We start from the raw sequence: 128,071 nt of genomic DNA on the forward strand, positions 1-128,071 counted from the left end.
CACCACTGATAAATCCACCATAATTGAGAATTTCAATAAGCATTTTTCTACGGCTGGCCATGCTTTCCACCTGGCTACTCCTACCCCGGACAACAGCACTGCACCCCCAACAGCAACTCGCCCAAGCCTTCCCCATTTCTCCTTCTCCCAAATCCATTCAGCTGATGTTCTGAAAGAGCTGCAAAATCTGGACCCCTACAAATCAGCCGGGCTAGACAATCTGGACCCTTTCTTTCTAAAATTATCTGCCGAAATTGTTGCCACCCCTATTACTAGCCTGTTCAACCTCTCTTTCGTGTCGTCTGAGATTCCCAAAGATTGGAAAGCAGCTGCGGTCATCCCCCTCTTCAAAGGGGGGGACACTCTTGACCCAAACTGCTACAGACCTATATCTATCCTACCGTGCCTTTCTAAGGTCTTCGAAAGCCAAGTCAACAAACAGATTACCGACCATTTCGAATCTCACCATACCTTCTCTGCTATGCAATCCGGTTTCAGAGCTGGTCATGGGTGCACCTCAGCCACGCTCAAGGTCCTAAACGATATCTTAACCGCCATCGATAAGAAACATTACTGTGCAGCCGTATTCATTGATCTGGCCAAGGCTTTCGACTCTGTCAATCACCATATCCTCATCGGCAGACTCGACAGCCTTGGTTTCTCAAATGATTGCCTCGCCTGGTTCACCAACTACTTCTCTGATAGAGTTCAGTGTGTCAAATCGGAGGGTCTGCTGTCCGGACCTCTGGCAGTCTCTATGGGGGTGCCACAGGGTTCAATTCTTGGACCGACTCTCTTCTCTGTATACATCAATGAGGTCGCTCTTGCTGCTGGTGAGTCCCTGATCCACCTCTACGCAGACGACACCATTCTGTATACTTCCGGCCCTTCTTTGGACACTGTGTTAACAACCCTCCAGGCAAGCTTCAATGCCATACAACTCTCCTTCCGTGGCCTCCAATTGCTCTTAAATACAAGTAAAACTAAATGCATGCTCTTCAACCGATCGCTACCTGCACCTACCCGCCTGTCCAACATCACTACTCTGGACGGCTCTGACTTAGAATACGTGGACAACTACAAATACTTAGGTGTCTGGTTAGACTGTAAACTCTCCTTCCAGACCCATATCAAACATCTCCAATCCAAAGTTAAATCTAGAATTGGCTTCCTATTTCGCAACAAAGCATCCTTCACTCATGCTGCCAAACATACCCTTGTAAAACTGACCATCCTACCAATCCTCGACTTTGGCGATGTCATTTACAAAATAGCCTCCAATACCCTACTCAACAAATTGGATGCAGTCTATCACAATGCAATCCGTTTTATCACCAAAGCCCCATATACTACCCACCATTGCGACCTGTACGCTCTCGTTGGCTGGCCCTCGCTTCATACTCGTCGTCAAACCCACTGGCTCCATGTCATCTACAAGACCCTGCTAGGTAAAGTCCCCCCTTATCTCAGCTCGCTGGTCACCATAGCATCTCCCACCTGTAGCACACGCTCCAGCAGGTATATCTCTCTAGTCACCCCCAAAACCAATTCTTTCTTTGGCCGCCTCTCCTTCCAGTTCTCTGCTGCCAATGACTGGAACGAACTACAAAAATCTCTGAAACTGGAAACACTTATCTCCCTCACTAGCTTTAAGCACCAACTGTCAGAGCAGCTCACAGATTACTGCACCTGTACATAGCCCACCTATAATTTAGCCCAAACAACTACCTCTTTCCCAACTGTATTTAATTTTAATTTATTTATTTATTTTGCTCCTTTGCACCCCATTATTTTTTATTTCTACTTTGCACATTCTTCCATTGCAAAACTACCATTCCAGTATTTTACTTGCTATATTGTATTTACTTTGCCATCATGGCCTTTTTTGCCTTTACCTCCCTTCTCACCTCATTTGCTCACATTGTATATAGACTTGTTTATACTGCATTATTGACTGTATGTTTGTTTTTACTCCATGTGTAACTCTGTGTCGTTTTATCTGTCGAACTGCTTTGCTTTATCTTGGCCAGGTCGCAATTGTAAATGAGAACTTGTTCTCAACTTGCCTACCTGGTTAAATAAAGGTCAAATAAATAAAAAATAAATAAAAAATTGACCAGGGGAATAAAACACATCCGCTCACAGAGGACGACTTCTCCTTTAGAGACTCTCAGAGCCATTACAGAATCACAATCTCTATCGTGTTCAGGTTGGAAATAACTGTTGCGGAAGCCTGAAATTCTTATTCTTGCTGTCAAAGATTAAAGCCATGCCTAAGAAAACATCCACAATAAATATCAGAAGCAATGCAATGACTATTATACACTGAGTGGACAAATCATTAGGAACACCTTCCTACTGTAGAGGTGCACCTCCTTTTGCCATCAGAACAGCCTCAACTCATCGGGCATGAACTCTACAAGGTGTTGAAAGCGTTCTACAGAGATGCTGGCCCATGTTGGCACCAATGCTTCCCACAGTTGTGTCAAGTTGGATCGATGTCCTTTGGGTGGTGGACCATGCTTGATAAACAACAAATTTCTGAGTGTGAAAAACCCAGCAGCATTACAGATCTTGACACACTCAAATCGGTGCACCTGGCAGCTACTACCATACCCTGTTCAAAGGCACTTAAATCTTTTGTCTTGCCCATTCACCCTTTGAATCGTCTCATGGCTTATAAATCCTTCTATAACCTGTCTCCTCCCCTTCAGGTAACTGATGCAAGCAGTAGAATCAGAATGTTTTTTAACTGGTAAAAAATACACCATATGGAACGGCGAATGGGGAATGTGGAGAATGTGAAGAGACACTGACAAAGGTACAGACACATGTATATGCATTCATTGTGATATTGTTATATGGTGGTATTATAAATGTTGTATTGTAGATATGTAGTAGTGTAATGTTATATGATGTACTGTTTTATATTTTGTTTTAAATGTAACACAACTGATTTAATATGTGGGGATCTCTAATAAATTAAAATACAGAATCTAAACTGATTGAAGCAGATGTAATAAGTGACATCAATAAGGGATCATAGCTTTCAGCTGGCTTCACCTGGTCAGTCTATGTCATGGAAAGAGTTTTGTACACTCAGTGTATGTGATGCTATTTACCTGTTAACTTCCACTGTTAGTGTAATAACAACTCATGCCCTTTTACCAGCCATGTAACAGGTCATAACTCCAGAGCAGTCTTGCTCTTCTGGCCTGGCATCACGTCAGTCTCTGTCTCCCTGCCCAGCAGCAGCCAGTTGACCTTGACAGTGTGCCATACCCCAGCCGGACGGATGGGCGGAAGGAAGGAAGATGGAAACAGTTGCTTAAGGGAAGCAGAGGAGCTAATAACCAGACGGAACTGCAGCCAGGAGTCACATAGAAGCCCCAGCGACTGTGTGTCTGCACAGGAATAACACCACTACATAGTATAGGACTAGCCCCACTATATGGTACAGGACTAACACCACTACATGGTACAGGACTAACACCACTACATGGTATAGGAATAACACCACTACATGGTATAGGAATAACACCACTACATGGTATAGGAATAACACCACTACATGGTATAGGAATAACACCACTACATAGTATAGTAATAACACCACTACATAGTATAGTAATAACACCACTACATAGTATAGGACTAACACCACTATATGGTACAGGACTAACACCACTACAAGGCACAGGACTAACACCACTACATAGTACAGGAATAACACCACTACACAGTATAGGAATAACACCACTACACAGTATAGGAATAACACCACTACACAGTACAGGAATAACACCACTACACAGTACAGGAATAACACCACTACACAGTACAGGAATAACACCACTACACAGTACAGGAATAACACCACTACACAGTACAGGAATAACACCACTACACAGTACAGGAATAACACCACTACACAGTACAGGAATAACACCACTACATAGTACAAGAATAACACCACTACATGGTATAGGAATAACACCACTACATGGTATAGGACTAACACCACTATATGGTACAGGACTAACACCACTACAAGGCACAGGACTAACACCACTACATAGTACAGGAATAACACCACTACATAGTATAGGAATAACACCACTACACAGTATAGGAATAACACCACTACACAGTATAGGAATAACACCACTACACAGTATAGGAATAACACCACTACACAGTATAGGAATAACACCACTACACAGTACAGGAATAACACCACTACACAGTACAGGAATAACACCACTACACAGTACAGGAATAACACCACTACACAGTACAGGAATAACACCACTACACAGTACAGGAATAACACCACTACACAGTACAGGAATAACACCACTACACAGTACAGGAATAACACCACTACACAGTACAGGAATAACACCACTACACAGTACAGGAATAACACCACTACACAGTACAGGAATAACACCACTACATAGTACAAGAATAACACCACTACATGGTATAGGAATAACACCACTACATGGTATAGGAATAACACCACTACATGGTATAGGAATAACACCACTACATAGTATAGTAATAACACCACTACATAATATAGGACTAACACCACTATATGGTACAGGACTAACACCAATACACAGTACAGGAATAACACCACTACACAGTACAGGAACAACACCACTACACAGTACAGGAATAACACCACTACACAGTACTTGAATAACACCACTACACAGTACAGGAATAACACCACTACATAGTACAAGAATAACACCACTACATAGTATAGGAATAACACCACTACATGGTATAGGAATAACACCACTACATGGTGCAGGACTAACACCACTACATGGTATAGGAATAACACCACTACATAGTATAGTAATAACACCACTACATAGTATAGGAATAACACCACTACAAAGTACAGGAATAACACCACTACATAGTACAAGAATAACACCACTACATGGTATAGGAATAACACCACTACATAGTACAGGAATAACACCACTATATAGTACAGGAATAACACCACTACATAGTACAGGAATGTGGTGTTTTTTGGGGAGACTACCTGTTGTTCCATGAAGTGAATCTGTTATTCAATGTGTTTCTATGGCTAATAGCAGTAATGCAAAATTCAATATTTAATTAAAAAGAAGATCCGCTTAGACTCGAGGGTTTTAAGGGCCACATTTTTTCCGATCGTGTTTTGTCCTCGAAACATGTTTTAAAAACAACCTCCATTCACGGAGACCACATTAAGACATTATTTTGCATATGTCGGCTCCATTGGAAATGACCATTCACATTTCAAAAGGTGCTATAATGCAGATCTTCCACAGTATGGATTTAATCTAGGCCTAAGAAATCTTACAGGATGCAGAGAAGTAATGATCTAATCTTTTTCAACTGAGACCTTTGCAAATAGGGTGCTCTGAAACAGGAACAAAGATTCTGGGCAAGTACTGCTGCTGACATGGACCTTCTGACTGGTTTCCTGAATGTGATGAGTTCTGACTTAGTCATCAGCAGCCCCCTGTCTAGGGACCAGCAGCTCACCCAGGCAGTAAAACCAGCCTGACAGCAGATGTAGATGTCATGATGAAATACAGAAGGAAGTCCTGCCTTGGAAGGGGTCGTAAATAAGATGCAGCTGTTGCCTGCTGCACACCTGAGATGTGTGTGTGTGTGTGTGTGTGTGTGTGTGTGTGTGTGTGTGTGTGTGTGTGTGTGTGTGTGTGTGTGTGTGTGTGTGTGTGTGTGTGTGTCAGCATGGCACGGGGGGGGGCAGTGAGTTGCCTGATAGTGACAGAATGATACATAACATGACATAGAGAGCAAGGAGACCCACATTTAAGACACTTAACACACTGTTTAACATCCTTATGACGAACACCACATCCTTATGATGAACACCACATCCTTAAGACGAACACCACATCCTTATGACGGACACCACATCCTTATGACGGACACCACATCCTTAAGACGAACACCACATCCTTATGACGGACACCACATCCTTAAGACGAACACCACATCCTAAAGCCTCTTAAAAAGAGGCTGCGAATTTTCAACGTCCTGCTACTCATGCCAGGAATATAGTATATGCATATGATTAGTATGTGTGGATAAAAAACACTCTGAAGTTTCTAAAACTGGTTAAATCATGTCTGTGACTATAACAGAACGTGTGTAGGAGGCAAAATCCCAAGGAAAACTGTTATCCCTCCGCCAGTCCCTCCGCCAGTCTCTGTATTGTCTATGGCAAGGGAAAATAGATAGCGTCCAGTTTACAATGCCTACAGCTTCCACACGATGTCGCCAGTACTGGCAATTGAGTTGAAGTTTATCCTTGGTGAAATGAGGAATAGGCACTTCCTGTCTTCGGGTACACCGGAGGAAGTTATGAAAGGGAGAATATGGACCATGATTTCAAGGCTATTGAATACAGATCGCGATCAATTTGATCGATTATTAACGTTTACTAATACCTAAAGTTGGATTACAAAAGTAGTTTGAAGTGTTTTGTCAAAGTTTATAGGGAACTTTTTTATTTAAAAAAATGACGTTGCGTTTTGGAAAGCAGTTTTTTCCTGATCAGACGGGCTTCATAAATGGACATTTTGGGTATACATGGACGGATTTAATCGGAAAAAAAGACCCAATTGTGATGTTTATGGGACATATAGGAGTGCCAACAAAGAAGCTCGTCAAAGGTAATGAATGTTTTATATTTTATTTCTGTGTTTTGTGTAGCGCCGGCTACGCTAATTATTCTGTTTACGTCCCCTTTGGGTATTTCGGGGGTTGCATGCTATCAGATAAATGCTTCTCATTCTTTTGCCGAAAAGCATTTTAAAAATCTGACATGTTGGCTAGATTCACAACGAGAGTAGCTTTAATTGAGTACCCTGCATGTGTGTTTTAATGAAAGTTTGAGTTGTATCGAGTACTATTAGTTGTCACTCTGAAATTTCCGCTGATTTCCGCTGATGTTGATCCCTGTACTGGGATGCATCCCTAACAGGTTTTAAGGCGAACACCACATCCTTATGACGAACACAACATCCTTATGACGAACACAACTGTCATGATGTTGGCCTGGGGTTAGGTTTATGTCAGTCATAAATAACATCCCCCCCATTTTCCTCTCTCTACCTTACTGAAAATCCCTTGGTTAACATAGAGATTCTGGGAACCTCAGTAGGTGGTGGGAAATGAACCATATTCTGGTAATCCGACCAGTTGAACATATGCGGTGGTACTTAATGAATATGATGTCAGTTCGGTTCTCATCCGAGACATTCTCATCAATGATAGGATGACAAACTCTACAGTGGAAAGTGTACACATTATAGTTATCGGATTCACATGGAATTGTTGTTCAATTTAAATGTTTGAATATAAAATTATTGGTGAAAAGATTAAATGTAATTTTAGCTTCCAAATGAGAGATTTGGGTTTTGATAAGGTTAGGGCACTGCTCAATCAGTGGCCCGCCCCTGTGAAGATACATGGGTTATAAACTATGAAACACACCCTTCTCTCCCTCCATTATATAAGCCCTTGACGAAAATGTAACCTCCTGTCCCGGGTACATTAGGATGACGATCCGATGTCAGAATGGTTCAGATAATAACTACAGAACGAAGCCAACCTCAGAGTGAGCTTTGGTTGTGAATGGTATGAACTTTGAACTCTTATTCACTACAGAAGTGATACCTCCTAGCCGTTGAGTTAGCAACAGCAGCTAAAAACGTGGGCTAGGAAAGGACAGACAGAGTATCCCGCCTACCACCCAACGACGACACTACAACGTTTCCCGTTCACCACCAGAGACATTCTTCAAAGGACTCAGTTTGGCAACACGGCCTTCCATCTACCACCAACCTACCGAAGCGCAGCTCAGAGTAAATATTTATTGCATTTTCCTTTTCCAAATGGGCGGTAATTTAGAATGCATAAGATTCTATATTTACGATAGAGTAGCTGCCTACAGCCCGATAGAGACATCGCTTCTCCCTTTGTTCCTCAGTCTTCCCGCTCTTTCACTCAAATCCAACCCCTTTTTCTTTGTGTAACCAGCGGTCAAATCTGTTCCGTCCGCTAGGGACGTTTTCCTTTATGATATAATTTGTCAAGGTATGATTCATTCTGTGTATATGTAATTCTGTGTGATTAGTTAGGTATTTAGTAAATAAATAATTAAACCCAATTTTGTATTGCTGATTCAACTTATTAGCCAGGGTTCGTGCAGATAACCAAGAATTTACAACTTTCAGATGAGACTGAATTAAGATGACGATTAATATTGACTGCTATTGATGTAAAATATGACTAGGTCTTTAAGAGTTTATTCGGAAGATAACAGCTCTATAAATATTATTTTGTGGTGCCCCGACTCTCTAGTTAATTACAAAGACACGACACAACATCCTTATGATCAACACAACATTCTTATGACGAACACAACCTCCTTATAATGAACACATAGGACGGGTGCTGTAGGCTGTAAACCACACAACAGTTCCTATACTATCTCTACAATGCCCATTCTACATGTTTATACCGTACATCATACCTGGATCTTATTGGTTTATTGGTTTATGTAAAGGATATGATTAAATGTCTCCAACGCTGAGTGACGTGAAGTTGTCTCTGTCATTCTTAAAAGGCACGGCTTAAATTTCTACTTCAAAGGCCGCTTGATTGGTAGCCCAAATTAGTTTATAATACTCTAGCAAATTAATCCCACCCCTGCAACTAAAACTTAGTCCATAGAGGTTGATCCTCAGTCGTGTGTTCAATGTACTGTGCTCCCAGCGTGGTAGGGCAGAAACAGACACCATGAATTTGACTAGGCTGAACTAATATGTTGAATGTACCTATAACACATCTGTACATTTCTAGTGCATGCTGGGCAAAATGCACAATTTGAGTGCATGGATAAGTAGTAACACATATGGAATCATGTAGTAACCTAAAAATTGTGAAACAAATCAACAAACATTATATTTGAGATTCTTGAAAGTAGCTACCCTTTGCCTTGATGACAGCTTTGCACACTCTTGGCATTCTCTCAACCAGCTTCACTTGGAATTATTTTCAAACCGTATTGAAGGAGTTCTCACATATGCTGAGCACTTGTTTGCTGCTTTTCCTTCATTCTGCGATCCAACTCATGCAAAATCATCTCAATTGGGTTGAGATCTGGTGATTGTGGAAGCTAGGTCATCTGATGCAGCACGCCATCACTCTCCTTGGTCAAATAGCCCTTACACAGCCTGGGGGTGTGTTTTGGGTCATTGTCCTGTTGAAAAACGAATGATAGTCCCACTAAGCACAAACCAGATGGGATGACATATTGTTGCAGAATGCTGTGGTAGCCATGCTCGTTAAGTGTGCCTTGAATTTTAAATAAATCACTGACAGTGTCACCAGCAGAGCACCCACACACCATCACACCTCCTCCTCCATGCTTCACGGTGAGAACCACAAATGCGCAGATTATGTGTTTACCTACTGTGCGTCTCACAAAGATATGGAGGTTGGAAGCAAAAATCTCAAATTTGGACTCATCAGACCAAAGGACATATTTCCACCGGTCTGATGCCCATTGCTCGTGTTTCTCTGCTCAAGCAAGTCTCTTCTTGTTATTGGTGTCCTTAAGTAGTTTTTTATTTGCAGCAATTCGACCATGAACACCTGATTCAAGCAGTCTCCTCTGAACAGTTGAGATGTGTCTGTTACTTGAACTCTGTGAAGCATTTATTTGGGCTGCAATTTCTGAGGTTGGTAACTCTAATGAATGTATCTTCTGCAGCAGAGGTAACTCTAGGTCTTCATATCCTGTGGCAGTCCTCATGAGCCACAGAAGACATTTTCTGGATTGACTGATCTTGTCTTATGATAATGGACTGTCATTTCTCTTTGCTTATTTGAGCTGTTCTTGCCATAATATGGACTTGGTATTTTACCAATTAGGGCTATCTTCTGTATACCACCCTTACCTTGTCACAACACAACTGATTGGCTCAAACACATTAAGGGAGGAAATTCCACAAATTAACAAGGCACACCTGTTAATTTTACATGCAGGTGACCATCTTATGAAGCTGGTTGAGAGAATTCCAAGCGTGTGCAAAGCTGTCATCAAGGCTTAGAAGAATCTCAAATATAAAATATGTTGTCATTTGTTTAACACTTTTTTGGTTACTATATGATTCCATGTGTTATATCATAGCTTTGATAGTTATTTCATAATAATAGTTTCACTATTATTCTACAATGTGGAAATAGTAAAAATAAAGAAAAACCCTTGAATGAGTTGGTGTCCAAACTTATGACTGGTACTATAAGTTGATGTCCAATATGGCCATTGAAGGTGTGGTAGTCCTAAATCCATTGCCAAGAAGCAGGGGGTTGAACAGAGTCACAGAAACCAAACCAGATGAGGTAAGGAAGATGGCTCTGCAGTAATGTGGTTAGTCCACAAGGCAGCTGCTCCAGCCACTGCAGATGGTGGGATCCATGACACAGTGGTCTCGTGGGCACAACCAGACTTTCTCAAACATTTGAAGTGTGTCACATTCAGACCTTAGTTCTTTTATGTCTTTGTTTTAGTATGGTCAGGGCGTGAGTTGGGTGGGTAGTCTATGTTCTTTTTTCTATTGATTTGGGATTGCTATGTTCGGCCTGATATGGTTCTCAGAGGCAGCTGTCAATCGTCGTCCCTGATTGAGAATCATACTTTGGGAGCCTGGTTTCACTTTTGAGTTGTTGGTGTTTATTTTCCATGTTAGTGTTGGTGCCACACGGGACTGTTTCGGTTTGATTACTTCACGTTTATTGTTTTGTTCAGTGTTCATGACTTTATTCAAAAACATGAACACTTACCACGCTGCACTTTGGTCCTCACCTTCTTCCACCACAGACGATCGCTACAACGTGGGATAGATCCTCAGGTTTATGCCCTACTGTGTCTACAGATATGACAAACCATACTATTTCTGATCATTCAGAGACATCCAAAAGGTCAGAGGTTGAATGAGGACATTTTGGCTCATGGAGCATCATATATTACAGGTCAGGATAATACAGGCCTTTCACATTCTGTGGCTTTGTCCCTCCCTCCTGCATGCCTTTTTCTATACAATTTACTGCTCTTGTAGAAGACAAACTATATAGGCACTTGTGGAAAATGTTATGTTCTCTGCCGCCCAGACTTGAGCCTTCACAGCAATCAATCATAGCTTGTTGACGCAACAAGAGCCAAAAGAAAGACAGCATTCACCTCCGACAAGGTTTTATGTTTGAAGGTTATAGTGGGATCTTAATCTCATCCAGTAGGGGAGAGTGGGGTAAGTTGAGTCAAAGGGTTAGTTGGGCCTCCCCTTGTTTCTAGGTAACCATACACAAAATGAATCATGTGACCAAAGATTTAGGAAGAGGTCCTCATTTAATGGAGTCTGAAGGAAGAAACCACATGGAAAAAGTGAGGTCAGGTCCAAAAAACAGATTTTCACAAAGTCAAATGAATGCATGGTATTATACAGTTCTTGATGCTTGTATATAAACCAAAGTAGATTGTTCTATACATCAGTTGGGGTCTCTATAAACTACAATATGAGGTACTAAACTTAGCATGAATGTGCATCCTTGTAGCTGTATGGGCTAATAGTCTAAATGTTTTCCTTTGGGTAAATTGAGCCAATGGCCACTATTCTTCATAGACATTATTATTACATTTAGTTAGTTGTATGTATATTATGCATAGTATTTTTGCAATGTGTGATACATATGAACTCAAGATTGTGCATTTGTAGCAGCATAGGAAGTGAGAGAAGGGAAGAAATCCATTCGATCACCAGCTAGGGATGAAAAAAAGAGACAATGACAATGAAGATGTACACTGACAACAAAGACAATGAACATGAGCCTGTGCTAAAGAGAGGCTGTGACAGAGTAGCAGAGGCACACAAGGTCTTATCTGATGACATGGAGTCTGAGTTCGCTAAACAAATCACGAATCTTACAGACATTTTTCGTGGGCTTAGTAGCCTCAAATGCAGAGAACTTGCCTACGAATTGACACATTGAAACAACATCTCTGTCCCAAGCAACTGGGTAAGTGATATTGAACAGAGAGAGCTACAGTATATCTGAATGTAAGCATACATTTAATACATACAATATACCACGCCCTCATTCCATGAATTCAACTTTGAGCTACCAGCACCATCACCCATTGTCACAGGATACCATCACCCATTGTCACAGGATCCCATCACCCATTGTCACAGGATACCATCACCCATTGTCACAGGATACCATCACCCATTGTCACAGGATACCATCACCCACTTACCTGAAGGCAGCTCAATTGACCCTGTCCCTTTGCTCAATTTACTGCATACCCGAGGTAGGTTGTGCCAATAGACCACGTTTCTGTACAAGCTGTTTTCAAAACTAATGTTTACGTAAGTTCTGATTATTTCTAGTCATAAACAACATCCTGAAATATACTGTATGTATATATATAATACATTTTCTTTGATGAAGTGACGCTGAATGTAAAAAAAAAAAAAGGCTCAACTTACCCCACTCTCCCTTAAAACTAGTCCTATACTGAAATGTTCCTTCAATGTACAGAAGCTTTCTACATCGGAAATGACTCAGAAATAAGAGTAGACTGCATTAGGCTTTTTGACATAATACCGGTGTTTCCTTTTAATATCCTTTTCAATGAGACTTAGGTTTCAATGAATGTAAAGGTCTGTGTTTCTCATCCTAGTTCCTCCCTGGTTTTTCCCATCCTCCTCTATGACTGGTATATTTTACACTGGAATGTGCCACAGTTGAGTCCCATTAATCAGGTCTCATTGTATGAGGGCTGAATGTTAAAATTCTCACTCTTCTCCACTCCTACACATTACCCTTGTAGCTGCTTCCATCTGCACACCCCCACCCCAAAACTTGGCAATTGTTTGGAGTGAGAGAGAGCGTGGTGTGTGTGTGTTGTGCCCTCACCAGTTAGTGTGGCAGTTCCCACCATGCTATAAATAAGATTCCCACCTCTCCCTGTGGCCAGCCAGTGGAGGGTTCTGACAGCAGAGGGCACAGTGACCTTGTCTCCCTGGGAGATGCACATTCAATATGGACCCAAAACCAGCCCAGCCCACATGGCACCCAGGTAATAAGCCAAGCACCTAATTGCTGTATGCAAAATGTCAGTATTACCCCTGGAAGAGGTCTATGTGATGAATGAAAAATGGTTCAAGGCTGAAAAGCACAAGCTGGTTTCCCAGATTAAACAAGATGTGCATAGGAAAGCAATACCACTGAAGTTGGCAGCATGGACCCCTGGGAATATACACTGTCCAACTGGATGGAACAAAATTAACATGGGATACATGGCCGGAAATTACCCTAGTCAAGCAATGCTGTTCCTAAAGGTGTTGTCCTGTTGAACATCCTAACCCCACAGAGCCATGTGGAAGTAACACTGACAGTAATCAAAGTTTTACCTTGTCCCTGGGCATCCAGCATCTGGCCACAGAGGAGGAGGAGGAGTGGGAGGAAGGGGAGTGGCACACCTGCTGGAGGACCTAGAAGTCCCACACTGCCCTGTCTTGGGGCCATCAAACCTTTGGATTCTGGGAACACAACAGACCAACTGAATTAAACCATATTAGGACATCATATTACATCAGAACATAACAGAACATAATTGCACTTTCTTTAGCTGTTTAAAATAAATATCATCCTTTTGTGGGAGGGGCATGCAGGACTAAGACAAACCACCTGGCTACAAGAAGCAATCAATCCCTCTCACTCCAAACAATAGACATTATGACTAAAGAGTTGAAGATTTTTCCTATTTTGTTGCCTTACAAACTGAAATTAAAAATGTATATTTTGGGGGGTTTATATCATTTGATTTACACAACATGCCTACCACTTTGAAGATGCAAAATATTTTGTATTGTGAAACAAACAAGATATAAGACAATGAACATTGTCCCCCCCCCAAAAAAAAATCAATACTTTGTGGAGCCACCTTCTACAGCAATTACAGCTGCAAGTCTCTTGGGGTATGTCTCTATAAGCTTGGCACATCTAGCCACTGGGATTTTTGCCCATTCTTCAAGGCAAAACTGCTCCAGCTCCTTCAAGTTCCGCTGGTGTACAGTAATCTTTAAGTCATGCCACAGATTCTCAATTGGATTGAGGTCTGGGCTTTGACTAGGCCATTCTGAGACATTTGAATGTGCTTCAGGGTTATCTTTGGTCTCTTTGTTGCCTTTCTGATTAATGCCCTCCTTGCCTGGTCTGTGAGTTTTGGTGGGCGGCCCTGTCCCTAACCCTAACCCTCTTTAACCCAACCCTGATCTGTACTTCTCCACAACTTTGTCCCTGACCTGTTTGGAGAGCTCCTTGGTCTTCATAGTGCCACTTAATTGGTGGTGTCCCTGGCTTAGTGGTGTTGCAGTCTCTGGGGCCTTTCAGAACAGGTTTATATATACTGAGATCATGTGAAGGATCATGTGACACTTAAATAAAGTTCACCTGTGTGCAATCTAAGTAATTATGTGAGTTCTGAAGGTAATTGGTTGCACCAGATCTTATTTAGGGGCTTCATAGTAAAGGGGGTGAATACATGTGCACTCACCACTTTTCCGTTATTATTTTTTTAATTTCACTTCACCAAATGACTATTTTGTGTATGTCCATTACATGAAATCCAAATAAAAATCTAATTAAATTACAGGTTGTAATGCAAAGGGGGTGAATAATTTCACAAGGCACTGTATAGAATATATATGCCCTCCTACAGCCTCCTCCATGTCTCCTGATGTACTGGCCTGTCTCCTGGTAGCGCCTCCATGCTCTGGACACTACGCTGACAGACACAGCAAACCTTCTTGCCACAGCTCGCATTGATGTGTCATCGTGGATGAGCTGCACTACCTGAGCCACTTGTGTGGGTTGTAGACTCCGTCTCATGCTACCACTAGAGTGAAAGCTCCGCCAGCATTCAAAAGTGACCAAAACATCAGGAAGGAAGCATAGGAACTGAGAAGTGGTCTGTGGTCCCCACCTGCAGAACCACTCCTTAAATTGGGGGTGTCTTGCTAATTGCCTATAATTTCCACCTGTTGTCTATTCCATTTGCACAACAGCATGTGAAATGTATTGTCAATCAGTGTTGCTTCCTAAGTGGACAGTTTGATTTCACAGAAGTGTGATCGACTTGGAGTTACATTGTGTTGTTTAAGTGTTCCCTTTATTTTTTTGAGCAGTGTATATTACAGATTTGAGTAACATCCTGCTAGCGGTCTGTTAATACTGCTAAGTAGTTCCTGAGCAGACACTGTCATGTGAGAGGATATGTTATAAGAAACATTAATGTGTTGAATATTCCAAATCGTTTGCATAGTTAACTTATACACAGCTCTGACACACACTTACCCCACCAGACATGCCCCCACCACATTCAAGAAAGTGTACAGTATTATACACATCTCATATTGCTCAAATGAACATCAAACCTGTTTTAAAAAACAGATAAAGCAACACCTCACTGCACCACGCCTCACTGCACCGCGCCTCACTGCACCACGCCTCACTGCACCACGCCTCACTGCACCGCGCCTCTCTGCACCGCGCCTCTCTGCACCGCGCCTCACTGCACCACGCCTCACTGCACCACGCCTCACTGCACCTCACTGCACCACGCCTCTCTGCACCACGCCTCTCTGCACCACGCCTCTCTGCACCACGCCTCTCTGCACCACGCCTCTCTGCACCACGCCTCACTGCACCACGCCTCACTGCACCACGCCTCACTGCACCACGCCTCACTGCACAACGCCTCTCCTCTATCTGACCTAGATAGTTTGTGTGTATGTATTGATATGTAGGCTACGTGTGCCATTTTTAAATGGATGTATTTCTGTCCTTGAGCGGTTCTTGTATATAAATGTTCTGTATTATGTCATGTTTCATGTTTTGTGTGGACCCCAGGAAGAGTAGCTGCTGCTTTTACAACAGCTAATGAGGACACTAATGAAACAAAAAAAGATACCCAGCCAAGCCTGTTTTAATTCACTGAGTGTAATACTGCTAAATATAAGTCTTTGGCCTGAATGAACCACTCATTAAACAAAGCTTTTATGAACCAACAATTCATCAAATCTTAAGGATACATTTGTAGCCATGCATTTCTGCGGCAAAATGTATGGTGTTACCATTATACTTAATTAAGTATTATTTCTTCATGATCTGAGTGAATAAAATATGCCAGCAGATAGACGGTGGAACAAGTAAAAAGCTTGGCAGAACGGTCTGGCCAGAATATTTACAGTATACCAGAGAGAAGTCAGAAAATAGATGAGGCTGAGCTCGTTAAGCAGATGAGCTTCCCCAGGCCTGTATAACACCTACAATGTACCAGGTCTGGATACAGTCCCCAGTTAATGAGAAATAAGATAGTCAGTCATCTACCATCTGAAGAGAAACTGTCAGAGGACCGTCCCGAAATACACAAAATCCATTCTAATGTCTAACCATGGCATTGTTGGAAGTTGAGGCAGAGAAATTGATCCACCTGACATTTATAAAAAAGCTTTTTAAAGTGACTGTGCGAATAAAATGAGTGGGTCTGTGACTGACATCATAATGTACAGGTACTGTGTGTTCTAAAAGTCTACATAGATCTATTGAAAGACTATAGGCTTCCAGCTGATATGGATACTATTCTTTATCTCCATTGAGGCTGGTAGGAGGAGCTATAGGAGGACAGGTTCATTGTAATGGCTGGAATGGAACCAAAGGAATGGTACCAAACACAAAGAAACAATGTGTTTGACTCCATTCCATTGATTTCATTCCAGCCATTACAATGAGCCCATCCTCCTATAGCTCCTACCACCAGCCTCCTCTGGTCCAGATGGATGACTTTGTGCAATGCAGTGTGAAAGAGACGTTACCGTAGCCCGACTACCTCATCTGTTTGTGCTGACAGGCAGAGCTGGGGCAGGTCTCCATCTGGGTGGAGAATAAAGATATCACCATTTAGCCTTAGCAGACAGTGAAGTAGGACGCATTCCCAAAGTAGAGAGTCCAGCCGTGTCCAGTCCTGCCCATAACCAACGTTGGACTACATCACATGACACAGTCCATGAAGTGCTATCAGTCACTAACATTTCACAATAAGCTTCCAGAGGGAGGAAAATCAATAGTCGTACACTTACATCTCAGCCATTTATCTTCCCATCCAGACACCCCTGAGAGAGATTCATTATTGATGAAGTGTAATAATTTACATACACCTCCATGATGCCAAACAACCACACAGCTGTTCCAAGGACAGGAAGTAGGTGATGGTAAAGCTGTTCCAAGGACAGGAAGTAGGTGATGGTAAAGCTGTTCCATGGACAGGAAGTAGGTGATGGTCAAGCTGTTCCAAGGACAGGAAGTAGGAGATGGTAAAGCTTTTCCAAGGACAGGAAGTAGGAGATGGTAAAGCTTTTCCAAGGACAGGAAGTAGGTGATGGTAAAGTCTGTCTAAGTAGAACAGATACGCTTCACCTCAAATTGAAGTTGTCAAAAGTGATAATTTACAAACTAGTCATTTCCTGTGAGTGACGGTGTAATCGCTGTGTGTTATTAAATACAATCATTTGTCTCTCATGATAGGACAGAATTGGTTCAATTTCACTTCTGAAAGTGGAAAGACAGTCTTCTCCAAGGTCATCAGCATGACACCAGCTCCAGTACTATGCAAGAGGCAAGTGAAATATTATCATATTAAATAGTGGACCACTAGGATAATAACAGTTTAGTAACTCACTTAGACCTACTCAATATCTAGTAATGGAATTGAACAAACAATAATCACTGAGATCCCTATTTAGCATTCCCACTTCATTGTACAGTGTATTTACCGCTATAAAACCTACTGTTATTAAATCTTCCATGAGCAGTTGGAGTCATGTCTAATTCAGAGAAGGGAGTGGGTGGTCAGAGGGCCAGGGCTGGAAAGAGAGGGGAGTGGGGGGTCAGAGGGTCAGGGCTGGAAAGAGAGGGGAGTGGGTGGTCAGAGGGCCAGGGATGGAAAGAGAGGGGAGTGGGTGGTCAGAGGGTCAGGAAGGACAGAGAAGGGAGTGGGTGGTAAGTGGGCCAGGGCTGGAAAGAGAGGGGAGTGTGTGGTCAGAGGGTCAGGGCTGGAAAGAGAGGGGAGTGGGTGGTCAGAGGGCCAGGAAGGACAGAGAGGGAAGTGGGTGGTATCTTCCTCAATAGCATAGCATTTTTTTTATCTTCCTCATTAGTGTGTAACGAATTCTACTAAAATGAAAACACAATTCTCTTCTACTGTAGCATGCAGAGAATTCTGCTAGATTAAAAAACGATTCTCTACCTCAATGGCATGCAGCAAATTCTACGAGATAAATAGAATACAATAGAATGCAGTGAATTCTACTACATGAAAAGACAATTCTCTTCCTCAATAGCATGCTGCGAAATCTATTAGATGGAAAAAAGATATCACCCTCAATAGCATGCATTGAATTCTACAACATGAAAAGACAATCATCTTCCTCCATTCTACTAGATGAAAAAACTATTATCTTCCTCAAAAGCATGCAGCAAATTCTACTCTATGAAAGAGCAATTCTCTCCCTCAATAGCATCCAGCAAATTCTACTCTATGAAAGAGCAATTCTCTCCCTCAGTAGCATCCAGCAAATTCTACTCTATGAAAGAGCAATTCTCTCCCTCAAAAGCATGCAGCAAATTCTACTCTATGAAAGAGCAATTCTCTCCCTCAAAAGCATGCAGCAAATTCTACTCTATGAAAGAGCAATTCTCTTCCTCAATAGCGTGCAGCAAATTCTACTCTATGAAAGAGCAATTCTCTCCCTCAATAGCGTGCAGCAAATTCTACTCTATGAAAGAGCAATTCTCTCCCTCAAAAGCATGCAGCAAATTCTACTCTATGAAAGAGCAATTCTCTCCCTCAAAAGCATGCAGCAAATTCTACTCTATGAAAGAGCAATTCTCTCCCTCAGTAGCATCCAGCAAATTCTACTAGATGAAAAAACAATTATCTTCCTCAACAGAGTGTAACGAATTCTACTACATGAAAATAATATTCTCTTCCTCAATTGCGTGCAACGAATTCTACTAGATTAGAAAACTATTCTCTTCTTCATTAGCATGCTTCGTATTCTACTAGATGAACAAACAATTCTCTTCCTCAATAGCGTGCAGCGAATTCTATTTCATTTAAAAAAAACACTCTTCCTCAACAGCACGCAGTATATTCTACTAGATGAAAATGTAATTCTCTTCCTCAATAACGTGCAGCAAATTCTCATAGATGAAAAGAACAATTATCTTCCTCAACAGAGTGCATCGAATTCTACAGGATGAACAAACAATTATCTTCCTCAACAGAGTGCATCGAATTCTACAGGATGAACAAACAATTATCTTCCTCAACAGAGTGCATCGAATTCTACAGGATGAACAAACAATTATCTTGCTCAACAGAGTGCATCGAATTCTACAGGATGAACAAACAATTATCTTCCTCAACAGAGTGCATCGAATTCTACAGGATGAACAAACAATTATCTTCCTCAACAGAGTGCATCGAATTCTACAGGATGAACAAACAATTATCTTCCTCAACAGAGTGCATCGAATTCTACAGAACGAACAAACAATTATCTTCCTCAACAGAGTGCATCGAATTCTACAGGATGAACAAACAATTATCTTCCTCAATACCTTGCAGTGAATTCTATAACATGAAAAGACAATTCTTTCACTCAGTAGCGTGCAGTGAAATCTACTACATGAAAAATATCTATCTTCCTCAGTTGCAGGCAGCAAATTCTACTAGATTAAGAAACTATTATCTTTCTCAGTAGCAGGCAGCTAATTATCCTAGATGAAAAAATTATTCTCTTCCTCAATAGCATGCAGCAAATTCTACTCAATGATAAGACTAATATCTTCCTCAATACAGTGCAGCGAAATCTACAAGATGAAAAAACAATTATCTTTCTCAACTGCATGCAGCAATTTCTACTTGATGAAAAGACAAGTATCTTCCCCAATGGCTTGCAGCAGAATCTATTTGATTAAAAAACAATTATCTTCCTCAATAGCACGCAATAAATTCTACCAGATGAAAATGTAATTAATGATCTTCCTCAATAGCTTGAAGCGAATTCTACAGCATGAAAAAACAATTCTTAATTATGTGCAGCGAATTCTCTTAGATGAAAAAACAATTATCTTCCTGAATAGCATGCAACGATTCCACAACATGAAATGACAATTCTCTTCCTCAATAGCGTGCAGTGAAATCTACTGGATTTAAAAACAATTATCTTCCTCAGTAGCATGCAGCAAATTCTACTAGATTAAAACAATTATTATCTTACTCAGTAGCATGCAGCTAATTCTCCTTGATGAAAAGACGAGTCAATGAAAAAATACATTATGTCCCTCAACAAAGAATTCTACTAGATTAAAAAACAATTATCTCCCTCAATAGAGTGCATCAAATCCTGCTAGATGAAAAATGAAAATATCTTCCTCAATAGCATGCAGAAAATTCTAGTGAAAAAAACGATTTTCTTCCTCAATAGCACGCAGTAAATTCTATGAGATGAAAATACAATTCTCTTTCTCAATACCTTGCAGCGAATTCTAATAGATGAAAAGACAATTACCCTCAATAGCGTGCAGCGATTTCTACTAAATGATTAGACAAATATCTTCCTCAATAGCATGCAGCGAATTCTGCTAGATGAAAATACAATTCTCTTCCTAAATAGCTTGCAGCAAATTCTATGAGATTAAAAAACTAAATGAGTATAGCATCCCAGCATTTATAACATACTCAACTTTCAAAGTGTCACGTACTAAAAAAAAGTTATATTTCGCAATCCCAAAAAGCTTATTATTTAGAACACAAGTATTGGTATTCAGACATTGCAGTGGGTTATTCCACTGCCTGCCTGCCTGCCTCCTGGAAGAGCAACATACCACAACGTGGTAATGAAGCAATCTGGTATGTATTACTCTCTCACAAATTACTCTCATGGAATAGCAGTGTTGAAAAAACACACGAAGGGGTTCACCATCATCTGTTCTACTAAAAATGGAGTACTGCTGAAGGGGCACTGTCCAAGGTCCTGAATCCACAGAGCCAATATGAGGGTCTTACTTTTGTCATGGGTAAGACACACCACTACTCTGTCCATGGGTAAGACACACCACTACTCTGTCCATGGGTAAGACACACCACTACTCTGTCCATGGGTAAGACACACCACTACTCTGTCCATGGGTAAGACACACCACTACTATGGCCATGGGTAAGACACACCACTACTCTGGCCATGGGTAAGACACACCACTACTCTGTCCATGGGTAAGACACACCACTACTCTGTCCATGGGTAAGACACACCACTACTCTGTCCATGGGTAAGACACACCACTACTCTGTCCATGGGTAAGACACACAACTACTATGGCCATGGGTAAGACACACCACTACTCTGGCCATGGGTAAGACACACCACTACTCTGTCCATGGGTAAGACACACCACTACTCTGTCCATGGGTAAGACACACCACTACTCTGTCCATGGGTAAGACACACCACTACTATGGCCATGGGTAAGACACACCACTACTCTGTCCATGGGTAAGACACACCACTACTCTGTCCATGGGTAAGACACACCACTACTCTGTCCATGGGTAAGACACCTCACTACTCTGTCCATGGGTGAGACACACCACTACTCTGTCCATGGGTAAGACACACCACTACTATGTCCATGGGTAAGACACACCACTACTATGGCCATGGGTAAGACACACCACTACTCTGGCCATGGGTAAGACACACCACTACTATGGCCATGGGTAAGACACACCACTACTCTGGCCATGGGTAAGACACACCACTACTCTGTCCATGGGTAAGACACACCACTACAATGGCCATTTGTAAGACACACCACTACTCTGTCCATGGGTAAGACACACCACTACTCTGTCCATGGGTAAGACACACCACTACTCTGTCCATGGGTAAGACACACCACTACTCTGTCCATGGGTAAGACACACCACTACTATGGCCATGGGTAAGACACACCACTACTATGGCCATGGGTAAGACACACCACTACTATGGCCATGGGTAAGACACACCACTACTCTGTCCATGGGTAAGACACACCACTACTCTGTCCATGGGTAAGACACACCACTACTCTGTCCATGGGTAAGACACACCACTACTCTGTCCATGGGTAAGACACCTCACTACTCTGTCCATGGGTAAGACACACCACTACTATGGCCATGGGTAAGACACACCACTACTATGGCCATGGGTAAGACACACCACTACTCTGGCCATGGGTAAGACACACCACTACTCTGGCCATGGGTAAGACACACCACTACTCTGGCCATGGGTAAGACACACCACTACTCTGGCCATGGGTAAGACACACCACTACTCTGGCCATGGGTAAGACACACCACTACTCTGTCCATGGGTAAGACACACCACTACTCTGGCCATGTGTAAGACACACCACTACTCTGGCCATGGGTAAGACACACCACTACTCTAGCCATGGGTATGACACCACTACTCTGGCCATGGGTAAGGTGTAGAATCTACTCTGGCCATGGGTATGACACACCACTACTCTGGCCATGGGTAAGGTGTAGAATCTACTCTGACCATGGGTAAGGTGTAGAATCTACTCTGGCCATGGGTATGACACACCACTACTCTGGCCATGGGTAAGGTGTAGAATCTACTCTGGCCATGTGCAAGGTACAGACAGCGGTGCTGTCAGACACACTGTCAAAATGCAATTATGCAGGAGCCCTCCTGTGCCACTGAGGACAAAATAAGTCTGTGAAAAAGCACACTGCTGTCACTCTATGCAAAATAGTCAGCAAGCTGTCTCACACATCCAACATCGCTATCTTGTGCTGAAGCACAGAATGCTATTATCAAACTAAACAGCAGGGGGCCGGAGATTTAAAAAAAGCGTTCACAGGGTAACATTGTCACAAACCAATTATGGCTTTCTCAGTGGAGGTGAGGTGATTAAAAAGTGTTCCATGCCGTGGCAAGAAATGTTCTACCTCCCATTCCCTCAATGGCCTCTCGGTATCGGTATGCCATTAAACATAGTGGGAGGCATTGCTTCAGCTTTCACAAAAACCATACATTGAAATTGATTATGTAATTGACCTAATAAAGGTAAGGTAAAGCCAACTAAATCACTGCTTACTGTAGAGATTAACATGGTGGTGGTGTGGGCATAGCTCTATTGGTAAAGTGCATTCAGAAAATGTTCAGACTCCTTGACTTGTTTGAATTTTGTTACATTACAGCCTTATTCGAAAATTCATTTAACGGTATTTTTTCCTCGTCAATCATTTTTTATTATACATAAAATGACACATTTACAAAAGTATTCAGACCCTTTACTCAGTACTTTGTTGAAGCACCTTTGGCAGCGATTACAGCCTCAATTCTTCTTGGGTATGACACTACAAGCTTGGCACACCTGTATTTGGGGAGTTTATTCCATTCTTCTCTGCAGATCCTCTCAAGCTCGATCAGGTTGGATTGGAAGCGTTGCTGCACAGCTATTTTCAGTTCTCTTCAGAAATTTTCAATCGGGTTCAAGTCCGAGCTCTGGCTGGGCCACTCATGGACATTCAGAGACCTGTCCCGAAGCAACTCCTGTGTTGTCTTGGCTGTGTGCTTAGGGTTGTTGTCCTGTTGGAAAGGAGACCTTTGCCCCAGTCTGAGGTCCTGAGCGATCTGGAGCAGGTTTTCATGAAGGATCTCTGAACTTTGCTCCGTTCATCTTTGCCTCGATCCTGACTAGTCTCCCAGTCCCTGCCGCTGAAAAACATCCCCACAGCTTGATGCTGCCATCACCATGCTTCACTGTAGGGATGGTGCCAGGTTTCCTCCAGACGTGACGCTTGGCATTCAGGCCAAAGAGTTCGATCTTAGTTTCATCAGACCAGAGAATCTTGTTTCTCATGGTCTGAGAGTCTTTAGGTGGCTTTTTGCAAACTCCAAGCAGGCTGTCATGTGCCTTTTACCGAGGAGTGGCTTCCAGCTGGCCACTCTACCATAACGGCCTGATTGGTGGAGTGCAGCAGCGATGGTTGTCCTTCTCCTATCTCCACAGAGGAACTATAGGTCTCTGTCAGAGTGACCATTGGGTTCTTGGTCACATCCCTAACCAAGGCCCTTCTCCCCAGACTGCTCAGTTTGGCTTGGCGGCCAGCTCTAGGAAGAGTCTTGGTGGTTCCAAACTTCTTCCATTTATGAATGACGTTGGCCACTGTGTTCTTGTGGACCTCCAATGCTGCAGTCTCGGCGCTCTATGGACAATTCCTTCAACCTGATGGCTTGGTTTTTGCTCTGACCTGCACTGTCAACTGTGGGACCTTATATAGACAGGTGTGTGCCTTTCCAAATCATGTCCAATCAATGGAATTTACCACAGGTGGACTCCAATCAAGTTGCAGAAACATCTCAAGGATGATCAATGGAAACAAGATGCACCTGAGCTCAATTTCGAGTCTCATAGCAAAGTAGATTGCTGAGGATTTGTATTTATTTAACCCATTTTAGAATATGACGCAAAAAAGTCACTGTATCAGGTTGGACAATAAAGGACAGTTAAACTTGACTGAAATAAAGCAGAGATTATGTTTAAATTGTAACAAACACAAACATATGGCAGTAACAACGACAGTCCTGACTCAAAAGGCTGTTGACTGATTTTGATGCCCTAAAGAGGTATTAATCAACCTAAATTTATACATCTAGCAAAATATCACAAACAAAGTACTTATCGCCAACTGAACAGTTCTTCAATAAATCAATATCTAATTTGAAAGAAAAGCAGTGGCATTTGAGGACTGAAAGTGATTCTCATTCTCTCCAATGCTTCCAACGTTCCTACTAATACAGACATACCCAGAGAGGGTAACCATGAGCCTATCCTACTGTGGTAAACAAGTTATATACAGTACATCCTTACAAACACACACACACACACACATTTGTCTTACCTGGATCTGTGGGCACTGTGGCACCACAGGGCTGTGTCACTGCTGTATATCCCACAAGCCTGAGAGAGAATCAGGACTCTCATTCTGCCTGACAGAGCTTGGAGTTCATTCTCTCTGCCTGAGAGAGAATCAAGACTCTTGTTCTACCTAACAGAGCTTGGAGTTCCTTCTCTCTGCCTCTCCTGCACACACACAACTGGAAAAGCGCTCTCCCGTTGCCCAAGTACAGCAAAGAGAGAGGGAGGGAGGTAGGCAGAGGGGGAGAGAGAGAAGAAAAAGAGCGAGTGGGAGAGAAATTGCCTTGATAATCCACATTGCCATAGGAGGGTTGCATTCCTGGTAATCCAATCCAAGTGGAGTAAAAGCCTCTGTCATCTCACCAGACTTAATTAAACTGATTTGATTCTGGTCTCCCTCCATTAAACTGCATGGCTTTTTTGCCATTCATTTATTCACATTTTGGCTCCCCAGCTTCTGACCACAAATTAACCTGCCCTGCTGTGAAGTTAATGGGAGTTAAAGTTCAATTGTTGCTCTCCAATATCTTCATGTACAATACTGTCAAAATATAGCATGTTGCATGGTGCATATACCGTGTACAGCACATATTGAACTTCAGTATGTCTAGTGTGACTGAAGTGTGTCTTGACCACCAATGCTACCTCTGTCTGGTGGTCATTTGTGTCAGTTCTGATAACAGAGACTGTGGGATGTTCCCAGGACAAAGGTTCACTGACTGCCAAATAGAACTGAACACTGTATGTAGTATTGCTGTACTATTGCTGAACCTGTTGCTGTTATCTGTGCAGTAAATCTACTTCCATGACATGGCAAATGTATCCTGCTTGAGCTGTAAAATATAAGCACAGGACAAAAGCATGTTTCGTGTATTATTATATATTATCAGCAGATTTATACAGTGAATGAAATGTATACCTGTCAAAGGCTGACACAGCGTCTCATTTGAATTGTGAAGGTAGTGCCTCTAAGCCCGGCCAGCGCTCCAGCTTCCTCCGGGCGCTCTGGAAAGTCCACTGGAGTCCATCAGAGTAATTAATACGCCACGCTCCGGAAGACACACGGTGTACTTCTCAAAATTAGGCTGAAAAAATGTGTCAGAAGGTTAATATGGCAGCTGAAGGGAAGACAGTTGCGCCTCCTGTTTTAACAGCCAGGCTGCCTACTTTTCATTGTGTCCTAAACGGTGGCTCACTGGGCCCAGCCTCCCATGGACACTTTATCTCCAAATCTATAGGGGTTTCATTTGAGTATGCACTTTAAATTCTAACTAATAAATGTGGAAATTGCTTTTGTGACAGAGCAGTAAAATACAAGGTGCTGTTTCCTCAAATATCAATGAGGCCCGCAACAGTCCTCCAATGGAATCATATTAGCAGATCTCACTGAAAAAAAATACTGTCTCATTTTGGGCACTGGGATGTATTTCTTTCAGCACAAACATGTCCTGCTTATTGGATTGTGTTATGGACAGTAAATTAAAGGCACAATAATAGGCTATATAATTTGTTCTCAGTCAAAAGGCAGTCACCCCACTTGTTGGTTTTGACGTGTCTTTGGCATCATTAAAGATGATCTGATTTGGCATCAAATCAATGCTCTGTAATTATTATTCAGTGATTAAACTAATCATGTAAATTGAATTAACTATGAAGTCGGGGCACCATGGAAAATGTTCAGATTGCAAAGTAAACATTTTCTGAATGTAAAGCTTACGATATTTTAATATCTGATCAATTCAACCAAGATCTCAGTAATCACTGCCTCATTGCCTGCATCCGTAATGGGTCAGCGGTCAAACGACCTCCACTCATCACTGTCAAACGCTCCCTGAAACACTTCAGCGAGCAGGCCTTTCTAGTCGATCTGGCCGGGGGAAACCTGGAAGGATATTGATCTCATCTCGTCTGTAGAGGATGCCTGTTTTTTTTTTAAATGCCTTCCTCACCATCTTAAATAAGCATGCCTCATTCAAGAAATGTAGAACCAGGAACATATATAGCCCTTGGTTCTCTACAGACCTGACTGCCCTTAACCAACACAAAAACATTCTATGGAGCTCTGCATTAGCGTCAAAACAGCCCCCATGATATGCAACTTTTCAGGGAAGCTAGAAACCAATATACACAGGCAGTTAGAAAAGCCAAGGCTAGTTTTTTCAAAAGTTTTGGGACACTGTAAAGTCCATGGAGAATAAGAACACCTCCTCCCAGCTGCTCACTGCACTGAAGATAGGAAACTCTGTCACCACTGATAAATCCACTATAATTGAGAATTTCAATAAGCATTTTTCTACGGCTGGCCATGCTTTCCACCTGGCTACCCCTACCCCGGTCAACAGCACTGCACCCCCCCACAGCAACTCACCCAAGCCTTCCCCCATTTCTCCTTCTCCCAAATCCAGTCAGCGGATGTTCTGAAAGAGCTGCAAAATCAGCCGGGCTAGACAATCTGAACCCATTCATTCTAAAATGATCTGCAGAAATTGTTGCCACCCATATTACTAGCCTGTTCAACCTCTTTCGTGTCATCTGAGATTCCCAAAGATTGGAAAGCAGCTGCAGTCATCCCCCTCTTCAAAGGGGAGGACACTCTAGACCCAAACTGGTACAGACCTATATCTATCCTACCCTGCCTTTCTAAGGTCTTCGACAGCCAAGTCAACAAACAGATTACCGACCATTTCTAATCCCACCATACCTTCTCCGCTATGCAATCTGGTTTCAGAGCTGGTCATGGGTGCACCTCAGCCAAGCTCAAGGTCCTAAACGATATCTTAACCGCCATCGATAAGAAACAATTGACCTGGCCAAGGCTTTCGACTCTGTCAATCACCACATCCTCATCGGCAGACTCGACAGCATTGGTTTCTCAAATGATTGCCTCGCCTGGTTCACCAGCTACTTATCTGATAGAGATCAATGTGTCAAATCGGTCTGTTGTCTGGGCCTCTGGCAGTCTCTATGGGGGTGCCACAGGGTTCAAGTCTTGGACCGACTCTCTTCTCTGTATACATCAATGATGTCGCTCTTGCTGCTGGTGAGTCTCTGATCCACCTCTACGCAGACGACACCATTCTGTACACTTCTGGCCCTTCTTTGGACACTGTGTTAACAAACCTCCAGGCGAGCTTCAATGCCATACAACTCTCCTTCCATGGCCTCCAATTGCTCTTAAATACAAGTCAAATTAAATGCATGCTCTTCCACCGATCGCTGCCTGTACCTGCCCGCCTGTCCAACATCACTACTCTGGATGGCTCCGACTTAGAATATGTGGACAACTACAAATACCTAGGTGTCTGGTTAGACTATAAACTCTCCTTCCAGGCTCACATCAAACATATCCAATCCAAAGTTAAATCTAAAATTGGCTTCCTATTTCACAACAAAGCATCCTTCACTCATGCTGCCAAACATACCCTTGTAAAACTGACCATCCTACCAATCCTCGACTTTGGCGATGTCATTTACAAAATAGCCTCCAATACCCTACTCAATAAATTGGATGCAGTCTGTCACAGTGCCATCCGTTTTGTCACCAAATCCCCATATACTACCCACCACTGCGACCTGTACGCTCTCGTTGGCTGGCCCTCGCTTCATACTCTTTGCCAAACCCACTGGCTCCATGTCATCTACAAGACCCTGCTAGGTAAAGTCCCCCCTTATCTCAGCTCGCTGGTCACCATAGCAGCACCCACCTGTAGCACGCGCTCCAGCAGGTATATCTCTCTGGTCACCCCCAAAACCAATTCTTCCTTTGGCCGCCTCTCCTTCCAGTTCTCTGCTGCCAATGACTGGAACGATCTAAATCTCTGAAACTGGAAACACTTCTCCCTCACTAGCTTTAAGCACCAGCTGTCAGAGCTGCTCACAGATTACTGCACCTGTACATAGCCCATCTATAATTTAGCCCAAACAACTACCTCTTTCCCTACTTTATTTTGCTCCTTTGCACCCCATTATTTTTCTCTACTTTGCACATTCTTCCACTGCAAATCAACCATTCCAGTGTTTTACTTGCTATATTGTATTTACTTTGCCACCATGGCCTTTTTTTTGCTTATCTCACCTCACTTGCTCACATTGTATATAGACTTATTTTTCGACTGTATTATTGACTGTATGTTTGTTTATTCCATGTGTAACTCTGTGTTGTTGTGTGTCAAACTGCTTTGCTTTATCTTGGCCAGGTTGCAATTGAGAGAATCACCTGACTCTGACTGAGAACCGCCTCAGGCAGCCATAGACTATGCTAGACACCCCACAAAACCCCAAGACAAAAACGCACCACAAAAACCCATGTCACACCCTGGCCTGACCAAATAAATGAAGACAAACATAATATACTATGACCAAGGCGTGACATATATTTTCTGCAAAAGTTATCTAAGCTTATCTCTTGTCTCTTTAACTGTTCAATTGTAATTTGAATGAATAATGCACACTGAACTTTTATCCTGCAGGACTTTACTACAACTGGTACTGGTATACAGGTATGTGTCATGTAAAGAGCAGACGTTCTTCATGTTGTTGTTTTTTACACTCAGTGTATACTACTCACACCCTTTATATTGCATATTTGAAATATTTACCTGAATTCCTTCCCACCCCACTAAATGTGTCACTACTGAAACATAGTGGAAAAAGTTGCAGCATTTTAATTAACCTATTACAATACATTTTTTAAATGTAATTTGCATTTAGAGAAATATCATATCTATTGTTCTCTGTAAAATGTTCAATGTTGGTGGTGTCAATCTAAAACTTGTTGATTGATTGAATTACTATGTTTATGATTATGTTAGATGTTTAAATGATCACTAACTGTCTTTATTTTGGCAAAATAACAGATGTTTTGGTGTTGTATAGCGATAAATAGGGGAATCTAGATGGAAATAATTTGTTTTGGTATAGACATTGTCATTGAGGGCTTCCACCATTTAAAAGTAGTCAACTGGGTGGGCATTCCTATGGGTTGGGAGTGATCAGTTAACCCCCACTGTTCCTAGGTCGTCATTGAAAATAAGAATTTGTTCTTAACTGACTTGCCTAGTTAAATAAAGGTAAAATTTAAAAAATCTGCCATTGACCAGAAAGCATTGTCTTCAAATTGGGTTGCCTATGTTGTAAAAACCAAACACGAAGCTAATTTCCAGGAGCCAAGACCAAGGTCTTTACCAGGACATTGGTCCCAAGATTAAAACCCAGACCCAGTGAGTTGAGACCATGACAAGGTAGCCATTTCCTGCAGTCAAATGACCTAGTGGCCTCAATTAATAAGCATTCTTTAAAAAAAGAATGCCATTATTTTTTTAAAGTTTCCGAAGACCCGGTGTCTCATGTTTTGTTACATGTTAGTCTACTGTGATGTATATAAAGTGAAATATTGGGATCCAAATTGAATACATTTCAACTCTATATCTGACATGGTACAGGTGTCTTCTTTTTATAAGCCCATAACCATACTGTATTTGTGAGGTGTACACTTTTGTAGATTTTCTTAAGACTAGCAAGAACCACTCTGTATGACCCTGATTTAGCTCACTGCAGCAAAAGGCTACTGGTCCACAGAGCAGGACCAAGACCACTAGATCAAGAGTTCATGGGTCCTTTCTTGAATTGTAAGAGTACAGTAGAGTACAGTACAGTACAGTAAAACACATTATAATAAAGCACAGTACAGTAGAGTACAGTAGAGTAGGGTACAGTAGAGACCTGTAAAGTATGGTACAGGACAGTACAGTAGAGCACAGTACAGTAGAGTACAGTAGAGTAGGGTACAGTAGAGACCTGTAAAGTATGGTACAGGACAGTACAGTAGAGCACAGTACAGTAGAGTACAGTAGAGTAGAGTACAGTAGAGAACTGTAGAGTAGGGTACAGTACAGTAGGGTACAGTACAACACAGCAAAGCACAGTACTGTACAGCACATTAGAGAGTACAGTACAGTAGAGGGTACAGTAGAGGGTACAGTACAACACAGTAGAAAGTATAGTAGATGATACAGTAGAGGGTACAGTACAGCACAGTAGAGAGTAGAGTACAGTAGAGGGTACAGTAGAGGGTACAGTACAACACAGTAGAGAGTAGAGTACAGTAACGGGTACAGTAGAGGGTACAGTACAGCACAGTAGAGAGTAGAGTACAGTAGAGGGTACAGTACAGCACAGTAAAGCGTAGAGTACAGTAGAGTACAGTAGAGGGTACAGTACAGCACAGCAAAGCACAGTACTGTACAGCACAGTAGAGAGTAGAGTACAGTAGAGGGTACAGTACAGCACAGTAGAGAGTAGAGTACAGTAGAGTACAGTAGAGGGTACAGTACAGCACAGCAAAGCACAGTACTGTACAGCACAGTAGAGAGTAGAGTACAGTAAAGGGTACAGTAGAGGGTACAGTACAGCACAGTAGAGAGTACAGTAGAGTACAGTAGAGTACAGTAGAGGGTACGGTACAGCACAGTAGAGAGTACAGTAGAGTACAGTAGAGTACAGTAGAGTACAGTACAGCACAGTAGAGAGTAGAGTACAGTAAAGGGTACAGTAGAGGGTACAGTACAGCACAGTAGAGAGTACAGTAGAGTACAGTAGAGTACAGTAGAGGGTACGGTACAGCACAGTAGAGAGTACAGTAGAGTACAGTAGAGTACAGTAGAGCACAGTAGAGAGTACAGTAGAGTACATTAGAGGGTACAGTACAGCACAGTAGAGAGTAGAGTACAGTAGAGGGTACAGTACAGCACAGTAGAGAGTAGAGTACAGTAGAGAGTACAGTAGAGTACAGTAGAGTACAGTACAGCACAGTAGAGAGTACAGTAGAGTACATTAGAGGGTACAGTACAGCACAGTAGAGAGTAGAGTACAGTAGAGGGTACAGTACAGCACAGTAGAGAGTAGAGTACAGTAGAGGGTACAGTACAGCACAGTAGAGAGTAGAGTACAGTAGAGGGTACAGTACAGCACAGTAGAGAGTAGAGTACAGTAGAGGGTACAGTACAGCACAGTAGAGCGTAGAGTACAGTAGAGTACAGTAGAGGGTACAGTACAGCACAGTAGAGAGTAGAGTACAGTAGAGGGTACAGTACAGCACAGTAGAGCGTAGAGTACAGTAGAGTACAGTAGAGGGTACAGTACAGCACAGCAAAGCACAGTACTGTACAGCACAGTAGAGAGTAGAGTACAGTACAGTAGGGTACAGTAGAGTACAGTAGAGCACAGCACAGCACATTACAGTACAGTACAGTACAGTATAGCACATTATAGACATCTATCTTTTGGCAAGACAGATGTCAGTGTTTGGGGATCTTGGAGGGTTAGAGCCCCCCTGCTGACTATGCACTAGTCCACTAGCCACCTGGCGGTCCTCTGTGACTCAGATGGTTGATGATGGCGCATGCAACTTTTATTTTGAGATTGCCTCAATGGCGTGACCCGTGCTGTCACAGACTCCATAATGGCACAGATACAAAGATGAAGCCTCTAGATATCTCTATGGCTTAAATTGTTTAGATTGTGACCGTTTTGGTTTGGACAATTTTGACTAATTTTGGACTTGGCTGGCTACAAATGGCTGGCAATCTTTCATTTGGACTGTATAAATACTCGTTAAATCTTATGTAACAGCAAGCTATAAAAAATGTTGCAATATTTTCAATTTGGCCTTTAGTAAACTCTCAATACGTAGTGGATTGAAAAGGGGCCTGGCCTACACATGAGTTTAATACTTTACACCTGTCTTACCCCATCATGATCTGAAACATTGGGTTGTTTTAACCATGTCTTGTAAAATCAATGTAGCCTATAGCTTGTTAATACTGTAGCGATTCTCGTAATATGAGCAAAGTTACAATTCCCACCAAGTGGGTTAACCCTATTGGCTTGATGCATAGGGTGTTTGCCTTTCATGCCAGCAACCCGGGTCCCTGCCCTGCCCCTCCGTTCGGTACAATACTTTACTTTACATCCTAATCTCCATCTTTGCGTTGCTATGTCTTCAGCCCCATCTCCAGCTTCAAACTGTCATGACATGGCCCTTTCTGGGTGTAGATCGTGGCTCCCCCCTCTCTCACTCTCTCCTACATCCAGATTCTGTTATCTCAGGCCATACATTCCTGAAGGAGACTCTCTCCCCCTGGTCATGCAGAGAGAGAGAACCCTGAGAACAAGGGATTTCACATGGCCAAACTCCCAAATCCCCAAAATGGGAGTTTTAAACAATATGTCCACCTATGAGAGTGTGGGAATGGTCCCTGGACACTTAAGGGACAGTTATGTTGAGTGTGTTTCCTTTAATGACCTCATGGAGGACAGGAAACACACATAACTATATCTCTGAATATATACATTTCTCAATTATGGGGTTTGCATCTAATTATTGTATAAAGTGAATGAGTAAAGATTAAACTATTTGTGAAATGATGTCATGTGATGTTAACTAGTATTCAGCTAGAAATGATGTAAACCTGGGATGTGAACAGCGACAACTGCCGAAACATCTATTCTAAGAACAATGGATGCCTGACGTATCCTTTAAAACAGACATTATCAGGAGCCGCCGATAGATCACTCTCTGATTGTCACGTTCTGACCTTTATTACCTTTGTTTTGACTTTATTAAGTATGGTCAGGGCATGAGTTGGGGTGGGCAGTCTATGTTTGTTTTTCTATGTTGGTTTTTGTGTTCAGCCTAGTATGGTTCTCAACCAGAGGAAGGTGTCGTTAGTTGTCTCTGATTGAGAATCATACTTAGGTAGCCTGGGTTGCACTGTTGGTTTGTTGGTGTTTGTTTCCGTGTGAGTGTTTGTCGCCACACGGTACTGTTTCGGTTTTCGTTTTCAGCACATCGTTTATTGTTTTGTATTTCAGTGTTTAGTTCGTTTTTTAATAAATCGCCATGAACACTTACGATGCTGCATCTTGGTCCGATCCTTACTCCTCTTCAGACGAAGAGGAAATCTGCCGTTACACTGATGAACTGACTCTCCAGCAGACGGACCGACGATTCCAACAGAGAAAACAACAACATATGGGTGTAAGTATATTGATTGCAATTATTCCCGAATGAACGAGTGTTCATGTGCAAAGAATTAGCATTTCAATGAATATAATGATCCACTTTGTAGTGAAGCCATTTTGTCTTTCCCACTCCTTTCTGAGTCCACACCACCTTCCCTTTGTCCACCAAGCCGTCCTATCGGTTTAGCCCACTAGGGAATCTTCCCTATCGTTGTTAGTAACCAATATCTACTGTTTGTTATGCATTTCTGTGATTATTTAGTTGGTTGGTAAATCAATTATTAAGCCAATTGGTGTATGGATGATTCATGCTTTAGGCTGGGTTCGTGCAGATAACCAATCATTTAGGATGTTTGGATTGAGACTAACGTAAGGTAAAGAATAATTCATTAATAGAAGACAAATTTTTGTTTTACATTTCAGGCTTCAAACATAAAGATATAAAACTGTATTTTTTTGTGAAGAATCAACAACAAGTGGGACACAATCATGAAGTGGAACGACATTTATTGGATATTTCAAACTTTTTTAACAAATCAAAAACGGAAAAATTGGGCGTTTGAAGCCTGAAATGTGGCAAAAGGTCGCAAAGTTCAAGGGGGCCGAATACTTTCGCAAGGCACTGTATTTACTGTATTTTACCAGATTATTTGACTGAGAACACATTCTCATTTATAGCAATGACCTGGTGAGTAGTTTTAACATCAAAGTAAAATACATACAAGTAGAATTTTAGCTCACAGGATGTCAATGACAGTAGAATGTTAGCTCATAGGAAGTTAATAACAAGTAGAATGTTAGCTCACATGAAGTCAATAACAGTAAAATGTTAGCTCAAATTAAGTCAATAAGAGTAGAATGTCAGCTCATATGAAGTCAATAAGTGTAGAATGTTAGCTCATATGAATTCAATAAAAGTAGAATATTAGCTCATATGAAGTCAATTAGAGTAGAACGTTAGCTCATATGAAGTCAATAAGAGTAGAATGTTGGCTCATATGAAGTCAATAACAGTAGAATGTTAGCTCATATGAAGTCAATTACAGTAGAATGTTAGCTCATATGAAGTCAATAAGAGTAGAATGTTGGCTCATATGAAGTCAATAACAGTAGAATGTTAGCTCATATGAAGTCAATTACAGTAGAATGTTAGCTCATATGAAGTCAATTAGAGTAGAATGTTAGCTCATATGAAGTCAATTTAGAGTAGAATGTTAGCTCATATGAAGTCAATTAGAGTAGAATATTAGCTCATATGAAGTCAATTAGAGTAGAATGTTAGCTCATATGAAGTCAATAAGAGTAGAATGTTGGCTCATATGAAGTCAATAACAGTAGAATGTTAGCTCATATGAAGTCAATAAGAGTAGAATGTTAGCTCATATGAAGTCAATAAGAGTAGAATGTTAGCTCATATGAAGTCAATAACAGTAGAATGTTAGCTCATATGAAGTCAATAAGAGTAGAATGTTAGCTCATATGAAGTCAATAAGAGTAGAATGTTAGCTCATATGAAGTCAATAAGAGTAGAATGTTAGCTCATATGAAGTCAATAAGAGTAGAATGTTAGCTCATATGAAGTCAATAAGAGTAGAATGTTAGCTCATATGAAGTCAATAAGAGTAGAATGTTAGCTCATATGAAGTCAATAAGAGTAGAATGTTAGCTCATATGAAGTCAATAAGAGTAGAATGTTAGCTCACATGAAGTTAATAGAAGGAAGAGCTAAGGCTCAAATATCTAAAGGTCGATTAATGTATGTAGTTGTTTCAATCTCTGTATGTCTCTGTGTTCCTCAGCCCCAGTACCCGAGTCTGGAAGAGCTGTTTCAGGAGTTTGCAGTGGAGATGCTGGCTATGTGTTGCAACCAGAGTCAGGATGAAGGATGAAGATGAGCTGTTACGAGCAGACCTTCGAGGAGGGGAATCCAAACCTGTCACACCTTGTGGTCCATTATAACCTTTACCTACCCCATACTACCTTTATTATACTCAAACTTTATTATCTTCAAACTAATAAAAAGTGTAACTTTTAGAACTTGTGAGCATGTGTTATTTTCACCTCTTTCTTCTCCTCTTCTAGTTTGTGAGTCATCCCATCTGCCAGCAAGTGCTGTCATCCATTTGGTGTGGAAACATCCCGAGGTGGAGGGGCAGCAAGATGGTCTGGAAACTCACGGTGTCTCTTGGGATCTTCTTCACCATGCTTCTCCTCTGTTTGAACCACTGGATTGCTCCAACATCCAAGGTGAGCTAAGAGTAGGGCCTCAATCCATATCACAGAAGGATTGCGGAAGATACACGTTTATAGCTTGATTTAAATTTAAAGGCAATGTTCCCGTGTTCGCGGAGGCTGCATTCACGGTAAACGCTACATATGCTGGCTCAATCGGAAATTGCCTTTACATTTTACATACTTCCCTTGATACAGATTGAATCAGCCCTAGGGGAAAAATGCATTGCCTGTTTATTTTCAGATGTGTTGTAAGGATTGTGTTTCTATTTTAGATTGGAAATACTTTGAAAATACCTGTGATGAAATTCCTGCTGCAATCTTCCCCCTTACCTGTGGTTCATCATTGCCCTTCTAGTTTAATCTATTTTCATGGAGCTGTATATTGATGAGTTTGCATCCCGCCAGCAAACATCCCCTACAACTCTCTCCATATGATCTGGGTGGTCGTTAGGTCTATGTTATGTTGTAATTGTTTACTATCAATTTATAAACCTTTCATACCACGAACCCTTTACAAATCGGTTGTATAGTATAGGCTACCTTTATACACTGTGTATACAAAACATTCCATAACACAGACGGCTCTTTCCATGACACAGACTGACCAGGTCATCCAGGTGAAAGATAATGATCCCTTATTGATGTCACTTGTTAAATCCACTTTAATCAGTGTAGATGAAGGGGAGACCAGATGAATCCAGGTGAATCCAGGTGAAAGCTAATGATCCCTTATTGATGTCACTTGTTAAATCCACTACAATCAGTGTAGATGAAGGGGAGACCAGGTGAATCCAGGTGAAAGCTAATGATCCCTTATTGATGTCACTTGTTAAATCCACTTCAATCAGTGTAGATGAAGGGGAGACCAGATGAATCCAGGTGAAAGCTAATGATCCCTTATTGATGTCACTTGTTAAATCCACTTCAATCAGTGTAGATGAAGGGGAGACCAGATGAATCCAGGTGAAAGCTAATGATCCCTTATTGATGTCACTTGTTAAATCCACTTCAATCAGTGTAGATGAAGGGGAGATCAGGTGAATCCAGGTGAAACTATGATCCCTTATTGATGTCACTTGTTAAATCCACTTCAATCAGTGTAGATGAAGGGGAGACCAGGTGAATCCAGGTGAAACTATGATCCCTTATTGATGTCACTTGTTAAATCCACTTCAATCAGTGTAGATGAAGGGGAGGAGACAGGATAAAGAAGGATTTTTAAGCCTTGAGACATGTATTGTGTATGTGTGCCATTCAGAGGATGAACAGGCAAGACAAAGGATTTAAGTAACTTTGAATGGGGTATGGTAGTAGGTGCCAGGCGCATGGGTTAGAATTTGTCAAGAGCTGCAACGCTGCTGGGTTTTTCACGTTCAACAGTTTCTCGTGTGTATCAAGAACGGCTCACCACCCAAAGGACATCCAACCAACGTGACACAGCTGTGGGAAGCATTGGCGGTACCATGGGCCAGCATCCCTGTGGAATCCTTTCAACACCTTGTAGAGTCTGACACATTTAGGCTGTTCTGATGGCAAAAGGGAGTGCAACACAATATTAGGAATGGGTTCCTAATGTTTTGTCCTCTCAGTGTATAGCCTGCTTTAAATATTTAAAACAGCTATGCTTGCTTATGTAAGTAGCCAAATTCTACCACAGCTGGGATAACTTTTCTTTGTTTTTTGGACTGATTATTTATGTCACAAAAATGTAGCAATTAGCAAAAGCATGTTTATGAGTAAAAAAACACAATCAAATAATAATGAACCTGATCATCAGTATCATGTAGTATTTACATTTACTGTACCTTAACATCTCTATACAGAGAACTCTGGTATGAGAAAACATGTGGTACACAGACCGAGTAATGTACAGCCTGCTTATGAATGTATTGCGAGATCTGACTGTGACGTTACCACAGACCACACTCTAATAACAGACAACTGACCCAGCTCATGATTCAGTAATTTCCTATTGTTTCAATTAGAAGGGTAACTAGCTGTGTGCTTTCCAATCTCCAGTTTGTCTGTGTACAGGTGACAACTTGCTGTTCACCTGCTGTTTGTGCCAGGCCTGGTGAACCCCTGGGGCATTACCAGCCATTCATTACCAGGAGCCCAGAGGCCCACAGCATGGTTCTCCATGGGCCTGAAAAATGACTCTGTTCAGGGACACCACGGTGCTAATCAATCCCCCTGGTTGATCTGTTCTACACTGGAGCCCCAGTCAGTAGAAAATAATGATTTTCAAATCAGTTTGCTTTATTAATACTGTTCAATCAATAGACAGTTTTGTAAATCATGATCATACAGAACATTGAAATAACTTTATACATTCAATTTAAGAAATTGTGCTATCTTCCTTCCAGATAAAACAAAGATAAAAACACAACAAATATTTACCTTTAGCTATAAAACATTATTTTATTTTTTTATCTGATAAAAAAGTTTTTGCTCTAGATACAATCAAGTCTTCTTCCTCATAGTGCTGATAGGCTGATGGGTTTCCTGGTCCTAGTAATAATAAGACATGATGCCACGCCCCCTCAGAACACGGAGGATGATGAAGAGGATTGGTGGAACTGCAACTGCCATGACCACAGTACCAGAGACCTGAGGGAGAGAAGACAGCCCAATATCAATGTTCATGGCATATTGTATCTATGTTGAATAGGACAAGTTCAATGTTCAAACATCATACATACCTTGATAGTAGCACTGTAGTCCTTTTGGAAAGACTGCAGATAGGCATTGAATAGGGCAAGGCTGCAGGGTAAGTAGGACTCTGCTGTACTGTTGGAGTCTCTGCACCTATGGAAAAGTATAGGAATTGTACAGTGAGAACAGCCTAACCAGTTGACAATATTATACCAGACTGGATTTTTTATTTTATTTTACCTTTATTTTACTAGGTAAGTCAGTTAAGAACAAATTCTTATTTTCAATGACAGCCTAGGAACAAATCAAATCAAATCAAATTTATTTATATAGCCCTTCGTACATCAGCTGATATCTCAAAGTGCTGTACAGAAACCCAGCCTAAAACCCCAAACAGCAAGCAATGCAGGTGGAGAAGCACGTGGGTTAACTGCCTGTTCAGGGGCAGAACGACAGATTTGTACCTTGTCAGCTCGGGGATTTGAACTTGCAACCTTCCGGTTACTAGTCCAACGCTCTAACCACTAGGCTACCCTGCCGCCCCATAAGGGGAGGACCATCCTCCTCAGTGAATTTCATAAAAATTAAATAGTGAAACATTATAAAAGTGATCCTTTTTAGATAAAACTATACTAAATATATTATTGTCACCAAATAATGGATTAAAACACACTGTTTTGCAATGAATGTCTACAGTAGCATCAACAGTAGGGTAGTACCATGGTGTAGCTGGAGGACAGCTGGTTTCCATCCTCCTCTGACTTCAATACAAAACCAAGGTGGCTCATGGTTCTCACCCCCTCCGGAGGACGTCCTCCAATTTATCAGAGCTCTTGCAGCATGAACTGACATGTTGTCCACTCAATCAAAGGATTAGAGAATGAATCTAGTACTGAAAGCATAAGCTACAGCTAACTAGCACTGCAGTGCATAAAAGGCGGTGAGTAGTTGACTCAAAGAGAGAGAAAGACAATAGTTCAACAGTTTTGAACAAATTTATTTATTTAAAAATTAAGAAGTGCGAGAGAGATATCTACATTTTTTTTACACTTACTTAGCTAGCAAATGCATTTAGCTAGTTAGTTTAGCCTATTCAAACACCCAGCTCAAACAGAGAGGGATGCTATGTTACCTAACTGGCTATGGCTAACAAGTAAGCTTTTCATTTTATTTATTGCCAGCAGTGTAACTGCTAAACTGCTTGCTTACTGTACACTGTACTGCATGATAGTAGTGGATTTACTAACATGTTCTAGTAGCTATGTTGTTGACTTTACGTTAGCTAATATGGTGACAACGATGAAGGCTGTGTGTAGCGGTTAGCAGTTTTGATATAAAGGTTAAAGATGATGTGTTGTGCACTGATGTCCACAAGCGACTTGTATGCACCTACACTGTAAACTTTCATTCATAGGCTAGGTTGTAGAAACCTCATGATGGGTATAGGGAAAATTAGAATATCATGTAGTAGTCTAAACCTATCCATGTTACATTGAGCTGGGTACATGGAATATGAATGACAGTCATCCAATATGCTGTAACAGAAATAAGGCCATGATCCTAAAAAAATTATCGTCCTCCCAAATCTTAACGGCACTGACCGCCACTGATATACCATCATATCCTCAGGTAGTGTACATGGCATTCTCCTGTTGTAAATGGTGTACAGTACATACCTGCGGTAAAGTGTAGTCGCCAGCTCAGTGTTATCTGCCATGTAATGCTGTGTCAGACCCAGTTCAGACAGGACGGACAACGGTAACCCCTGTTCCTCTTGAACAAGCACACCAAGACTGTACCAGCCCTGTGAGAAAAAGCATGCGGAGACACACATGCACACGCCCAAAGGGTTGCAGATGAGTGGGAAGGCATTTCTTTAATGAGATGGCAATGACATCACACGTATGTAACCTGGCTGGCATACCTGAGGGTCACTCCTTAGTGCTGCCTGTTTGTACATCTCTGCTGCTGCTGCCACGTCTCTCGGTCTCTGCCCATGTCCTTCATACAGCAGGTCACCCATCCTGATCAGGGCTGCAGAGGATGGATTGAGGTAATATTAAAACAATCTCTCTGAGAAAAGTGCAACAACGGAGTCAATGCTGACTGTTTGTGTCAAAGACAATTCACCATAGGGATCAGGATCTTGTGCCTGGCTGGTCAGGTTGTAGAATCTCCTCATACACTGCACTGCAAAAGTGGGATCCAGGAAACCTCCCTATTGGAAAGGTCAGTTATAACTACATGTGTGTCACATATTTATATATACTGAATAAAAATATAAATGCAAAATTAAAAGTGTTGGTCCCATGTTTCATGAGCTAAATAAAAGATCCCCGGAATGTTCTATATGCACAAAATGCTTATTTCTCTCAAATTTTGTGCACAAAATGTGTACATCCCTGTTAGTGAGCATTTTTCCTATCCCAAGATAATCCATCCACCTGACAGGTGTGGCATATCAAGAAGCTGATTAAACAGCATGCCCTTACCTAGGTGCACTTTGTGCTGGGGTCAACAAAAGGACACTCTAAAATGTGCAGTTGTCACATCACAATGCCAAGGATGTCTCAAGTTTTGTGAAGGAGCGTGAAATTAGCATGCTGACTGCAGCAATTCCCACCAGAGTTGTTGACATAATTTTATGTTAATTTCTCTGCCATAAGCCAAGTCCAACATGTTGCAGAGAATTTAGCAGTAAGTCCAACCAGCCTCACAACCGCAGCCCAGGAACTTCACATCCAGCTTCTTTGGGTTTGCACAACTGAAGAATTTCTGCACAAACTGTCAGAAACTGTCTCAGAGAAGCTCATCCGCCTGCTCATCGTCCTCACCAGGTTCTTGATCTGACTGCAGTTCAATGTCGTAAACCAAATTCAGTGGGCAAATGCTCACCTTCGAGGGCCACTGGCACGCTGGAGAAGATTAATGCTGGTTTCAACTGTGCCATGCAGATGGCAGACAAGGGTGTATGGCATCCTGTGGGTGAGTGGTTTGCTGATGACAACGTTCCGAACAGAGTGCCCCATGGAGGCGGTGGGGTTATGTTATGGGCAGGTATAAGCTACAGACAACAAATACAATTGTATTTTATTGATGGCAATTTGAAAGCACAGAGGTATTGTGACGAGATTCTGAGGCCCATTGTCGTGCCATTCATCCGCCGCCATCACCTCATGTTTCAGCATGATGCACGGCCCCATGTTGCAAGGATCTGTACACAATTCCTGGAACCTGAAAATGTCCCAGTTCTTCCATGGCTTGCATACTCACTAGACATGTCACCCATTGAGCATGTTAGGGATGCTCTGGTTTGACGTGTAAAACAGCGTGTTCCAGTTCCCGCCAATATCCAGCAACTTTGCACAGCCATTGAAAAGGAGTGGGACAACATTCCACAGACCACCATCAACAGCCTGATCAACTCGATGCGAAGGAGATGTGTCACGCTGCATGACATGTCTGTAAACCCAATGCATATCTGTATTCCCAGTCATGTGAAATCCATAGACTAGGGCCTAATAAATGTATTTCAATTGACTGATTTCCTCATATTAAATATTTTCGCATGGTGCGTTTTATATTTTTGTTCAGTATAGTTATGCATTGATATACTGTATCATCACTGTGGAAACAAGTTTCACCAATCAAACTCACAGGGTTTTGTTCACATAGGTACGCCACATTGAACTGGGCGGCTGCAAATCCTGACTCAGCTGCCATCATGTAATACAACAAGGCCATTAAGCTGTAAAACAGTAGAGACATTAGGTTCATACAATAACAAACATTACAAATTAGTGTTATCGCGTAATGTTCTAACAAGAGAGATGGTCACCTATCCCCTTTAAAATAGGAATCCAAGGCCTTCCTGAGGACCATTCCAAGGTGTCCATTGCGCTCAGCTGCCCACTTAACCCATCTGTGGTAAAAAGAGATTGATTGGCAAGCAATGAAAAGTAATGTTTTAATCAGATTCATTAAAAAAAACTAATGAATTTAGAGACTAACAATACAGCATCTGCTGGACGCCTCTTGACTCGGCCAGGGATCCCTGTGGTCCACACATCAGCCAGCTGAATGGAGCCATCTATGTTTCCTCTTTGGGCAGACTTCAGGTAATAGGTATAGGCCATGAACTGGGAGAGACAAAACACTGTTGGTTCATTATCTCAGTCCAATAGATGCCGGTCAGTGTGTATGCTACGTAGGAGACCACAGGGTATACTGACAGTCGACCTGACCTTGTCTGCAGCTTTCCCAGGATACAGGCCTTGGGAGTACATGACACCCAGATTCATAGCAGCATCTGAGCTGCCTTGTTTATCAGCCTGTTCCCACAGCTGCACTGCCCGCTGGTAGTCTTTCTCAAACTGCTCATAGTACCAGCCAAGGGCATTGATCGCTGGCGTGAAACCCTGTGGGATTGAATGTTATGATGAGCTATTTTGAAGGCGTCATTGTAGTCCTTACAGCCCATGCATAATGATAAAGTCCTGCACATAATTTTGACCAACCTGCTCTACTGCTTTCTTCAGGAAAGTGACTGCCCTTGGAATGTCTTTCTTGACTCCTTGGCCCTTAAACGTAATGATGGTATTGTCAAAATAGGCAAGACATTACTATCATTGAACTTAGAATGACTATAGAGACTGACTGTGTCATCAAACTGAGTAATTGACCTCTGACCTGCATGAGGACTATGGCATAGTCATACATGGACACTGGGTCCCCCAGATGGACAGCTCCTCTCTCATAGTGTCTCACAGCAGTCTGGATGTCTGGAGACACGCCCTGCTGGCCCCAGAACAGCATGCGGGCCACAGCCTGCTATAGAAGAGCAGTTCAACCATTATCACAAAAGATTTATTGAGATAGTTAAATACTGAAAACAATCAGACAGATGTATAGTACCTCTGCATCTGCGGCTCCATTGCGGGCCTGGAGTTTTAACCAGTGAAAGATATCATGGTTTTCATTGGTTTGGAACCGAAGCACTTCCTCGTTGTTCAGGTAAATAGATTCTACAAACATCTAGAAAACAGACATACTAGATGAGGAGCAGTTTCATTAAATGACATGTTTTAGGAGTGTATAATACTTGCACAGGCTGAGATGATCTTGCTTCAGGCACAAGGCCTACCTGCTGAGGTGAGGGGTTGTGATGGTCGGAGGATGTCTGCTTGGCGATGTTAGAGTAGTAGGCATAGGCCAGGTCAGAGTCTGGGGGGATGCCATGCTCACCTAGCTGGTGCAGGTGCCCCAGGCGCAGCAGGGCCAGTCTCCAGTCCTTCTGGGCTGACAGCAGGGACAATAACCATGCCTGGAGGATGCGGAGAATAAGAGATATGCAAAATACAAATAGGGGGTCTGGAGTTTCTCCTGACCATGAAAAACTCCTGACCGTAGTCATGACGACATACACCTGAATACACACACTCATCCACCCACCTTATTGGGCTGCCTCTCCACTCCTACACCACTGCTGTAGAGCACTGATGACAGGTGTAGAGCTCTGTTGTTCCCCAGACAGCCAGCTTGCAGCAGAAGGGCCATTATCTTGTTAACTACACCAGTGGATCCAGTGCTCTCTTGACGCAGCTTACGCAGAGACAAGGAGTACAGAGCCCTTCCCACTGATGCCAGATCCACCTTTCTGCCACCTGGGTATACAGTATAAACAATAACATTAGAAAGATTGCAACATCCTCATTAAATGGTGTTGATGGCGTTAACTGGTGGAACACCTTTGGAGGTTAAAATAATTGTAGAAGAGTATTATTATGACCAGCTCTTACCATGCTTGGTGGCCAGTATCTTTGCCAGATGAACTGCATAGCGTCTTTGAGGGGCATTGGGTGCCTCCCAGGGTTTACAGCGTGGTGTCACAGCTGAATGACATTTTAATGTCCACTCATGATAAGCATCCATACAGTTCTCTGGAAAACAGAGGTAGTTTCAGTTTGGATGGAGTGACACTAACTTTGTGAGCCACTGAATATTTTATATACCATCATGCCATCTAGTGGATATTACAAGTCATTACCAGACTCTTGTTTCTCTCTGGCTCTCAGTAAATACCCAGTCAATTTGACATGAAGCTCCAACTGAAATTCCTGACAGGACTGTAGCCATCCAGTCAAATTCAGAATCCTAATATGGTCTGGAACAATGACTTCAGACTGTGGGAGACAAATTAATACAGGTGTAACGTGTTTTGTTGAATTACAGATGGATTTGGACGTGTCTGACTGTGATTCATACCGGCCTGATGTCGGGTATTCTGTTTCGATAGTACACCAACGGTCCATAATAACCTTCAATTCCTCTCATAAATTGACCTCCACTGACCACAAAGTAGCCCTCCGTGTCATCCAGGTGTATAGGATCTTTGAACCTGTAAGAAACCAGCTCCATATTCAAAATGATGCTGACATGCTATAGCAGGGGTGGGCAACTCCAGTCCTCCAGGGCCTGATTGGTGTCACACTTTTTCTCCATCCCTAGCAAACACAGCTGATTAATCAAAATGCATTCTAAACTGAATATTATGATTAGGTGATTATTGGATTCAGGTGTGTTAGCTGGGGCAAAAACTGTGACACTAATCAGGCCCTCGAGGACTAGAATTGCACACCCCTGTGCTATAGGTTTCTTTCTTTTGTTCTGTGTTCATCCTTACATGTGTTCTGCAGTATGAACCAAACGTTGCTGCCCATCTATGCACACCATGGTAACATCCACCTAAACATAATTCAGAAGAAGAGTGAAGACATTACTGGTTAAACTCCTGAAACATTGATTTCCTGTCTACTGTGGGTATGGGGTTAATACTGACCACTCTGCCACGTAGCTCCATGTTGATGTGGCACCACTGGGCCAGGGGCACCTGGAATGGGCAAAGGAACGCTGAGGACCTCCCAGTCTCCCCATGCATCTGAACATGCAGCTGGCCTGCAGAACACGTTATAACTAAGGAATAGGCATTATACTGGTATAATAATGCATCTGGCCATTTGAGAAGTGAGGATAGAAGAGCAATGTTACCTGATCTTTTAAGGAACAAATTGGGAGTGGCATAGTTATTTTGATAGTCTATGTGGTGAAAAACGGCACACAAGTTTTCCTGGCAGGATTGGGTCAGGAACACCCAGATGGAGAACACACACCTGGCAACAGGAGAGAATAAAAGTATCAAATATTATCCTATGTTAATATCCCCAACATGAAGCCCACGTCTTTTAGCATGCACATACAGACTATGTAGCTAGTGGTCTTACCATGGAAAAGAAATATCTTGGAGTCGCAAGTACTCCAGGACCTCGTTGCTATAGGCATTTAAAGTCTTGGTGATGCCAAAGTTCTCTCCAGTTGAGGCATACATGGACGACAACAAATGGACTGTCTCTGAATGGGAGATTATTTTGTGATAAAATGAGAAATGCTAGGATATAAAGGTTTGTATGAAGTTTGTTATAGTTTATAGACTAAATATGTTGAAAATGAATAGCTGTCTTACACTACTATACCTTGTTTGACTATGACTGCTTTTAGTGTCTCAATGCTCTATTTGAGTGGTCCACAATGTGTTTTTTAAAATCTTTACTTTGTATTGTCAACTATTGTATCATTGTGGACTGACATTTTTCTAACTAACTCTACAGTAATTACCTTGTTCCACAGGGCATTGTGAGGTGGTGGTCCTGCGGGTTAACCACAGCATCTGTGTAGCCCAGCCAGGGCAGAGTTGGTGCTGCTTCATGGGGCGACTGAGAGGGGACGTGGGCTGCAAGCTGACTATTGCAGTGGCCTGGCCTGACCTGTAACTGTCCTCAGATCCCTGCTCACTGACTGAGGCACGCAGCATGCCACTGAGCACCCACTGAGTGTCAGGCACAACCCAGTCAGGCTGGTACACCAGCCAGTCAGGGAGGCTCAGTAGCAGAGTCCTAATCCGGTCTGGACCCGGCTCACAGCTCCAGTGTCTCTGGAATACCGTGGAGCTTACTCCAGTGTCATAAGACACCAGACACTCCACCAGCACCACAGCTGGTTTAGAACAGGAGTACAACACTTTCAGAGAGTAGCCAGGCACTGGCTCAGCTGGTGGGTTCAGGAACATCACATGATCTGAACCCCAAACCATCTGTGTGGAGGGAGAGGATGAAAGCCACCAAAATAGTATGTACATTGAAAGTTGATACATTTCTTTAAAATGAAGCACCTAAATTGAAACATTACTGTGTGTGTGTGTATGACAGGTATTTTGAAAATAGATATAGTACAACATAGCTTACCTGTAAACTGAGGAGAAACAGTAATAAACACTTATCCAAGTAATGCTGGTTCATGGTTCAAGTGTGGGGGTGTATAATTCCTTTAAGATGATGGCTGCTCAATAAAAAATTGGTTGAAATGTTTTCATGCTGAGAAGCACACAAAAGACAAACACTAAAATATGTCAAATTAAAAGGTTAGCAGTAAAAAAGGACCATATAGTCAAATCTAGTTTAAAAAAGGTGCGTTTGGTGTCCTTTTGACTGGAAGAAACCTGAGAAAGTTTCAATGACGAGAACCCGGACTAATATCCTGCTTTGTCCACAAGTGAAACAAGTGCTTATGTAAATATTGGAATAAATGCACACACAGCTCCACCTGATAGCTGCGCAATCAGACGCGTCACGTGACCAATAGATTGACGGGTTATTTGATATTCGGAGCAAACCATCTCGACTCAATTCCCTCAATGTGTTACGGCATTCGAAAATGTTTACACATTTAATACATATTGCGCTTGTGTTTTACTGTGAACTAGAGGGATAATAATGTTTAAAAAATGCACATTAAATAAATAATACCCAAGTCTGTTCATTATTCAGTGCCAATTACTCTAGAAAACCTGTGATAAGATAAGTTTACGCCTTGCTACTGTTTTTATGTGTTAGTATCCCCACTAAAAGCACACCAAGCAGCTCTTCGTATCTGATAAACAAAGGCCATGTCTTTCATTCAAAATAGTTTATTGCTACCATGCAGGAGTGCCATAAAAGTCTAGAGAACGTCACAGAAGATGCAACATTTTTTTTTCTCTGTACAAATATATGTATTCATAAATAGAAGCTCAAAATGAGAAGTCGGGAGTTAAAGTAGGGGTGGAGAGTCATGATGCTCGAGCTGACCTCTGCCTCAAGCCCATTATAGACGTTAATACAGTAGCTGACATGCATCAATACAATTTAGTGCAGTATCCTGGCAACAGACAGACACTCACAGATAGACGGCATAATCCACACTACAGCTTCATCGTGCAGAAGAGGTACAAATTACACTTTAAAAAGTACCAATAGGAAGTTCATGTTTTCAACTGACCAATGAAAGAAAAATTACATTTTTCATCCATACCATCAATCGCACTGTGTGAGGCCTCCATTGGGGGGCGATGGTGTCGTTTGGAGAACTGCTGTGGTTATTACGCAGATTCAGGAGCAGTCCAGCACGTCAATTATTTAGAAAGTTCTGAGTCCCTACAACCAGAATGTATCGTGACATCCTTTTCTAAACCATGTGTGCCCTCAAAACCATTAATGGCAAGTGAGTTTATAATTGGGACCAGTAGATACCATTACTGTTATTGTGTGCTTGACTTTGGATCTGTATAATGTGAAAATAGGTGATCGGGGTAGTCTACAGAACAAGCTAAAGTAGCAAACACCTCTCCAGAATGCTCTAAACAACTTGGGAGTGTCTGAAATACAAACGCAGCTTGAAACGTTCTTCTTAAAATTACGTGGGTGACAATGTCAAATTGATCACCTTATTTTGGTTTGGAGTCCCCAGATAAAAAAAATAAATGGAAGGCAGTGCTACTCATTCTAAAGCGGCGTCTAATGTACAGTACATATATAGCTGATGAGAAGAATAAAGGCCACTGGACCAGTCTTTGTTTTGGCACCTCCAACAGCACTCCTAATGATTCACATGATATCTCTTACAACAACTGCGATGTAGATTGATACGATTGGCAATTTGCAAATGTAGACATTTACTTCAATAAGCATTTGACATTACATTCATATAGTCCTTTTAATAACTTTCCCCTCTATTAGGGAACTTAGATCGTGGACAATTACTTCTTGCACTGTGACACAGGCTACCTAGCCTTGTATGTGCTGGGGGTCTTCAAGCGGTTTAAATCAAGCACTTCTACGTCACTTCTGAAAGGTGCACCATCCGAGGGAAATGTTTGCCTCGTGTGTTGCTGTGTCTGCAGTTGTACTGGAAGAGTTCTGCCAACATTGATTGCTAGATTTCTTGTTAGCACAATTGATTCGGGAGGTTTTTGCAAGTATTGTTCAGCCCTTTTCAGCCCCCCTCTCACAATTGACCAAAATGACTACCATCAAGTACTTAAAGGTCCATCTGACACCATTTTTTGTCAAAACACATAACAAGGTGGCTGGGGATGAACCAAATGAAACAACTGAGTTAAGTGTTGTCTCAGCAGAATAGGAACAAGAACCAAGCAAACACCTAGGAGCATTCAGAGAATATCAGTCAAACAAAGGTGAAGACATGCAAACTGATACAGGTTGAAGTAAACCAAAAGACATCCAGCCAGGAGACTTGTTTCCCTTTGAGAGACTGGCACCCTTTCCTACTAAATAAATAGTGCTTTACATTCCACTATACAATACCACCCATTCCCAATATAATCAGGACAAAAATAATATAATCAGATAGGTGGTTGCTCCCACAGTTCCTCAGGGAAAGTACCTACAAATCCATAAAGGCAAAGATTTGCGCCATCGAGTGTGACCAGTGAACAACCCAAAACAACTTCTCCAAAACAGAAACAATAAGAGAAACACATTGGACAGCTCTTTAATAGTCTTTAGTAGCCCTCATTTCTTCTGTTTTTTGAAGATCTTGAAGGTGTGTTTCTTACGGCTGGCGACGGAGTCTGTGTCTTCTCCCGTGGAGCCGCTGTCTTCCTCCAGAGGGCTCTTCTTGGAAGAGAGCTGTGGGATGCGGCTGCTTCCCTTGGTCCCTGTGGCCCCAGGCTGGCCCCCCGTGGGGGAGGGGGTGTCAGCGTCAGTGGAGTTGGGGCTGAGGGAGCGGGAGGACTCTGACATAGACATACCAACGAGACCAACATTCATCTCTCCCAGGCTGGCTGACTTCTCAATGCTGTACACCTTCTTCATCAGGATGGGGCTCTCTGGGACTGGCTCGGCCAGGGCTCCTCCTTCATGGACACGGTTCCCTCCGTTAGGGGTGTGGGCAGGCAGGGAGGGCTCGTCGGAGGCGGAGCGGACGGGTTGGCCATACAGGAAGGAGGTGGGTTTAACCAGGTGGCCCTTGGAGCTGTAGGCGGACAGACGATCACCGATTTGGGAGAGGGACAGGGAGGAGTCTGAGTCTGAGCGGTTCAACTCTCTGTGGAAGAACAGAAGAGAGTCGGTGGAGGAAGAGAGGTACAGTGAGGCCCGGTCCAGAAACATTCTACCGCCTCTACCACCTAGGCACTTCAAGTAGACCTGAAAGAAATGGACAGACATAAGCAATGGTAGTATCTCCATTTTCCCCTCTGATAGGCTAGGTGGATTTTTACCATCAGATGGAATGCCTACACATTTCTAATCCTTTCAGAACTATGGGGTAAAGGCCTATGGGGTAGAAGCTGTTCTGGACTGAGCTGAAAAGTGGATCCAAGCTAGACCACTGCATGCTTGAAGTAATCTATCCAATGCCTGTAAAGCCAAGGACACAGTGGGCACTACTCGCCAACAGCAACTCCACCTCCTGTTAGTAGTGCAGGCAGAGGGAAGGGTTGTTTGGGCTATCGAGAAAGAGTTGGGAGTGGATGGCAAAATCTAAAATAGAAAACAATGAATTAGGCAGAAAACCGTATTTAACGAAAAAGTAATAATGCATAAGAATGTACGCAAAATGTCACAGATTGCAAAATGGGTGAGTTATAGTTAGATGAAACAACAGTTTATGAAAATGAGAGCACTGCAAACTAGATAAGAAAAAAATACATATGAAACTATGGGGGGTGAAAACATAGGCAGAGAGAAAATCCCACGAGCATGCGGTGAGTGTGGAAGGAAGAGAGCAGAGGGGTACCCGAAGCTGCTGCTGCGCTGGAAGTCTGGGATGGTGTCCATGGGCTGGAAATAAGACGAGTGATAGACATGGGAGGAGTGAGGAGTGGTGGAGTGGAAGGAGGAGGAGGAGTGGAAGGAGTGGGGCTGACGGTAGGAAAGAGGTGGGGAGGAGCAGATGATCGCAGGGTGCGAGACAGCCGAGGACAGGGGAGGTAGGGGGAGAGCCTCAAACTGTTGGAAGGACTGGCTGTGTGATTGTTGGAGGGTGGCCCTAGATCTGGTTGGGTTGGAGGTACCGTCTCCCTGCTGCCCCGCCAACAGGCAGGTCTCTACCAACCTCTGAGAGCCCATGGCCAGCTGGGAGTCCATGTGGCGCTGACGCAGGGACATCATACTGGGAGCTATAGAGACAACACAGAACACCACCATTATCAACAACCACTCTCTGATTATACACACACACAACAACACAGGGTGAGGGACAAGAGTAGGCTGGAATTCGACTGGGAGGGCACTAGCAGAAGACATGGGTGTTTGAGACATTCCAGTAATGAATTAGTGTTCAAACCCCTGGCCTGAGCAATGCCAGTATCGACAAGAGAACGGGAGGGATGCCAGTATCGACAAGAGAACGGGAGGGATGCCAGTATCGACAAGAGAACGGGAGGGATGCCAGTATCGACAAGAGAACGGGAGGGATGCCAGTATCGACAAGAGAACGGGAGGGATGCCAGTATCGACAAGAGAACGGGAGGGATGCCAGTATCGACAAGAGAACGGGAGGGATGCCAGTATCGACAAGAGAACGGGAGGGATGCCAGTATTGACAAGAGAACGGGAGGGATGCCAGTATTGACAAGAGAACAGGAGGGATGACACTGTCTGGTGAGGACTTTGTCTGATGCCTGGTGAGGATTCTTGCAGGGGGGACGAATGTTAAATGTTTAATCATCACCCCTTCATTGTTGATCATTATTTGTAAAATTAGCCAGCGGCAGTATGTTGTGAGGGGTCTAAGAACATTAGTTACTGGTGAGTGGAAGAGCTCTGGGTGATGAGGAAGAATATTGAGGATCAGGCTAACGAAGAAGAGCAAGTCATTGGACAGTTGGAGACAGTACGGCCAGGGGTAGGTGGACGCAGCATGTAGAGTTTGCCTTATACATTTACAAGCCCTGTCCCAGGACAGTATTACAGCTATATCCATCTACAGGCCCTGTCCCAGGACAGTGTTACAGCTATATCCATCTACAGGCCCTGTCCCAGGACAGTATTACAGCTATATCCATCTACAGGCCCTGTCCCAGGACAGAGTGTTACAGCTATATCCATCTACAGGCCCTGTCCCAGGACAGTGTTACAGCTATATCCATCTACAGGCCCTGTCCCAGGCCAGAGTATTACAGCTATATCCATCTACAGGCCCTGTCCCAGGACAGAGTATTACAGCTATATCCATCTACAGGCCCTGTCTCAGGCCAGAGTATTACAGCTATATCCATCTACAGGCCCTGTCCCAGGACAGAGTATTACAGCTATATCCATCTACAGGCCCTGTCCCAGGACAGTGTTACAGCTATATCCATCTACAGGCCCTGTCCCAGGACAGTATTACAGCTATATCCATCTACAGGCCCTGTCTCAGGCCAGAGTATTACAGCTATATCCATCTACAGGCCCTGTCCCAGGACAGAGTGTTACAGCTATATCCATCTACAGGCCCTGTCCCAGGCCAGAGTATTACAGCTATATCCATCTACAGGCCCTGTCTCAGGACAGAGTATTACAGCTATATCCATCTACAGGCCCTGTCCCAGGACAGTGTTACAGCTATATCCATCTACAGGCCCTGTCCCAGGACAGTGTTACAGCTATATCCATCTACAGGCCCTGTCCCAGGACAGTATTACAGCTATATCCATCTACAGGCCCTGTCCCAGGCCAGAGTATTACAGCTATATCCATCTACAGGCCCTGTCCCAGGCCAGAGTATTACAGCTATATCCATCTACAGGCCCTGTCTCAGGACAGAGTATTACAGCTATATCCATCTACAGGCCCTGTCCCAGGACAGTGTTACAGCTATATCCATCTACAGGCCCTGTCTCAGGACAGAGTGTTACAGCTATATCCATCTACAGGCCCTGTCCCAGGCCAGAGTATTACAGCTATATCCATCTACAGGCCCTGTCCCAGGACAGTGTTACAGCTATATCCATCTACAGGCCCTGTCCCAGGACAGAGTGTTACAGCTATATCCATCTACAGACCTTGCCCATAGTGTTATAGTATGTGCTCTGCGGTTTTGACAGGGGTGGGTGACTTTAGGAGATAGAGGGAGGGAGGGTTGAGGTCAGGATGAGGGGTAGCCAACAGGCCAAACAGAGTATTTCCTGAGAGACTGGCTGTCCGAACCCACAGACCACTTGCTCGCTGGTCCTTGAGCCAAATTGGTGTCTGGGGGTCAACCAGAGACACAAACGGCCACCGCAGCCAAAGAGAAGTGTTGGTGGAGGGAGAGGGGTAGTGAGGGAGGAGGGGACGTTATTAATGTGGATTAGAAGACTTACTAGAGGACTGCAGTGACAGAGGTCTAGAAGGAGACTGCAGAACTAGAGCTCAGCTTACCGCTGCAGTTAGTATCAGCCCTCTCTAGGTCTGCTATAATCAAAACCAAGTTACTGACCAGTAGAGCTGGTTACCAGGATACCATAGAACACAATGTTGACCTATTAAGTCAATAAACATGTTCCATTAAATATAATACATTTGTTACCAAGACAAGGACTAGAAATAAGAACTAAAGTACGTTGTTGAGATCGTAACTGGTTAATAAAAGCTGTAATTCTGCATTTCAAAAGAAGAAACCCTGAGTATGTAATTCCTTAGTGGCTGAAACAAGGTGAGAAATGTGTACCCCCAGGGGAATGACTTGACAACAATAGAAAGCAAGGCTCTATGTAACGAGAGAAATTATCTTGCAGGCAGCACAACAAGAGAGACTTTTAATTGAGTGCATGCAGCACTCTCTTCCTCTTACCCAAATAGGTCTAGATCAAAGCTAAACCTTATGGAGCTTATAGGAGGACAATGGCCTTTCATATTGCTTACTATTACTTCATGTTCAGTCCTTCATGTCAGCTGTGTCCAAACAGCACATTCCATTGGTCAGACTAGGAGACAACTGCTAAAAATAGATCAGCACAAAGATTTGGTGTCAAGAAGTATGTATTTCTTTAGAGGTTCAATTTCCACAGCAATGGATATCAACATTGGCCACCTTGTTCTCGTCTTAAACGCCATCCCAGAAGTGAAATTCCCATAAATCGAGGCACTCATTTCCAAAATGAGAGAATATAAAAATACCCCAACCAACTGAAAATATGTCTAAAAGAATATATAAAAAATTGAAATGACAATTCATACATTACAGATTTGCAAACACAGAACACGTTTTGGGGTATTTTATTAGGATCCCCATTAGCTGTTGCGAAAGCAGCAGCTACGCTTCCTGGGGTCCACTGTGGGACTCTCACTGTGGGACACTCAATCAGACAAAACAACCCAGACAAACACTCCGAATCCCTTCACAAACCGGGCTGCTCATTTTAATAAATTGAGATAATGACAATATTATGTATAATGATAATAACATTTATAATGATAATATTTTGTGTCTGTATGCTAATTTTCATATGAGGGTTGACTTCTGGATTTCCCCAGAAGGCCCTTGGTGTATTTAGGAGGTCTTTTGCTACAGAGTCCCACAGTGGGGCCGAAGGACTCGGACCAGCCCTTACATTGCAGAGTACCGGGCGATATGATGTCCTCGTCCATGTCGTCCATGTCATCAGACATAATGAAGTGCTGGGGTGTGGCCCGGCCACCCATGATGCTGGGGTCAAGGTTCAGGGTGGAGGCCAGGGAGGAGAGCCCAGGGTTATTGACGATGGTGAACCCAGTCAGAATCTCAATCTGCTGCCAGCGGTGTAGCCTCTCCCTCAGAGCAGCAGTCACCTCACCCAGGGCTTGTCTGGATCCGGAGGAGAGGAGAGGGGGCAGAGGAATACAAGCACAGATCACAATGTGAACATAGATATAGGAGATATTGGCTTTAGACCAACCCCAAAATACTCTCTGTAATTAAACTCACTTGGCTGTCAGAATTTGGTGATCCACATTGTCCAGACAGGAGCTGTGTGCCACATGGAAGGTCCCAAAGATGGTGTTTCTCTTCTTCTTGATCTTCTCTGCCTGCAGTCACAAACACGATGAAACATTACTCCCAGGATCTGTCAACTCTGTCACACTAAGGGTCCAGAGTGTCTCCTGCTCACATTGTCAGAGAAATCTCCTGAACCTACTCATACGGTATATCTAGTCCCCATATTGTATACAGTGCAGTCGGAAAGTCTTCAAGCCCCTTCCCCTTTCCACATTGTTACAACCGTATTCTAAATGGATTAAATATTTTTTCCCCTCAAGCTACACACAATACCCCTTAATGAGAACAGGTTTTTAGAAAATGTTGGAAAATTATTAAATAAACAAAAATACCTTATTTTTTACATAAGTATTTAGAACCTTTGCTATGAGACTTGAAATTGAGCTCAGGTGCATCCTGTTTCCATTGATCATCCTTTAGAGGTTTCTGCAACTTGATTGGGGTCCACCTGTGGTAAATTCAAATGATTGGACATGATTTGGAAAAGCACACGCACCAGTCTATAAAAAGGTCCCGCAGGTCAGAGCAAAAACCAAGCCATGAGGTTGAACGAAATGTCCGCAGAGCTCAGAGACAAGATTGTGTCGAAGCACAGATCTGGGGGAAGGGTACCAAAACATTTCTGCAGCATTGAAGGTCCCCAAAATCACAGTGGCCTCGATCATTCTTAAAATGGAAGAAGTTTGGAACCACCAAGACTGTTCCTCGAGTTGGCCACCCGGACAAACTGAGCAATCTGGGGAGAAGGGCCTTGGTCAGGGAGGTGACCAAGAACCCGATGGTCACTGACAGAGCTCTAGAGTTCCTCTGTGGAGATGAGAGAAACTTCCAGAAGGACAACAATCTCTGCAGCGCTCCAACAATCAGGCCTTTATGGTAGAGTGGGCAGACAGAAGCCACTCCTCAGTAAAAAAAGGCACATGACAGCCCGTTTCACAAAAAGCACTCAATCTTGTTTCTCATGGTCTCTCTTTTTCTGATGAACCCCAGGATGGCCTGAATGCCAAGCGTCACATCTGGAGGAAACTTGGCACCATCCCTATGGTGAAGCATTGTGGCAGCATCATGCTGTGGAGATGTTTTTCAGCGGCAGGGACTGGGAGACTCGTTAGGATCAAGGGAAAGATGAACGGAGCAAAGTACAGAGAGAGCCTTGATGAAAACCCGCTCCAGAGCACTCAGGACCTCAGACTGGGGAGAAGGTTCACCTTTTAATAGGACAACGACACTAAGCACACAGCCAAGACAACACAGGAGTGGCTTCGGGACAAGATTCTGAATTGTCCTTGAGTGGCCCAGCTAGAGCCCAAACTTGAACATCTCTGGAGATACCTGAAAATAGCTGTGCAGCAACACTCCTCATCCAACCTGATAGAGCTAGAGAGGATCTGCGGAGAAGAATGGAAGAAACTCCTCAAATACAGGTGTGCCAAGCTTGTAGTGTCATACCCAAGAAGACTCAAGGCTGTAAATCCCTACCAAAGGTGCTTCAAAGTACTGAGTAAAGGGTCTGAATATTTATGTAAATGTGATATTTAATTTATTTTAATTTAATTTGCAAAAATGTATAAAAACCTGTTCCTGCTTTGTCATTATGAGGTATTGTGTTTAGATGATGAGGGGGGGAAAAACGTCAAGTGGTCTGAATACTTTTCGAATGCGGTACACACAGCCCTCATGCGGTACACACAGCCCTCATGCGGTACACACAGCCCTCATGCGGTACACACAGCCCTCATGCGGTACACACAGCCCTCATGCGGTACACACAGCCCTCATGCGGTACACACAGCCCTCATGCGGTACACACAGCCCTCATGCGGTACACACAGCCCTCATGCGGTACACACAGCCCTCATGCGGTACACACAGCCCTCATGCGGTACACACAGCCCTCATGCGGTACACACAGCCCTGTGGCATCTCACCCCTTCTTTCGCCACCAGTAGCTGCTTCTCAGCGTTCTGCTTCTTGATGTTGTAGTACTGCACCTCCACCTCATGGGTGAGCTGCAGCCACTTCTGGAGGGACTCTGGTGGGGACCAGCTGCAGCGAGACTCCAGCTCCTTCTCTGCCTTCTTGAGGGCCATGCGCACCTGCACACACACACACACACACACAGTCAACATACAGCACATAACTTCTTATTGACTCAATACAGCAGCGAAAGGAACACACCAAAGTCCACACTTTAAGGTCCAACACACAGGTTGAGTATTCAGGACAAATGTGTCATTCCAACACTGTGACAAGTCTCTCTGCTGTGGAGATGGGAGAGGGAAACGTGATCTCATTGGCTCCTGAAAGCTTTGTCTCCCGACAGCCTCATTAAGAGCTGTGCAAATGAGCCCAGAGCCACCCTTAGACTCAATCACTGCCAAGCCTTAATGGAGCAGCACTGGGCCAGCCAGGGGAGCAGAGGGCCTGCAAGGCCTGATCAGGGCCTGTCTGATCAGGCAGGCACAAGGGCTGACCTGGTTTGACCTCCACTGGGACAAGACAACAAGAGAACCAACCTCTAGAGAAACCCTCCAGATGAAATGAGCATTCCAAATCCTCTGAAGAACTAGGCCATGGTTTAGGGTATGGTGCAATGGAACCTGCAGTCAGGAGCTGTGAATCTAATTGTTATGTCATATGAAAGCATTCAGAGTTGGATTCAAAATATTCTCTGGCTGATTATGTGTGAAAACAGAATAAGAATATTAACACATTTTTTGATTTTCCTGAAATTTAGTACAGTGGGGGAAGTAGGCTAAATAAAATAAATCCTTTCCTAGGCATGCACGCTAAAAAAAGACTAAAAAGAGGGAGCCATCTCAGGCCCTTTCTCTAGTCATATATTGAGAAGTGAAATCAGATAAAGGAGTGACTATTGCTTCCTCCAGCAGACTACAGTGTTCTCAGGAGACCATAGTGATAGTAGCAGATTGATGAGAGTATACAACATGAGCCCTCTGCTCACCTGCCTTGTGTGGGCCGACCGCTGCTTCCTTTCCTGAGCTGAGTGGGAGTTATGCCTACTGATCGCATTCGGCATCTAAACATATAGCTGGTTCCCTAGAATATAGACTAGTTAACAGGGTTCAGTCAGTTGGAGTGTCACTCCTCTCCGGCTTTACTCTACAGGTTTCTGTTACTGGCCTCAACCACACCTCGTCTCTCAAAAAGTATCCCACTAGAATAATTCCCCCTCATCCACCTGCATTGGTTCTCCACCTGTCCCTCTCCAAAGTGGCACAGTCCAGTACCTGGTCCAGCTCCTCCTCGGCATATTTCTGCCGACTCAGCTCGTTCTCTGTGCCCTCGCGGAGCTCCTTGAGCCGCTGGGCCTCCTGCTTGGCACAGTTAATCTCATCCCTCAGCTTCTGTTCCAGGTTCACCTTCTCCACCTCCACCGTACGGTGCTCCTCCTGGGCTATCTGCAGCCTGGGGGAGGGGGAGGGAGAGAGTGTGAGTGTGAGTGTGTGAGTGAGTGAGCAAGAGAGAAATAATCAGACAAGGAAAAGCATGAGATGTAATCTGTTCTTTTCCTGATCACATTGCCGGACCAGGAAGAATTCTAGGGTCTTGTTACAGGTGCTAGTAATCAGTGACTCAGCAATGACAGGGGCAAACAATAGAAGTGCCTGTATCTTTTTACTACTAGATGCCATGGAGACTGGCATGTCCACATAGCATCCTCCAACCAGCTGTCCTCGGACCTCGATGCTCCTGGCTATAAAGACTGACCACTATAGAGCCCAAGCAAGCCAGGGATCCATCACTGGAGCGCTAGGAGTGTCTGTCGTCCTCTGATTTATATGCTAAATGTAGTTGAGATTCCCCGGGCAGACAAAGACATGGTTTGTTTTCCAGGCAGGGTCCAGTTTCAAGAGCTAGCTACAGTAGTGGAAGTACACTGTCGCCTCCAGTAGCCTGTTGCTTTGTAACTACATCAAACAGCACTAGTTTGTAGTTCACGGATTGTAATCCTATCACAGGAATTTCCACGCTTCCTTGACATTTCTCTCTCACACACACACACACACACAAACTGAACAGTCATTCATGAAAAACTACAAAATAACTTAAATGCATTATTCAGTGGAACTAAAGCAACGGAGATCACAGATCACGCAGTCAAGAGAGAGAGTCTACTCACTCTGTAGACAATGCCATGAGGCTTAACACCAGCCCAGCAGTGAAGTATGCGGCCGCACCAGCCCAGCAGTGAAGTATGCGGCCGCACCAGCCCAGCAGTGAAGTATGTGGCCGCACCAGCCCAGCAGTGAAGTATGTAAGTGACTGTGTGTAACGATAAAATGAGGGGCTTTCATCTTACAGTATGTGGCTGAAAACAATAGCTAACGTGTAGAGGGCAGAGGGCAGCTGTCAGTGTGCTGAATGACATCAAGGCTTGGACAGGCCAGGAATGAGAGACCCAGTTGTGACAGAGCCCAGTACTCCATAGCCTTTCTGTGTTGGGATTATGGTGCTCTTCTTCTGCCACAGTAGAATGTACTGTATAACCATCATACACATGTGGTCCCCAGCGCCTCAAACATTACTATATTAAGACCAACATGGAGTCCATTTGTGGGATGGCTGGCTTTGTCATGCTGGGCTAGTACAGTGTCATGTCACACTATCTTGTGAGGTCTGTCACAAGACCACAGTTCAAAACACACAGAGGGCCCACAGGGAGAGCTAGAACTGTAGATATTCACGCAATCCACAGGGAGACTACTTCAGCTTGTATACAACCTAGCCGCCTGCTGTGTTTTATAGAGATCACATCATATATTTGAGATGATCAATATCTGATTAGAATTGGTGTATTGAAATTAACAGAATTTCAATTTATATAAACTAACCTGAACCCATGGAGTATCCGCACACGTTACAAAAACAATCAGTAAGAGTGATAACAGGTTTTACTGGGTGTGGGTTGAGAGAAGGCTGTTTTACACCACCAGAGAGCAGCCTCCTCCCACCAGAGGTAGAGGTGGCAGAGCTGCAGTCAATAGTAGCCTGACGAATCACCCCGAATGTAAATATGCTGCTGTATTTCATACATTGTCTGAATCTGCCATCCTATATGTTGTTTGTGTGACTTCATTTCAAAATGAGGGGAGTGTTATGCAAAAAATCATCAGCGTAGCCTAACAAATCTAACAAGAGTATCGAAGTTGACAACATAATCATGTAGATTGGCTCTGGCCCAACCCATTCGTTTCTGGGACCAATCAGAATGGTAAGAATGTGTTGCACGTTCTTGAAATTGTCAGGGAGGGAGGCAAATCCAGACTGATCATGGAGAAGAAACATCTGTTGGCCGGAATGATGGGTAGCTAGGCAACAGTGAAAGGTGATCCTGGGGTCTGGGGATGGAAAATGTGGGCAGTGTGCCCTTCCACTAATGTTCTCAACCCTGACCTCTACCATTCACTAGCCACAGCTCCAGCAGCAACAACGGCAGAGCAGGCAGGCACTCCACTGAGAGAAGACCCATGCAGACACTCACTCACTGCACTGCAGGGTCCAACAAAGGACTTACGTACTGTACAAGAGATCATCAACAAAGCCTATATGCAGGACCGGCTCAGTACCTCCAGGCTGTAACTGGGCTGATATAGATTTGCATGAATAGCATTCCTACGAGTGAGACTAGTTTTAAATCAATGTCACTTATGAGCAACTGGAAAATGAGCAGCAGCAGCAGAATGTGGAGATATATATATATATATATATTTATACAACAGGTGGGTCTAATCCTGATTGGTTAAAACCACATTCCATCCAGTGTCTATTCCACAAGTTACCGCAAGCTAAATCTGATGTTAAAATGCCTATTTACTCTGTTCCATCTGACTGCGGAATCCACCGTCTCATCAGCCCAACAAGGCAATTTATACACTTGATGTCCACTTTAAAATGCATCTAGACATTATCTCACATTTCTTTTAGACTAACATTTCTTTTTCAACAGCGGAGATTTGTATAAACCTTTGTCTGTCTCTCCGGCATTTGCAACATTGTTGTAATATTCAAATTTGATCTCCAGCTGTCCCATAATAATGAACGTGTCGGGAGTGGGGACGAGACAGACTGGCTAAGAAACGCTGCCTGTCTAAATTATGGATCAGCTGGCATCATTATTATGGATACACTGCAGTCAGAGTATTCAGACCACATGACAGCCTGTATTTGAGGAGTTTCTTCCATTCTTCTCTGCAGATCCTCTCAAGCTCTGTCAGGTTGGATGGGGAGCGTCGCTGCACAGCTATTTTCAGGTCTCTCCAGAGATGTTTGATCCGGTTCAAGTCCAGACGCTGGCTGGGCCACTCAAGGACATTGAGACTTGTCCCGAAGCCATTCCTGCACTGTCCTGTTGGAAGATGAACCTTCAACCCAGTCTGAGGTCCTGAGCAGGTTTTCATCAAGCATCTCTGTACTTTGCTCCGTTAAACTTTCTTACGCTCCTGATTAGTCTCCCAGTCCCTGAAAAACATCCCCCACAGCATGATGCCGCCACCACGCTTCACCGTAGGGGTGGTATTGGCCAGGTGATGGTTGTGTCTGGTTTCCTCCAGACGTGACACTTGGCATTCAGGCCAAAAAGTTCAATCTTGGTTTCATCAGAACAGAGAATCTTGTTTATCAGTCTGAGAATCTTTTAGGTGCCTTTTAGAAAACTCCAAGCAGGCTGTCATGTGCCTTTTACAGAGGAGTGGCTTCTGTCTGGAAACTCTACCATAAAGGCCTGATTAGTGGAGTGCTGCAGGAATGGATGTCCTACTGGAAGGTTCTCCCATCTCCACAGAAAAAATGTATAAAAACCTGTTTCACTTTGGCATTATGGGGTATTGTGTGTAGATTCATGAGGGAATACATTTATTTAATCCATTTTAGAATAAGGCTGTAACATAAAATATAGAAAAGTTGAAGGGGGTCTGAATACTTTCTGAATGCGCACTAGATAAACCGTATGCACTGTATACAACGAAATGTCAATTGAAAAAAGGTAAAACGAAATGGGGTGCAGCTAGTTTGCAGTCTTTCCAGCTTCAGTGTGAAGTGATTGTGTTAGCTGTGTTGTTGGCAAGCTCCTCTGAACAACAATGTCCTGACACGTGAGCACACACTTCAGGGCAGACACACACACACACACACACTTCAGCGCAGACACACACACTTCAGCGCAGACATCTGTCCACATAGGAGTGAGTACGTGGATGTGACATGGAAAGCGTGTGAAGAGGTAACACCTGGCACCAGCTGGTGTTGTTAAAAGGCACCCAGAATAAAAACGGAGGTGAAATAGGCCTACCGCTCCACGGAGAGCCCCCTCCATCCCTACCTACATCCGTCCCACAGCAGTTAAAACGGAAGGCTGAGGCTCGTGGCCAGGCGACTTGATCCGGCCACGGGATCTCCCTTGAAGGTCTGGCCAGACAGCAGCTGGCAGCAGGAACGGCTAAAGACAGAGGAGATAACCCCTCTCCCCAGCTCCCCGGGAGAGCACAGGAGACATTGCCAGCCTGTCGACCCAGTCACACTGAGTCACCCCGTCTTGCATGTTCTCTTCCTTCCCCTGCTTCTATTACAGGGCTCAGATAGGAGACATGTTGGCCTGTCCACCCACTCAGTCAGTCTGTATGCTCCCATTCACTGTTACAGTAACAAGTGTTTAACAGGAGGGTACCAGGCATCTCAATGTCAATGCTTTGGTTTGCTGTGGTATAACTGTAGACGAAAGTCCATAACCCCAAGGTAACAAACTACAAAACAGCAACAATACAAAAACTGCATGCACTAGTACGCATGAGATATTGCAATGCCTCTGACAAATACAACACACACACTAGAGGTCGACTGATTAATCGGAATGGCTGATTAATTAGGGCCGATTTCAAGTTGTTTTCATAACAATCGGGGGGAAAAAATTAATAAATATATATACATACACTGTATTTTTTGGGCACCGATTTTTTTATATTTTTTAAATACCTTTATTTAACTAGTCCAACGCAATAACGACCTGCCTCAATCGTTGCACTCCACAAGGAGACGCTGTTACGCGAATGCAGTAAGCCAAGGTAAGTTGCTAGCTAGCATTAAACTTATCTTTTAAAAAACAATCAATCATAATCACTAGTGAACTACACATGGTTGATGATATTACTAGATATTATCTAGCGTGTCCTGCGTTGTATATAATCTGATTGAGCGTAAACATTCATTCAAACAGCACTTTCGTGCGTTTTGCCAGCAGCTCTTCATTGTGCGTCAAGCATTGCACGGTTTATGACTTCAAGCCTATCAACTCCGGATATGTGTAACCGAAGTGAAATGGCTGGCAAGTTGGCGCGCGCTAATTGTCTGTGTTGCTGGTTCGAGCCCAGGGAGGGGCGAGGAGAGGGACGGAAGCTATACTGTTACACTGGCAATACTAAAGTGTCTATTAGAACATCCAATAGTCAAAGGTTAATGAAATACAAAAGGTATATAGAGAAATAGTCCTATAATTCCTATAATAACTACAACCTAAAACTTCTTACCTGGGAATATTGAAGACTCATGTTAAAAGGAACCACCAGCTTTCATATGTTCTCATGTTCTGAGCAAGGAATTGAAACGTTAGCTTTCTTACATAGCACATATTGCACTTTTACGTTCTTCTCCAACACTTTGTTTTTGCATTATTTAGACCAAATTGAACATGTTTCATTATTTATTTGAGGCTAAATTGATTTTATTGATGTATTATATTAAGTTAAAATAAGTGTTCATTCAGTATTGTTGTAATTGTCATTATTACAAATACATTAATAAATCGGCATCCGCTTTTTTGGTCCTCCAATCGGTATTGAAAAATCATAAATCGGTCGACCTCTAACATACATACATCTAATTGGCACATCAAATTATTGTGCTTTATAAGACAGTTACTAGGTGTTTCAGAGAGTTGCAGCCTCATCTGAATGTCCCACAGCAGGGGATGAGATAGATTTAAACAGACAAAATGCCAGAGATGTTTTACTATCACAGTAAATGAACAGGGAGGGCATTACTAACCCCTGTTCCCAACTGACAGGATGTGATATACCACGTTTCTGTCTAGGGAGAGAGGGACGTCAAGAGGCATAACATGACTCTGTTCCAGGGCTGCTCTCAGCTCTCGCTAGCAAGGCTATGGAACACACACAGCACACCCATGCAGAATCAATGACCTGGTAGCAAGTACATCAGGTGGCTAAGTTGGTGGATCAGTAGACCTACATCACAGGAGGTTGGCTGGTGGACAGGCTTGTATCAAACATGGTTTCCAGGTGTTTGATGCCATTCACCCTCCCTTGGCAAAGGGGAAAGCGTTTCACCCTCCCTTGGCAAAGGGGAAAGCGTTTCACCCTCCCTTGGCAAAGGGGAAAGCGTTTCACCCTCCCTTGGCAAAGGGGAAAGCGTTTCACCCTCCCTTGGCAAAGGGGAAAGCGTTTCACCCTCCCTTGGCAAAGGGGAAAGCGTTTCACCCTCCCTTGGCAAAGGGGAAAGCGTTTCACCCTCCCTTGGCAAAGGGGAAAGCGTTTCACCCTCCCTTGGCAAAGGGGAAAGCGTTTCACCCTCCCTTGGCAAAGGGGAAAGCGTTTCACCCTCCCTTGGCAAAGGGGAAAGCGTTTCACCCTCCCTTGGCAAAGGGGAAAGCGTTTCACCCTCCCTTGGCAAAGGGGAAAGCGTTTCACCCTCCCTTGGCAAAGGGGAAAGCGTTTCACCCTCCCTTGGCAAAGGGGAAAGCGTTTCACCCTCCCTTGGCAAAGGGGAAAGCGTTTCACCCTCCCTTGGCAAAGGGGAAAGCGTTTCACCCTCCCTTGGCAAAGGGGAAAGCGTTTCACCCTCCCTTGGCAAAGGGGAAAGCGTTTCACCCTCCCTTGGCAAAGGGGAAAGCGTTTCACCCTCCCTTGGCAAAGGGGAAAGCGTTTCACCCTCCCTTGGCAAAGGGGAAAGCGTTTCACCCTCCCTTGGCAAAGGGGAAAGCGTTTCACCCTACCTTGGCAAAGGGGAAAGCGTTTCACCCTCCCTTGGCAAAGGGGAAAGCGTTTCACCCGCCCTTGGCAAAGGGGAAAGCGTTTCACCCTCCCTTGGCAAAGGGGAAAGCGTTTCACCCTCCCTTGGCAAAGGGGAAAGCGTTTCACCCTCCCTTGGCAAAGGGGAAAGCGTTTCACCCTCCCTTGGCAAAGGGGAAAGCGTTTCACCCTCCCTTGGCAAAGGGGAAAGCGTTTCACCCTCCCTTGGCAAAGGGGAAAGCGTTTCACCCTCCCTTGGCAAAGGGGAAAGCGTTTCACCCTCCCTTGGCAAAGGGGAAAGCGTTTCACCCTCCCGGCAAAGGGGAAAGCGTTTCACCCTCCCGGCAAAGGGGAAAGCGTTTCGCCCTCCCGGCAAAGGGGAAAGCGTTTCGCCCTCCCGGCAAAGGGGAAAGCGTTTCGCCCTCCTGGCAAAGGGGAAAGCGTTTCGCCCTCCTGGCAAAGGGGAAAGCGTTTCGCCCTCCTGGCAAAGGGGAAAGCGTTTCACCCTCCTGGCAAAGGGGAAAGCGTTTCGCCCTCCTGGCAAAGGGGAAAGCGTTTCACCCTCCTGGCAAAGGGGAAAGAGTTTCACCTTCCTGGCTTGTCCCCATGCCCTGGAATGGAGAATGAGCCTGTTGGTCTGTATTCAACAGCCACACTACACCATGCTGCAAGACATACTTTCCGCTCCCCTGTCACGATACAGAAACACCCCACCAAAGCAGCTGTGCGGGGTACTATAATACTAGTGACCAGGACAGAAGCCAGAGAGAGAGGGCCACGGAAGAGGAAGGGGAGTTTAGGTAAACTCTCCGAGTCAAACCACAAGCATATGCCAGCTCAGATTTCAAAAGCTGTTTGCGGAATAATCATAAAGAAAAATAATTTCCATGGACAGGTGACAACAAGTTCCCCTTGTTATCAGCTGTGAGGCTTAGTTCAGAGGATGTTCATTGCTGTTCCATAGAGATCTCTTCCACTCTGTGTGGACAGGATCTTTTTGTCCTCGCGTAATGACTGCACTAAAAGTTCTGACCCAAGGAAGAGTAGCCGCTAAATTGGGGATCCTAATAAATACTACATCTATAGAATGAGGAACTCAACTGATGGTCTCAGAACAGTTAAACCTACACCTTCTGTTTCCGTTGGATTATGGATTGGCCTTTCAACATGACAAACTTGAAAAAGCTGCTAATTCTTGACTAAAGGGACACTGACTGTCCCCAAATTCCCACCACAACGTCAAGCCACCACGACATCAAGTAGGAGACGTTTTATTATGAGAACAGCAAACCAATGGTTAATCTGCTACTGAAGCAGGCCTAATAGAGAGAGCCTAAATTAGTACCAAAAACAACATAGCATGGAACTGGCTGATACTATGAAACACCAGCAGATAAATGAGGCTCCATTAGAATTCTAGAATGACATAATTCAGTCACTACTTCTATGGGCTTACATTGGCCTACTTCCTTCTGCTACAGTGGCTGAAGTGAAAGACAAACTCACTTCTTCTGTAGATCATGCAGGCTCTGCTCAGCCCTCTGTAGTCCATCCAGGTCTGTCATCATCTTCTTCATGTGGTCCTTGGAGTAACGGTTCTGGATGTAGGCGAACCAGCAGCCTCCAATGCCGATCACTATGGACACCACCAGCATGAAGTCCTTCAGGTGGTTATGTCTATTCACTGGGGAGAGAGAAAAGTGTTCGGTTAAATGGATACTTCAGGATTTTGGCAAAGAAGCCCTTTATTTACTTCCCCTAGCATTAGCGCAATGACTGGAAGTCTATGGTAACTGTTAGCATTGGCTCGTGAAACTACCTCCATACCTTCCTTCATACTGGATGCAGACAAACAGACCATTTGATCTGACTCTGGTTAAGTAGATAAAGGGCTTCATTGCCTAAATGCATCCCTTTAAAGAATAGAACACATTGTATGGCGGCAACATTTTCAGATTGTCCCTTCATCCAGAGAACTCAATGGTGGTGAACTGATGATGTGAAAATGTGAAACTGAATGAATTCAAGTCATGATACTGTACTGTAGCGAGGTCTGTCCAACAGTAGTGTGTGTGTGTGTGGGGGGGGGGGGGGGGGGGGGCACCAGGCCAAAAGAACCAGATAAAAGGCAGATTAAACACACTATTTCAGGCTGCTAAAAGATGCTGAGGAACACGTTGAGAACACGTTGAGAACACGTTGAGAACACGTTGAGAACACGTTGAGAACACAAGGACATGGGAGTTTACATTTACATAAGGCAACGAATCAAACCCCCAGCTCTGACAGCCACCGTCTCACCCTTCCTGTCCTCTGAGGGATTGACTCGGTCCGGGGTAGAGAGGTGTGAATGTCCTCTGTCATAATGTTGCCATCCTAAGGGATCCAGAACAGTCCCATTCCTCAGTCACCGACAGCACGCCAGCCAGGCAGGCAGGCAGCAACTAACCCTCATGTAAAATTAGCCACAACGCCTTAGACACGATCCATCATCCTTAAAGCACAGAGAGACAAAGGATTACAATGCCCATTCTCTTAAAGCTGTGAGCCACCGTAGGGCCTGGAAGGGGATAAGATCTACGCAAACACATAGCATAACCTATTAGCAAACACAGCGCTTATTTCCTGGAGTGAAACAAAAGAGGACGTGGAGTGTCAGCTAAAGTCTGGGCCTGGCATCCCTCTCTATACAGGCTCAGAGGGCGTGCCAACTTACAAACAAGCCTTACACACTAAGCTCTCTCTGCTGGCTGTTACTGACATGGAACAAAGACCTCCCTCCATATCATAGAAAAACCACATCCCCCTGACACAAGGCTCCCTTTAATGTCACCGACATAGGGTAATGTGCTCATCATTAGGCAAACAATATTTACTTGCCCTCAGTCATGAATCAAGAGCTCTGTGTGGGCTCTTGTAGCCTTGCCTACACAATTCAGTACAAACACAGTTGGTCATTGACAGTGGAACTTGGCCGGATAGTGGTGAATGACTAGACTGGTGTCGGGCCAAAGATACAGCAACCAGGGGGGGGAACTAGCTGGGCTATACAGTTCTAGGGCAGGCGTCCCCAAATACAGTCAGCTGTGGACTTTTCTTTCAGCGGATTATCGGGGGGCGGAACATAGTTATAAATCATTTGTACACTGCAAATGGACCGCAACAAACCCAAACAGATATGGTATTTGACAAAAACAGAATCATTTTAACGTTGACTACATTGGGATATCGTCACATAAGCCTCTATTTAGGCGTGGGAATAATTGGGAACAGATTTTGTAAATTAAAAATCACTTTGAGCTGATTTCGTTTTGATTTTAAAGTTATGTCCAACAAACATTTGTTTATTTTTTGATTTACTGAGAGAAATTGGAGGCAAAATAAAAATCACTTGTGGGAAAAATTTGTCCCGCGGTCTGCCTATATGGGAACAATGTACTAGGGCTTCCTATAGTAGCAGTACAGCAGAGCTGTGTGTCTCTGGTCCGACAGAAGAGAGATAGCAGGGTTCATAATATTATTAATGATCTAATATACACTACATGACCAAAAGTATGTGGACACCTGCTAGTCAAACATCTCATTCCAAAATCATGGGCATTAATATGGAGTTGGTCGCCACTTTTCTGTGAAGGCTTTCCACTATATGTTGGAATATCCATTCAGCCACAAGAGCAGTAGTGAGGTCCGGCACCGATGTTGGGCGATTTAAGCCTGGCTCGCAGTCAGGGGTTCCAATTCATCCCAAAGGTGGGGTTGAGGTCAGGGCTCTGTGCAGGCCAGTAAAGTTCTTCCACACCAATCTCAACAAACCATTTCTGTATGATCCTCATTTTGTGCACAGGGGCACTTTCATTCTGAAACAGGACAGAGCCTTCCCCAAACTGTTGACACAAAGTTGGGAGCACAGAATTGTCTAGAATGTAATTGTATGCTGTAGCGTTAAGATTTCCCTTCACTGGAACTAAGGGTCCAATCCTGAACCATGAAAAACAGCACCAGACCATGACTCCTCATCCACCAAACTTGACTGTTAGCACTATGCATGCAGGCAGGTAGCGTTCTCCTGGCATCAGCCAAAATGTAATGTAAGATATGTAAACATTATTAAAGTGGGAGATTCTGGAGCGGTAACTGAGATAGCGTTTTCCATCAACACCAAATGATGGAATTTCTCGAATGTTGTCGCATCCCTCCAATAGACTTCCAGACAATCTATGCCAAGGCACATTGAAGCTGTTCTGGTGGCCCAACGCCCTATTAAGACACTGTTGGTGTTTCCTTTATTTTGGTAGTTACAGTGCCTTCGGAAAGTATTCAGACCCATTGACTTTTCCACATTTTGTTAGGTTACAGCCTTATTCTAAAAAAGATTACATTTAACTTTTTCCTTCAACAATCTACACACAATACCCCATAATGACAACACAAAAACAGGATTTTTGAAATATGACAATTACAATAATATTCAGACCCTTTACTCAGTACTTTGTTGAAGCACCTTTGCCAGAAATTAGCCTGGAGTCTTCTTGGGTGTGACACCTGTATTTTGAATTTCTTCTTTGCAGATCCTCTCAAGCTCTGTCAGGTTGGCTGGGGAGCGTTGCTGCACAGCTATTTTCAGGTCTCTCCAGAGATGTTCGATCGGGCTCAAGTCCGGGCACTGGCTGGGCCACTCAAGGACATTCAGAGACTTGTCTCGAAGCCACTCCTGTGTTGTCTTGGCTGTGTGCTTAGGGTTGTTGTCCTGTTGGAAGATTAACCTTTGCCCCTGTCTGAGGTCCTGAGCGCTCTGGAGCATCAAGGATCACTTTGTACTTTCCTCTGTTTATCTTTCCCTCAATCCTGACTAGTCTCCCAGTCCCTGCCACTGAAAAGAATCCCCACAGCAATATGCTACCATCACCATGCTTCACCGTAGGGGTGGTGCCAGGTTTCCTCCAGACGTGACGCTTGGAATTAAGGTCAAAGAGTTCAATCCTGGTTTCATCAGACCAGAGAATCTTGCTTCTCATGGTCTGAGAGACTTTAGGTGCTTTACGACAAACTCCAAGCGGGCTGTCATGAGACTTTTACTGAGGAGTGGCTTCCATCTGGCTCCTCTACCACAAAGGCCTGATTGGTGGAGTGCTGCAGAGATGGGAGAACCTTCCAGAAGGACTACCATCTCCACAGAGGAACTCCGGAGCTCTGTCAGAGTTACCATCAGGTTCTTGGTCAACTCCCTGACCAACACCCTTCTCCCCTGATTGCTCACTTTGACCAGGCAGCCAACTTTAGGAAGTAGTCTTAGAAGTTCCAAACTTCTTCCATTTTAGAATGGAGGCCACTGTGTTCTTAGGGACCTTCAATGCTGCAGACCTTTTTTGGTACCCTTCCCCAGATCTGTGCTTCAACACAATCCTGTCTCGGAGCTCTATGGACAATTCCTTCAACCTCATGGCTTGGTTTTTGCTCTGAAGTGCAGTCAACTTTGGGACCTTATATAGGACAGGTGTGCGCCTTTCCAAATCATGTCCAATTAATTGAATTTACCACATGTGGACTCCAATCAAGTTGTAGAAACATTTCAATGATGATCAATGGAAACAGGATGCACCTGAGCTCAATTTCAAATACCATAGCAAAGGGTTTGAATACTTAATAGAATTTGATTTGACATTTTAATACATTTGCTAAAATGTATAAAAACCCGTTTTCACTTTGTCATTATAGGGTACTATAGGGTATTGTATGTAGATGGGTGAGGATTGTATTTATTTAATACATTTTAGAATAAGGCTGTACCGTAACAATATGTGGAAAAAGTCAAGGGGACTGAATACTTTCCAAAAACAATGTGCATGTCGGTCTTTTCCTCTAACACATTCCATTAGCCTTTTCTTTCTCTGAAAACAGGTCGCTGATTAGCAGGAATGTTGCCTAGAAAGTCCAAAGTGACATGTTTAACTGACCATTAGACTGGGAATGACTTGGCTCAAACCGGTCTTTTTCTTTTATTCTTCAGGTCAACACTCCAGTTGCATGTAATAAGTCGTAAACAGGGCTGGGGAATGGGTCCCCTTTGGTAAATGTGTCAGCCATTAAGACAAGACAAGGAGTAATGTCCATTTCTGACGGGCCCATTGTGAAAGGTGTCTTAAAATGCTGCTGCTGTGCAGACAGTCTGTCATGTTCAGACGACCCCCTCTCTTCCTCCAGCTGAGACTCTTCCCTAAACAAACACAATGACACATTCCAGACAGACTTCTAACTCACCCTTATCCTGATGCTGCTGCAACCTTCTTATAAAACAAGCCCAATTCTCCTTTATTTCTCCCCCCCCCGTTCTCTAGTATGGAGAGCAGAGCAGACAGAACTTCAAAGCCAGAGGAAGCCCAGGGCGACATTAATATTCTGGTTTCCTTACATAACCTGATCACGGATTCTTGTTCTACAGTCAAAAATGAACATTTCTTAGATTTTTCACAGACCTGAAAAGTGCCTGATGTGTTCTTTTAAGTGCACAACAATGTTTAAACCACAATTTGATGTTCTATTTATAAAAAGTGTGATTTTGAGAGTGAGAACCACAAACGGAATTAGAATATTCTAAGATTTTATAGAGCCACCACCACCACACTCTACACAATCTGTCTGTGGTGCAGCCCCAGAATGTGAGCCATCAGGTTCTCCCTCTCTGGTACGATTCCCAGGAACCCCCTTGTCTGATGGTGACATTACATCAGCAGTTTCTCTCAAGCCCCAGCCCCACTGACAGGGTATGACCAACAGAATGCCATACATTTACAGAAGGAAAACAGGTGTATCTACAGGACCAACCACTGATACAGCAGGAGCCTCTGGGGACTAAAGATTCATGCTGCAACAGGCTGAAATATGTAACTGAGATCGCTGTCAGGAACCTAGTCCTGTGTTTTTCCTGTTTATCCAGGCCCAGGGTTGCTGTGTGAATGACTGATCATGCTCCACCTAAATACAACTGACATGTTCTGTTTCCTATCAGATCTTTTAACTCCATAACTAGTAGGACTTAGTGCCAGGTTGGGACATGCACCTTGTTAACGCAAGTGTGCACCAGCAAGAGACCGTTGTTTGGTTAGCCAGGTTCCTATAGCGCTCATGTGATTTCAGAATTTGCTAAACAAATGGCCACTGGATTGATGAAAATAATCATTCTGCCAGTTAGGCATTGGCTACTTTGTAGTTAACATTTTATTGAGAAGGCTTCTGGGAAAGCCTTTCCATCTCTGCTAGAAGGTTATCATTAGCATCATCACTAACTCCTACACTGTGTAGGCATACACGCGCATGTCACGGACAAACGGGCATACCAGTGCTGTTTCAAAATGTTGCAGGAAAATACTAATCACCGATTCATTTTGTTAATATCTGATGAGGAACTTGGGAAAATGTAGGACTTTTCTAACAAGTTCCATACATTTAGTTGATTCCTACTACGTTCAGTACATTTAATAATTGTTGAACTCCATTTACATCTCTGTATTCCATGATTCCATTCGCAACACAGATTTTAGAGAGTTTTGGTGTGTTTGTCTCAGTGGGCCAGAGAGGTGTGATTCTATAGGGCCCTAGAGGTGTAGTGTGTTTGTCTCAGTGCGCCAGAGAGGCGTGTCTAGAATACAGAGTAGCTCAGCCTGAGCATCAACTCACCTCTTTTATAGTACTGCTCTCTCTGCTGAGGCTGGCTTTTGGTATGGCACACAGAGCCCCACAAATTATAGCCTTCCTAAACAGGGCTTCACTTCCTTTACAGGAAAGCATGGTGGTTTCTGACCTTAAAGTAGCCCCGGTGATACTCAGTTTGTTATTTATCAAAGGACATTGTAGCAGAATTGAAATGAGTCATACTGATTCACTGTATTCTGTGCTGCAGCAACAAGGCTGCCTGCAGGAAGTCCTAGACGATTACTAGCTAAACGTATAGGGGGACAAGCTTTTAGAAAAAAACTAGTGTTTTTTTGCTCTACCTTGTTATTTTGAGTATTACATTGTTATTGATTACCACATTGTTGGGTTTAGGCCTTTCACTGTATTTGAATGTGCATGTGACATTAAAACTGGAAACTTAATAAGAACTAATATTTTCCAGCACTGCTGCTGCTTGAGACTAATGAACACAGTTTGGAGTTGTGTTTTTTTAACCAACTGTCTCCAGCTGGAGAGAAACAGAGCAGACACTATTCTTCCTCTTATAATTACATTCACAAACAGTTGCTTCAGAATTAAATAGAAATTCTCCTTTATCGGTCTGGTTGAAAGAAACACACTAACACTAATAGGTCACGTAATTGTAAAAAATAATAATCCACTTACTGAGTGGGGCGCCGAACAGCACAGTGTCCAAGGCCTTGAGCTGCAGCTTCTGAACATGGCTTCGATCCAGCATTTTCAGAATGGACACAGTCAGAGTGGCGTTCTTCACAGCCAGCCTGAGGGAACAGACAGATTGAGATTATCCAGTGCAGTCACAGGAACATTGAGGAAGAGAGCGAGAATAGGAGGGTTAGTATGAAGGACGCTATGGATTAATTTACCTGGGCATGACAGTCCCGTTGAAGTGCATCTTGCGGAAGGCGTCCACATACTGCGGCAGCTCCACGTAGATGAGCCAATTCTCCACATCGTCCACTGTCCAGTTGCACACTGCAATACAAAAACATGATATTACCTCTGTTTCAGATGAGCCTCAGTAATCTCCATCACTAGTTGTACGCCAACCTTGAGCCAACGCCGACCCACACACAGAGAACATCTGTGATTCTGCTTTATATCTTAGGAGTGTCGCCGTGAGACGAGTGTAGCCAAAATCCCTTAGAGGAATCCTCTATCATAACACACTGTTAAATGTAGCTACACACGTTAGCCATCTCTTAATAAAAGACAGGGTAGGGGAAACAGGACTGGCAGGGAGTCAGCAGCAGTGTGGTGTGGGCACAGGCTGCCTAGTCGACTGGGTGGATTAATGTGCTGCTGCCTAGCTAGCTAGCTGGGCTAATGTGTTGCTGCCTAGCTAGCTAGCTGGTTTAATGTGTTGCTGCCTAGCTAGCTAGCTGGGTTAACTTATGACTGGGGGCAGTATTGAGTAGCTTAATAAGGTGCCCAGAGTAAACTGTCTGCTACTCAGGAGAGTTAGCTTTAGTTCCATTGCATTTCTGAAGACAAAGGAATTCTCTGGTTGGAACATTGAAGATTTGTTAAAAACATCCTAAAGATTTATTCTATATCTCGTTTGACATGTTTCTACGGACTGTAACGTAACCTTTTGACTTCGTCTGGATCTAGTGATCGCACATCATGAATTTGGATTACTGGGCTAAACGTGCGTACAAAAAGGAGGTATTTGGACATAAATGGACTTAATCTAACAAAATAAACATTTATTGTGGAACTGGGATTCCTGGGAGTGCATTTTGATGATCAAAGGTAAGTGAATATTTATAATGCTATTTCTGACTTCTGTTGACTACACAACATGGCTTGTTTTGGTGTCCGAGCGCTGTTAATTGATGTGGCTCTCTGCAAAATCACTGGATGTTTGGGAACTACTGAACATAATGCGCCAATGTGTACTGAGATTTTTTTATATAAATATGAACAAAACATACATGTATTGTGTAACATGAAGTCCTATGAGTGTCATCGGATGATCTTCATCAAAGGTTAGTGATTAATTTTCTCTATTTCTGCTTTTTGTGACTCCTCTCTTTGGCTGGAAAAATGGCTGTATTTTTCTGTGACTAGGTGCAGACCTAACATAATTGCTGTGTGCTTTCGACGTAAAGTCTTTTTGAAAATCGGACACTGTGGTGGGGTTAACAAGAAGTAGATCATTAAAATAGTGTAAAATACTTGTATGTTTGGGAAATTTTAATTATGGGATTTCTGTTTTGAATTTGGCGCCCTGCACTTTCACTGGCTGTCATATCGATCACATTAGCAGGATCTCAGCCCAAAGAGGTTTTAATGCATTTCTGCCTAGCTAGCTGGCTGGGTTAAGGTGCTGCTGCCTAGCTAGCTAGCTGGCTGGGTTAAAGTGGTGCTGCCTAGCTAGCTATCTGGGTGGGTTAATGTGTTGCTGCCTAGCTAGCTGGGTGGATTAATGTGCTACTGCATGCTGCTGGCCTGAGCACAGAGTTTCCTGGATCCCAACCTCGGCTCTGAGCCCGACAGGAAGCTGCAATGCAGAGAGACTGAGACACAACCAAAAAGGGGATTGGGGGGGTGAAAGAGATTTGGAGAAACAGGGGAAAGAGCAGCGAGGTAGGGAGAGGGAAGGGTTGAAGGAGATTAAGAGAGCGGGAGGAAGGAGAGGGACAAAGAGAAGAGAAAAGAGGAGAATGTAGATGTGAAAAGCCATGAACGGTATATGATAAACGTGACAGAGTACTGCCAGCAGGACAAGGAGGCGTAGGTGGTACGTCAGTGTGGATGGTTGCTATCTGTGTGTGTATGTTATGATGACAGGGCCACTGATCACCCTCTGCCAGGATGCTTGAGCTGCTAAGTGGTCTGCACTTTACTTGACAATGCTGACATACCAGCTAATACATTTGACTGCTGTAGCTGGGATGGTTGGGCAGCAAGAACTCTCCCTTACCTAGTCACCACACAAAACATCAAGCATTCAATCTAATTACTGAAGATAAATGTAAATACAGTGCAGTACTCTAAAACAGACAAAGCACAGGGAGTCTAGCTAACATGGTGTCAGTCAGCAGTGAGACATCAAACAAGGTGGGCTGGACCGACAGAGCTGAGAAGAGAACACAGTGTACAGAATGAGATTCATCGTCTGAGACTCTCATATGCAAACGATAGCACTGAGTGGGGCAGCATGCCTGGAGGGGAGGCTTGTTAGTGCTGCTAGCCTGAAAAGAGCAGAGACAGAGTGGGGGGCTGAGGCAACACTACAGTGTTAGTTCCAGCACCTTCAGAACCCTTCCAAGTATTCCACAGGTCTTCCACACTGATGAACTGGTCATCTCCGTGGAAACTGTTGTGCTTGGCTTTGGGATCGTGGTAGTTCAGGTCCTCCCTTAGGAACTGGAGGTCACATAGGGGGGAGAGAAGGGAAGAGAGGTGTCAATCAAATCAGCCAGGATTATGTGGCCTGTCACTTATAGGATAATGTCAGAGCAGAGGGATCAAACCATTTCATCCAGGCTGAGGTAGACTTAGGAGACTGCAAAGTGTTAGCTTGCTCAGAGAATAACCAACAGAGAAGCTAGCCTTGTGCATCCCTGTGCCTGCAGTGTGCATCCGGTCTTGTAACATTATCATGACAAGCAGTAGAGGAGGCTGTGTGGAACAGCCAGGAACCCCATGCTTTACTCACACTGTGAGAAGGGGCTAGAAAACACATGGTCTTTTATGACATTGTCTTAATAGGTGAATGTCAATAAAGATCTATAGGTTTGAGCATGCACATGTCATTTTCCACTGAAGCTTTACTGGCCTGAAAACCTGTGATTAAAGTACAAACCTATAACTCCATTGCTAACAGATGTGGACACATCATTTGATGAGGAGGAACACAAAACAGGAAATCAGGTGTTCCTCTTTCTACTCTAAACACTCAACCAATATTCCAATGTAATGAGCCTACTGTAAGTAATACCGGACACATTGAATGTCTCCAGTTCTCTTCAGCAACAGCATAGCAGTGCAGCGACAGGGCTTAGCTGACATTATGTTTCATCCATCTCTAGCCAGCCCCCGTGCTGTTATCATACCGTTTCTTTGACAATGTAGCCAAATAGCTGATGTTTTAAAAATCCTAGTATGGTGTGTCCAACATGTGTTTTTTAGTTGTGTCATGTTGTTACAATTATCTTATCTTGTTTTGTTTTTAATGTAGTTCTGTCCTTGAGCTGTTCTTGTCTATTAATGTTCTGTATCATGTCATGTTTTGTGTGGTCCCTGCTTTCGCAACAGCTAATAGAGATCCTAATAAAATTCCAAAACATGATCATAAAAACCTATTATTTCTTTAAGAAGTGCCCAGGCATCAGAGCTGCTTTGGTCCGAACGCTCCACGTGTTTTGTTCAGCCTTCCACAGTACTGGTACCAGAGATATGTGCTTAATTCACAGGCTGGCTGCTTCAGGGATCATCAACCAGAGCCAGTGTCTCCTTCTCTAAAACTGCTCAGCCCCTGCAGAAGAAGCTGCAGAGGGAGACACCTCCGGCTGCCGTACCGGCTTCTCCCAGCCTGCCCTGCTACCTGTTGCAGTGCAAGAGAGAAGCCTGCTACGGGACGGTAGAGGAGGGCAGGCCACATCGGTGTCATTTTAGCAGCTCTGACCTCTGACTGCAGACATTTTCTTCAATGTTTTTTTGTTCAACCTTTATTTAACTAGGCAACTCAGTTAAGAACATATTCTTATTTACAATGACAGCCTACACCGGCCAAACCCGGACAGAGCTGGGCCAATTGTGCACCAGCCTATGGGACTCCCAATCACGGCCGGTTGTGACACAGCCTGGATTCGAACCAGGGTGTCTGTAGTGACACCTCTAGCACTGAGATGCAGTGCCTTAGACCGCTCCGCCTCTTGGGAGCCCAATGCCTGGCCAGGAAGAGCACAAATCCACCACTTACTTCAATAGCAAAATAAAGGCCATTACCAGGCAGCCATTAACTAATCTCATTATCTCTGGCCATCTTGGGAAGGAGTCCCTTACTCACCCCGTCAGTCTGACACATCACATTGAGTAGGGAACCTGGTAGTATTACTCACCCCGTCCGTCTCTGACACGTCCACATTGCCATTAGCATCATCATCCATCTGCTTGTGGATACTGCGGATCGCCTCGAAACTGAGGATGCTATTCTCATCATGGCACCGAGGCTCGTCGATGCGACAGAGTTCTGAGGGAGAAAAGACAAGTTCAACCTGAGTCAGAGCTCGGACTGACGTTTGACAGCAGTTGTACAGGGCTCCCAACAACACCTGACATTTTCTCAATCACAGTAGGCTTGGGCGGTAAACAGTTTGGGGTGCCCTAAAGCTACGCCACTGCTTATAAAAACTAAGTTTACTATCCAAGATGTGCCAAATAAATCATCTCCAACTCAGGGCTCCAGCTATGCATTTGGTTTGTTAACTTGCTAGCTAAGCCCTAGCGTTCAAATCAAGCTTCTTGGTTACAGCAGAGACAATCAACCCTCCTGGATCAAGATCCCTGCTGCCTAAATTAGTTTGCGTCAAAACAAAAATACATAGTTGTTTTTGGGGGGGAAATAAGCAGTGCCCCATGTGTACTGCCGGTAATACCGTTTCCCCAGGATGGTAGGGGAACGGTTTGAAGATATGAACATCTGGATAGAGCCCAACCCTACATCATACAGAAGGACTAGTGGCTATCGACCTGTAACACACCACAGCTTATGGGTAGGCCAACAGCCAAAACTCTGTCCACCTTGAAACCATCCCGAGCCATTTGTTCAAATCCCCATAGTAACCCGGGAGCGTTGCTGCTCACAGCAGAAAAGCATAGGGATGCTAAATTTAGCTGAGCGTTAACTAAACCTAGCAAGAGGCTATTTATAACCAGGCTGTGTCCAGCTGTATGGTTACATTGGAGAATGGTGGGGAGGGTAGGAGTTTGCTTTCTTTTCAACAGTGTAAGCAGAGTGTTGCCTACACTCAATGTGACAAGGGTGCTGATATGTCATCAATCCCAGTGCAACACGTGTGTAGGGAAGTAGAGTTCCAGTGAGGGAAAAGGCAATGACCAGGGGGAACTATGAGGGCAAAACATACAAATCATGATGATTTACTAGGCTGACGTCATTTTCCTTTCCATAGCCTACTAGAAGGCCTATGAAACTAAGTGTCCTTTAATATAGAGCACAGGGAAAATTCTATACAAATTTGATTCTATACATGACTTGTGAAAGTGCAAAAAATGTCCCTCGTCATGTTTTTCTGACTACTAGAAAGATTTTTACACACTTAACCCCAACATTTCTTCAAGTTTTAACCCTCATTGTAAAGGACAAGTTATGTTTTTGCTTTGAGAAATAATCTTCAGAAACAACTTTGTCATGTGAATAGTGATTTAGTCCGTCCCTCATTAAAGGTCAACCCTGTAACTTGAACTGAACTCTTGTTTTAATATGGTGAAACAAGGCCTATTACTTTTTAAATCATTTTTCAAAAGAAGCAATGAACATCTAACAGACAAATAACAGTGTTATTTGAGCTGGTTCTACTCTTTCTCCATTTTCTGGTGGAAAACAACTTGTAGAGCATAAGACGTAAACCCTGTTACCAAAAACAACTCTGTTGTTTGAAAGTTGTATAAAATGGTGTTACATGCTGGGAGTATCTCTGGGTGTAGTCATGGTTATGAAATTATTGTGTTGCATCTAAGCCTGCAGTTTTCCCCCCTCTCCTGGGTGATTAAAACCCCTCAGCAGATCACAGATAAGGCCTTGCTTCAAGTCACAGGAAAGCCTGGTTTGGCCTGAGCTGCTGTCTGCAGACATTCTGGGCTGTGTGCAGGAGCATGACTAAGGCTGCCTCTAAGCCACAGAGATTTTCAGTGTAGCCAAGTGTCATTTCAGAAAGCTTCAATGTTCTAAGTTTCAAGTTCACAATCTCAGGTCAAAAGAATGTACCTTCTATCTCTTCGAGCTGACATGGTACAAATCTGTCGTTCTGCCCCTGAACAGGCAGTTAACCCACTGTTCCTAGGCCATCATTGAAAATAAGAATTTGTTCTTAACTGACTTGCCTGGTTAAATAAAGGTAAAATAAAAATAAATAAAATGTAGTCTACATGATGAAACAGCAGGATAAAACATTTTTAAAAGCAGGCAAAATGGCTGAAAGAAGTCATAGCATAGTCCCTAAATGGGGAAAAGCTTACCAGACAGATCAAAGCTAAGAGTCTGCTAAATATTCCTGCTTTTATGACTGTGGGTTATCCTGCCCAGAAACCAGCCCAAAACAGAAATTAAATAGAGCATGGCCTAAATTAGTACAATGTCTTCAGTTCTCACTAAGAAACGTGATATCAGGTTGATTCCTGTGTGGTGCAATCTATCATGAGGAAGCACACAACAAGTGTGTATGTGTGTGTTTATTTCCAGCTTGCTCTCCCATTTGCTGCACAAGGCAACTCGTAGTATTACAATACTAGGCATTAGGCAAGACCTACCCCGATTGGCCCATGCAGAGTGCAAGTTATAGGCATGAATCAGCACAGCACAAGGCAGGCAGGCAGGGGCTTCTCTGGCATGGAATACTGCTGCAGATTTATTTATGACAAAGACTTCATTAAGGCAGCAAGGGCTGAACAGAAAATGGCAACAAAGCCAGAAAAGTGAAGTGGTGGAATTGCACTCTATCAAGCAGCAGGCAACTACAGAAAAGGTGTCAATTGTTAAACTTGTTTGGAACCACAAAAGTCACCACCACTGGTCAAGATCTAGAGCCAGTCAGCCACAGAGGCTATGACAGTTGGCCATTGTGGAATCAATTCTAAAATACTCAGGCATATCAACAACCACCACCACAGCTGACACATCCTCACCTAAAGACTCATACATTCCCCATTGTGTGTGTGCCTGTTCATGTTTATTTGTTAAAGCGCCCAGTTTTGCAGTCATTTTTCACATCCTCCCAGTCAATCGTATATTCTGCTACAGTTGTGTGTAATTATGTGAGGAATGTGTCGTGTCAGGATTGGCTAATAAGATAATTGTAGCCACTTCCACCTATTTAAGTTGATTGAATACAGGTATATGTGGTTATGAGAGGCAGTGAGAGTAGTTGAACGCAAGAATAGAGAACATGTTATGCTCTTACCTTTTCATCCTGATTTTAACCATAGATGTATACAACAATCTATTTTTCAAATAAATGCTCAATTTTGGAGTAAAACTGTTCCTGACTTCAAGAAGCCTTTCTGTGCAGGAGGGAACGGCCAACTTGGTTACACACCCCTCCCACTCTACTGGGAACTCCAACAACAAAATACATTTATGAATTAAAGTGTATGTAGGCTGCTAATCCATCAACTGACGTTCTGTCAGGTTGTCCATAGCTGCTTGTTAAGACATGTAATCATTCTGACTGTAAATCCTTCTCTTCAACACATACAGGCAGCAGCATATGCCACAAAAATGTGCCACTGCACTGCAGCAGAAAGTGGGGTGGAGCATTTCTGATCAAAAGCAGTATTTCCTCTGCCATAATGAGGTTCTACAGCTGCAATGGAAGTCAGCGAATCTCAAACATCTATAGTGGCAGCTTGACTCTAAAGTCACACCCCTATTGGTCCCCATTTCAGGTGCAATGAGTAGCCTATCTTGTGCCAGCGTACAGCCTTTAGCAAACCGAGTAACCGAAGCTAATAGACCTACTACTTAGACAATAACAATGCAGCTCTAAATGAAAGCCTCCTGGCTAATAATGCTCCACCAAATAACAAACCCTTTTCAGGTCAACCTGTTCTTTAATTCAACAATCGAACAGCATAAATCCTGCTGGGGCCAAATCAACCCACGTAAGTCAGTGTGCTGAACACAGCTAGCCTACTAGATAAAAGGTTAAAAGGTCTAAAACCAAAGGGTGTGGTGGTGCTGGTTGAAAAGTAACTTTTTGGGCTGTTTTCTGTGCATTTGAAAATACCAGAGTGTCTACATTCCAGAACTGCAGCCCAGGACTTCAGCAAACACTTCTATATTGTAAAATAATGATGTTTATCATCACCTGCAGCTCTCACACACACACTCTTCCTCATTTGGTTAGCAAACAAGATGGATATTACATATTTACATAGGAGACTACCTTTTCAAAGAGGTTTAAGTTATCTAACCCTGTGTATTCGCTTGTAGAAGACTAAACACACACTTGCCCTCTGCACCACTCCACTGGTGTAATGACTGCTTCCATCCTGACTCCAGGATGCCCAACCAGGCTTACTGTAGCTGGCAGTAGTCTGTAGTAGTCAACCCTCTCCAGGCCCCGAGTCTCTTCATCACACAAATGACACAAGCTAGTTAAACTGTTTCTGAGCACAGACAATAGCCTATACATTATATATGTGGGTCGCTAGGCCACATTCACTCAATGTCTCCCCACCAACAGGTAGAGCACACCACTACAACAGTCTTCAATGTTTTACCACAAATACAATCTTTATTGGAGATTGGTTACTGTGACAGCCAACATGTATCACTTCATGACTGGGCCTGTCCAATTCAGCTGAAGCCTTTACACAGTCTGGCCTCATTGCATGACATCAAATCAAAAAACCTCTCAAGTAGAGGCACAATTACTGTAAGTGGTATAGAATAGGCTAACTTTCATGGCAGAGAGTAGTCTTTTAAGCTATTGTTATTCATTTCTAAATGTCTCAATTTTTTTAAGAATAGGCCTACAATAGTTAGGGGCCCCTTGGACAGGAAGCATAGCACTACATGATAAATTACAAATGCCACAAGTTCAACATCAACACTGTTCATGTGCAATCATAGGAGCCCTGTATAAACAGTGCTGATAAAATTATGGGCAGGCACCCAGTTCACCCACAGCTGTATAAATATGATATGACTTATTATACATACCCACCCAAACTGGAACAAGAGGAGACTGGTTTGGTCTCAAACTAACAATGAATAGGCTAGGTCTAGCGTACTACTGTAGCCGACGTGAGGCTTAGACACCTATATGATGTTCCTTACATTTTGTTCCTTACAAGTCCCAAACATCTTCAGTGTCACATTGTTTAGTTTACATAACTTATGACAATAGTGTCACACATTCCGTTTTGGAATTCTATTGAATGCTGTGGCAAAACTAGTGACGATAACTAAAAATACATTTTGACTGACTGAAAAAAACCACTACCAAGATGCCAGACTCCCTGACTTGACTGTGTGCCATGATCACCCGAGGACAGAGCTTAATGGAGAATGCATACCCTAACTATTCTCAGCATGGCTGCATTTAGAGCTGGCACAATTTCTAAATACAAAAAAATGGCACTGGAGATTCTAGTGCACTGATAATGCAACAAAAGTTTACAAGTGACCAATTTTGATCACTTTGTGTATGGAGTATTGTATGAACACACACTTGCAGGCATGTCATAATGTTTGGACATTTCTCAATGATATTTACATACCTGACACACCATTATCAATATGATGGTGGTCTGAGATGGCTTGGACCCTCCAACTTTTGCTCAGGAGGCATAAGCATGTAATCCACAAGGTCAACGATTTGCTGAAATCCATAATGGAGGTTTGCTAGGAAGAGGGTGGAGAAGAAATGTTTTAGTGACATCTCACATGAATGTATAACGTTAGATACTGTACTAGCCTAGTGATTTAACTATGACTGAACTTCAGATTTCAAACCAATGACTTTAAATTATTATTACAATCTAAAATAACAAAAAATTGTCACATGAGATCACATCGGAAACTTTACAAGCAAACTATCATCGGACAAGGAGGATTGGTAGCCCATATCTGGGACATTAACTTGGCTAGTTACTCAGTATAGAAGTCACATAGGCAGGTAGAGCCTGTACTACAGCCCCTAACAAAAATCAGTGGTTGACTCATGCTAAACATTATCATGACCATAATACTACTAGCAAACAATTAACATGTTTAGCTATTTCAATAAAATCATTACAAGAAAATATTAGCTGGATATGGTTCACAAGCAATCATAGCTAACGCGTTAACAGCTAATTAACAATAACAAATGGCTGGCTAACCAACCTTATCAAAACATAAGTGAGTTTGACAGCCAGGCCTGAATAGCGTTCATAATCGGGTCAGTTGTTACATGATTTTCGAGGTAGGCATGAAATTGTAGTTTTTTACCTTTCAATACTTTTGCATTTGATGCTCTTATTACAACTCTCGTGGTTACAGTAGAATCAAAGGCACGTCATCAATCGTAGGTCCAAACTGCAAAGAGAAACTCCTCTGTACTCCATGGATAAAGAACTAAATTAGCTGCATATGATTTTCCGCTCTGTTTAGTCCGCTAATGGCAATCCAAGGCAAGGGCCGAGGTGGTCGAACAACACAGACACTAGGATAAAGAGAACTAAGTAACGTAATGGTTCCGGTCCCGTCTTCAGCTAGCTCACCAATCCACTAGCACAGCAGACTTCAGATCATTGTCAGCAGCTAATCATAGCACACGAGCTATACACAATGACAGAACGCGAGCCAATCCGTCCTCTTACGTCAATTTACTGGATAAAATACACTCGAGTAAAGAAAAAAGTACTTATGATTGATTCAAACACAGAGCGATTGTCATTGACGAACTACATGTCTGCTACAGCTGGTTTCCCCCCCCCCCACACACTCAAAAAAGCTTAAACCTCTGGCTTTGGAGCTGACTCGTTCAATTCTCTGGACTTGGTTGCTTCACCTGTGAATCAAGTAATTTTAGTGAATCACTTCCTGTCACGTGTTTCTAGTAATCCTTCAAAATAAGAGTTCCGCCCTGTAAATGGTGTAAACGAATTGTGAAGGTAAAAATATATTTAAATATATATATATATATATATATATATATATATATATATATATATATATAGCTGTTGAGGAGTCTTCTGGTCCTACACAAACGTTTAAGTAGTACTTTAAAGTAAATTTACTTAAGTACTGTGTGTGTGTATATATATATATATATATATATATATTTATAAATATATAAGAAATGTATTCCGACCATAGTATCCTACATTTGTACCAATATCAACACGTAACCTGTTTTTATTTTTAAGGAAATCGCCTAGGCCTTATGTTGCTAGCTGTTGCTCATGCTGGCTTCAAACATATATTAGTTCGGATGTGTTTGAGGCATAGATAGATAGAAAACTATAGTGCCCAAAACTTTGTTTTAGCATGTGCAGCACCAGGACTTTTAATATTTTGAAGTAGTCAACTGGGTGGGACTTTCGAATGATTTAAGGAAGGATCACATTATTCCATCTGTGTCACCAGGAGGGATCAATGAATTATACTTGTGAAGAAACCATAACTGCAGCTGGCAGTATATCGCCAACCTCGGTCTTATACTTGTTCAAATAAAACACTATAGACGGCAGTGTGCACCCTTTCAGTTTGTTTGCCAACTCATAGAAGTTGTAAAATAAGAAAATGTACTACCTCAAAATGGATATGGCCTCATTGGTGGTGCCTGTGCTCCCAAAGACGCCATATAAGAACAGATACAATGATGCAATGTCTATCTAAGTCTATGGGTAGAGCAGTCATGATGAGCAGCGCATTGGATCCAACGTCACGACTACCGGAAGATCGTTTTAATGATAGTTGGAAGACTGCTGCCTATGCTGCCCACTTCTTCAATTCAATTCAATTCAAGGGCTTTATTGGCATGGGAAACATGTGTTAACATTGCCAAAGCAAGTGAGGTAGATAATATATAAAGTTAATGTATAAAGTGAAATAAACAATAAAAATTAACAGTAAACATTACACATACAGAAGTTTCAAAACAATAAAGACATTACAAATGTCATATTATATATATACAGTGTTTTAACAATGTACAAATGTTTAAAGGACACAAGATAAAATAAATAAGCATAAATATGGGTTGTATTTACAATGGTGTTTGTTCTTCACTGGTTGCCCTTTTCTCGTGGCAACAGGTCACAAATCTTGCTGCTGTGATGGCACACTGTGGAATTTCACCCAGTAGATATGTGAGTTTATCAAAATTGGATTTGTTTTCGAATTCTTTGTGGATCTGTGTAATCTGAGGGAAATATGTCTCTCTAATATGGTCATACATTGGGCAGGAGGTTAGGAAGTGCAGCTCAGTTTCTTCAATCTGATTGTGACATTATACTTCCACCTAAAGGTGTGTGGATGTAGGCTATTACAACATACAAACGGTGGGGCTCATCGACTCACCAGTTCCACACAACTAAGCTCAAGCATGCCACCCTGAGGCTGTGGGCTACACAACGCTAACAGTAAAACAGTAGGGGAGACATGATTTTATGGGGAGGGGGGGGGGGGGGGGGGGGTACAACTTCTGATGATCTTAATACCCCCATCAGAACAAATCTGAGCCTAACTGGGGTAGCCAGTAGGCCTTATCATGCTAAATCACAACTGTTTATAATACAGCTGTATGATACACCTTGATCTGATAATATATCATAAGCTGATAAATGATACTTCCTCGAATTCTCAGTTTAAATGCCCAATGCAACCACATGTATATCAATATAAAATCATTTCTGGGTAACAATTAAGCACCTTACTGTAATAGTTCACCATAAAAATGTTTTAAAAAATAGCTTTTTAGCAACGAAAAAATTCTCTGGAACTCTTGTCTATTAATCAATTCACAGACTGGAGATATCACCAGGCAAGTAGAAATCCCCACCCATGCAAACCTGCTGATTAGAAGGTCCTGTGTAGATTGTATTTTCAACCAGGAACTAGTATCAGGAATAACACTGATAAGAAAAAATCACACGTTTGCAGTGTTAGTTTCATCAGCTGTTGTACAAGATGATACAACACACAGGAAAGACTCATTTAGACTGCAATGGGCCTCTAACGACTATGTGGTTATTCTTATTCTGTACATTTGAATGTCAAATAAGGTCATTCATTGTATGTAAAAATGCTGTTTAATATTCTACCAGCAACGTTTATTTAAAACAATAGCTCAAGCTGTCATGGTGAGAAGACAAACTTCCTCACAGTGCTATTATTGCTCGAGCAGCTTCCTGTTCAGCGAACACTCACACTTCCTCCACTACAGCAACACTTTGCTTGACTACTTTGACGCTCTCAGACAGATTGTAGGCTATATGTTTATACAAACCCTGCCACTGAAGATAGTATGTTTGGTGAGTCTGACTTGTTTTTAACCTTTGCATGTTTTTTATGTGTTACTACTGTATAATAGATATGTAGGCTGAGAACACAATCTTACGGAAGCACTTGAGTGACGCAACATAAAGTGAGGTAGCCTACTGCTGTTAGAATTTCCAAAGGCGCTATTCTATATCAAAACACTATAGGCCTACCATAGGCAAGCAACAAAAAAAAATCCACTATTGTAATACTTATTTGTGACAGTTATTTTGTGTTTCATTTAGCCTGCTCAATGTTATAACTGTCTCTAGTGATTATATTTGGCTCTTTTTCTATGAAATGATGATGATGGTGGTGAAGAACATTCACTGTAATTCATGTTGAAATATTTTCTAATTTCAGGGGTACTATTATACCCTATTTACACATAGCGCTTTTCTTAATTGTAGCCTAATAATCTAGGTGAATTATATTAGAAGAATATGTGATCAGAACGCTATGGCCTTGTTGATGGCCTACACTGTGAAATGCATCTATCATAGATATTCAGTGTATAGGCCAATGGTATGTGGTAGTGGTGATATGAATACAAAGGTTTATTGGATTTGAAATAGTATCCCCAGTCAGTGTGCAGAGCAGTACATTTCAGTGCTCCCAGTCTCAGGTCCCTGTAGGCTGGGTTGAGCTATATTCACATTTTCTCCAACATTCTCAGAGAGTAGTGGGAAGAGTCCAGCTCTGCTCTCTCACAATGAATTACAATTACTGCATGTATTTCATACTATCCAGTCTCCACCCATATTTTGTAGTTTCGGTTTTCTCACTTGAATTCTTGGGGAACATAGGCCTTCTGTACTGTAACTATAAATGAAGTAGGCCCACAGATAAACATTATTTTCAAGTCGAAATGAAAGAAAATAGATCAACAAAGACGGATATGAATAGAAAGTGTCAAACTGTACTGTGATATCTAGGGTGTGAAAGTGATGTTCATATCTGATAAAGTGTCAGAGCAATTTAAACCACAAACCTTACTTTTCAACCGTTTACATTTGTTGGGCCCTAGCCAGTGTCTCTTTTGGTGTAATGTGCATCTGAACATTGTAGCATAAAGTGCATTTCTCTCTGTGTTTCTCATGTCCAGGTGTCTGAGACAGTGAAGGGGCCAGAATGCAGAGCATCAAGTGTGTGGTGGTAGGAGACGGTGCAGTGGGGAAGACGTGCCTCCTCATCTCTTACACCACCAACGCCTTCCCCAAGGAGTACATCCCCACTGTGTTTGACAACTACAGCGCCCAGGTGACTGTGGACAGCAGGACTATTAGCCTCAACCTGTGGGACACAGCAGGCCAGGAGGAGTACGACCGCCTGCGCACCCTCTCCTACCCCCAGACCAACGTGTTTGTTATCTGCTTCTCCATTGCCAGCCCCCCCTCCTTTGAAAATATCAAGCACAAGTGGCACCCAGAGGTCACCCACCACTGTCCCAATACGCCCATTCTGCTGGTGGGCACCAAGAAGGACCTGCGTAATGACCCGGAGGTGTTGAAGAAGCTAAAGGATCAGAACCAGATGACCATCACCCAACAGCAGGGCACCGCCCTGGCCAGGCAGATCCAAGCCATTAAGTACCTCGAATGCTCTGCCCTCAACCAAGATGGAATCAAAGAAGTGTTCGCTGAGGGTGTGCGAGCCTTTCTCAACCCACAACCTGTCGCCACCAAGAAACACTGTGTGCTATTATAAAGGCAGTATGAAACCCTGTGTGCTATTGTAAAGGCAGTATGAAACCCTGTGTGCTATTATAAAGGCAGTAGGAAACCATGTGTGCTATTGTAAAGGCAGTAGGAAACTCTGTGTGTTATTGTAAAGGCAGTAGGAAACCATGTGTGCTATTGTAAAGGCAGTAGGAAACCCTGTGTGCTATTGTAAAGGCAGTAGGAAACCCTGTGTGCTATTATAAAGGCAGTAGAAACCCTGTGTGCTATTGTAAAGGCAGTAGGAAACCCTGTGTGCTATTGTAAAGGCAGTAGGAAACCATGTGTGCTATTATAAAGGCAGTAGAAACCCTGTGTGCTATTATAAAGGCAGTAGAAACCCTGTGTGCTATTGTAAAGGCAGTAGGAAACCCTGTGTCTGTCACGTTCGTCGTAATAATGGTTGGACCAAGCTGCAGCGCGATATGGTTTCCACATAATTTATTAAAGTGAAAACCCTATAACAAAACAAATAAAGACACAAACAACGAAACGTGACCAACGAGATGCTACGTGCACTAACTCAAAACACAGAAACATAAACAATATCCCATATTGTGGAAAGGTGGAAAAATGCCACAGGTGGAAAATGCCACTTAAGAATGATCCCCAATTAGAGACAACGATTACCAGCTGCCTCTAATTAGGAATCATACACAAACACCAACATAGAAAATTAAACCTAGAACCCCACATATAAATAATAAACTAGACTAAAACCCCTAGTCACGCCCTGACCTACTCTACCATAGAAAATGCAGGCTTTGTGTGCTATAAAGACAGTGTGCTATTATTAAGGCAGTATGAAACCCTGTGTGCTATTGTAAAGGCAGTAGAGATACTATCACAGATGCATATCCAATAGAACAATATGAATTCATTTAATGTGTGTAAACCATTGGAGTTGATTTTATTGTGAAATATGTTTTTGTTGTACTGCCATTAACAAACACTGCGATATCAAGACTTCATTAAGAAAAAAGGGGATCTTTGAGGCATTGGCTCAAGATGCATGCTTCAAAACTGACCCAATGTTAGGTAGGCGAGAAGGGCCTTGCTCAAACTTTGTCTGTCAGAATCCTTGCTTTTGTATATCCATTATTTTGCCCTCTTCCTTTAAAGCAATTGCCAAACAAAGCCTGAGACTTGATGGGAGATACATTCTCTCATGTATCTGTGTTTGAATAATTGCCAAATTTGGACATGTATGGCCTTTGCAAAAAATAATTAAATAATGCACGTGTAAAAAGATAATATCAGGAATTTAATTTACTGCAGTGGGCGAAAACAGGATCACACAATGTTTCTTAGTAATCTTAAACAAATCTACTTTGAAACAAAAGTATAGACCTACGGGCTTAAAAAAAGAAGACGCCTGTACCATGTCCGATATAGAGTTGAAATGTATTCAATTTTGAGTTTGCATCCTATTTTAAACGTTATAACGTTATATCACAGAAGACTGAAATATAACAAAACCGTTTGACATAGAAACACTGGATTTCCGGCTGCTTTTTAAAATAATGGCAACTTTAAAAAAAAGAATGTTTATTAATTATGAAAAATATTAATATCATTCCACCCATGAAGCCACTATGTCATTTGACTGCAGGAAAGGGCGACAGACCAATTCTCCCATTATATTTGTTTTACAATGTACTGTATAGTGGGTTTAAAACATAATTTTTTAAAGCTAACATAGAAGAAGGTTTTTCTACACCATCAGTTGTTTTGTGTGCTGTGTGTGACTATCAAGCCACCAAGTTAGTGCTGACTGATTGTGTTGAATACTGGACACAAAAGAGGAAATGCAGAGAGGTCTTTGATAAGAAATGCATAGGCTGATTTTCCTATTGCGGTCATTAGTCAGTGTGTGTTTGAGAGAGAGAGAGAGAGAGAGAGAGAGCAAAAAAGGGAACCTGGTTGTAACTTCCCTCTGAAAGTCCATAGCTTGCCATCGATTTTGTTATGTTGGGGTTCTGGTTGTTTTAAGGTTGTGTAACTATGTTGAGAAGGCCTGGCCGTGACCCCACTCTCCGAGGGTTTCTCAGGGAGAGTTCGGATATGCAAAAAACACATTTCCAATTCACACATGCTTATTAATACATACTCGTACATGTGTGGAATAGGACAAATATAAGCACCCACCAAATGATTATTATTACATCTACTGTTATAAATGAGAGATGGAAATTGTGTACAAACTGTAGTGTAGATTAATGTGACATATCTTTATTCTTATCATAAGCAACATCAAATAAATGTGTCTCAAATTGAAAGAAACAAACCCATTGATCAATGCATAAAATTAAATTGATACTTCAAGAATACCAATATCTTTCCAAGGGAGGCATGGGATGTGATAGAACCAGCTGCTGAACAATGAATGAAGAATGGAAGTGAAGTTATCCAGCTGGCTGTTACAGAGTTGTGAAAGATGTATTTTCATGTGATGCCCAAACATCACTGTCCTCTCCCATACTTCAGGCCACTGGACTCATTTGACAGTGAAATAAGGCCTCTGCTCTGGGTGCTGGATACACAGACAACTCTTTGTGTGAGAACAGTAGAGGGACATACAGATAGATCTCCTTACTGTTTTAGTACAGTATATATTGTTACTGTATACAACACCCCAATCTACTAGTCTCTCTCTCTCTCTCTCTCTCTCTCTCTCTCTCTCTCTCTCTCTCTCTCTCTCTCTCTCTCTCTCTCTCTCACTCTCTCTCTACAAATGAGGAAGAACATTTATTTGTAACTTCCTTAATTTAGGTTGTGGACCTCACTGACTGACTGACTCACTCACACACAAAGCATGTAATGGTGGAACTCAACATTTCCGAAATAATTGTTTAATAAAGCTAAATGTTTAGGCAAAAATTTCACTATTAGGCTATTATTACATTTAAAACCTGTTGGTACTAGGGGGCAGTATTTTCATTTTTGGAAAAATAACATTCCCAAATTAAACGTGATATTTTGTCAGGACAAGATGCTAGAATATGCATATAATTGACAGCTTAGGATAGAAAACACTCTAAAGTCTCCAAAACTGTAAAAATATTGTCTGTGAGTATAACAGAACTGATGTTACAGGCGAAAGCCTGAGAAAAATCCAATCCGGAAGTGACTCATCTTTTGAAAGCCCTGCGTTCCGATGCGTCCCTATTGAGCTGTGAATGCCATATCAACCAGATTACACTTTCTACGTATTCCCCAACGTGTCTACAGCATTGAGGTAGTTTTACCATTTATGTTGAAAAATACCTGTAGGCGGCTTCATTGCGAAAGTGGTCACCTGATGCTCCCAGAGAAATTATTGCGTAAAATACAGAGGTAGCCATTATTCCAATCGCTTCTACTGAGAAACCAATTGTCCCGGTTGATATATTATCGAATATAGATATTTGAAAAACACCTTGAGGATTGATTATAAACAACGTTTGCCATGTTTCTGTTGATATTATGGAGCTAATTTGGAATATTTTTCGGCATTTTCGGTCGATTTCTCAGCCAAACGTGAAGAACAAACAGAGCTATTTCGCCTACAAAAATAATATTTTGGGAAAGAATGAACTTTGGCTATCTACCTGGGAGTCTCGTGAGTGAAAACATCCGAAGTTCAAAGGTAAACGATTTAATTTGATTGCTTTTCTGATTTTCGTGAAAAGGTTGCCTGCTGCTAGCAAGCCATAATGCTATGCTAGGCTATCGATAAATTTACACAAACGCTTGTCTAGCTTTGGCTGTAAAGCATATTTAAAAAATCTGAGATGACAGGGTGATTAACAAAAGGCTAAGCTGTGTTCCAATATATTTCACTTGTGATTTTCATGAATAGGAAGATTTTCTAGGAAGATTTATGTCCGTTGCGTTATGAAAATTAGTGTCAGATGATGACAACGGTCCCGTTCACGGGACAGGGTGTCACTAGAGGTTAAGATGTCTCTCTCTGCCTGAGAATATATACTGAACAAAAATATAAATGCAACATGAGCTGAAATAAAAGATCCCAGAAAGGTTCCATATCCACAAAAAGCTTATTTCTCTCAAATGTTGTGAACAAATTTGTTTCTATCCCTGTTAGTGAGAATTTCTCCTTTGCCAAGATAATCTATCCACTTGACAGGTGTGGTATATCAAGGAGCTGATTAAACAGAATGATCATTACACAGGTGCATCTTGTGCTGGGGACAGTAAAAGGCCACTCCAAAATGTGCAGTTTTGTCACACGACACAATGCCACAGATATCTGAAGTTGAGGGAGTGTGCAATTGCCATGCTGACAGCAGAAATATCCACCAGAGCTGTTGCCATATAATTTAATATTAATTTCCCTACCATAAGCCGCCTCCAATGTCATTTTAGAGAATTTGGCAGTACTTCCAAATGGCCTCACAACAGTAGACCACGTGTAACCACGCCAACCCAGGACCTCCACGTCCGGCTTCTTCACCTGCGGGATCGTCTGAGACCAGCCACCTGGACAGCTGAAGAAACGGAGGATTATTTCTGTCAGTAATAAAGTCCTTCTGTGGGGAAAAATGTATTCTCATTGGCTGGGCCTGGCTCTCCAGTTGGTGGGCCTATGCCCTCCCAGACCAACCCACGGCTGCGCCCCTGCCCAGTCATGTGAAATCCATAGATTAGGGCCTAATGAATTTATTTCAATTGACTGATTTCCTTATATGAACTGTAACTCAGTAAACTCTTTGAAATTGTTGCATGTTGTGTTTATATTTTGTTCAGTATACAATATCATATTTGCATTTGTCCACAGTTGCAGGTAAAACTCTTTTCTACAAAGATCTGAAGACACTCTTCAGATCACATCATTGGCAACAGTCAGCATTTGTGACCCATTTCAAAAAGCTAGGTGTATATCCCATGTCACTACTTCACAGGAGAGGCATAAAAATAAAATCTCTGAAATTTCACAAGTGACAAGTAATAGACATGTGAGCATGACTACATATGGACATACTCATAAGTCAAGGTGATCAAGTCGAAGTGGCCCCACTGTCCCAGATCATAGAGCACTCTAAGTGTGTCATTTATCATATAGTATGTTAAATATCACCATTATCAACATGTTGGTACAGTGGGATTGAATTATAGGTTGCAGTCCAGATAAATAAAAGTATTATTTACAGTTATGACATCCACCATCATGTAAATACATGGGAGAAGGTGCTCTCTTCCTGCTCCTCCTCCTCAGTGACAGTGTCATCTCTGCTAGGTGTGTCCTGAGTGGTTGAACCCCTTTCACCTGACCCTCTGTTGCCCAGTCCCAAGTATTTGCACTCCTCTGGGAGATGACCACCATCTCTCTGCTCTTAAAGTCCCAGAAGGCTGTTAGGTGGAAGGCCATGTTGGAGAACACCACACAATCCTCGAAGAGGGTGAAAAAAGTGTAGCCTGTAGAGGTTAGGAAAGCCAGGAGACTAACACTTTAACAAAAAATGTAAAAGCAAAATAGGATTTTGTATCTAATGCTTATTAAATAATCTTTGTCAAGAAATTGGATGATGTTTGAAGGAAACCAGTTCAAAGTGTGATCACCAAAGTATGATCATAAAGTTACTGGCCCCCTCCCCCATGTCAAACACTTGGATTCCTTATTAAGGGAACAAGGTGACATCACCTTACCTCTCATTGTAATACACCAATGGTAACATGATATTCTGTTACCTAATTTAAAAAGTGACCCCCTTGTAACCAGCATCGGAGAAGGTGTGTTTGCAGAGGGGCGTGGTTTATATAGCTAGATAACTAGTCTACTGGTGCCAAAATGTGACTGTAGAATGTCAGCAAATATAATTAAAAGTTTGACCTATTCATCTATGGCAAAGATACTTATATGTTTCCCATTTAATCTGTGTTTGATGTTAGCTAGTTACTCGCTAGCCAGGTCTTAATCTGTGTCTGATGTTAGCTATAGTGGCTAGCCAGGTCTTCATCTGTGTCTGATGTTAGCTATAGTGGCTAGCCAGGTCGTCATCTGTGTCTGATGTTAGCTATAGTGGCTAGCCAGGTCGTCATCTTTGTCTGATGTTAGCTATAGTGGCTAGCCAGGTCGTCATCTGTGTCTGATGTTAGCTATAGTGGCTAGCCAGGTCTTCATCTGTGTCTGATGTTAGCTATAGTGGCTAGCCAGGTCGTCATCTGTGTCTGATGTTAGCTATAGTGGCTAGCCAGGTCGTCATCTGTGTCTGATGTTAGCTATAGTGGCTAGCCAGGTCGTCATCTGTGTCTGATGTTAGCGAGTTACTGGCTAGCTAGGTCGTCCGCCAGTCAAAAGGGGGGAAGGGTTGTTCAAAACCCTGACGCAGTTGTCAAGTCAACACATCCGTCAGTTCTGCTGTGAACCGCATCACAAGATACATGCCAAGCTGTAGGCTCAAATTTAAAAAAGGATGTTTGAGTTGCTTTGTGTATCACCAAATTTACTTGAGAGGATTTTATCGCAACACTGTTTTTATTTATTATTATTTTTTTCACCTTTATTTAACCAGGTAGGCTAGTTGAGAACACCTTTATTTAACCAGGTAGGCTAGTTGAGAACAAGTTCTCATTTGCAACTGCGACCTGGCCAAGATAAAGCATAGCAGTGTGAGCATACAACAAAGAGTTACACATGGAGTAAACAATTAACAAGTCAATAACACAGTAGAAAACAAAGGGGGGTCTATATACAATGTGTGCAAAAGGCATGAGGAGGTAGGCAAATAATTACAATTTTGCAGATTAACACTGGAGTGATAAAAGATCAGATGGTCATGTACAGGTAGAGATATTGGTGTGCAGAAGAGCAGAAAAGTAAATAAATAAAAACAGTATGGGGATGAGGTAGGTGAAAAGGGTGGGCTATTTACCAATAGACTATGTACAGCTGCAGCGATCAGTTAGCTGCTCAGATAGCTGATGTTTGAAGTTGGTGAGGGAGATAAAAGTCTCCAACTTCAGCGATTTTTGCAATTCGTTCCAGTCACAGGCAGCAGAGTACTGGAACGAAAGGCGGCCAAATGAGGTGTTGGCTTTAGGGATGATCAGTGAGATACACCTGCTGGAGCGCGTGCTACGGATGGGTGTTGCCATCGTGACCAGTGAGCTGAGATAAGGCGGAGCTTTACCTAGCATAGACTTGTAGATGACCTGGAGCCAGTGGGTCTGGCGACGAATATGTAGCGAGGGCCAGCCGACTAGAGCATACAAGTCGCAGTGGTGGGTGGTATAAGGTGCTTTAGTGACAAAACGGATGGCACTGTGATAGACTCCAGTTTGCTGAGTAGAGTGTTGGAAGCCATTTTGTAGATGACATCGCCGAAGTCGAGGATCCGCTGGATCCAAGTTGCTTGACATGGGCGTTTCATAGAGCTGTCAGTTAAGGTGAGCTAATAAATATATAGTGCTTTCGGAAAGTATTCAGACCCCTTGATTTTTCCCACTGTTCACCACGCTACCATCCAGAAGGCCAGGTTAGTACAGGTGCATCAAAGCTGGGACCGAGAGACTGAAAAACAGCTTCTACCTCAAGGCCATCAGACTGCTAAACAGCCATCACTAACTCAGAAGGCTGCTGCCTACATTGAGACCCAATCACTGGCCACTTTAATAAAGGGATCACTAGTCACTTTAAACAATGCCACTTTAAATAATGCCACTTGAATAATGTTTACATATCTTTCATTACTTATATACTGTATTTTATACCATCTATTGCACCTTGCCTATGCCACTCGGCCATCGCTAATCCATATATTTAAATGTACATAGTCTCATTCACCGCTTCAGATTTGTTTGTATTAGGTAGATGTTGGGGAATTGTTAGATTACTTGTTAGATATTACTGCACTGTCGGAAGTAGAAACACAAGCATTTCGCTACTCTCGCATTAACATCTGCTATGTAACCAATACAATTTGATTTGATTTGACATGTTTTGGTACCCTTCCCCAGATCTGTGCCGCGACAAAATCCTGTCTTGAAGCTCTACAGACAATTCCTTTGACCTCATTGCTTGGTTTTTGCTAGACTCAACTACAGTGTGATTGTACTATGCGATTGTAATTTCCTACTTTATAACTTGAAGAATTAAAACATTTAATTTAGCTAGTATTACTTGATGAGGAACACAATGAACCTGCTTAATTAAGCCCTCTGAGAAACTGTCGAGTTGAGACATCACGTAACACATTGCAGCTGCTGTAAAAACAGTTTCTGCCACATCCTTCCACAAATACTATTTATATTGCAGATCACTGTGTCTCAAGCAACATGATTTACTGGTCCTACCCTAAGATGGCCACAGTAGGTTATCATGAAAAACGATTACAAGCTCCATATCAAACTATTATCCAATGGCAATTGCCCATAAAACATGTATGACATACAGTAGTGGCAGCCTAATGCTTCTGTATGAGGCGTGTCATCTCCAAACGATATCCAGCAGCCCTTATGGGTACCAGTCTTTTTAGCTAACATTCCACTCCTTGCACGACATGTAATTGCCATAGTCCACTAGTTAGCACAGCCACAAAATAATATTGGCTACAGCGTAAAAATTAATTAAAAGATAAATGTGTTTTGAGTCTTAATTTAAGGTTAGGGTTAGACATACGGTTATCAGTGTGGTTAATGTCAGGGTTAGGTTTAAAATCATATTTTAAGCAGAGAATAGTATAATTACGACTTCGTGGCTGTGGTAACTAGTGACGACCAAGAGTGCGCAATGAAACTGGATTTCAGCAGAGTTGCTTATTGTTTGTTGGAATTAACATTCATATTTTCCATGACACATGTGGATCCTAGAAAAAATATAATTAGAATCAAAAACAAACATTTAGCTGTTAGCAGGCAAGTTTTTGTATTTTGATGCTTAAAATCGTGTTTGGAATTGCAGTATGTATTAAGTTTGAAAATTAAGTTAGTTATGAGGTGTAGTATTTGCATTGGGGGATAGCTGTGAGGGTTATCAAACAGGATCACCTCATCTGTTCACCTCGAGCTCATTAATGATAAAATGTTCATATTTGAAGATGGCAGAAAGGACAATCTCTTTGGAAATATCAAGGAGTGGAATGTTATTCTATATGCCATAAATATGTGTCAGTGTAAGAGTGCAAGCCAAGTGCGAGCAAGGTTAATGTCTTTGTGCTTGCTACAATGTGTGTGTGTGCACGTTTGGTGAACATGACACTCTACACTCCCATTGAATTGTGTGTGGTGTGGAGGGGTGTGTTGGTCACAGCCCCAGACTGAGTCAGGAAACAGCTGTTCCTCCAGGACAGAGGCCCAGGTCCTGACAGGGTGAACACAGCCAGGGGCTTCTTCCAAGTCTGACTCAACAGGCCCTCAGTAACGCCCTGTACCACTGATCTGGTTGGGATAAAAATGCTGCTCTTTCTCCTAGAGTCCTAACACAGAATAACAGTTGTCCAAGTCCATCAACAATATAGTAAGAAACTGAAAATGAGAGATTCTATAAATAAGATTGTTTTTTTTTTATAGCTAAAACGATTGACATTGCTAATTACAATAGATTGGCAGTAGTCTGCATCAGTGTGAGTGTAAGGAAAGGAAACAGGGAGCTTCTCAATTAGGTAAAAGTCTGTCGTCTCTCTTCGACTCCTCCGTCCTCCTCTCCTCCATGACCCGCAAATTGATAGGTAGTCACCATGTTTAAGAGTGTCGATTCGTTAATAGGTGAACGGGAAGAGTTTGCTCCTCTCCTCTCCTCAATTGCCTCCTACAGTCGAGGATACTCATGTGTAGTGCAAAGTGTTTTGAAATCCGCCACACCCCCCTTGAATCAGCTGTTGTTTTCTCAAAGAAGAAACAAACATGTTAAAATGATACACTTCTTACCGTTTTACCTGTAAAATGTTACACAACACTAGCTAAATAATTTTTGAATTCCACCCCTGTAAATGTCATTTGCAAATGATGTGCTAGTGGAGAAGGAGAGTTTCATTTCATACAAGTGCATTTGTTTCCATATTATCTCCTCTCCTCGTTTACCTTTGACTTTTTTCAAAAGGAGATGAGGCGTGGATGGAAGAGAAGACGCGAGGAGTCGAGAAAAAACATTTGAGAATCTACCACGTCTTTGAACTGCACTTGACAATGCAGTTTCATTAGGCTGCAGCAATTGGTTTTTACTCTAGAGGGCTCTAGTGTCAACTTTGTCGACATTGGAGACAATTAAGTTAACAAAAGCCCCTCTACTAACAGAGGACCTTTACTATACTGTCTGCTTCACCAGGAAACTGCATCATACCACCAAATGAGCACAACCTGCAATTTTAGAGCTAGTTCACTTCGTCATTCAGTTGAATGAACAACTATCTTCACTTTACATTTCTGTCTTTCATTCACTTTCTACATTTCCTGGTCAAGTACAGGGCTGAAGACTCAGCCGAGAAGTTAACACCAGGTGGATAACTGGCAATGAACAGGATGAACCCTCCTTATGGACAACTATGGGACAAAGAAGGGTATAAAAGCTGAAAGCATACTGTACAACTGTATTAGTCATAACAGTCACTGATACAGGTTTTATGGTTTATAACTAGGGTCCATAGTTTTTCCTGGTCGGGCCATGTATCCGGAAAAACTCAGGGCCCTATTTATAACAGCAAGAAACAGGAATTCTGTCATTTTTTCAAAATCCTAATTGTATATCATGCAGCAAATTAATCCATGTAAATGAGCAGCATAGTATGTTGCAGGGCAGTGGTTCCTAACCCTTTTGTTTACTGTTCCAACAACTAAATGTTGCTCTCTCCAGAGTACCCCTGATGTGTAGGCCTATGGTCTCGTTAGTTTTCTCAAGTACCTCCTGGAGAAGAGGCCCTTATATATAGAAGTTAAAATATGCCACTGCCACCAGGAACCTGAGAGCAGAGTGCAGGCCAATGCAGAAAAGCCAGAAATGGCACTCTGGGCTCAGGCTTACGGAGGCACTAGCGGAACGTAGATCATTGGGAAACTAAAACAAAAACAAGAAGAGAGTCAGACTATGTATTTGCATGCTACGTTTTTAATAACAGGGACATGATTGATTATCTTGCTAAAGAGTGTAAGTGGAGTCTTTGAAATGAAACACGGAGGAGATGAAGATGCAGGTAATTATGCGAAGCAGTGGCAGACTGACGGTGCCCACAACACAGGAGGTGAATGATAAATCATAACCCCCCCTAAATGTAAAAATACCATATCTTCAGTTGGCCCGGGATAGCCTTCCTCTTTTGGCAGGAGAGTAGGGCCGTTCGTGACTGGGTTGGGGTGTGGCTGGATGAGTTGCTGCCCCTCTCCTGATGCACACCGGATGTTTGTGGGGGACCTGGTGCTAAATCACTCGTAGACGACCTGATTCTGGGTCAGGGTTTCGTATGTCGCAGAGCAGCTCACTCGCTGCGATCTATTGAAAGTCAGCCCTCGATCCAAGCACAGAGCCTGCTTCGGGTTAAAAGATGCCCAACGCCTGTTTCGAATTACCACATGTACAGAGCCTGTTACGGGTTACCAGGTGCACGTGGATCCTGACAGCAGGACTATAGGCATATTAGTAATTTCAGGGAGTAAGCTATACTCTAAGGCCAAAGGAGAGGGGTGTTGACCAGGTAGGGAGAGTAGGTGTGGAGGCCTGGAGGTATGTAGCTCCAGGGAGTAAGCTATATACTCTCAGGCCCAGAGAAAGGGCAGGCAGGCGGGCAGGGATTTTAGGTCTAGAGGCCAGGACTCAGAGGTCGCCAGGTCAATGGGGGCCTGCCTGGAGGTCAGGAAGGCCCCAGGGAGAAGGCCCTAGTGAATAGGTGTGTGAGTGACAATTTCCTTCAGGGGGGAAGAGCAAGCAAATTCATGTAAAAACGTGTGAGATGAAAATGGGCAGACTAAGGGTGTGCAATGTGTAGGCCCACTGAGTGTACATTCTGAACTGTGTTTGAAGTCAGTAGGTCACATGACCAAGGAGCTACTGAAATTAGAAACATTGAAAAACATTGAAAATTCATGTGAAATTGCTTGAGATGAAAATGGACAAGCTAAAGGGTGTGCAATGTCTAGGCCCACTATGTGGACATTCTGAACCTTGTTTGAAGTCAGTAGGTCACATGACCAAGGAGCTATTGAAATTTGAATGTTTGAAAAATGTATGTAAAAATGTGTGAGATGAACAACCAGTTTTGAAAGTTTTAGGATTAATGGTTAAAGAGCTATTGACATTTTACAAATTTGATTTGTCACCATGTTGACGGTCCCAATCTGCTGTTGGTGGAAGTAAGGAAAACTACAGGCAAATATCCGTCGAATTTCCAACCTGAATCTGTCTTTACCTCGGTATTCATGGCATGCTTACTATCATCTTTGTCATAGCACAAGAGCAGTCTACCGCTATCCATGCTTGCAACTTTGTCATTCAAATGATAATTTGGCATATAACCTGTAACCTGCAATTCGATCTTCACTGGGTTGAATTCTCTGCTTGAATGTTATTCCAGGTAGGCTATAGTTTCTCTCTTTTGCTGAACAATGCACAGTTGAAAATGGTAAATTCACAAAGTACATATTTAGGAATGTATATGCCATGGTTCCCCAACTTGCGGCCCGTGGGCGGAATTTGGCACGGGGATAGTTTTATTTGGCCTCCCGAGTTTTCTGAGCAAAAAAAATAAAATAAAAGTGTTCTTATTTTCGTTGTTGGCCATGATTTTTATTTAAGAAATCTAGTCCCAACTATTCCCACGCATAATAAAGAGATACATGATCATATACAAATGTAAGCAAGGTTTAAAATGATTATGTTTTTAACAATATATCTGTCTGGGCTTCTTGCTGTCAGTTTGCAATTTATTTGTAAGTACAGTATGTTCCTGCCACCTGACCATCCGCTCAAGAAAAAGTTTAGTTAATGATCCTGTGTGGCGCAGCGGTCTAAGGCACTGCAGCTCAGTGCTACTACAGACACCCTGGTTCTAATCCAGGCTGTATCACAACCGGCTGTGATTGGGAGTCCCATAGGGCGGCGCACAATTGGCCCAGCGTTTGGCTGGTGTAGGCTGCCATTGTAACTAAGAATTTGTTCTTAACTGACTTGCCTCTTTAAATAAAGGTTAAATAAAAAAATAAAAAATGCCATGTTAAGTGTTTTGTTATATCAACACACACTTACAGTCCAATTGCAATGAGTGTTTTTTTTAATTCAACATGCAAATGGTGAGTTGAATGGTTTCATGACTGGTTTAGAGTAGCATCTTGACAGATAGCTCTTCGGATCATTATTACATATTAAAGAGAGTGACCTGGCTCTACGTATTTTACTGGTTTGTGCCTCACTGACAAAGCTCCCGGTTAGAGGGGAGCCTGAGTGTTAACACACACAGGAACTTTAATCACACACAGGAGAAGATGAACATAGGTATGTATCACAGGAGGTTGGTGGCACCTTCATTGGGGAGGACGGGATCGTGGTAATGACTGGAGCGGAATAGGTGGAATGGTATCAAATACATCAACATGGTTTCCAGGTGTTTGATGCCATTCCTATTGCTCCATTCCAGCCATTATTATGTATGGTTCTGTAAAGACACAGAAACTGAGAGATAATGAATATACACGTCATGCAATGGGTAGAGCAGGATTAATGTAGGCATATCAAAGGAGCTACAACAGAGAATAAAAATGGAACAGAACTGCAACAGCACAATAGGTAAGAACAGTATCTAATAACCAGGAATGACATAATAGTACAATAATACCAAGAGCAGAGTTAATGTAAACATCTTACCAAATACCATACAGGGAGTCTGTACAAATGGGGAACATAAATAGCAAGCATTACACTAAAGGTAATAGTAGCCTATACAAATAACAACACCAGCATATAACATTGTAATAGCTACGCAGTGACATACAAAGCCAAGCTAAACAACAATAACAACTCACTCTGTGTTCACGCATCCCATGCACATATGTCCAGTCACACTCACAGACTGGAATAACACCGTTCAGGTAAGACCTAGTGAACCTGAAGAAGCAGAGTAGAGGGAGAGAGGAGGTGTGTAAGACCCAGTGAACCTGAAGCAGCAGAGTAGAGGGAGAGAGGAGGTGTGTAAGACCCAGTGAACCTGAAGAAGCAGAGTAGAGGGAGAGAGGAGGTGTGTAAGACCCAGTGAACCTGAAGAAGCAGAGTAGAGGGAGAGAGGAGGTGTGTAAGACCCAGTGAACCTGAAGAAGCAGAGTAGAGGGAGAGAGGTGTGTAAGACCCAGTGAACCTGAAGAAGCAGAGTAGAGGGAGAGAGGAGGTGTGTAAGACCCAGTGAACCTGAAGAAGCAGAGTAGAGGGAGAGAGGTTTGTAAGACCCAGTGAACCTGAAGAAGCAGAGTAGAGGGAGAGAGGAGGTGTGTAAGACCCAGTGAACCTGAAGCAGCAGAGTAGAGGGAGAGAGGAGGTGTGTAAGACCCAGTGAACCTGAAGCAGCAGAGTAGAGGGAGAGAGGAGGTGTGTAAGACCCAGTGAACCTGAAGAAGCAGAGTAGAGGGAGAGAGGTGTGTAAGACCCAGTGAACCTGAAGAAGCAGAGTAGAGGGAGAGAGGAGGTGTGTAAGACCCAGTGAACCTGAAGCAGCAGAGTAGAGGGAGAGAGGAGGTGTGTAAGACCCAGTGAACCTGAAGCAGCAGAGTAGAGGGAGAGAGGAGGTGTGTAAGACCCAGTGAACCTGAAGAAGCAGAGTAGAGGGAGAGAGGTGTGTAAGACCCAGTGAACCTGAAGCAGCAGAGTAGAGGGAGAGAGGAGGTGTGTAAGACCCAGTGAACCTGAAGCAGCAGAGTAGAGGGAGAGAGGAGGTGTGTAAGACCCAGTGAACCTGAAGCAGCAGAGTAGAGGGAGAGAGGAGGTGTGTAAGACCCAGTGAACCTGAAGCAGCAGAGTAGAGGGAGAGAGGAGGTGTGTAAGACCCAGTAAACCTGAAGAATCAGAGTAGAGGGAGAGAGGAGGTGTGTAAGACCCAGTGAACCTGAATAATCAGAGTAGAGGGAGAGAGGAGGTGTGTAAGACCCAGTGAACCTGAAGCAGCAGAGTAGAGGGAGAGAGGTGTGTAAGACCCAGTGAACCTGAAGAATCAGAGTAGAGGGAGAGAGGAGGTGTGTAACCGATAGACCACATTATCTTAGTGATAATGCTGCTGTAGCCGATAGACCACATTCTCTTAGTGATAATGCTGCTGTAGCCGATAGACCACATTCTCTTAGTGATAATGCTGCTGTAGCCGATAGACCACATTCTCTTAGTGATAATGCTGCTGTAGCCGATAGATCACATTCTCTTAGTGATAATGCTGCTGTAGCCGATAGATCACATTCTCTTAGTGATAATGCTGCTGTAGCCGATAGATCACATTATCTTAGTGATAATGCTGCTGTAGCCAAAAGATCACATTCTCTTAGTGATAATGCTGCTGTAGCCGATAGATCACATTCTCTTAGTGATAATGCTGCTGTAGCCGATAGATCACATTCTCTTAGTGATAATGCTGCTGTAGCCGATAGACCACATTCTCTTAGTGATAATGCTGCTGTAGCCGATAGATCACATTCTCTTAGTGATAATGCTGCTGTAGCCGATAGACCACATTCTCTTAGTGATAATGCTGCTGTAGCCGATAGACCACATTCTCTTAGTAGTAATGCTGCTGTAACCGATAGACCACATTCTCTTAGTGATAATGCTGCTGTAGCCGATAGATCACATTCTCTTAGTGATAATGCTGCTGTAGCCGATAGATCACATTCTCTTAGTGATAATGCTGCTGTAGCCAATAGATCACATTCTCTTAGTGATAATGCTGCTGTAGCCGATAGATCACATTCTCTTAGTGATAATGCTGCTGTAGCCGATAGATCACATTCTCTTAGTGATAATGCTGCTGTAGCCAATAGATCACATTCTCTTAGTGATAATGCTGCTGTAGCCGATAGACCACATTCTCTTAGTGATAATGCAGCTGTAGCCGATAGATCACATTCTCTTAGTGATAATGCAGCTGTATCAGATAGACCACATTCTCTTAGTGATAATGCAGGTGTAGCCGTTAGACCCCATTCTCTTAGTGATGCTGTAGCCAATAGACCCCATTATCTTAGTGATAATGCTGCTGTAGCCAATAGACCCCATTCTCTTAGTGATAATGCTGCTCTAGCTGATAGACCACATTCTCTTAGTGATAATGCAGCTGTAGTCGATAGACCCATTCTCTTAATGATCATGCTGCTGTAGCCAACAGACCCCATTCTCTTAGTGATAATGCAGCTGTAGCCGATATACCACATTCCTTAGTCATAATGCTGCTGTAGCCGATAGACCCCATTCTCTTAGTGATAATGCAGCTGTAGCCGATAGACCCCATTCTCTTATTGATAATGCTGCTGTAGCCGATATACCCCATTCTCTTAGTGATAATGTAGTTGTAGCCTATAGACCCCATTCTCTTAGTGATAATGCTGCTGTAGCCGATAGACCCCATTCTCTTAGTGATAATGCTGCTGTAGCCGATAGACCCCATTCTCTTAGTGATAATGCAGCTGGCGACGTAGTGCTTATAGACTATGACAAACAGCAGCTCCCTCTCTATGGTTTCAAAAGACACATTCAACTGGATGAAACACACTGAGAGATGGCGATGTCATTCCACAAACACACTGCTATCATCTTAGCGAAAGCACTGGTTGATATCACAGTGTCTGTGAGGGCAAGGTTAATTACGAAAATGTACATGGCTGACTGCAACTTGGGGTCTGTCGCCACCAGGGTAAGTGTGAGGAGCTTTCCAATCAGGATCATCAGGTAGACCACCAATAGGAAGATGGCCAGCTCTGGGTAGAAGACATTCAGCCCTCTCTCACCCCCAACAAAGAGGAAGTCAGTCACATTGGCTTGAAGGCAAGAGTCACCAAGCGGTCAAGGAAGATCATTTTACAAAGGTGCACAATATCAGCATTTGCTTGAGAAAGACATAAATAGCAATCTTATTTGTTATGAGACACTTACTTTCTACATTGTGAAAGATGTGTTCAGGGCATCTATGCTGTCAACACTCCAGATTTGGATATTATTTGGACTGTTTCTGTGAAAAGACACACAACAAAGTCAAACAAACATGAATCATTCATCTCTATTGTAAACACTACATTTAATATCAACAAGTTTGAATTGCTATTGATGCAAATGATGAATTGATGAATCTGGTATTGAATTAGCCCAATAACACCAATGATTGGACATGCCTGTCCACCATACAGTAACACTTACCGTCTGTGTAGTGTGCACAAAACAATGATGCTTAATACAGTTTACAAAAAGAATTACATTAACAAGACTGCATTCACAGAATAAAATAGCAATCTCCTGAGAGTGACTTGACAATATGACTAGTTTATCTCAATGTACAGGTCCTCATGTGGACTTGATCTAGAGACCAAGTGTTGTGTTTCTGTTGTCCTGTCTATGTTGTGGCGCTCCTGCAGTTCCCAGGGGCTTCACACACCTCCTCTCACTGCAGACTCTCTCTTAGTTCAAAACATAGTTGGTTTCCTGGGATTATTCCAGCCAATCAGCGTTTCACACAACAGTAGGCCTATTAACTCCCAAGCATGCATTGATTGGTAATACATGCATGGAATTCATGGCAAACGAGAGCAGAGCTAAAATGGATAATAAAAGCTACTACTCTCTTCTGTGCTCCCCTTCCCATGTTGCATCATTATGTAGGCTTATGACTGGGGCAAATAGTTTCTGATTAATTATGTCCAACACATCATTTTGATCCTCTAAAATGTTTATATGCATGGATAGATGCTCAACAAACTCTTCACAAACTCCATCGGCTAGCTAAGTGTTCACTGCAAATGCTGATATGCAGCAAACAGTCTTGTGTTTCCAGCAAGGAGTTGTACACCTCAATGGAACTTAAATGTGTGTGATAGTATTCAAATCTGGAAGCTCCAGTCAATATCAACCCGGAGTGTAAAGACAGTGTAACCTTTTACCATTTCAAAGTAACATAATCAAATTTGAGTATAATTTTTAAGGGCAGCAGGTAGCATAGTGGTTAGAGTGTTGGGCCAGTAACCAAAACGTTGCTGGATCGAATCCCTAAGCTGACATGGTAAAAATGTGTTGTTCTGCCCCTGAACAAGGCAGGTAACAGACTGTTCCCCAGTAGGTTGTCATTGTAATTAAGAATTTGTTTTTAACTGAATTGCCTAGTTAAACAAAGGTGAAAAAAATAAGTATAAAAGTAAAAACTTGTTCATCTATTGTTAAAGGCCCAGTGCAGACAACAACCTGATTTACCTGTGTTGTATACATATTTCCACACTATGAGGTTGGAATAATACTGTGAAATTGATAATGCCCTTTTAGTAAAAAAAGAGAGTTCCAAACCTTTCTGCCAATAACAGCTAGTTTTCAGTTTTCCCTTCCAACTCAGACCACTCCCAGACAGTCCAAGCAAGTTTTTTTAAATTGCAAACAATCACAGTAAGGTACTTAATTGTTACTCAGAAATTATTTGATTTTGAGATAATTAAAAAAAAAAAAGGGCTGTATTGGACCTTTAAATAATAAAATCCAAACATGGTGCATTATGGAATAACTTTATTGGAGAACAAGAGTTTCAGGACAGAATCCTTGATCTGTTTGTTCCTGAAACTGTAAACAAGTGGGTTCACAAGAGGAGTTAAAATACAGTTGACAATAGATATAAGGATGAGAACATTTGGATGAATATGATATGATTTAGCACTGATGTAGACACATGAATGAGCAATGTAGAAGGTAAGGACAACAATGAGATGAGAGGAGCAGGTAGAGAAAGCTTTTTTCCGCCCTTCAGATGTGGCAATTTTGCAAACAGATTTGATGATATTACAATATGACCAAATTATGACAGTGAATGGAACATACATCACAAATAAAGCACATGCGAGGGCTAGATCTATCAACAGTGTTGTGTCCAAACAAGACAATGTAACAATCGGAGGATAATCACAAAACCAATATATTATCTGATTACTACAGAAAGGTAGTTGTGATGCAAGAATGACATTCAATGCTGGAAGAATTAACCCCAAAGCCCATGCTGTTGAGGCCAGGATCACACATACTTTGATTGTCATGATGCTGTTGTAGCGTAAAGGATTGCAGATAGCAACATAGCGGTCGTAGGCCATAGCACATAGGAGAAATCCCTCTGCAGTTTGGAATGTCAAATAGATATACATCTGCAAGAAGCAACCTGCAAATGAAATGGACACATCATTCCACAAACACACTGATATCATTTTAGGTAAAACGCTGGTGGTTATCACTATATCTGTGAGAGACAGATTACAGAGGAAAATATACATTGGTGTGTGAAGTTTGGAGTCGAGCAACACCAGAGTGATGATCATGGCGTTGCCGATGAGGACCATAATGTATACCACAAGAAGAAAGATGGCCAAGTCTGTGTAGATCTCCTTGAGACCCAGCTCCCCTCCATGTATCAGGAAATCTGAAAACAGGCTCACGTTGAACTCCAGTGGTAGAGAAACATCTGAAAAACATTATGAGAAGAATGAGATTTCATGTAAAAACATGCACCCACGAAGTACTGTCTAAAACACATACTGGTTTATATTTACATTTAAAGCATATAGTCGGGCACAGTGTAACTACAAGGAATACATTGTTAAGCAATATAGTTGTTATGACCTTATTATGAATAGGTATATCATCTGCATGCAGTATTTTCACACACACACACATACACACACACACCATACGCACACACACACCATACACGCGCACGCATGCACGCACTCACACAAACAGACACACACATATAGTAGGACCTTTTTGAAATCCAAGTGATACAGAAGTTACATCATAATAGAAGGAAACAAAAGCCTTTTAAGGTTAAGTATGAAGTAAGAGTTAGTTTGATAGTTGTTCACTGTTCAGGTAAAGACGTTTCACCAATAGACAACACTGCAAACTCGAAAGCAAAGATTTGTATGGAAGCAGCTGACAATGAAGGGGGATATCTAGTCAGTTTCACAGTTGCACAACTTGCACAACTTAGTGCGTTCAACCAAAATGTGTCTTCCGCATTTAACCCAACCACGCTGGTTCAAAGATGTGCGGGGGGGGGGTCTGCCTTAATCAACATAATTGGCACACAGGGAGCAGTTGTTGATGAACTGTTTTGCTGGTCCAGGTATTTGAACCACTAGGCTACACTGTTGATGTTCATTTAAATCAATATTCACTATTAGAAGCCAAACCAAACCAAACATCAAACAACAGTGTGATGAGCATTGAGCACATTAGGTCTAAAGTAAGGTTGATCCAGACAAGGGCATGGTTGTCCAAAGTTGCCACAGGTAATCATAGAGCCTTGCTAGATGCTAAGCGGGATCCTTGGGACGACCCTATCCTAAATCCTGACACCTAACCCTGACCATTACACAAACCCTTACCTAAACCCAACCCTAACCCTTACCTTAACCATTTTACATTTCAATTGGCTGAGGCCAGATTTGGGCCATCCAAAGCATCCCACTTAGAAAAAAATATTGATTCACACAACTGAGAATAAAATAACAATATCTAACAAACAGAGACAAAACAAATGGACAAGGGAGAAAGAACATCTGCAAAGGTTGAATGGATTATGTTAGGGTTAATACATTGACTCAAATAAGGTAATAATTGGAGCTATACATTTTGTTATTGCATTTTTAAAACATTTAACAGGACGTTCTAAAGAAATCAGAAAAGTGTTAGCATCCTCCAATTCACCAGCCAACGTTGACAATATATTTGACATTAATCAGATGGTAAGAAATTCCTATTTAAATATTGGGAACATAATGTTGTTCACCTGGAAGAGAAATATAAGATGTTAATTATGGCTGCCGTTCTTCTTGTTCCTTTAACAGCTCCTGTATCATTTGATTTTTCCAATTGGAAAATTAGAAAACACAAAAAAAATTCATGTCATAGAAAGCACTGGAGTTCTCACTTACTTGCCATTGTATTGGTCATCTCACCAGACCCGCATCTCTGAGATTGAGGAAGAGCTGCGTAATGTGGGAATTTATATAACAACTCCTCACCCACTCTTCCTCTGTAATCCTTTTCAGGAAGCTTTTTAATTAGACAGAAAACACAGGAGTCATTTTGGGACCTTTTTATTGTGTTGTCTGGTACAAGCTCATAATTGGGACCTACAACACAAGCTCATAATTGGTTTAATCAGAACACAGAGACCCTTCAATACACTGTGGTCCAATACACTGTGATTTAATATGAAATTATATAGTATTCATGCAGTGATTAAATATACTAAGTAGGAGAACATAATCTATGCCAGTGGTGGAAAAAGTACCCTATTCTCATACTTGAGTAAAAGTAAACATACTTTAATAGAAAATGACTCAAGTAAAAATAAAGTCACCCAGTAAAATACTACTTGAGAAAAAGTCTTAAAGAACTTGGTTTTAAATATTCTTAAATATCAAAATGAAATGTAATTGCAAAAATATAAATATAAAGTATCAAAAGTAAAAGTGTAAATCATTTCAAATTCCCTATATTAAGCAAACCAGACGGCACCATTTCCTTGTGTTTTTTATTTGTGGATATCAAGGGGCAAAATACACAAACATACTTTACAAATGAAGCATGTGTGTTTAGTGAGTCTGACAGATCTGAGGCAGTAGGGATGACCAGGGATGTTCTCTTGATAAGTGGCCTCCAATTGCTCTTAAATACAAGTAAAACTAAATGCATGCTCTTCAACCGATCGCTACCTGCACCTACCCGCCTGTCCAACATCACTACTCTGGACGGCTCTGACTTAGAATACGTGGACAACTACAAATACTTAGGTGTCTGGTTAGACTGTAAACTCTCCTTCCAGACCCATATCAAACATCTCCAATCCAAAGTTAAATCTAGAATTGGCTTCCTATTTCGCAACAAAGCATCCTTCACTCATGCTGCCAAACATACCCTTGTAAAACTGACCATCCTACCAATCCTCGACTTTGGCGATGTCATTTACAAAATAGCCTCCAATACCCTACTCAACAAATTGGATGCAGTCTATCACAGTGCAATCCGTTTTATCACCAAAGCCCCATATACTACCCACCATTGCGACCTGTACGCTCTCGTTGGCTGGCCCTCGCTTCATACTCGTCGCCAAACCCACTGGCTCCATGTCATCTACAAGACCCTGCTAGGTAAAGTCCCCCCTTATCTCAGCTCGCTGGTCACCATAGCATCTCCCACCTGTAGCACACGCTCCAGCAGGTATATCTCTCTAGTCACCCCCAAAACCAATTCTTTCTTTGGCCGCCTCTCCTTCCAGTTCTCTGCTGCCAATGACTGGAACGAACTACAAAAATCTCTGAAACTGGAAACACTTATCTCCCTCACTAGCTTTAAGCACCAACTGTCAGAGCAGCTCACAGATTACTGCACCTGTACATAGCCCACCTATAATTTAGCCCAAACAACTACCTCTTTCCCAACTGTATTTAATTTTAATTTATTTATTTATTTTGCTCCTTTGCACCCCATTATTTTTTATTTCTACTTTGCACATTCTTCCATTGCAAAACTACCATTCCAGTATTTTACTTGCTATATTGTATTTACTTTGCCATCATGGCCTTTTTTTGCCTTTACCTCCCTTCTCACCTCATTTGCTCACATTGTATATAGACTTGTTTATACTGCATTATTGACTGTATGTTTGTTTTTACTCCATGTGTAACTCTGTGTCGTTTTATCTGTCGAACTGCTTTGCTTTATCTTGGCCAGGTCGCAATTGTAAATGAGAACTTGTTCTCAACTTGCCTACCTGGTTAAATAAAGGTAAAATAAAAATAAATAAATAAAAATAAGTGTGTGAATTGGACCATTTTCCTGTCCTGCTAAGCATTCAAAATGTAATGAGTACTTTTGGGTGTCGGGGAAAATGTACACTACCAGTCAAAAGCTTTAGAACAACTACTCATTCAAGCTTTGTCTTTATTTTTACTATTTTCTACATTGTAAAATAATAGTGAAAGAGAGAATAGAGTAGATGTCACGGGTCAAAATTTTGATTGATGACCCTATGTGAACTCTATGTGAACCCTATGTAGTGATGACGTGTGCATGTCTTCTGGTCAGGCAAGCCTGGTTAGGTGGGGGCTATGGGGTGAGTAAGGGTCCATTTGACAGGCCGTTAATGATTGATGACCCAAGCCTGATAGACAAGCCTGGTTAGGTGGGGGCTATGGGGTGAGTAAGGGTCCCTTTGACAGGCCATTAATGATTGATGACCCAAGCCTGATTTATGACCCTATGTAATGATTTATGACCCTATGTCATGTAGAAGGGTGCATGCCCTGGGTTGAGTAAGTGACCATGTGTCAGGTCAACCTGTTACTGTTTCTCACGGTTTGGGTTGGTTAAGGCCCCTTATAAAGCCGCTGAACAATACCTGTTTAAGACTGTACATGATAACCCCCCTGAATATTAAACAAAAATGACACCTATGCCAATTTTAGGGATGTTATGCTCGGCTTGTCATGAACCCAGTGACCAAAGCCTTGAAGAAGTTCTGTGTGAAGCTCCAGAATGTTTTAAAGGATTTTTGGGTACGAGTGAGGGCCACATGTCTTACATATTCCACCCGGAGGATTCTACGGTAAAGATATTCACAGACCGTGGACCCAAACCCCTTTATCCTGCAAAACCTGGGAGTTTTCCCCCGGCTCTGGGGATGAGAGAATGGCTAAACATCAGGCTGGCTCTTTGTAAAATTGAACAGGTCCTAAGTGTTACAAATGTGCCAGGATATGCGTTGGAAGAACAGGTCTGCGGCCGCAGTGATCTCAAGGCTCTAAGAATTGCTTCAATGGACTATAGCCCTGACAACAAAGTGACAATTTTAGCCTGTGACCTTTATGATAAGGCTAATGCTACAAAGTCTGTCAATTCTCCGGTAGCTTCCAGAGCCCGCAAACATGTAAACTTTTTTATTCCTGTGTTTAGTTTTAAATGGGTGGATTATCCAATTTTCATAACACTTATGAATAAGCTGGACATTCTCTTCCAAAATGGGGAACAGTTAAAGCGCTGGGCGAGGCTTTCCTTGAGACAGAGTCAAGACCAAAAGGCCCGACGGCGGATCTACCCCTGGAGTGAAAACTTACCATGTGTTGATGGACATAGCAAGAGAGCCTTGCCTTTTGAGGGTGAACTCGACACGGACAATGGCGGTTGGTTGCATAAGCTCCCAGGATCTGTAAGAAAGGCATCGTAAAATACCTTAAGAATGTAACGATATAAAATGTATGTACTAAATATTTTGAATGAAATAAATGGTTTTAAAATCAGAATCTCACCACGTTATGAACTCTCGCGTTTGTTCACTCTTAGCGCAGTCTGTCCCTGAGAAAAATCTTGCGGAAAAAGCCATGTGCGCGCGCATGTGCGTGAGGGAGTTTTCTGTAGTGGCTGTGTGTGTGTGTGTGTGTGTGTGTGTGTGTTTCAAAAACAGAAAAAGGGGGGCGGGTTGTTTGTTAAAAAAATACCCATGCATGCCTGGTGGGTCGTTTGAAACCAAGGTTTACACTAGCCTGCAAAACAGATGCCTACCCCCCAACAATAATATTGTGTCTTACGACTCCTAATCTTAAAGGCCTTTCATAAAACTATTTTTTTTAGGTGGGCTAAAAAGTCATTCATCCCAGCGATGTCGAGAACAACACACCCCCATGCATCTAGGTGCTAGCACCCCGGAGATTTTAGAAGCTCCAAAAGGATCCTAATGTTTAGACACACCCAATACCATGTGTTTGAAATGTGTCAAATATACCATGGGCGGGGGTATAGCCCGAAAAAAACGACAAACCCCAAATGCTATGTAAAAAAATCATTCAGGGGTTTTTCTCTAGGTCGTAGGGTACAAAAGCGCTAGAAACCATGGGCAATGTTAGCAGCGTTTTAGTTCCGATGCAAACAGCACCTCCAGAAACTCCAAGAATCGTTATCGGACTGAAGCGTTAAAAAAGATAATCGGGGAAAACAGTCTAATGGATCTATCGCAAGGTGAGTTCTTGAAATAAATCTTTATTAGATTTGATTGTTGTGGGGAATTGTTTGAAAAGCGTGGGATGTTATAGAAATATTAAACAATCATTAGGATCAGTATGCTTACCGTATAACAAGGCAATATTAGCTAAAGTGATTATAGCTTTAATATTGTCGAATGTTTTATAGATTCTGAAGCATTCACGCAGATACTCCGAGGTATAACTGAGCTCGAATCATCCCATGGGGCTCCGAAACAAAGTGCCTACAAACAAACGCCTGCCCTGAATTGTCAACGTAAGTAAGCTCCAAGAATTCCATACATAAAAATATTTATACCTTAAAAACAAAAAGTGTGGGCATCTTATATTAAAAGTTATTTTATATGTTTACAGAGGACCTAAAGCCTAGAAGGTTAAACGATGCCATATGGAGCCTGAACGGTTTCTGCGAAGCATATGACTACGAGACAATTCTGCCCTACTCCCAGGATGTATTTACACAAAAGCAGCGAACAGAGACTTTAAACGGCAGGTCAACTCCCCTTGGCCAGGACAACGTTGTCCCCCATATTTCTAAACACCAAAGGATAATTAGTGCTCAGATCCACAGTTCCGCTTCACCCGAACAATTCTACTTGGCCGATATTCACGAGACGTCGTTCCAAGGACTAGGTATGAATCAATTATATATTATTATTTATATATATTATTATTTTAATATTTATATATTTTTTTTATGCCGGAATATGTTAAAACAAGGCCTAATGCTGTTTTTTTTGTTTGTTTGTTTTTTCAGGCTCCCCATCTACCGGACCTGCAGATGTTGTAATACAGGTTGAACAAACACAACAGCCCCTGGTTTCAGAGCTTCTTCAGAACAGCCCTCGTCAAAAAAGCCGAGGTATTTAATTAATGTATTGTTAATATATAGGCTTATATCTGAAATGTATTTGGCATTTTTAACATATTTTAGGGTTAATAACCTATTTGTGTATGTATTATTTTTATTTCAGACTCCTCACCGGCTTATGAACACAACGCACAAACATCGGAGGATGCCCAGACAAGCATCCCCGAGGAGGCTCCAAAGACACCAGCGAAACCTGATGATGTCAAAGATTTAAATGACATTTCTGAGGTAGACGATTTGATGTTCTGTGAAGCTGCCAACCTTCTTGAATCGGCCAATTCTGTGGGGGAAACAGCAGATTCTGAAATAGACCAAGAACGTTTTTTCAAAGCGTTTACCCTGGGTTTAAAATCACGAAAGGCTCTACTCCAGAGGCGCATGTGTATTCTACTCGAGCATCAATACAATCAGGATGTGTCATTCTGGCGTAGCGAGCTACCCCGTATGTTAAAAAACATTAGGGCTAAAACAAGCAAATACCGCCGTTAAAAAACACACATGTAAACACACACACACACACACACACATCCTTAATTAGACAGATGGCGCCCCCTATAGACCAAAGTGAGACAATTGAAACACTCTTAGCCAGGATCCCTACAGAGCTCCAAGATATAGTTAACCATATGAATGATTCGGGGGTAATTGACATAATGACAATAGATGAAAATCTATTATCCCAGATTCCCTCCGAACTCATAGACATTATTACACGTATGAATGAGTCAGGGCCTTCCGAGGAAAACATGTTAACACAGATTCCCGAAACCATCATATCTCTAATTACCCAGCTTAACGCGAGCCCTAGGTTTAATTCGGCCCCACAGACACCTCTAAGACAGCCTTTAACAACATTGTCCGAAGAGTCTGAAAGTCAATATGATGTTTTTGAACAGTTGGACAAATGTCTAGCAAATCTGGAGGGGGGCGGTCTTGAGATCAGTGTACAGAACGAGAGCGCTAGGTTTAATTCGGCACCCCAGACACCTATAAATCAGCCTTTAACACCAATGTCCGAAGAGTCTGAAACCCAATACGATGTTTTTGAACAGTTGGACAATTGCCTAGTAAATCTGGAGGGGGGAGGTCTTGATCGAAGTGTACATGTTTTGCGTCGAAATAAATTCAACAATATTGAGGTTCGCCAGTTTTTCAATTTCGCATGGGGGGGTCAGATTCGGGAATATGCTGTGTTTTACGTAATGCTTATGGACACTTTGAATGAACTGTTAGCGAGGATTAGAGATTATAGCGAACCTAGGGATCTCTTACAGTTGGAAATTTGTGGAGACAGTCTACAGAGCAAGGTATCGCTTATTTTACAGAATGGTGAAGCAGAGCTTGAACAATTTGTTAAACTGCTAGAACGCCTTGTACAGTCAAATTTAAACGTGCTAGCAGATAGGACCCTCGAACTTGTAGTACAATTAGTACGCCAACCACAAGGGGGCGGGGGTCAGAGACGAAAGCTCGAGAGTTTAATGCAGTCCGAAATCATAAGCAATAAAAGGGCCTATCTCATAAACGTTCACAATCCAGGTAATAAGCTATGTTTTGCCATAGGTTTGGCCCACTTACTCAGCCCCGGATGTACGGATCAAGCCGCGTTACATAAAGCTCGAGAGCTACAAACTGCGGTGGGTCTCGGTATACAGGATGCTGTGGCTTTCTCAGACATAGTCAAATTTGAAAACTTTCTGAACATCAAGATTGTGGTTTTGTACCACAGTAGGGCTAATGACGCTCTCCTCAAGTTCCAAAATATACCCGAACCACATCCTAAGACTATGTACTTTTATGTGCAAAATGAGCATTACTATGCCGTAACTAACATCACAGCCTTTTTAGGCGCGCCATATGTCTGTCCAGCCTGTCATACCGGCTACACACGCATGGGGGGGCACTCGTGCCGTTACAACTGTTCAGTATGTCTGGATAAACATTGCCCTATGCAGCCGCTAAACTTGACCCCCTGTGCGGATTGTCACCGCACATGTCGTTCGGCCTACTGTTACGAAAAACACAAAACTGAAACATGGCATCCCAAGGCATGTAAATCTGTAAGCAGTTGTGACATTAACAAGAAATGTCCAAAATGTCATTGCAATTACAACCTTAAAATAGATAGCCCTAAACCTCATGTTTGTGGAATTATACACTGCCCAATCTGTAAAGGTCCTTTGAAAAGCAGAGACGCGGAAGCGGTTCAAGAAGTAACACATGAGTGTTACATTCAGCCCTTGGCTGAAGATGAACATACAGAGAAATATGTGTTTTATGATTTTGAGACAACTCAGCAATCAGGGGTTCATTTGCCTATTTTTGTGTCAACCATGACTTTCAAGGGTGAAAAATGGTCGGCCGAGGGACCCGATTGTGCCCGACTCTTTCTAAAACATTTTAGAAAAGCCCAGTACAGAAACTTCACGTTTATAGCTCACAATGCTAGGGCCTATGACTCCTATCTGCTTCTGAACCCTTTGATACAGCAAGGCGTGGCACCCAGTGTCATAGCTCAAGGGAGTAAAATATTATGCTTTGTTGACCCCGCCTTCAAACAGAGATACATTGACAGCTTAAGCTTCTTACCCATGAGATTGGCTCAAATGCCAGAGGCCTTGGGTTTTGAAAACTCTGTCAAAGGCTATTTCCCTCATTTCTTCACATCTGAGGAGAATCTACATTATATAGGATCTTATCCAGCCCCCGAAATGTACGGGTGTGATCAAATGTCTCCCAAAGAGCGTGAGAGATTCATGACATGGTACGAGACCGTAAGACATGGCACTTTTGATTTCCATAAAGAGATGGAATCATACTGTGACAATGACGTTGTTATACTTCGTGAAGGATGCCTCAGATTCAGAGAAGAGGTAATCAAAGATGCGGGCATTGACCCCTGGAGCTGTACAACTATTGCATCAGCGTGCATGAAAACCTATCGTACACACTATCTAACTCCTGAATCTATAGCTATCCCATCGCCAGACAACTACCGACGCCAATTCAAGGCCTACTCTAGTGGTTCCATTCAATGGTTGGAGTACTTGGCCCAGGATAAAGATATTTTTATCCAACATGCTTTGAATCGGGGGGAGAAGGCTTTTGGGCCTTACCATGTAGATGGATACACACAGATTGACGGGGTTGAGACAGTGTATGAGTACAACGGTTGTTTCTTCCACGGTTGTAAATTATGCTTTGTCCCCCACACCTTGTGTGTCCTAACCCAAAAGACTTTTGGGGAAATGTACCAAGAGTTTCAAGACAAACTGAATTCTTTAAAGGCTACTTACGGGTTAAAAGTTGTGGTTTTGTGGGAGCACGAATGGACAGCCCTCAAAAAGGCAGATCCTAGTGTTAAGGCCTTCCTTACCCATTATGACCCTCCAGAGCCCCTGGAACCGCGACAGGCCTTGTTTGGAGGCCGGACCAATGCTTTGACATTGCGTTATGTAGCTCAACCCGACGAGACAATAGGCTATGTAGATTTTACATCCCTATATCCTCATGTAATGAGTTCCTCATTCTATCCTATAGGGCATCCTGAAATTATTCACAGCGACTTTGACGAACCCCAAAATTATTTTGGTTTAATCAAAGCGACTGTCTACCCTCCTAGGGGGCTGTTTATACCTGTGTTGCCTTACAAGGGTCCTAAAGGAAAACTTTTCTTTCCCCTTTGTCGCACATGCTGTGAAAACCACAACCAGGAAAACCCCTGTGATCACACAGATCAAGAAAGAGCCCTGACCGGTGTATGGGTCACTGTAGAATTCTCTAAGGCTTTAGAGAAGGGGTATCGTGTGGCCAAAATCTTTGAAGTGTGGAACTTTTCCAGGAAATCAGACACACTTTTTAAAGAGTACATCAAAACCTTCTTGAGATGCAAGCAGATGGCTTCAGGCTATCCTGCATCGGTCACAGATCAAGAAAGTAAAGACCAGTACATTCAAGACTACCATGACAGAGAAGGCATACTTCTTGACCCTGACAGAATAGAGGTCAACAAAACCAAAAGAAATGTGTCGAAATTGTACTTGAACTCCCTTTGGGGGAAATTAGCGCAGAGATGCAATATGCTAACAACTTCGATCATTAAAGACCCCGAAGAATTTTTGGAATTTGTTTTTTCGGACCAATACGAAATTTCACATTTTTCCTTCTTGAGTCAAGACATTGCCTTGGTGCAATGGAGGCGCCACCAAAAGTGGGTTCTACCCCCGGGTAATGTAAATGTGTTTCTTGCAGCATTTACCACAGCCTATGGCCGCCTTGAACTGTACACCCTCATGGAACAGCTTCAGAGGCGGGTTCTTTACCACGACACAGACTCTGTGGTCTATGTAAGCAAACCGGGGGATTGGACCCCCCCACTTAGCAACTATCTTGGGGGTTTAACGAGTGAACTCGAAGAGGGTGACCATATTACGGAATGGTCCTCATGTGGTCCAAAAAGCTATGCTTTTAGGACTAAAGCCAATCACGTGGTGTTGAAAGCCAAAGGCGTGACTCAAAACTATGAAAATGCACCGCGTGTAAACTTGGAATCAATCACGCGCTTGGTCGAGGGGTTCGTAAAGGACAAGAATAGTGACTTGGAGATTTTGAGCTCCTACAACAAAATAGTGAGGGATAAAAAGGGGTTCCATCTAAGAAACGCACCACTCACTAAAAGATTCAGGGTAGTCTATGACAAGAGACAGCTATTGCCTGACGGTACCACATTGCCCTTTGGCTACTGACTTATGCTACAAGCCCCAGTGTGTCTTAAAGCTTAAGATATTATGACTGCTGTCGAGGGTTTTGACCCCCGGCTACAATTGCCTTTTTCAGCATTAATTGCCGGCCCTTCAAACAGTGGCAAAACTTTTTTTGTAAAAAGTATTTTAGAGAATTCTGAACATGTGTTATCTCAAAAGCCTGACAATATTGTATGGTGTTATTCATGTTACCAACCTCTGTATGATGAATTATTGAAGACAATAAAAATCAAGTTTGTTGAAGGAATACCCGATTCTCTGTCTGATGATGAACTTCTCCCCCCACATGTAAATAATCTGCTGGTTTTGGACGATATGCTATTTGCTGGTAGCGAACACCCTGAAATTGCACGAGCTTTTACCCAATATACTCATCATAGAAACCTGTCCGTGCTTTACTTGGTCCAGAATGTGTTTCACCAAGGTAAAAATAGTCGGACCATTAGCTTGAATGCCAACTACATGGTATTGTTTAAAAATCCTAGAGACAAACTGCAAATTAGCACTCTAGCTCAGCAGATGTACCCTGGACGGAAATCATACTTTATGGAGAGCTATGAGGACGCTACCAAAGAGCCATTTTCTTATTTAATCGTGGATTTAAAAGCAAATACTCCAGAACACCTTAGGCTACGTACAGGGCTGTTTCCGGGGGAGAGGCCTGCTGCATACCTTCCTAAAAAGTAAACGCTATGTCTCTGCGTTTAAAAAGAAACCTCCCCCTCTTGAGAAGGCTAGTAGGTTCTACAGCTAAAGAACGGAAGGCCATCTTGGGTCGCTGTTCTTCAGATCTCATATTAGCCCTATGTGAGATTGCTTTGAATCTTCTCAAAGGACGCATTCCACTCACCCTGAACCAATTGAAAAAATTAAGGAGACAAAAGACAGCGATCAAACTCTTTGCCAATAAAAGGGCCAGTCTTCAAAAGAAAAGACATAGTATACAACAGTCTGGGGGTTTTCTTCTACCTTTACTCAGTATAGCCGTGCCCTTCATCACCAGCCTTATTGCGGCCAGACGTGGTGGTTGAACACGGGTTGTGATGGCCACTAAAATGTACTTGGTGCCTCAACAAGAGTTGGATAGACTTAAAAAACAAATGCAGGGTCCTGAAGATATCAGACAAACAGCGGAAAATGATTTGGATACGGCCATGAAGGATGTTTTGAACCGAAAAGGATTGAACCCCTATGATAAGATTCAAAAATACACAAACCTAATGCAAAGGTATTTGACTCGGGTAAAGCAAGGGGAGAGAGAGACTAACCATTTAACCCTTTCCCTACCGGACCCTTTAACAGATGTCGAACCTAACGATAGCCATGCCCCTGTAAGGCCTGTACCGTCGATCTTACCTAGTGGCGATAATATGTCGGGTGAAGCTCAAATGCCATTTGAAGATAAAGTTATGCATGACCTACTGACACATGTGCCTTTACGTAACAGGAAGAATGTTAAATACATTATGAACAAGATAAAAGACTCAAAGGGGATAGCTGCTTGGAACGACTCTGGAGAGTTTATCCTTCAGGGCTCTGTGGTTAGGGGGTCCCATATGCAGGACTTGCTTAAAAGTACCACGGCTGCCCACAAGGTTGCTGATGACCGAAGGCCTCCCGGCTGGCGTCAGTTTCTTAAGGCCCTGGCAATCCTCAACATCCCCCTCTCCGGTGTACCCAACCATAAGCTTCGTCAACAGATTCAAGCTTTAAAACAAAGCCTTCAACGAGATACAGCACCCCTAAAGATGCCCCAACGACACCGGCCCCATATGAAAGCGATGATGCTAACTCATTTACTCCCATGAACGTCTCAGGACCTTTTCCTAAACCCGATCTCTCGGCGTGGTTAGACTTTTGAAAATGACTTTTGAATGACTATGATTAAATTCAATAAAATTTTTATTTGAAAAATAAGCAAGTTAACATTTGTGGCATTCTTGAAACATATGACGTGAGCATACGCCTTGATTACGCGTTCTTAAAGGACACACATTTGAACACTTTTGATATTTTCTAACAAAACAAGATACAAGGTTATCATTACTTCTTAAATCATCCTTATAAAGAGACATAACATCTTCAAAAGAAACTCCCCGGGCTCTTTGGCACAGGTAAAATACACAGTGGTGACCGCATGTAGTGGAAAGGTTATCTTGCACTTGTTTGATGTTGTAGTAGATCTTTGTACCGTTTAGGGTCAAAAAATCTTTAATAGATTTAGGGAAATGTGAAAAACCGGGGGGAAAGCCATAGGAATAAAAAAAGTTGAGATTTTTCGTCCACCTTCCTGTTCTAATGTCATAGCTAGCCAATGTTCACCAGGCATGTGTTTAGGATGGGTATTGACAATAAACATTGCAGGCCTCTCAGACCATATCTCCATAGGTAATTCATCACAAGCCAACACTCCACAAAATTGTTTTCCAATCAAGCGGCTCATGAGCCCGTCCAACTCTTGGGTATTCATGTCTTTGTTCAAAGGTCCTTAATAATAATCCACTAAGACCTGTCTTCGGGCATTCACTTCCAAGATTGAATCAGAGCATGCGTAAACAATCATGCTAACTGTACAGGCTAAAGGTGTACGGAAACGCATTTCCAGCCTGAGGTTACCTTGGGACACCACAGACAGATTTCCTGAGGTGTCATCATCAGGTGATAAATTGAAAGCATACAATGTGTAACCCTCTGCAAAATCATTTCTGTCAATAGGTAAAGAGAGATCTTTTAGATGTCGCCCTGTAGCCAGGAATAGATTGTAAAATTCTCGCACAGATATGTTGTTATTAAATTGTGGTTGGAAAGCCTTCGCCGGAACCTGACGTCCGTCCTGACAGAGCGCTACATACTCTGCATTGAAGTGCTGAAAATTAAAGGGTTTTTATCTAAACTGCCCGTATTAGAGGCGTGATCAACCAGACCTATAACCACATATCTAGGTAAAGGGCCTAGAAATAGGTTTTCTTGACTGCAGATTCTACTGCCCACAGGTATGCTAAAGGTTTTCATGGTAATTCTTTGGAGAGGGTAAGGGCATTTCCTTTCATCAAAGCATGTGAGTGACCCAGGCGCACGGCCGGAGATACAGATACTTTTTTAATAAAAAGGGTTGCCCCCAACACTTTCAAACTAAATCCCCGTCTTGGGGAGACATCAGGCAAAAATCATCCTTGGCCCTGGTTAATTTTAATCTTAAATCAACCGAATTTAAGAGTAACCGTTCTTGAAAGAAAATGTCAGAGTGTATAGGGCCTAGCAAATGAAACTCTCGAGATTCGGCGCAGTAGCGAGCTCGTGCCGCTAGTCCTTTGTTTGCACCGGTGGAAGGGTCTGTCGATTCCATAGAGGCTCCTGCAGTATCCTTGCTAAACAGCCCGGCGCTAAATTGGGTTTTGAGAGTGTCTTCGGAGTAGTTTAGTAAACACTCCATGATGGCTCTATAAGGGTATGTAGCGCTGCTTTGACTGATTAGGCGTTCACCAAAGTCACATCAACTTGGGAGAAAATGGTGGCCAAGGGGTAATTAATGAGACTCACTTTGGCATCGTCTGCAATATTAGACCCATCTCTTTTGGTCACTTTTAGACGTAAATGCACCAAGGTGTTGTTGAGGTCCAGATAGTTGTCACCATGGCCTGGTATGAAAAATTCGATAGGCCCGTTATCGGTAATAGCAGAGAGAGGGGCTATCTCCACATAACTGGATCTATCTATTGAATGCTGCGTTAACGGTGCCGTGAAAAGATCAAGTTCTGTCTTTATAGCTTCAGAGGACATTCGATGTAAAAGAGCCATGTCACTTATTCTTTAGAAAATACTTCCTAGTATTCTTTTAGCCTGTTTTGGTACAGACCTCCTCACTTTACCCCGTCTTTGACTTACTGAGGTTCTTTAACAGTTAACCGCCGCTTTTTAGGTGCAGGTCTACGCCTTAAACCAGGAGGTCTCTTTTTTGGCCTTCGAGACAATATCATAAGCCCCGAGCCTTCTTGATGCTCCACCTCTGGTGACGCCCTTCGGGTCATAGCATTGGCTACAACCTCACTTACTATATTTTTAGCCGCTGATTTTAAATGTGGTTTGGCTATGCTGAAGCCTCTCTTCATAAACGGTTAAAACCATCCTGAAGAGGTTACGGAATATACCTCCTATCCCCGAACCATACATTGTCGGCGCTCCATGATATCCTGGTAGTCCATTACCCACTTGATCCACATAGTATGAAACATAACGGTTAGGGTCGAGCTGATGGTGCTCCATAACCCTTTTATTTGTATTATGTTTATAAATATAATACAGCTATTATATATGTAGAGAGGTTTTGGTGGGTCTAAAGTGGAGTTTTACAATCGTTTTACCATAAGTAAATTCAATGTTTTCGTTCTGATCCGTTTTAAGCTCAACCAGAATGTTTTCAATATAGTTCTTGCTGACATGTACGTAGTGCGGCTTGTCATAATTGACAGTGACGATGTCCCCATCCTTGCCGTCTATATGAACTGTTCGCAGGAGGGGCACACAGCTGTCTCCGACCCTTTGATAGGTTATGATGTCGGTATAGACAAATATGTTGTAAAAGCCTGCATGTATATCCGCAGGGAATGGGAATAATTTATCGTTCACATACGTCCATTTATTGGGACCCATCCCCAACATGTAGGATAAATTACCGCTGGTCTTTATACCTCCGTTAGCAGGCCCTGAGATTTGTATCCTTTATGGATTGGATTGTAGAATAGGAATATTTCCATCTTGTTCAGGGTTAGGTGTTCATTCAACTCTGAGACGATCCTGTCGACGGTTCTATAGAAACCTTTTTAAGCTTAATAAGTTTCGCAGGTTCCGAGAACCTTTTGCAATAAAAATCACGGTCCTTAGCTTTGATATTATACCAACTATGGGGGTATGTAATCTCGCTGAGACCTACTTCCCAAGCCTCTGATAACTCTATAGGCTTTGGAAAATTGGTTGTATACTTCGAACTCTGATTATTACGATATATCTGTGCCGACGCATTACTGGGGAGAGTCAGGTAGAAGCCGCTGTGTTCCATGATGCCCAACTGTGTACACGCGAATGATGCGCTAGTTATCATGACTAGGGGTTTAAATTAACCCCCGTTGCCTCCACCACATCCTGCTCCAATACCCAACTGTTGAACTTTGAGGCCAGTTTTTCCAGCGGACCAGCAACCATTTTTTACCCTTTTCTCTCTTCTGATCTAGAATCTCCTCCACGTGAAAGACTTTGTCTTTACCCAACTGGACCTTCTGTAATTCCTTCTCATAAAAGATCCCTCTATAAGATCCCCGTCATAATCTTTTAATTTGTAGACCGGCGGAATGCGTGGCAGACATTCGGTAACGGTAAACAACTCCGAGCTAAAGCCTGTTCGTATTTTTTGTCGAAAACACCCCTCAACTTTGATATACGCACCAGTCACCCACTAGGAATTTAAAAGTCATTTTTTTCTTACGGCGAAGTGGGAACAAACCATACATATTTTTAAGACTTGAAAAGAGTTTCCGAAGAGACTCCGAGGGCTTCATACGTATAGTCTTATGGTAGCTGTGGGTTGTAACCGTTACTAAATCCTGAACTATGTCTGTATATCGGCTTGGTGTTGTGAGCTGTAAAATAGCGCCACATCCGCTCTTTCAAAGTCCTATTAAAGCGTTCCACAACCGAAGCTTTCAAATCAGAGCCTGTAGCAAATGTACTATATTATACTTATTCATTAGCTTCTGAAATTGTTTGATTAAAAAATTCTTTCCGCCATCCTTCTGCACTTTCTTGGGGCGCCTCCTGCTTCCAGATCGATTCAAAGGCCCTGGTCACCTCTGCCCCGCTCTTATTTTTTAACACCCTTACATAGGCTAATTTAGAGAAATATCTATAACCGTTAGCATGTAGCGATTTCCATCATTTTTATCGGCAAGGGACTGCATGTCACATAGATTCCGCCTGAATGGGGATAATGGATGCGTAGAAAAAAACTCTATTTCTTGGAAAATGTTTTCTTACAGGTTTATGTAGAGTGTAGGCATCTTGCTCTGATAACCATTCATTCACTTTAGCATCGCTTAACAGACTACCTGTTTCTTCGACTATAGCTCTCTGTAAACGCTCTTTACCCCCATAAGACCCGGGGTTAGAGGGATTATAATATATGTTTTTCAACAGCTGCTCAGCCATCCTTCTTGCCTCTCTGAGGTACAATAACTGTAATGAGCCACTTTCATATAACGACAACATTTCAGTTTGTGAATTTTTATTTTAAGAATGCAACAATTATTACGTATACAGACAATTCAGGATTTGTTGCAAGATACAAGTCCCCGTTTTCTCAACAATCACAGCATGCAACACCCTGTATATATTGTTTAGATTTACAGGTTTGTTTCGCTGAATTTTAAAACACACACGTCTGATATATAAGTATATAAACAACAAATATGATACACATTCACATTAAAGGGTGGTTCAAACAAATAATGTAAAATCTTAGCCAAAGTTATTTCTAGTTCTTCAGAATCCTCAACAAGCCTTGATACCATATGTGACCATTGTAAACTCTCGCCCGTATGTCGGACATGTTTCATGATTTGCTCCATTTTTAACACACGCTCTACAATAACCCCTGTATTGTGGGTTGTGTAGAACTTTACATTGTTCACTTTATTTTCAATAATCTGATGCATAACATTTGTAAGGTCTCTCAAAAGAAAAAATGTATTTATTCGCTCAAACATCGTAGACACATAGTTACCCATAGCTCTAAATAAACCAAATGTCACTCGGTCTCTTGGGATTTATTGAGCCAGAAAAGCATCACATCAGCCACCACAGCTTCCCTGTATTTGTTGTCGTCCACCAGGGTGTGTCGGATTTCTTTGAGTTTCTCATGGATGAAGATGGCCTCCTTCAGTTCATGTAGGAAGGCTTCGGTTACCCCGTAAACTCTAGGGATAGACGGCGCAATACCCATAGACTCCAGGGCGATGACCAGCGCTGGTATAAAACGGCAGACCACAGTCTTTTCACCAGCTCCTCAAAATGATTGAAAAAGTAGTATCTAGGAGGGTCGTAGAGGCAAGGATGACGACGCTGGCTGGGATGATTGATCTCACAGCCGATGCATTTTTCTCGTATATATTCGCCAATCACCACGTTTAAAAGTGTAGCTACAGAGGCCTTGATTGTATCCACAAAAACAGTACTGGCCACCCCATCAAACACATCCTCAGGCTGGGTAAATGTCGGGGGTGTCACGGGTCTTGCCAGGGGTGCGTAGAGTGTAGGGCTCGTGGCATAGAGTCTTTAGTGTCGGGCCCCCATGACGTAGTGGCTTCCTCGTAGATGGTTGGAGATCCATGGTGTATGCTGAAATGAAGAACTGTCTGCTTTTTTTTTTTATTGTAGAACAAGGCCCTTGGGTATCTGGGGGGGGCGGGGGTTAAAGCATCGCTTACTTAGTTTTTCTTCTGACGCTGTATCTTCTTGAGGCTCTTTTGCATCGTAATCTTTACGATTCGTATATATATGCACTTCTTTAAATGAACAAGGCTCTGACGCTGTTGCTCTGTACAAAGAGAGCATCCAACGGTTGCAACATTTTCAATTCCAGTACATCCCAACTGTTAAAAGGAATAAGCAGACGCAGTCGGGTATCCCCAGTCAGGCCCACCACCCCTAAGTTGTGGTTCGGATTGCCTCGGTGCCGATATAGAACTCCACGCTGCCGCCGCACGGTCGGCCATTCTGTCTTTGTATTTTCACCTGTGAAATATTTGTCCTGAGGAGTCCCGGGGTACCTTCCCAACGGGTCTCGTGGCCCTGGAACACACTATACCCCTTGGTGATAAGGCTCAGTTAAGGACACAACTTGCGAAAAACCGACCAGTCTTCAACACCATATTCCAAGCCTACAGTCTGGTCTGTATATTCTTCTCCTTATCTACCGTATAGAGGGTCACTCTACAGGCAGGTAATCAAACGATACCCCCACTGCTGGCCATTAGACATCAACACTTGATCTGTCAGCGATTTGCTGGCGGTATTTGGGTTCTATACACATTTAAAAAACGTTTTTTGGCGCATCATAATATGTGCTGGTTGATACTTTGCCCTTGCTCTTATGGGCAACCCGAAGGCCC

At 42.7% G+C, this 128,071-nt stretch overlaps 4 protein-coding genes and 1 long non-coding RNA gene across 6 annotated transcripts; 1 reads left to right on the plus strand and 4 right to left on the minus strand.

Annotated features, from left to right (window-relative positions):
- Window positions 1–11,442: 11,442 nt before the first annotated feature.
- LOC116353543 (uncharacterized) lies at window positions 11,443–14,506 on the minus strand. The gene is made up of 3 exons (XR_004202960.1): window positions 14,424–14,506; window positions 13,530–13,658; window positions 11,443–11,873 (listed from the first exon to the last, which is right to left on the minus strand). It is a non-coding gene; the product is annotated as an uncharacterized LOC116353543 (long non-coding RNA).
- A 24,173-nt stretch (window positions 14,507–38,679) lies between these two features.
- On the minus strand, window positions 38,680–47,690 carry si:dkey-24p1.6 (protein sel-1 homolog 3). Its single transcript, XM_020502005.2, has 23 exons — window positions 47,394–47,690; window positions 46,768–47,242; window positions 46,377–46,503; window positions 46,144–46,265; window positions 45,935–46,050; window positions 45,779–45,840; window positions 45,361–45,493; window positions 45,143–45,278; window positions 44,895–45,035; window positions 44,548–44,759; window positions 44,240–44,419; window positions 44,011–44,130; window positions 43,786–43,926; window positions 43,614–43,676; window positions 43,341–43,514; window positions 43,108–43,235; window positions 42,935–43,018; window positions 42,754–42,844; window positions 41,227–41,314; window positions 41,021–41,130; window positions 40,773–40,900; window positions 39,144–39,249; window positions 38,680–39,051 (listed from the first exon to the last, which is right to left on the minus strand). Exons 1-23 carry the CDS (start codon window positions 47,445–47,447, stop codon window positions 38,953–38,955), a joined length of 3,090 nt encoding a protein of 1,029 aa, XP_020357594.2. The 5' UTR covers window positions 47,448–47,690; the 3' UTR covers window positions 38,680–38,952.
- Window positions 47,691–48,099: 409 nt separating this feature from the next.
- stim1a (stromal interaction molecule 1a) lies at window positions 48,100–84,950 on the minus strand. 2 transcript variants are annotated; one of them, XM_020503513.2, is made up of 13 exons: window positions 84,352–84,904; window positions 83,640–83,763; window positions 78,239–78,369; window positions 76,427–76,541; window positions 74,033–74,141; window positions 73,812–73,927; window positions 66,981–67,158; window positions 58,683–58,860; window positions 57,360–57,527; window positions 55,360–55,460; window positions 55,007–55,239; window positions 51,226–51,607; window positions 48,100–50,532 (listed from the first exon to the last, which is right to left on the minus strand). In XM_020503513.2, exons 2-13 carry the CDS (start codon window positions 83,749–83,751, stop codon window positions 49,998–50,000), a joined length of 2,358 nt encoding a protein of 785 aa, XP_020359102.1. In that variant the 5' UTR covers window positions 83,752–83,763; window positions 84,352–84,904; the 3' UTR covers window positions 48,100–49,997. The 2 variants fall into 2 exon arrangements, with proteins under 2 accessions (XP_020359102.1, XP_020359103.1); XM_020503514.2 differs by having other exon boundaries at window positions 49,009–50,532; window positions 51,544–51,607; window positions 84,352–84,950.
- Window positions 84,951–87,013: 2,063 nt separating this feature from the next.
- On the plus strand, window positions 87,014–90,359 carry LOC109905868 (rho-related GTP-binding protein RhoG-like). The gene is made up of 2 exons (XM_020503515.2): window positions 87,014–87,380; window positions 88,493–90,359. Exon 2 carries the CDS (start codon window positions 88,519–88,521, stop codon window positions 89,092–89,094), a length of 576 nt encoding a protein of 191 aa, XP_020359104.1. The 5' UTR covers window positions 87,014–87,380; window positions 88,493–88,518; the 3' UTR covers window positions 89,095–90,359.
- A 17,384-nt stretch (window positions 90,360–107,743) lies between these two features.
- Window positions 107,744–110,275, minus strand: LOC109904896 (olfactory receptor 10J1-like). The gene is made up of 2 exons (XM_020502007.2): window positions 110,172–110,275; window positions 107,744–108,697 (listed from the first exon to the last, which is right to left on the minus strand). The coding sequence occupies exons 1-2, from the start codon at window positions 110,188–110,190 to the stop codon at window positions 107,745–107,747; spliced, it is 972 nt and encodes a 323-aa protein (XP_020357596.2). The 5' UTR covers window positions 110,191–110,275; the 3' UTR covers window position 107,744.
- Between the last annotated feature and the right edge of the window lie 17,796 nt (window positions 110,276–128,071).

Source organism: Oncorhynchus kisutch, linkage group LG15, assembly GCF_002021735.2.
Source record: "Oncorhynchus kisutch isolate 150728-3 linkage group LG15, Okis_V2, whole genome shotgun sequence".
Taxonomy (NCBI): Eukaryota; Metazoa; Chordata; class Actinopteri; order Salmoniformes; family Salmonidae; genus Oncorhynchus; species Oncorhynchus kisutch.

Excerpts from the sequence above, each read along its gene's own strand:
- LOC109905868 (XM_020503515.2), top strand. The coding sequence starts at position 88,519 with ATGCAGAGCATCAAGTGTGTGGTGGTAGGAGACGGTGCAGTGGGGAAG.
- stim1a (XM_020503513.2), bottom strand. The coding sequence starts at position 83,751 with ATGGATTTCAGCAAATCGTTGACCTTGTGGATTACATGCTTATGCCTC. Across the intron at positions 55,240-55,359 it reads CACCAAATTCTGACAGCCAA|ACAAGCCCTGGGTGAGGTGA; the intron begins GTGAGTTTAATT and ends CTCCGGATCCAG. Across the intron at positions 50,533-51,225 it reads CAGCGCAGCAGCAGCTTCGG|AGAGTTGAACCGCTCAGACT; the intron begins GTACCCCTCTGC and ends GTTCTTCCACAG.
- si:dkey-24p1.6 (XM_020502005.2), bottom strand. The coding sequence starts at position 47,447 with ATGAACCAGCATTACTTGGATAAGTGTTTATTACTGTTTCTCCTCAGT. Across the intron at positions 47,243-47,393 it reads TGTTTCTCCTCAGTTTACAG|ATGGTTTGGGGTTCAGATCA; the intron begins GTAAGCTATGTT and ends CCCTCCACACAG. Across the intron at positions 46,504-46,767 it reads ACAATGCCCTGTGGAACAAG|AGACAGTCCATTTGTTGTCG; the intron begins GTAATTACTGTA and ends TCTCCCATTCAG.